We start from the raw sequence: 144179 nt of genomic DNA, 5'->3' as shown, positions 1-144179 counted from the left end.
ATTTGGAAGGCGTCATCTTCTATGCCTTTCAAGATGTTCTTGATCTTGTCATCTTCGCTCATATCTCGGTTGATACGCCGGCAAATATCAACTACATCTTCAATGTAGCTGGTAAAGGTTTCGCCCTTTCGTTGGGCACGACAACGAAGCTGTTGTTCAGCTCGAAGTTTGCGCACAGCAGGGCGACCAAAGACCTCCTGAAGTGTCGTTCGGAAAGCTGTCCAGGTGGTAAAGTCAGCCTCATGGTTCCGGAACCAAAGATGGGCGACGCCGAAAAGGTAGAAGCGAACGCAACCACGCTTGTCAGCTTCAGTCCATTTGTTGTGGGCACTCACTCGGTTGTACAGTGACAGCCAGTCCTCTACGTCATGATCGTCAGTGCCATTGAATATGGGAGGATCCCGTTGGCGTGGCGCGCCAGGACAGACGACCGGAGGCGGTGCCTGGGGTAGATTGGGAGGACTAGTCTCCTCAGGCATGGGAGCTGTGACAGGGATCGTCCGGCTTCGGAGTTCCAGTTTTGCAAAAGGCCCAGCACCTTCCACCAAATGTCACGAAGCACTTGGGGAAGTCAGCGTTCGCGACTAGAACGATAAAGCAGCGAGAGGGTAGCACAGCCGATCGAGCACCGAAACAAGGTTTATCTCTCGTCGTCGTTCTCGCTCCCATAGCCACATGCCCTCTGCTCCTTATGTCACAGTACAAAATAAATAAATTTGGGTCCGGAGGCGGTCACCGAACTGCATACTGATGCAAGTGGTGTGGACTTTGGTGCTGTGCACGTCCAGTTTCACGACGCTCGCCAGCACGTCGTTGCCAACGCAAGTCGTACTCTGACGAAAGCAGAGAGCATTTATACAGTCACAGAACTGAAATATGTTGCTGTTGTTTACGCCATCCAGAAGTTCAGACCATATTTGTACGGCCGCCAGTTCAAGATTGTTACCGACCATCATTCTCTCTGCTGGCTCGTTGGACTGCGTGACCCAGCCGGCCGGTTGGCTCGATGGGCCTTGCGGCTCCAAGAATACAACTTTTCCGTTGCATGCAAGAGTGGTCGGTGCCACACAGATGCCGACTGCTTATCTCGTCTTCCCTCTCCGACCAAGGGCACTGATAATGACAATTTCGATAACTACTTAACTACAATCTCATCGGACTTTCCTGACTTCACCGTCTTCAAGAACGAACAACGGTACGACCCTTCACTAAAGCCGATTATCGATGCGACCCATAGATCTGAACGGGCTACGTCATTTGTGATTCGTGACGGTCTGCTTTAGCACAAGAATTATTCTAACAACGGTGCTCCACTGCTCCTCGTCGTCCCAGAATGTCTGCGCCTTGCGGTACTTCAGGCCATGCACGACGACCTTACATCCGCACACCTTGGATTCGCTCGAACGCTTCACCGCCTCCGACAACGTTTCTATTGGCCTCAATTGTGGAAGACAACCAAGCAGTACGTTACCAGCTGTGATGTCTGCGAACGCCACAAACAACCAACTACGGCTCCTGCGGGAACTCTGCAACTAGTTAGACCGCCGACCTCACCTTTTGAGAAAGTATGGTGCCTTGCCCAAGTCTTCCACCGGCTGCCGCTGGATAATCGTGTGCGTGTATTATTGAACACGTTATACTGAAACAATGGCAGCTACAGCAGCCGATGTTTCGGGCACTGATAATGATTCTGCATTTGATGATCCTCCACCAAGGAGCTCCTCGTGTGATGATAAGTGATTGCGGCCGGCAGTTTACTGCTGGCGTCGTGCAGGAGTTACCACGCCTTTGTGGAACACAATATCGCCCTTCTACGCCTTACCATCCGCAAACCAACGACCTAACCGAGCGCAGCAATCGTACCCTTGTCAACATGCTTTCAATGTATGTCTGAGCAGTTCATAAAAACTGGGATGCCGTATTACCATGCATCAGGTATGGCTTTAACACAGCCATACATGATGTCACAGGATAGGCGCCTTTCTTTCTCCTCTACGCTCGCCATCCTCAAAGTTTCCTCTACACCATACTTCCTTTTTCACCTAACGAAGGTGCTTCTGTCGCGAAGATATTGTGTCGTGCCGAAGACGCACGTCGACTTGCCCGGTTCAGAACTCTATCGTCGCATGCTCGTGCCAATGCTCACTACGACGCACAACATTTGCCCGTCAGATTCACCACCGGTGACTTCGTGTGGCTGTTGACACCGGTTCGTAAAAGGAAACTTTGCCAAAAGCTTCTTTCCAAGTATTCGTGCCCGTTCGTCATTTTCAAATGCTTGAGTGAAGTGACCTACGGCATCGCTAAATTCACGGCTGATAACCGCCATTCACGCAACATGCAAGTCGTACACGTCGCACGGTTGAAACCGTGCCATCAACGTGAATTTTGACTCGCTCGATGAGCTTCGTCTGCCCCGGAGGAAAAAGTAACACCGCACAGGAGAAGCGTAGAAGAGGAAAAAGCAGCGCGAGGTTTTTTTGGTGATCGGCTGTATCGGACCGTCCCATGCGTTCTCTCCCCTTTTCACTGTATATAAATCAATTCCACATCTGTAACTATATATATATATATATATATATATATATATATGCGTTACACCTACCTTGCCAAAGCCTTTTTCTTCGCACTGCGCGTTATTGCTCTGCACAGCCCGCGGAATCTCCTTAGTGGCGGACGGTCATGTTCGGCAATTTCAAAGAATTACAACGATTTCTCGCATTTGAAAGCACACGTGGAGTAGCGGTCATATAGCGCTCGTCTTGAATGCACTAAATTAGCGCTGGTTCGATTGCCTGCGCGCTTCACCTCGCGATTTCTTCATGTTGTGTGATAATCGCTCGAAATTGGTGCGACTTAACGGATGGGCCCGCTCTATTGGTAACCGCTGTTCGCATATTCTCTGCCCCGTTACGTGTTCTCTTTGCCTCCATTGACGCGAAAGCTCTTTCCTTGTACAATATGCAGGCGCAACAGCCCTGCATTAGCACGACGTTCGTGTCGGTACACGCGAACGCGCCCGAAGTGCTGTTGTTCGAGTACCTGACGCACGTGCTGGCTGCCTACGGCCATGGAGCACGTGGGTTCAACGTCACCGACGCGCGGGTGCGCTGGAACGCATCCGCCATGCCCGCATGGACGGACCAGGAGCAGCAACTCATCCAGAGATCGGCGAAGAAAACGGCAGTGCGCGTCACCAACCACGGAACGAAACGCTGAGTGTAATTCCGGAAATAGATCCGATAGTGAACAGTTGTGTAACCCACACTCGTTTCAATAATCAATAAAGAACCAACGAAATACAATAAGATGGTACGGGGAAGCTGTTATGACCACGCAAGCACGTCTCACGCGAGCGGAATCGCAACGACCGGTACCATTGGCCGGCACACTTGTTGACAAGACGACGCCGGTCGGTAACCACCCGCCACGGGAGACAAATGTTTCGTGATTTGCAGGACAGGCGTACATTCGGCTATCATGGCAGTAAACAAGATTGTGGCGGAGGCATCTTACCAGTGAAAATAAAACCACTGTGAATAAGGGCCAGAGTCCCGTATTTTCCCGTATCGGATATGCATGTTTCTAACCTCTTTCTTGGGCTGATCCCGTAGATAGTGCCGTTTAAAAATGTTGGCCTATACCGAAAGTAGTGCAGTCTAAAAAAGTGGGCCGTTCCTGTGGTGGTACGAGTTTGAAAATGTTGGTCGGTCCCGTGGGTATGTGCAGTCTAAATATGCGGGCCGATCGCGAGTGTACTGCAGTAAAAAAATCTGGGCCGATCCCGAAGACAGCGGAGATAAAAAATTTAAGCAATCCGACGTTCCTCCCACTCCCCTCACACGAGGGGTGACGCAACAGAGTGCCTTCCACGATATTCTCACCATCAACTCGCTCAGGAATACATTCTCTTTGACAGACGTCAACTAGAGGTTGAATTTCCTTCGATGTTTTTACAGCGAAGCTGTATATGGCTAGGTTCTGAAAATTCTTGGGTCCGTCTATCGAGTCACATCGACAGAGAAAATTTCCCGTACCCCATACCACCTGTGCGCCGGCGGCGCTACTTCGCTCCCGATTGGAAGGGCTGGAAAATAAAATAAAGCGTTATGGTCTACCCACCAATCGTTGTGCTTTCCGCGGATGATTGCACATGCGAGAGAGAAAAAAAAGGACGAGGAGGATGGCACGACTTTTTTTTTCGACGACGACGACGACGCTCGAACGCAATCATATGGTTCGTATGAATGCGTGGTCTGGAAGCGTTGCTGTATGGCCTAGTGGTTACGACGCTCGCTTTGGGATAGTGGGCACGCGGGTTTGAATCCCACGGTCGGGCGTCAAGTAGCTGCTCTCTTACCGACGAAGAAGTACAGAGGGCCCGTCTGGAGCGTCGGCGGCAGCAGCAACGACAGAAGTGTGAGATGGCGGACGCGTGACACCATTGCCCGTTAAAGTGTCTGTTAAAGTAGTTTGTGGCCGCCTGGAACTGTTGCAGCGCCGTTTGTGGATCAGGAGGAGACGCGTCATCCATGGCGGTAATATGCCAGCTATGCGCGCTACAGGCCTCAGGGCATGAGCGGAGCAGACGACAAAATGGATAGGCAAGCAGGCGCCGAACCACCCCGACACCCGCACTTGACGACAGTGACGTCATGCACGCGAGCCAATCATGAGGCGCGCACTTCACCTAGCGACAGTGACGTAACGACACAGAGGAGACCAATCAGGTGGCCGGAAAGCTGTGACAGTTTCTGCTAACGGCAGATGACCTTGACAATGAGCCATTAAAGGCTTCCGCCTTAATATGTGTGGTGGCGGCAGGCGAATCACATCCCCCGACGAGGAGCGGGCCGCGGATGCCAAACGCAAGCGTTGTGCCCGTCAGAACCCCGAGTACACCGAGTCGAAGTGCCCTGAGTGCAAACCATCGGAACGTATCTCCGGGGCGACGGCGAGGTTCGAGCGGGAGTTTGTTGGCAACCCGTTTGGCGCCACGTGTGTGGTGTGATCGACTGTGGTTTGCCGGGGACTTGACCACCATCGCCGGCGTGCGTGATCAATATCAGCGTGAATGTGCGGCGGAGGCGTTGCGGCAGTGTATGCGATCAGTGTGTGTGGAGCAAGTGCGCGTGGGCGGAACGTGTCTCGACGCTTTGGTTCAGTGCCTCGGTTTGCCACCATCAACAGCTGCGTGTATCCGCTCGTACCGGAGCACCTCCCAAAGCTAAACGTCGTCCCAATACAGCCTCGCTGGTCATCGTTCTTCACAGAGTGGAAGGGCACTAAGTTTTATTGTGATAGCAATTATATGGACACTCCAAGCGGATTGCTGCCGTCGCCGTCGTCGTAGCCGTGAGGCTCCGTATCAAGTCCAAGGGCGATAAAATCGTCGCCGCGCGCCGTATGTACGAGTGAAAGCGGGCGAGGGACGTGCGCTCTCACAGAGAGCGAACGCACGGCAGAGAGCAAACGCAACCGTCGCGCGAAAGGCCGTGGGGGAATGGGAGGGAGGGAGGTCGTGCTGCGGCACCAACGGCGCAAGGGGAACTGGTCAGTCTCGCACGTGAAAGGAGGAAGGCGGGAAGGCAACGCGAGAGGAAGGGGGCACGTCTTCTACTCTGCCCGCAACTGTGCACTTGTACTTTGAGCGGATGCGGCCGGTCGCCGGCACCGTATCTTGAAAGCGATCTGCAGACGGTTCATAGCTTTGTATGCGCTGTGCTTTCGCCGCTCAGTTTCCGTTGAAGCGATAGACCCCACGAACCTTCGCTCGCTACTGCTGCTGCGCTTGCTCACGCCAGAATTTTGACAGCGGTTCTCTGCGCTCGTCGAGTGGGATCGTCGAGTGTTTGCTTGTGCGCGCTGACACCATGCTTGTTTATTCAGTTAGTAAGCGAATGTGTCCAAGTTTATACAGTCGATAAAACTACTATCCTACTCCGTATAGCTCTCTACTAATTTGCTATCGCAATTGGTGCTTCGCCTTTCGGGCGAAACTGCGACTTTTTGAAATGCGAAGCATTTCTTTGCGAACATTTGCCACTTTGGCAGTATCAATCTATATATATATATATATATATATATATATATATATATATATATATAGCCGCCCTACGTCTTGGTGCTCTCATGGTCGTTTCGTTAACTTGGTTGATACCAAAATTGACATAGTATGACAGGAGTGTATGACGAGCACAAGTAATAGGTCATGACATGAATATTGTGACGAGTGGCGATCCTGTGGTCGGTGCATGGACGATGACGACGACGACGGTGTGGCTTTCTGGTGTGCACCCGCTCGCCTTACCATTGCTGTAGCGTTGTGCGCCTTACCTTGTAAATACATTCATTGTATATACAGGGTGTCCCAGCTATCACGCAGCACGATTTAAAAATAGAGGAAAGGCGTTACGCGATGAAAACCTAGTGCGTATTGTTTCCAGTACAGTGGAGTAGCCGCCAGTATTTTTTTCGTTACTGAGTTTTAATTAATTATTTGTAATTAATTATCTAACTCCAGAAGTACTGTCCTAATTATCAAACTATCAATGAGAAAGTTGTAGAGCAACATAAAAAACTCCCGATAGTGCTTTCCGTTGCTCAATACGTGCTACATAAAAGTGTTTTTCTGAGCATGAAGGAAGCCCGCGAATATACGCAAAGTGCCTCGAGCGGCCAGTCGTGCGGCAATTCTGCGTGTATTCGCGGGCTTCTTTCACACTCGGAAAAACACATTTATGTAGCACGTATTAGGCAACAGAAAGCTGTATCGGGAGTTTTTCATGTTGCTCTACAACTTTCTCATTGACACTTTCATAATTAGGACAGTACTTCTCGAGCTAGATAATTAATTGCGATTAATTAATTAAATCTCAGTAACGAAAAAAATTACTGGCGGCTACTCCACTGTACTGGAAACAATACGCACTAGGTTGGCGTCCCGTAACGCCGTTCCTCTTTTTTTAAATCGTGCTGCGTGATAGCTGGGACACCCTGTATAATCTCCCCGTAACATCTTTGGTGGACGTGCGGGCTAAGCTCGCTACAACACCGGGAACTGGATCTTCGTAGCGGACGGCGCGTTGCTGCCACCACAATGACCTACCAAGCGACCCAATGTGAGCAAAGGCCCGTCACCGGTGATTCTCTTGCACCCTCGTTATCCCGTGACTTTCAACGGCACAAGCGGCGTGGACGCCGATGAATGGCTGGCAAAGTATGAGCGCATCAGCCGCACCAACAAGTGGTACCCGACGATAATGCTTGTGAATGTCATCTTCTATTTGCGGGCACTGCGCGACTCTGTTTCGAGACGCATGAGGCAGATCTGACAAGTTGGGACGTCTATAAGCAGAAATTACTCGATCTATTTGAGAGGCCTATCGGACGACAACTAGCGGCCAAGCAGGAACTCGCAATTCGTGCTCAGACGTCCACAGAGCCATACATCTCCTATATTCAGGACGTGTTGTCTCTGTGCCACAAGGTTCGACAAGGACATGCCTGAAGCGGACAAAGTGGGACACGTACTGAAAGGCATAGCCGATGACGCGTTCAATCTGCTACTGTGTAAGAACTGCTCTACAGAGGAGTCGGTCATCGCTGAATGTCGCTTTGAGCAGGCCAAAAGTCAGCGTATCGCTCACCGCTTTGACCGACTTCCCAATACGGCTGCCACGTCCTCATGCGAAAGTTTAGCCACGCTTCTGCAAGCGCAAGCTCCAGAAAAGGTCACCATGATCGTCCGTCGAGAACTCGAGGCCATAGCACCCGTTACCCCTCATAACGGTATGCAAACAGCAACCTGGCTACAATTTCGCTAATTCAGGCCGTGGTTCGCCATGATGTCGTGAATATGGGCTTTTTACCAGCCTTTGATAAAGGTAATGCTGCTACCAACCCGGTCTCCCCTGTCGTCGCTGCTGCAAGACCGAACACGACCTTCGGGCCACGTTATCGAAGTTCAGCAGATTGGCGCACGCCTGATGACCGGCCCATCTGCTTCACATGCTCTAGGATTGGACACATCGCCCGCCATTGCCGCAGCCGCTGGCCCACGTCCTGCCGACCAAACCCTTACAATCTCCCGGTCCGTGCACCATATGCTCCGTCGTTTCCTCCTGAGGCCTCAAGTGCTGAACGTCCTCCTAGGGAAAATCGGACCAGCCGCTCACCATCGCCCCAGCGCCATCAGTCCCGCTCGCCCCAACCTCACCGCTCTCGGTCTCCCTTTGACCGCCTCTCGGAAAACTAGCCAGTGCAGCCCCCGGAGGTGACGCTGCATTTACGACCCGGCCTGAAAATCCCCTGATTGTCCCTCATACCCGATGCAACCGTGTTGAAGTTCTGGTTGATGGTGTTGCAGTTAGAGCTCTTGTTGATACCGGTGCACAAATTTCTGTAATGAGTTCGAGCCTCCGGCGCCGCCTCCAAAAATTCCTGACGCCCGCGGCTTCACCTACCATCCGAGTAGCCGAAGGGAGAAAACCTGCCGTGCTTGGACTGTGCACTGCACGCATCACCATTTCTGGTCGCCACACATCTGTTCTTTTTGCTGTTCTAGAACAATGTCCCCATGACCTCATCCTTGGAATTGACTTTTTGTCCACCCACGCTGCCTTTATCGACTGCTCCGCGGGACTTCTCCAGCTAGAACTCCCTTCGTGCTCCGACAACGTCGATGCCGGCCCAGCCCGCCTATGCTCCATCGAGTTTCTTCGACTGCTTCCGCAAGCCGCAATATACGTCCAGCTTTCAGCCTTTCCGCCCCTACCCGACGGCGACTACGTTGCCTGCCCTATTCCTGAGGTCGCCAAGACACGCAACGTCGCGCTCCCCTATAGGGTGGTGACAGTTAGAAACAACGGCACCGCCTTTCCCATCCTCAATTTTGGCTTCTGGACTCAAGTTCTTCCTCGCGGCATATCACACGCTCATCTGACCCCATTGGCCGGCCACACGGTTTCTGCCCTGACCACAGAACCTCCACCGGATTTTTCACCGCCGTCATCGCAGTCAGGTTCGTCCTGCGACCACTTCGACCGCATGATATCAGGAGACCTCGCTCCTGCACAGTCCGCCGCCCTTTGCCGCGCGCTGGTTTCCTACCAGGATATCTTTGACTTGGCGACCGTCCTATGGACCAGACTTCCGTCGTCACCCATCGCACTCATACCGGCGATGCGACTCCTATTCACCGACGGCCTCACAGTGTGTCAGCTCCGGAGCGTGCTGTCATCCAACAGCAAGTGGAGAAAATGCTGGGCAAAGGCATAATTGAACCGGCCTCGCCCGTCGTACTTGTGAAAAGAAAGACAATAGCTGGAGATTCTGTGTAGACTACCGCCACCTCAAACAGATTACCAAGAAGGATGTGTATCCTCTCCCGCGGAGTGATGACGCACTGGACTGCTTGCACGGCGCCAGATATTTCTCTTCCATTGACCTGCGCTCAGGATACTCGCAAATCACTGTGGACGACCAAGACAGCGAGAAGACCGCCTTCGTGACTCCTGATGGCCTCTATCAATTTAAAGTGATGCCTTTTGGCCTATGTAACGCTCCTGCTACTTTCGAGGGCATGATGGACTCTCTTCTTCGAGGCATCAAGTGGTCCATATGCCTTTGCTACCTGGACGGTGTTATCGTTTTTTCGACTACGTTTGAAAGCCATCTCACTCGCCTGTCCACCGTCCTTGATGTTTTTCGCCGTGCTCGTCTTCAGCCTAACTCGTTGAAATGTCGCTTTGGGCACCGTCAAATATGCGTACTCGGCCACCTTGTTGACGCTGCAGGCTTGCAGCCAGACCCTGATAAAGCCCGCATGGTTAGTCAGTTCCCTACTCCACGGTCGGCCAAGAACGTCCGCAGTTTTCCTTGCCTGTGCTCGTACTTCTGTCGTTTTGTCCAGAACTTCGCGGAAGTAGCCCGCCCTCTCACTCAAGAAGGACGTCGTTTTCACTTAGGGTCGTGAACAAGCGGACGCCATTTCATCTCTCGTTGCCATTTTAACGAACCCACCTGTTCTAGCACCTTTCGACCCGTCAGCCAGCACGGACGTTCGTACCGACGCCAGTGGCTACGGTTTAGGTGCCGTCCTTGCACAACAGCAGCACGGCCTCCACCGCGTGGTCACCTATGCAAGCCGCCTTCTGTCACCGTCGGAGCAAAATTACTCCATCACAGAACGCGAGTGCTTAGCTCTCGTCTGGGTCGTCGCAAAATTCCGACCGTACCTGTATGGCAGGCACTTCTCAGTTATTACAGACCACCATACACTTTGCTGGCTTTCCTCGCTCAAGGACCCACTGGTCGCCTTGGCCGCTGGGCACTCCGCTTGCAAGAGTACTCATTTTCTGTGTTCTACAAATCTGGACGGCTTCACCAAGACGCCGAATGCTTGTCGCTGTTATGTATAGTTGCTAGCGCCCCCTACCCATGTCTTCGTATAATAAAAAGGCTAGGCAAGCCAAGCCTAGCCAGTGCTTGTTCGACACTCATGGTGGTACGTCACTTGCGGCTCCGTGCCGTCGCATCGTAACCCTTGTCGTACAATAACCGTGCGACCCCCAAACAACATAACATGTTGTCAGAAGATTGGTTGACTCTTCGCCCGCAACCAGCAAGCATGGCCAGCGCGTTTATCCAGCCACCACCGCACTTCGCACCGGGTGACGACCCACCGTCCGCATGGGAATAATGGCGGGAAGCATACACGATATATGAACTGGCTTGTGAATACGACACTAAGCCTAAGTCAGCGCGGAAGGCATTGTTGCTTCATGTACTGGGACCGTATGCTCGTCGCATCGCACAGACTTTTCCTGCGGATCCTGCCGCCGACAGCGACGACGCAGACCCAGTGAAGTACATTCTTGACAAGTTTAACGAACTGTATTTCCTGTACAAGAACGTCATACAGGCAGCGGCCCTGTTCAACTCTATGGTGCAAAAGCCAGGTCAGTCAATTGACGATTTTGTAACTGATCTTCGACGGACAGGCGCAGAAATGTGACTTTGGCGACAAGTGCGACAGACTCATTGGTGACCGCATAGTGGTTGGCATTCGTGACGGAGCTCTCCATTAACGTCTCTTACGAGAGCGCGACGTCACGCTTGAAAAAATTGTGTCTGCATGCAAAGCAGCTGAAATCTCGAAGAGGCATGTACAGGAAATCACAACAATGCGACCAACAGCCAGAGTTTAATGCCGTTCACGAGCATAAAAAACCCACGAAGCGATCGGATCGCCCGATAAGTACCAACAGGCCTCAGCAGCCTCATCGCTCGTTTGAAAATTCTAATCGTAAGTGTTCTCGATGGGGAACCTCGCATATCCCTCGACAGTGCCCAGCTTATGGCAAAAGTTGTCACAACTGCGGAAAACTTGGCCATTTCGCACATCTGTGCAAACAGCCACGTCGGCAGCCAGCAGCGTACAGACCGCAAGTTGGATTGCTAAACGAGCATCTACAGCAAGACTCACAGGAGGAATTATACTTGGGCTGTTTGACTGCGTGCAGTGTCACTGTCGACACAGCTGACTGGAGCGAGAATGTCAGTGTGAATGGGCATGAAGTGACATTCAAGCTAGACACCGGGTCAGATGTCAACATAATTCCTGTACAGATGTTCACACAGTGGCCGTGCAGACCAGCAACAAAGCCAACGACAGCAAACGTCACTACCTACAGTGGGCAACAGCTTCCGATAGACAGCGAATGTGAACTCATTTGTGCAGTAAACAGCTGGGTGTGCCAACTCAGATTTCTGTTGGTGAAGGAGCCACTAAAACCAATACTGGGAGCCACTGCATGTACAACTTTGGGATTGCTCTCACGTGTGAAGACTCTTCATGCAGTAACAAACTCAGCCAACACACTGCCCCAAGAGCAGTACCAGCAAGTGCTGGATGAATTTCCCGACATCTTTGAAGGCATCGGTCAACTTCCAGGACTGTACAGCATTCACCTGCGTGAAGGTGCCGTTCCAACAGTTTGTGCGCCTCGCAGAATACCATGCGCGCTCGAGCACAAGGTGAAAATGGAGCTCAAACGAATGGAGGAGAATGGCGTGATAGTGCGAGTGACTGAACATAGTGAGTGGGTTCATCCAATTGTGGTGATAACAAAGAAAGACGGGACTGTTCGTTTGTGCGTGGATCCATGCAACCTAAATGCAGCCCTCAAGAGGCACCACTACCCCATACCATGTCCTGAGGAGCTCTTTCCGAACCTAAGTGGCTCAACAGTGTTCTCTATGCTTGATGCCAAGAGCGCATTCTGGCAACTGACCCTGGATGAGGCAAGTTCAAGGCTTTGTACTTTCACAACACCCTGGGGCAGATACCGCTTTCTCAGAGTACCCTTTGGGCTTGCCACAGCTCCCGAGCTGTTCCAACAGGCCATTGATGAAGTGTTTCAAGGCCAAGTCATAGTCAAGCCATACTTCGACGACATACTGGTCGCCTCAAGGACTTCCGTAGAACACATGGCTCATCTTCGAACGGTGCTGACTATTGCAAGAAAGAACAACTTGAAGTTCAACAAAGCAAAATTGAAGTTGGGACTTTCAGCCATCACATATCTGGGACATCGGCTTTCCTCCGAGGGGCTAGCTCCAGACCCTGAAAAAGTCAAGTCCATTGAAGCCATGGCCATGCCAAACGACAAGTCGCAGCTACAAAGGTTTTTAGGAATGGTGACCTATCTGACAAAGTTCATCCCCAACTTTTCAGCAACGACCAGCCCATTGCGTGAGCTACTCAAGGCGGATGTAGCGTGGCACTGGACAAGTTGCCATACTGAGACCTTCTACCTCATCAACCAGAAGCTCTCAACAGCACCAGTATTGCGTTATTTCGACCAGTCTAAGCCCATCACTATTTCAACAGATGCCAGCTCGTATGGCATGGGATCGGTTTTGTTACAGGAAGGCAGACCAGTTTCATATGCTTCTGCAGCTCTCACAGCGCCCCAGCAGCGTTATGCTCAAATCGAAAAAGAACTCTTAGCAGTAGTGTTTGCATGTGATCGCTTCCACTACTACACTTTTGGCCGATCGGTAACTGTGGAAACAGACCACAAACCTCTAGTTGGACTGCAGACTAAGGATCTAACCAACATGTCACCTAGACTTCAAAGGCTTATGCTCCGGCTTCAGTGTTACAGCACTAAACTCGTGTACGTACCAGGGAAGCTACTGTCTGTGGCTGATGCACTGTCAAGGTGCCCAGATCCTAAATCCAAGATAGAAACTACAGACAGCGAGCCAGGACTAATGGTGTTGACTCTGGTTCAAGGGTCGCCTACAAAACTAAAGCAGATTCAAGAAGCAACAGATCGAGATCCAACCTTACAGCAACTGAGTGAGTACATTCAACGTGGATGGCCAGATCGCCTTTGTGATGTCCACCCTGTAGCGAAACCATACTTTCCCATAAGGAGTGAACTCTACATCACAGAAGGTTTTATATGCTGATCAAGTCATGCAGCAATGGCAAGGACCTGTCTTTGGTTCTTCTCAATTACCGTGCCACCCCAACCATTGGAGCACGCTCCCCTGCAGAGCTGTTAATGGGCAGGAGATTGAGAACTTTTATACCAACATTACCAATAAGCCTGAACCGTACTACTTCACTGTTGCGCATCAGCAACTTCTTAAACGCACACAGAGTGCGCAGCACAAGCATGGAGACAACCGCACTCGTACACTTCCAACTTTGGAAAAGTACCAGCCTGTCTGGGTGAGGCACAGAAATACCTGGCAAAAGGCAGTTGTCACTCAAGTTGGTCCCCAACCAAGGCGCTACACTGTGCAAACCACAGATGGAGCAAAATATGTACGTAACCGTGTACACCTAAGGCCACGTGTTCAAAGGATGAGTGATGCCATCCACTCAGCAGAAGACTACTACACCCTGGATGAATATGGACCAACCAAGGAACCTGTGCCAAGTGCAAGTGTTGGTGATGCTACACCTCGCAACCTACCTGCTCAAGTCCGACAAGGTTCGACCTATGTGACACGTGCTGGGAGACACATACAGCCACCGGTCAGGTACCGGGAATGAACGTTGTTATTGTGTTTGTGCCTCTCATATTAGTTTCTTCAAAACAAAAAAGGGGCGTGTTATGTATAGTTGCTAGCGCCCCCTACTCATGTCTTCGTATAATAAAAAGGCTAGGCAAGCCAAGCCTAGCCAGTGCTTGTTCGACACTTATGGCGGTATGTCACTTGCGGCGCCGTGCCGTCGCATCGTAACCCTGGTCGTACAATAACCGTACGACCCCCAAACAACATAACAGTCGTGATACCCGGTCGATCTCCCTGATGCACTGTAAGATGAACCTGAGACCTTCATTCTGGCCATTACAGACTTCGTCCACATAGCTGACGAACGGCGCCGCGACTCATCTTTGCGGCCTATTATAGACGGTCTCAACTCACTACACCCTGACCCTTCCCTACGGATGTTTGCGCTGCACAACGACACCTTACGCCGCTACAACGCCAGGCCTGACGGCGCTGAGCTCTTGCTTGTTCCCGCGCATCTTCGCTCTGCTGTTTTGCGCCAGCTTCACGATGCACCGACCGCGGACACCTAGGCATGTCACGCACGTATGATCGCATCCGTAGGCGCTTCTTTTGGCCTGGTCTCTACCGTTCTGGGCGGCAGTACGTTGCGGCTTGTGACCTATGCCAGAGACGCAAGACTCCCGCCCTACTGCCTGCTGGCAGCTTTCAGCCCCTTGATATCCCTGATGAACCATTATTCCCGGTGGGACTCGATCTTCTAGGGCCTTTCCCCATGTCAACCAATGGCAATAGATGGGTTGCAGTCGCTACTGACTACGCAACGCGGTACTCTGTTACACGAGCACTTCCCACCAGCTGTGCTACTGATGTAGCCGATTTCATTCTTCACGACGTCATCCTGCGCCACGGTGCTCCTCGTCAGCTAATCACGGACCGCGGCCGCTGCTTCCCTTCTTAAGTAGTCGACATCCTTCGTTTCTGCTCGACCAATCACAAGTTCACCACTGCGTACCATCCACAGACAAATGGCCTTACTGAACGTCTCAACCGTACTCTCACAGATATGCTTGCTATGTACGTGTCTCAGGACCACCGAGACCGGGACATCTACTTGCCTTTTGTGACCTTCGTCTTCAACTCTTCTCATCAGGACACAGCTGGCTACTCACCTTTTGATCTACTGTTTGACTGCGACCCACCATTGCCCATGGACACCATACTTCATCCTCACGCAGACACATCCTCTGCCTATGCTCGTGATGCTCTTGCCCGTGCTGACATCGCCCGCCACGTTGCCCGCGATCGCTTGTCGGCTTCGCAGGTCAATCAAAAATGTCTCTATGACCGCCGACACCGGGAGGTGAACTTCCCTCCACCATCGCTCGTCTTGATGTGGTTCCCGTCACGTCGCGTTGGCCTATACAAAAACCTCCTCTCCAGTTATGCTGGCCCTTACCGCGTCGTACGCAAAGTCACTAATGTGACCTATGAAATCGCTCCGCTAAATCCTAAGTCAGCGTCTGCAATCGCGAGTAACATAGTCCATGTCTCCTGCCTTAAACCATGCCACTCTCGGCCCGGACCCTAATTACACCGGTCCGGTGCTTCTGCCGCCGGCGGGTAATGTCACGAGCGGCAATCCTGTGGTCGGTGCTTGGACGATGGCGACGACGACGGTGTGGCTTTCTGGTGTGCACCCGCTCGCCTTACCATTTCTGTAGCGTTGTGCGCCTTACCTTGTAAATATATCCACTGTATATATTCCCACGACCTTGATATGACTGAAAGCCACTCGGTGCAATTCCATGCTAGGCATGTTGGGTTGCTCATCGAAGAAGACAACGACGAAGGTGCCAGAATAGCTCCATAAAAGATCTATAGCGTCGACCAAGTCTTTTGTTGTTTTTGTCTGTGACAAAGTGGTGGAGGTGCTGGGTACGCGTCTATGTACTCTGGCCCCCAGGATCTGGAAGCGAACCACCTACGCAAAAGCCGACGGCTTCAAAGACTGCCTCCGGAATACGGCCTTCAAGATCTGCCGAGGATGTCGACCACAACCGCAACCCAGACACAGGAGAGATACGGTACGGGACAGCCTCCTGCGTCGCCGGTTCTCCACACTGCCCCGCTGGCCGCGGCCGTTCCATGGTGAGCCTTTTGAGGACGTGGAAGACTGGCTCGATGACTTCGATCGTGTGGCCGACGGTAATGATTTGGATGAACGGAAGAAGCTAAGGAACGTGTACTTCGCCCTAGAGGACTCTGCCCGAACATGGTTCGCTAACCACGAGTCATCCATCACCACCTGGCAAAAATTTCAACGGCAGATACGCGATACGTGCAGCAGTCCCGCAAGAAAAGAGCGAGCAGAGCAAGCCCTTCAGAGTAGGGTTCAAAAGCCTAATGAAAGCGTAGGCCATGTTCCTAGAGGACATGTCGCGGCTTTTCAAGCGTGCTGACCCTGGCATGACAGAAGCGAAGAAGGTCCGCCTGCTGATGCGAGCAGTGAATGAGCAGCTGTTTGCAGGACTAATGCGAAGGCCTCCAGCTACAGTAGCTGAGTTCGTCAGTGAGGCAACAACAATGGAGCGAGCCCTTCAGCAACGCTCCTCGGTCTACGATCGCCAAATCATCCTGGGATCAGCATCTTCTCTCTCGTTGGCCTGTGACACCGATGCGCTTCGAGAGCTTGTGCGTAGTGTCGTGCGGGACGAGCTCGATCGACTACAGGGAGTGCCATTTCAGCCGACCGTAACGTCCCTCACAGATATAGTCCGTGTCATGATATGGACGGTAGCGCGCGAAAAACAAAAAGACATTGCCGTGTTCGCCGTGCGGGGGCGATGACGAAGTGGTGTGATCGTGTGGCGCGTGGTGCGTGCGAGTGTTCGGAGCTGCTCGGCGTTGAAGGCCAGCCGGTTCTCGCTGGACGCCCGGTCCAGAGAACCCAGATCGCCCACTACGCCGTCCTCGGACGCAAAGGACCTGTGTTCCTGCTGGGAAACCGGTCCAGGGAGCCAGGCAAACGAGGCAACTCGTTCTCGGATGCCAGTGACCTGCGTTCCTGCTGGGCAACCGGTCCAGGGAGCCAGGTGAGCGGGGCAACCGCGGTCCAGAGAGCCAGGCGAGCGGGGCAACCGTTCGAGAGAGCCAGGCGAGCGGGGCAACCGGTCTAGGGAGCCTGAAGGGCCTGTGTTCCTGCTGGACAACCGGTCCAGGGAGCCAGGCGAGGTGGTCGCTTTCCCGGGCCACTGCCATGACGAGCCTGCTGCCGGAGGCGAGAGCAGTAGCGAGAGCTGTTGCACGGCTACCACGGCTGTGTCTGCTGCCGCCGCTGCTGCAGCTGTTGATGCCATGATGCCGTGGGTAGGCCCATGGTGACGTCGTCCAGCCGTCAGCCGACCCTTCGGGACCGACATCGGCCTCTACGCGTCAACGGACTCCACGCAAAAGGAACGCACGGCGAGAGACTTTATCTTATACAACAGGACACTCTAGTAGCAGCTTCGGGACTGCATGCGTTAGCATGACTTAAGTATATGTCCATCGTGAAATCTGTACGTCTTTGTGCTGTTAATATATATTCTGTGTTTGTGTGCACTCGAGTGGTCGATTGCGTTCCTTGGTGAGTGGTCCTGGGCCCAAACCTCATTACATTTTCATCACAATCTAACATCACTACATCATTATTTTCATCACAGTCCGCGAAGAAGTCCGCCAGGCGGCACAGCTATTCGTGCAAACGCGACCTGAAGCCGCCCCTGTACTGACCTATGCGCAAGCAGTGAGGCTACCTGCGCAGCCCGTGAACCACCGTAACCTGCCTTCTTCTGAAGAACCGCTGCGCCACTTCCAGGATCAAGCTTCGCATACAACTATGTACGAGTCCACGAGCCCCCGAATCAATACGCGAAAGTCAGACGTGTGGCGCACACCTGACTATCAGCCACTCTGCTTCCACTGTGGCGAAGCGGGCCACCTGTACCGTGCCTGCTACTACCGACGAATAGGACTCCAGGGATATCACCTCGGCGCTCGTCGCCCACGTGAGGGAGAGCGCCCGAGAGAAATCCAGCAATATCTGGCCAGTCAAGATTCGTCGCCGTACGCGCAGTTCCCACCGTTTGAACAGTCCCTGCCAACGAGCCGATCTCCATCTCCACGATCACCACCTCCTCGACGATCGGCGTCACCTAGCCGCTACACTACGTTCTCCGCTTTTGTGGGCAACCGGCCCACTAGCCCAAGTCGGGGAAACTAAGAACAGCGACCTTCGCGAGTTGCTTGTCACTTTTTCCATCGAACATGCAACTCATTCGGACGACTATCACCCACAGTCCACGGTGTTACGCGTTTCGGGTGACTGCGCTACTTTACCACCACGGAGTACTACGTTGATCACTGCAGAAACAGACGACGATCCTCCCCATCTCGGAATCGCTGAAGGTAATCTGTCAGTCTTGTTGGCTGGACAGGTTTGCGTAGCCCGCGGCATCTTGCAGCTGTCGTCACGGACTGCTCAGATTTTAGTGACCAATTTCAGTCGTGAATACCAGCACTTCGCCCCACGAACTGCCATCGCCTATTTGGAGCCAGTCAGTGACTATCCTGCTTGTTTAACTGTAGGACAGAATGGTGCAGATGCTACCTGTGACGTACCGGCCAACATAAAAATTGATGTGAATTCAAAATTATCAGGTGAACAGCAAGCTAGCATTCGGAGCCTTTTACAGTCTTTTGCGGACTGTTTCGCTTCAACGTCGAAGGTCAACCAAACGCCTATTGCGAAACACCGAATTCTCACAAATCCCGATGAAAGACCCGTGCGCCAACGTGCCTACCGTGTTTCTCGTAAAGAGCAAGACACCATCCGAAATCAAGTCCAACAAATGCTTACCGACGACATCATACCGCCCTCCACCAGTCCATGGGCGTCACCTGTAGTTCTGGTGAAAAAGAAAGACGGTACAATGCGTTTTTGCGTTGACCATTGCTAGCTTAACAACGTTACGAAGAAGGACGTTTATCCCCTTCCCCGCATCGACGATTCTTTGGACCGCTTTCGACAAGCCCAATACTTCTCATCGATGGACCTACGGAGCGGCTACTGGCAAATAGAGGTTGATGACCATGACCGTGAGAAAACCGCCTTTATTACGCCTGATGGACTCTACGAATTCAAGGTCCTTTCTTTCGGATTGTGCTCTGCGCCTGCTACCTTTCAGCGCATGATGGACACTGTACTATCAGGTCTCAAGTGGCAGTCATGCCTTGTCTATTTAGATGATAGCGTTGTGTTTTCAGACACTTTTGAGCAGCACCTACAGCGCTTACAATAGTTCTTGACGCAATTCGTGCTGCTGGCCTGTCCTTAAAGCCTGAAAAATGCCATTTCGGGTATGACGAACTCAAATGTTTAGGCCATGTCGTCAGCTACGCAGGCATTCGACCAGACCCCGACAAAACCATTGCTGTTGCTTCGTTTCCTACACCTGCGAACAAACACGAACTCCGCCAGTTTTTTAGGGCTTTGCGCATATTATAGACGCTTCGTGGCTAACTTTTCAAGGATAGCCGAACCTTTGCAGCGGTTAACAAAGGATAATGTTCCGTTTGTCTGGGAGCAGGACCAACAATAGGCCTTCTGTGAACTCCAGAAACGTCTGCAAACACCTCCATTTCTAGGACACTTTCACGAAGACAGTGACACCAAGTTGCACACGGATGCCAGCAACGTTGGCCTTGGTACCGTCCTCGTACAATGGCAAGATGGAGCCGAGCGCGTCATGCGTACGCAAGCCGCACTTTGTCTCCAGCTGAAAGGAACTACTCAACAACGAAGAAGGAATGCTTGGCTGTTGTGTGGGCAATTTCTAAGTTCCGCCCATATTTGTACGGTCGATCGTTTCGAGTTGTGACAGATCACCATTCATTGTGCTGGCTCGCCAATCTGAAGGATCCCTGTGGCCGTCTTGCTCGCTGGAGTCTTCGCTTGCAAGAATACATGACGATCGTGTTCAAGTCCGGGCGTAAACACACCGACGCCGACTGCCTGTCACGTGCTCCACTTCAACCGTCGCCATTCGATGTTGATGAAGAGGACGCATTTCTTTCCATTGTCACAGTGTCAGACATCAGCAAGCAATAGCGCGATGATTCAGAACTCCGGCCTCTCATCGACTATCTTGAGAACCGTCTACCAGAGCCGCCTCGTATGTTCGTCTGAACGTTATCTTCGTATTTTCTCCACGATGGCGTCCTCTACAAATTGGGTTTTCACTCGACCGCAACCGCCTGCCTCCTTGTAGTGCCGTCCGCACTACGTGACGACATCCTGCGGGCCTCTCATGACGAGCCATCTTCGGGCCACTTGGGATTCGCACGGACGTTCTCACGCATACGCCAAAAGTACTTCTGGCCTAACGTTCGCTGTGACGTCAAGCAATATGTGAAGACATGCCGCGACTGCCAGAGACGCAAAACAACACCCGTGCGTCCCGCTGGACTTCTCCATCCCGTTGATTCTCCACGGATCCTTTTCAGCAAGTTAGCATAGATTTACTTGGACCATTCCCCACGTCTAGAGCTGGTAACCGTTGAATTGCTGTTGCCACAGACTACCTTACACGTTACATTGAAACCAGAGCTCTCCCACGAGGCACTGCTAATGATATTGCGACCTTCTTTGTACGTGGCATCGTACTCCGCCACGGTGCTCCAACAGTGGTTATAACCGACCGGGGCACAGCATTTACAGCGCAGCTCACAGAATATATCATGCATCTCAGTGGTACAGTTTACCGCAAGGCCACTGCTTACCATCCCCAGACGGGCTCACAGAAAGGCTAAACAAAACGAACGCTGGTATGATTTCCATGTATGTTGACGTCGACCACAAAAACTGGGACGACGTTCTCCCATATGTTACGTTTGCGTAGAATACTGCCGTTCAAGAAACTACCGGCTTCACCCCTTTTCGCTTGGTGCATGGCCGGGAAGCTGTAACAACGATGGACGCAATGCTTTTACCCACTCACTGTTCTAATGTTGCCACTGATGCTGCCGAAGTCGCTCGATGCGCCGAAGAGGAGCGCCAGCTCGCACGAATGCGTATCCGCTACCAACAACACAACGACGCCGACCGATACAATCTTCGTCACCAAAACGTCAGCTTATCAACCTGGTGACAAAGTATGGGTGTGGACACCGATCCGCCAGCGTGGTCGGTCGGAGAAACTTTTGCGCCGCTACTTTGGACCCTATATAGGATCGTTCAACGACTCGGCGACGTCTCATACGAAGTGATTCCTGAAGTAGAAGGCACCACTCGCCGTCCCCGACGCCCACGCCTATCCGATGTCGTTCACGTCTCTCGGTTGAAGCTTTACTACTCCCGCTGACCGCAAAGCTCTACACCTCTCTCACCATCTACGTATACCTTAACAGTATCACTGTGGCGCCCCCCAGCGCATAAATGTTCCGCATCGGGACGATGCTTCTAGGCAGGGGAGTAATGCCACGACCTTGATACGACTGAAAGCAACTCGGTGCAATTCCATACTAGGCATGTTGGGTTGGTCATCGAGGAAGACAACGACGAAGGTGCCAGAATAGCTTCATAAAAGATCTATACCGTCGACCGAAGTCTTTTGTTGTTTTTGTCTGTGACAATATAATGTACCCGTAACAATACCATGACATGTGTCATGTAGGTCATGAAAGAGCCGCCTTCGTCTTGGTGCTCTGATGGTTTCGTTAACTTGATATGTAACTGGAATAGGTTCGGGCATGAGCACTAAGTGAAGGAAAAACTAAAGGATGATGATAGAAGTCACGAGCATGAATAAGAAAAAAATGACAATGACTCAGCGAAAAAAGAATAACACTGAAAAACCATTGAAATTGGTTCGGACATGGGTACTAAGTGGAAGAAACGTTAAAGGATAATGGTAAAAGTCATAGTCATGAGCATGACTCAACGAAAATGACCGTGACTAAGCGGAAAATTATTAACACTCAAAAACCACTGAAATGGGTTCGGACATGAGTACTGAGTGAAGGAAACACTAAAGGATGATGGTAGAAGTCATAGTCATGAGCATGACTCAGCAGAAATGACAATGACTCAGCGAAAAAAGATTGACACAAAAACTACTGAAATGGGTTCGGACATTAATGATAGATCATGACATGAATGTCATGACATGCGTGCCATGTTGGTAATGAAAGAGCCGCCTACGTCTTGGTGCTGTCATGGTCGTGCTGTTAACTTCGTCGGCTCCCCGCACTCTGCTTCGCATAACATCGATTCCCACAGGGCGTGGGATCTGCCGGCTTTTTCTTTTTCGTTTGTTCTTTTCTCTTTTATTTATTGTCTTTATATTTTTTTGCAATCCAACCATCCAAATAGCTCCTTTCAATACATTTAAAGCGGTGAGGCGGGTTAGTTGGTTGCTGGATCACGCATTCATGTTTGCAACGCGGATTTGGGAAAACACTTACACAAAAGGAAACAAGTAGACTGGACGAGCGCTGGACATGAGCTGAGTTTATTGCGTAGATACACACAATTAAGTATAGAGGGTGTCCCAAATATCATGCACCAAGATTTAAAAATATGCAAAATCCACGTAGCTGGACTGAACTAAGGTAATGTTTGCCGTCGCTTGGAGATAGTATAATTATTAACAGCGAAGCTGTTTAAGCCAGCCGTAATTTGTGGTTCGTGTTTCGTATCAAGAAACTGCCGCGCCGTAGGCATGGCAACCAGGAGCGAGGGCGGCGCGGCGCATGCGCACGCGGTCTCTTCCTCGCCAGCTCCCTCCCTTCCCGACCCCCGCTGCCCTTCTCTCCGCGGCGCGCTGAGCCAGGAGGAAAAAAAAGGCGAAAGCTTGCACTAGGCCGCGCAAAGCTCAAGACACGGCAAAGCTGGCCGATTGATATCGAGCGGCTAGCCTCCAACGAGTTTGGCGTCGGCAAGCAACAGCGTTCTTGGCACTGTGCCAACCTTGATTAGCCTGCCTGCGTTTGTGGCATGCTAGGAACGCTGTCGCTCGTAGGCGCCGACGCATCCAGCGCTAGTCACGCGAATTGCGCGAAAGAGAAGGTACCTTCGAAAATGATCGCTCGAGAATACCTTGCTACATGCGTAGTTAAGTTGAGACCTAGCAGCAACCAAGTCAATACCCAGCAGTAGCAGCCAGTAAGACTTGAAGATCGACAGTCTCGCTGTGCCTAAGCTTTGCACGATCGAGTGCAAACTTGCCCGCTTTTTGCGTTCCCCTAAATACATAATTAAGCAAGTGTTACAAATTTGTAAAACGTGAAGGCGAAAGCCGGATTGCATCGAAGCGCACGACAGAACTCGCCGAAATCGCAGCACCTGCTAGTATTGGGCCACTGCCGTCAGCGCCTTCGCAAGGGAGGGGCAGTATGGGAACGCTGGCATCGGAGCCAACTTGAAAGACGACGACGACGAACGCGCGAGCAGTGGCACGAGCGCGAAGGCCAGTATGGGAACGCTGGCCTGTTGAGCGGCGTCGGACCCAGCTGTGGAAGAAGACGATGAACGCGCGAGCAGTGGCACGAGCGCGTCTCTGCGACCACGTGACGTGTGCAGTCAGTTACGCACTAGGCACACCTCTAGTAAGTCAGAATCGTGGAGCAGCCGTGGCTTCAGGGAAGCGTCTCGCACCGCGGAGGGCCGGGTTCGATTCCCACATAGACCGAAGTGTAACAAATTTTCTTTTCAAAGCCACTAATTTCCCTCCTTGAAAAATGTGACGTCAATCCGAGCATTTTCTGACGTGGTTTTATTACTCTTTGCTGCGTCGGCCATTTTTCGTCACGGTGCAGTTTCGCGAAAGTACCCGAAAGATCACCGCCAACATAGACACCTAATGTGTCATAATCAGTCTTAATTAATTAGTCAACTTCTCAAATATTATAATTAGATGAAAAGTGTCTTGTAGAGCAACATGAAAAACTCCCGATACAGCTTTCTGATGCTCAATACGTGCGACATAAACGTGTTTTTCCGCGCGTGAAAGCCCGCAAATACACACAAACTTGCCAATTACTTGAACGCGCAATACATGCAAAGAGCTCGGGTACTTGAACGACGTACTTGAGTGCTTGAACGAAGGACCTGGTGCTATAGGTACAGGTTCTTCGAATCTGTGCCTATAGCACACGTACAGTGGTCATAGCTTTAGTTGCTTATTTTCTTATCTGTGTAGCTGTAGTGTTCGTGGAACATGTTGATTTCTTGGTTATATGGGAGTTTTCACATTCGCTTGTGTAGCGTTTGCGCTTGCGTGCCTGTATATTATATATTTGTGTGTATCAGCGTATAAAACTCGATTTTGGTGTCCAGTGCTCGTCCAGTCGATTTGTTTCCTTCTGTAAAAGTGTTTTCCGAATCGATCAGCGCTGCCAACATGAATGCGAGAGCTTTCAAAACATATATCTGCGTGAGTAAAGTTCTGTGGTAACAAAAAACATGCGCCTTGCAATCTCTCAATTCCTAATAACTTTTCCTAAAACGTATTCCTTCCAAGGCGCACTGACCGAACAGTCATATAAACAGCTTATATTGTTCCACACTCCTTTATTGAAAAAAAAAACAACAATAAGCCCCATATCCAATAATCGCACGTAAATTCATTGGGGCCCCGTATAAAATCCGTGTATTCCCATATACCATATGGCGCAAGTCCCACAAATGATTTTAACAATGTAATAGGATCCCATATAAAAATTAGTGTGTTTCCGTATATGTATTATTATTTATGGGACCCCCATATGGGTGTGGGGGGAGGGACGATTGGCTGTGTCCCGTTGAAATAGGATCATCTCGCGTTTGGAGTATTTCGCAGAGTTAGTTTTACCGTAAGCTGAAGACATCTACTTAAGTCATGGAAGCATTCAAAATAAGTTTACTGGCCGCTTTACTGGCCTAACGAAGAGTTTTAAAAACGATTCTGGTGCGTTCCGATCAACGGCCGAAGAGTGTTATGCCTCATGTTCACCCACATCTTTTGTGCACTTTACAGCTATCCTATCTTGCAGCGTATCATACATGCGACCTACCTCAATACTTCAAGAAAGCAAGGCGCGAGCATTAAACTACTTTCTGCGATAATTGTTTTTCTTGTCCAGTACACGGGCTGGTACGTTGTAATCGACTACGCGCTAACCAATATTTGCATGTTTACTATATCAGACCACAGCACTAGTACCTGGTTGACAGTTGACAAGAACTTTATTGAAAGGTCCTGAGGAAAAAGATTCAAGTCGGTGGCTCCGCCCATCACGGAACCGGGAGGTGGTGGCTCTCGGCGACGTCACGGGCCCTCTGGACGCCCTGTCGTTGATGCGTAAAGTCCGTGCATTGCAGTAAGGCGCCCACTTGGACTTGTCGTGAAGATCAGAGCCCGTGTTGTTAAAAATTAAGCTTTATGGTTTTCTTAAAGCTAGGCACTGGGAGGCACGCGAGGACCACCTGTGCAAATAAGTTATGTGGCCAGGGGGACACAAAGTGCGATGATAATTATCGCTGTCAGCAGCCGAATTAACTAAAATTGAATAATTAACTTTTTCTTGACAGCAGTCAGTATGTATGTTTGTATTCAAAAGTTAGAGGCAGTCGTGTTTCTACACAGTTCCACTTGGAAGAGTTCTTCTGGCATGTCTGTGCTCCGAGATATCCGACTCCAAATTTTAATTGTTGTTCCCATGATTACGCATGCAAGAGAGTGAGGATCGGCGCAAAGTTCCTCCCTGACGTAACGCGGTTATTGCGTGCGGCGTTTAGTATCACAACAGGGCGGAGGCATAGGCAAAGATGATAACTGCTCCCCTTTCCCTCTCGGCTGGCGAAATCAAGATATGACAGCGCAGTGTGCCGTACACAGTACGCATGATCCTGCTAAACGCGACAACAGGAGCTAATTTTTCGGCACAATTTTGTATTACTTGAGATCGCACCGGGACAACATCTTGTGAACGCGTTAGCTTCACTGCCATCTGCTATAGAGTGCATCTGGAATAGCGGCGCCTCTGTACGGAAGGACAAGCAAGAATATCCACGTGGAGTCCCTTCGTGCTAATATGGCTGCTTTTGGCGAAACGAGGTATACTACCGAGGAAAAAATAGACGTGGTACTTGCGATGGTTGAGATATGAATGGCAACGTTTCATTGGCAATGCGGCTGTACGCGGCTCGCCACCCACACCGTCCCCTTCCAACTAGACCTACCCTCACAAACGTGTTTCAGCGCTTTCGCACAACAGGGTCCGTCCATCGTCCGAGACAGACCAGGAAGGCAATCGTCGATGAAGACTGAAATCGACGTTGTCGCGTGCGTAACGTCGATGCCAGAACTCAGCATCCTACAGATTACCGATAAGTGCTGTCGCAGCGTTAGAACAATCGCAAATGTGCTAAGAAAGCATAAGTTCCATCCCTATCATGTTTACCTTCACCAGGACCAAAGTCAGGTGGACTTCGAAAGGCGAATACCCTTCTGAAATTGGGGCCTGATCAAAACTGATGAAGAAAGGGACTTCTTACACAGAATAATTTGACAGATGAAGCTCGATTTTGCCACAATGGCACTGTGAATATTCCCAACGCACATTATTAGTCAAAAGAAAATCCACACTGGCTGCGGCAGCGCAAGTGTAAAGTTCGCTGGAGTGTGAATGTGTGGTGTGGCATACTCGGGCACAGGATCATTGGACCTTACTTTTTTGAGGACAACTTGAACGGAAAGATGTACATGGAAGAAATATTAGGTGTTGTCGTCGACGACTTTGTCTCCAATCTTTCCCTGAATGACCTGCGCCAAGTATTGTTCCAGCACGACGGAGCACCACCACATTTCTCCACCACGGAAAAGAGCTGGTTGGACACATGTTTTCCACGACAGTAGATCGGGCGTACACAAGGATGTTTAGCCCGCCGAGATCCCCTGACATTTCTCCGCTCGACGTTTTTCTTTGGGGATACGTTAAAGATTGAGTTTATGCAACAGAGCCCAGTGATGTTAATGATATGAAGCAAGATATCTGCCTGTGCGAGCATCCATCCAGAAGTACTGCGCAGAGAAATCGAGTCGACACGAGAGTGGTTTATGCTTTGCGTTGCTGTGGAAGGGAGGCACTTTGAACATTCTTTAGGGCATTGACATCTTGATGGGTAAAGTTTTTTCATGGGATTTGGGCATGACCACACCAAACTTAAAGCGGCAGTGTGAAAGATTCGTTAGCATATCTAAAACTGTTTCTGCTGTTGATGGTGCAGTTGTTGCTCTTGATTTCAATAAAATTTACAATACTTGTAAATGAACAGTCACTTTATTTCAGTAGTCCAGGCATGGACCATGCCCGCTCGTCTAGTCACCATTACGCACGCGCACTGCCTTCCGGCTTCTCCGCTCGCGCCATTATCGCGGCATGGCAGCTGCCATCATCGATCGTTACAGGCTGCGCGGTCGCGTGTTATGACAGCAGTTCCGGGTTCATCTATTTTTTATTTCGCCAGCCCGGAAGGGGGACAGTTATCATATTTGCCAATGCCTCCGCCCCGTTGTCAGACTAAACGCCACACAAACAGCCGCGTCACATCAGGCAGAAGCTTTGCGCCGATCCTAACTCTCTTGCACGCGTAATCATGGGAACGACAATTAAAATTTGGAGTCGGATATCTCGGAACACAGACACGCTGGAAGAATTATTCCAACTGATACTGTGTATAAACACGACTGCCTCTAAATTTTCAATACAAACATACCGACTTACTGCAGTCAACAAAAAAGTTAATTATGCACTTTTAATTGGGCGGCTGACAGCGATAATTATCATCTCACTTTGTGCCCCCTAGCCACATAACTTATTTGCACAGGTGGTCTTCGCGTGCCTCCCAGTGCCTAATTTTAAGAAAACCATAAAACTTAATTTTGAGCACCCTGTATATCACTCACACCGTCCAAGCTCATACAGCTAAGCACCTTTCGCCGGTAAAGAAAGGCTGTAACAAAAGCACTAATTTCAAATGGTCTTTCGTGCCATCTTCAACAAGTTGATGGCTCTAAGATATATGAGCTCAAGCTCCTCGCACAAGCTACTCCCTAAAGCGAAATTTGAGCGCAGCTCCTCTATACGTGTTCTCATTTCGCGATGTATTAGGCATACCACCGATCACCGCACCGACAGGCAGAGCCGCGACGCGCGGCGATATATATTGTTACGATGGGGTGCGTTTATTTTACAGATGAATTGATGATAAGGGGCCGCGCCGACACCGAGCCGCTACCAAGACAAGCGCACTTCGTTCTTCTCTTCCTCCGTCCTTGCCGTAGCTTTTGCGTAACACTCCTCCCTTCACAGACGAAGCCCGCTGGGCGAGTAACTGTTACGTCCACTCGGAGTCACGTGGATGACAGCGTTTCAGGCGAGCGACATGAACAAGCTGCGTCTTAGACCGGTAGCCATTGGACACGAGACGAGCAATCGAGTAGGTTACATCACTTAGGCGATCGGTGATGACGAAAGGCCCGGTGTAACGAGCCAGAAACTTCTAGCACAGGCCGCGCTTGCGAAGTGGTGTCCAAAGCCATACAATGTCCCCTTTGTCGTATGACACATTCTTATATAAGTCTTGAATCGTAGCGGATCTTGGAGTGGTCCTGGGATGCCAACGTACGGAGTTGAGCTATGCGGCGTGCTTCCTCAGCGCGGCAGAGAGTCTGGGCAATAGAAGAGTCCGCATGAGGAGTAAAAGGTAGAATGGTGTCAAGGAAGTTGCGGGGTGGTCTAACATAAAGAAGATAGAAAGGGCTGTAGCCTGTAGTTTCATGCTTTGCGGTGTTGTAGGCGTATGTGATAAAAGGCAAGATGTCATCCCAATTTTTGTGCCTGGAATCCGCGTACATCGAAAGCATGTTGGTCAAAGTTCTGTTAGTGCGCTCGACGAGACCATTTGTCTGTGGGTGATACGGGGTCGCGTGGCGAAACTGGCAAGCACAGAGACGCAACAGCTCTTCGACTACGTCGGCCACGAACTGGCGACCGCGATCACTCACAATAACACGAGGGGGTCCATGACGCAGTATAACGGAGGATAGGAGGAAGCTCGAAACATCAAGAGCCGTGGCCGTTGGCATCGCTGCGGTTTCAGCATAACGCGTCAGATGGTCGACGCAGACTATAATCCAACGGTTGTCGTTTGTTGAGCGCGGGAATGGGCCGAGAAGGTCCACTCCAACCATTTCGAAAGGAGATGACGGTGGCGCTACAGGGTGAAGGAGTCCGACCGGAGCAGTATTAGGGCGCTTGAATTGCTGGCACTTGTTACAACTGGCCACATACTTCTCTATATCCCGTCGCATACTGGTCCAGTAGAATCGGCCCTGAATGCGGTGGTATGTTCTGGTGAAACCTAGGTGCCCAGCGGTCGAGTCGTCGTGCATAGCACGGAGCACGTGGGTTCTTAAATTTTTAGGCACCACTAAGAGAAGGCGGGCACCATCAGCCGCATAATTCTTCTTGTAGAGCAGGCCACTTTGGATGACAAAGCCATTGTTGCCTGTTGGCTGAGCAGCTGAGGCGAAGAGGGCATCCAGGCTGCGGTCGTCACGCTGCTCTTCCCGGAAGGTGGCCAGATCAGGAAAAAGAATGTCGTCGATGGCGGCAGAAACTCATCGAAATTGTCGGCGTCACATTCACTTGTTGGTAGAGGGAGCCTCGAAAGACAATCAGCGTCCGCATGATGTCTGCCACTCTTGTAACGGACTGCAAAGTCAAATTCCTGTAAACGTAGCGCCCATCGAGCAAGGCGGCCAGACGGGTCGCGGAGACCAACCAACCAACATAGTGAATGGTGGTCCGTAACGATTGTGAAGCGACGCCCGTAGAGATATGGCCGGAACTTCCGGACTGAAAAGACGACGGCGAGACACTCTTGCTCAGTGACGGTGTAATTTTGTTCGGCCCTGCTCAACGAACGGCTGGCGTATGCAATGGCATGCTCGGCGTCACCAAAGCGCTCCACGAGGACGGCGCCGAGGCCGATTCCACTCGCGTCGGTGTGCAATTCTGTAGTGGCAGAGGGGTCAAAATGACGAAGTATGGGTCCAGAAGAGAGCAGGAACTTCAGTTGACGAAACGAGGAATCGCAATCTGCTGTCCAGGTGAAAGGGTTATCCTTGCGCAGCAATGAAGTCAGGGGGTAGGCAGTATCGGCAAAGTTGGGCACAAAACGTCGGAAGTACGAGCAAAGACCCAAGAAGCTCCTCAGCTCGCGTTGTGACTGCGGTTGTTTAAAGCCGCTAACTGCAGCGACCTTCTGTGGGTCTGGTCGTACCCCGTGCTTGTCCACCAGATGTCCTAGTACTAGCGCCTCTCGTTGGCCAAAGTGACATTTTCTTTAATTGAGTGTAAGGGCAGCTTGTTCAAGGCACGTCAGAACAACGTCCAGTCGATGGTTGTGCTCTGCATAGGTGCGGCCAAAAATGACGACGTCGTCAAGATAACACAAACAAATCTCCCATTTCAGGCCGCGCAGTACCGTGTCCATAAACCTTTCGAATGTTGCAGGCGCGTTGCACAAACCAAAAGGCATGACGTTGAATTCAAACAAGCCGTCTGGGGTCACAAAAGCGGTTTTCTCTTTGTCAGCTGAATGCATAGGTATCTGCCAATAGCCTGATCGGAGGTCCACAGATGAAAAGTAGGATGCGGAATGAAGGCAGTCAATAACGTCATAGATCCGGGGAAGTGGATACACATCCTTTTTCGTCACAGAATTGAGACGCCGGTAGTCGACACAAAACCTCCAGGACCCATCTTTCTTTTTCACGAGGATGACCGGCGCAGCCCAAAGGCTAGAGGAATCTTGGATGACGCCCTTGGCTAGCATGTCGTCGACCTGTTCAGCGATGATCTTGCGCTCTGACGCGGACACGCGGTAAGGCTTCTGCCTTATGGGATGCGCGGACCCCATGTCAATCCTGTGGCGCGCCCGCGTAGTTGGAACGCGAACTTTGTTAACGTTCTGCGCGAAATCAAATAATGACACATGTTTGCTAAGGACGCTGACCAGGGCTTGACGCTTCTCTGAAGACAGTGACTTGTTGATCATTCTGAGAAAAGGCAACGAGTCTTCAGGGACACCGGGGCCAGCCCCGTGCTCTCGGGATTCATGTGACGTGTCATCAGTTAAAGCGCCTATGCTGAGACTGGTATCCACTTCAAAACAGGCGAGTCGCATACCGCTGGGTAGCACAACAGACTGGGAGGCTAAATTTGACACCCACAATGTAGTCGTTCCGCAGGCCACAGAGAGGACGCATCGAGGTACGAGCACACTTTTCTTCACTACCATCGAAGGCACAGGCTCAACAATTGCATCAAATGTATCGGCGTCGACACCGCAAGCAGCAACCCGAACTCTGAATACGGAACGTGCCGGTAAGAGTGCATCTTCAATGACGGCGAGAGGGCATGAACAGGTAGCAGGTTGGTCGGCAAGAGAAGAGAGGAACAGCCCGACGTCTAGGGGGGAAGTAGGCGGTGAAAGGGGGAGCTGCGTCTCACCCCGATCACCCATACTCTCTGACGGGTGCAAATAAAGTGCTTTCTCTCTCTCGCCAGTACCGCAGTCAACAGTGGCACCACACTGTTGTAGGAAATCGAGGCCAAGAATTACGTTGTGAGTGGATTGAGCAAGTACGGCAAATTCGGCTTGATACACCTTATCGGAGAAATAAACGTTCGCGGTGCACACTCCAATTGGTCGGAGCAACTCTCCACTCACAGCACGAAATGCATTAGCGTTATTCCAGCGGAACATCACTTTACGGCCTAGTCGGGTTTTGAAAGCCAGATTGATAACGGAGACACTCGCTCCCGTGTCCACTAAGGCCAACGTAGCGACATTGTCCACTAAAACATGAATCTTGTTATGACGCATGGTGACTGGCGGAGGCATAGGGGCGTGTAGCTGATGATGACTGGCGACCTCACCTCCATTGGTCGCGCCGCCTAGTTTCCCGGCGGCGGTGACGTGAGACGTCGTCGCGGAGATGGAGACCTGCGCTGGCGTGAAGGCGGTGGCGTCAAGCTCCGCACAGAAGCTGGAGAGTCACTACGGTGATGCGCCTGGTGGTTTGTCCTGCTATCGGAGTCAGAAGACCAGCGTGTGCCGCCGCCGTGCCGATTGCTACGCCGATAAAACGTGCGCGGTCGCTCATACGACGGTGGTGACATGCGTGGGCGATAAGGACAAAATCTGGCGACGTGACCGCGAATACCGCATTGGAAGCAGATGGGACGCTCACGGGACGCACTAAAATTGTCATTAGCAGGATAACTGGCACGGTCATCCCACTCTTGAGAAACTGCAGGTGCTCTGGGTGAGTAACCGTCGTGGAACTTATAACTGGGATACGCATTCAGAGTAGGGTTTGGCGCTCTTGAACGAGGAGCGAAGTTGTTGGCGTCTATGGAGGCGGCAGTGATGGACGTCTCACTGAAGTCGCAGTGAGAAAGGGGCTCTCGAACCCGCGGAGTAGAGAGGGAAGCCGCCTCACGTCGGTCAAGCTCTTCGCGCACCACTTGCCGAATAACTGACGCAAGGTCGGATGGAGTTGGGACCAGGTCAACACTGGCGACGTTAGTTACATTGGCCAGGCGGCCGAACTTCGGTGTGATACGCCGAGCTTTCAAGGCTTCAAACGTGCGGCAGTGTCGAATGACGTCGCTTACGGAGTCCAGACTGTCTTTGCCGATGAGGAACTGGTACACGTCCTCGGCGATCCCTTTTAGAAGATGACCAACTTTGTCCTCTTCTGTCATCTGAGGGTCCAGGGCCTTGCACAATTTCAGGACTTCCTCGATGTACGTCGTGCATGTTTCGCCGGGAACTTGGGCTCGCTGCATTAGGGTTTGTTCCGCACGCTTCTTTTTAGCTGCCGGATCTCCGAAGCACTTCTTGATTTCATCTACGAACCGTTCCCACGTCGTCATGCTTTCTTCGTGGTTTTCAAACCACACTGACGCGGTTCCCTTGAGGAAGAAGGCAACGTTGTTAAGCTGGGCGGTGGCATTCCAGCCATTGAACGGACTTGCGCGTTGCTAAAAGCTGAGCCATCCGTCCACGTCTTCCCCGGCTTTTCCGGCGAAGGTTCGTGGTTCGATGTAGGGCTGCCATTGGGAGCTGGAAGACGGCGGCGGGTTGTCGCCGTCGAAAGCCATCTCTGGTGGCAGACCGGCAATTCGGCGACTTCGGCGAAGCTCCACGGATTGCACTTCTGCGGGCGGTTCGTCGTCGTTGTTCGGGGAAGCCGTTGTTGTACCCAGCACCGTCCACCAAAACTGTTACGATGGGGTGCGTTTATTTTACAGATGAATTGATGATAAGCGGCCGCGCCGACACCGAGCCGCTACCAAGACAAGCGCACTTCGTTCTTCTCTTCCTCCGTCCTTGCCGTAGCTTTTGCGTAACAATATAAACCGAACATACAGTTGCCGCTGCCCTGCAACTGCAGCTTATGCAACGTTATTCTTTACCGCGAAATGCTTGTGGCGAACACTATGCGCGAAGGCGAGCTTTCTGGTTCTTTTCTTCGTGCCCCCGCACGGCCGGTGCCGCCACTGCCGCGGAATGGATGGATGGATGGATGCTATGAGAGTTCCTTTTGAAGCGGGGTGGTGGGTTGCGCCACCAATCTCTTATTATTTTGCCTAATGTCCTACCTTTCTTTTTGAGAAAACACACAACTACAAAGAATTCAAAGCATTAAACTTTTTGAACCATAACTGGGAACTCTGTTTCTGTACGTTTCCGTTGTTCGAGGTCTCCCTACTTTTCTGCCTCCAAACCTCCAACCGCCTCTTGCTAACCTCTATAGCGGACATGTTTACTCCCCCCCCCCCTCTATCCCTCAACCCAAGGGTTTCAAGGAGGTCAGAGGAACCTAGACTGGCAGCTGGAAAGATTTCTTCACATTCCAATAAAACATGCTCCATCGTTTCCCTAGCTTTACTGCAGCAAGCACATGCGTCTTCATCCTTGGTGTACCTGTTGTTGCGTCCCGAATCGGCCGGGCACATTCTTTGATTGTTTCCCATAGAGACAGGCCCTTTCATGAGCGTTGCCCAGACGGCGACAGGGCCAGACACCGACGAGACGGGCAAACAAGCGCCCCAATTCGGCAGTGCCCATTCATTGGGTGCTTCCCCCGGTGCCACCCCTTTCATCAGCGTCGCCCAGACGGCGACGCGGCCCGACAGCGGCAGTGACATTCGGACAAAGAAGCTCACTTAGAAGCGACCGACCACAACCGCCAACCTTCGTTAGAAGCGGGGATTAGCGTGAAGGCCATTCTTCCGACCCCGGCAAGATGACCGGTGGAGGGCATTAAGAAACTAAGTCACCGACTTTCGTGGAAGGAGTGTCAACCCCCTGTTTCCGAATTGCCTCGTCCTTGCTTCGAAGTTGAAACATTAGAGACGGAGTTCGGTGAACAATACGACCCCTCTGATTGGTCGCATCAAGGTCATCTGGTTCCCTAGCCGGGTCAACTAGGGAAGACCGATGTTTTATAAGGAGACACCCTGAGTGCAGTGGTGTGTCCTGATGTGTTCTGATATGTGCTCAGACATGTAGTGAGCTGAGACTTTCAAAGTGCTCCCCATGGAGTGGGCTTCCATTTTTGGAGCCACTGTAAATACTGTAAAATAAACCTGCCTTTTCTCTCGCTCTTACTCCCAGATGTCTCTGGCTGAAGGATCACCGGCCTAAACACTACCTGTTCCCAACAAACTGGTGGCAGCGGTGGGATAAACTCAACCCCGAGGCGCAACAACTGGTGGCAGCGGTGGGATAAATCCTAACCACAAGTCACAACAAACTGGTGGCAGCGGTGGGATGCACCCAAAGAATGGGCACTGCCGAATTGGGGCGCTTGTTTGCCCGTCTCGTCGGTGTCTGGCACTGTCGCCGTCTGGGCGACGCTCATGAAAGGGCCTGCCTCTATGGGAAACAATCAAATAATGCGCCCGGCCGATTCGGGACGCAACAGACTAGTTTGTTGGGAACGGGTAGCATCGATGGCGGTAGAGCGGTAGAGGTAGAGCCTAGCGGTAGAGCATCCGCCTCGTATGCGGGAGGTACCGAGTTCAAATCCCGGTGCCGAAGGGAACCCACCGGTTTTTCTAATGGGTAGAGATGTCCCCTGGCCTGGTGCTCGGCTGTCGTGGGGGTTCACATCTCGAAAGAGGACCCAATAAAGATTTCAGGACTTGTCTCTGGGCGCCTCTTGTCCAACCACAGACGGCCTTGTGGACGAGCATCCGTCGCGGCTGTGGGAGGCAAGTGCTGCCGCCGGGTACCTACCGGTGAAATAGGTACAAGCACGCTCCCGGCCTGATGCTCGGCCATTATGGGACCTCAACGCTTGGAAAGGGGTGTTTGACCTCAACCCGAAGGCGCCCCCACCTCAATAGGTGCTTGGGGCGCCACATGGGAAATGACCGCCATGGGAGCGGCCCAGACATCACTTTTTTTTTTCGTGCTCACGTTGGTTTCGACGGGAATTCAGGGCGCGGGCTCCTTTCCCAAGCGCATCACCCCTGAAGACAGCCGAACGCCCGGCCGGGGCACGCTTGTACCCATTTGAACCAGTGGGTGCTCGGAGGCGGTGGGAATCGAACCCATAGCCTCCTGCAGCCGAGGCGGGCGCTCTACCACTAAGCGGGTAGACTCCTCCCCCGCCGGAAGATCCGACCTGAGGGTGACCAGCTGTCAGGTTGCCCGAAGCGTCAGTGGTCTGTCGAGAGCTCAGGGTTTCTTCTTGAAATCACGGCCGATGACACACTCGAGCATGAGGTCCCAGCATTAACCTCGTTGTAGCCTTCTCCCTGGAAATACACAAACACACACACGACCACAGGGCACAGGAAAGCGCCGTGCTCGCACCGAGAGCCATCGGGTCTAGCGAGCAAATCAACGCACCTGCCCTTATCTAATAATAGCACCAAATCAGCCATCAAATCACTAAACCTTCGCTGAAGCCCACAATATTAAGATTAGACCAGGATTCGCAATTTTCTTGCAACCTCCGATAGAGAAGAGCTGGTCCTGGTGACAAAGCACCACATAGCGCTCAAGCGCCCGAAATCCGTTCAATCCACCAGGCTTCGTTTGACCCAATAATTTGGACCCAAAGTTTTGTGCCGCCAAAGCGAGCTCTCATGAACCTCTGAGTTCACCAAAACCAGATCGTTGTGCTGCAGGGAGCAAAGGTAGAATACTTGAAAATGCTCTAAATAAATGATAAATGAAATATACGCAGCACAAACGCCATGAACAGCCTTACATCCGCTAGCATCGCACATACTAGTGCCACTCAGAGCCACATTAGCACCACGGATGCACTGTCAGAGTCGCTTCAACTTTGCGGAAAACTCACATGTAAAACGTGCGACTCACGCACTAACAATTTCCTCTACTGCCCACAAAGGACAAACACTAAAAAAACAACAAAGAATATTGCGTAAAGTACGCGTTAACACTACCTAAAAGTAAACTGACAATCAAGCGTGCCACTACAGGCTTCAAACAACTAGCCTGGACCTGTCACTGCAAGCCCATCTCACATACAAAAAAGAAGCCTATTTGCCTAAAAAGGAACGACACGTTGAAAAAAAGTTTCACAAACATTTAGGCGCGCGCAAACTATCTCTTTCGGTATCTCGCTAAGCTTCTAAAATAAACGAACAAAAAATAAGCTCGAAATGTGCTTATCCAAACGATCTCAAGTCTCGGAGATCTCGAAACGTTTAACCAAACACAAAAAAGAAACAAACAAACAGTCGTTTCCCCAAAACTAGAATTGCCGCTTTTCATTCCGAGTATCCCACCGCTGCCACCCCTTTGTTGGGAACGGGTAGCGTTTAGGCCGGTGATCCTTCAGCCAGAGGGATGAGTACATCCGGGAGTAAGAGCGAGAGAAAAGGGGGTTTATTTTACAGTATTTACAGTGGCTCCAAATATGGAAGCCCACTCCATGGGGAGCACTTTGAAAGTCTCAGCTCACTACATGTCTGAGCACATATCAGAACACGTCACGACACACCACTGCACTCAGGGTGTCTCCTTATAAAACATCGGTCTTCCCTAGTTGACCCGGCTAGGGAATCAGATGACCTTGATGCGACCAATCAGAGGGGTCGTATTGTTCACCGAGCTCGGCCTCTAATGTTTCACCTTCGAAGCAAGGACGAGGCAATCCGGAAACAGGGGGTTGACACTCCTTCCACGAAAGTCGGTGACTTAGTTTCTTGCCCTCCACCGGTCATCTTGCCGGAGTCGGGAGAATGGCCTTCACGCTAATCCCCACTTCTAACGAAGGTTGGCGGTTGTGGTCGGTCGCTTCTAAGTGAGCTTCTTTGTCCGAACGTCGCATGCCGCTGTCGGGCCGCGTCGCCATCTGGGCGACGCTGATGAAAGGGGTGGCATCGGGGGAAGCACCAAAAGAATGGGCACTGCTGAATTGTGGCGCTTGTTTGCCCGTCTCGTCGGTGTCTGGCCCTGTCGCCGTCTGGGCAACGCTCATGAAAGGGCCTGCCTCTATGGGAAACAATCAAAGAATGCGCCCGGCCGATTCGGGACGCAACACTGTAGTGTTTTTTGTCACTGATCTCGAGGGCGTGCGGGCGTTAAACGATATGAGGTTGGGAAACGCATGACAACACAGCAAGCAGATTTTAATAGCACTCAAACTCAAACCAGCACTCAAGCACACTCAAACACACTGTAGGAAAACTCCTCACAAATGTAGAACCTAATATTTCTTAATAAACACTAAAGATGCCCTTAATTCCGCCTGCGATAAGCCTGGGCGTTTGCTCTATGAAAGTCAGGCAAATCTGGCCTATTGCTATCTCGCCACTTACGTGGAATGTCCTCACGTTTCTTGACGCTGACTAATGGGGCTCTTCGTCCAAGTCGCGTCGCTTCTCTTTCGGAGTCGTTGCTCCCGACGATCTTGACGATGTCGTCGCCTTGGTGGACGCCTGTTTATCCCGGTCGCTGTTGCTGACGTGGCAGAGAGGCCCGACGGACTAGGCCTAACGACGTTCTCGGCCGTTGCTTCCGTCCAGCTCTTTTCTCAAGTGCGACGCGGCGTTCCGGGGATTACCGAAAGCGCTGGTCTGCCGTTGAAGAGGGATCCTCTCTGGAGTGCCCGGCCATGCCGTGTGATGCTGCAGCTAGTCCAAGTAGCCTCACTCGAACCTCTCCGAGGTCGACGGCTGCACCTCGGACTGCCTGCGTCACGGACTCGGCCAGACCTCCAAGTCTCCCGTCGCCAGAGCGTAGCTGACGATGTGACCTTCCTGGCCCAGAGTCGCGTCGATAATGCTCGAACAGTGCTGTTTCTCCCTCGATTACGGCTCGGTTCACGCGCCTCGAGGTCTCGTGCCGTTTGGAACGCTGTTAATTGAAAAATCAACATAATTACACTAATCTACGTTTTAATTAACTGCTTTACGGCACATTTCAATCTACAAATTTGGGCTAGTGAGTTTGCAAGGTATATTGACTTTAAGCATATTCTGAGGATGGCACTGGTTTCGAGATATGTGTGCCGTCAAACTTCCGGTAAACATGCACTGGTGTTCCACTTACTTTTTTTTAGGAAAACGCTATTGTATGCATTGAAGCACAAAGGTGACTGGAACGCTAATGTATTTCGTCGGACTTTATAAAATCATTTCGAAACTGGTGTAGCTCTGTGAATTCGTTCCAAGTGGATACGCCTTGCGAACCCACCGGCTACAACTAATAAATTTAAATATGTGTTGTAAAGTAATTAAAAAGTGAATTACCATAATTATGTAATTATTCAAATAAGCATTTTCATTTCTCATAGATGTAATGGCCGCCTCATCGAGTAATTTAGCTCAATGGTTAGAATTGTGTTGTTATAGGCAATGTTTTAAAATTTGGTGCAGCCAAAAAACGACACCTGGTATAGTTCCAGTCTCGTACTCCACCAGTGCAATCAGTGAAGCATGGTTTTTTTTTTTTCTTTTAGTAGAATCGACGATGTTACTGAATGAAGGCTCTCGGCAGCCTTCCGAGTCGTCTTCCTTTGACAATGGCTGCGAAGCTAGGATCAGAGAGGCACTGATAGAGTAATGCAGCTGCTAGGTCCCTTTCCAGCTTTTATTTTTGTGTAATGCCTCTTCTGCAGCCCAGTGTCTCTGCCAGCTCAAGGGTTCAAGAGGTTCGCTTTACGAAGGGGTGGTATGATAGATATTGTTACGAGATATCGTGACAATATGATAGAGTCGACGCTCGATGTGCTTAGTCGCACAGTCCGAGGTGCCGATGCGCGAAATGCCTGTGTGTGCGTGTGCGCACGTGTCCTTAAATATGGCTGAAAATGCATTCCCTTCCTAAGATGACACCTTTTTGCAGTTTTCCACGACGTTTGGAAAACAGCAGTTTTCCACGACGCAACACACCACAATATTTCTCAATGTTCACAGGTTCGCCTCTTGGGGTGAAATGAACGGCTTCCATGTCCCAGAATAATGTTAGCATAATCTTACCAGCTGATGGTTGACATTTAAATTTCTTAACTTCTGGTGACGATGAGTGTTTCCAAACCATGCTCGCAGCCTTACTTTCCGGTTTGCGATAATGTACCCAAGTTTAATCTACAGTAGCAATTTGCAGTAAAATCAATCTCCCTCGCGACGATAACGGGCCCACTGTTTACGAGAAATGTCCAACCTTTGTGTCTTATGCTGCGCTGACAATTCTTTCGGAAACCACCTTGCACACACTTACCGAAAATTTAGCCTGTCGTGTAAGAGGAATACGCTGAAGCATGACCGACATGTAAAGTATCGGCGATTTCGTCCACTGTGATTCGTCTGTTTTCGATCACCATACCCTCAACGACTTTCAATTGTCCTCAGTCGTTGACGTCGATGACCTGCCCGATATTTCCTCGTCACATAAAGAAGTTCTTCCCTGTTTGAAACGCTCTATCCATTCGTAGGCTGACGATGATCCATTCGTTGATCTTGCTTCGCGATAAACAACTATCACCATACTGCGCTTGCATTCGACAAATAATTTCCGCAGGTTTAACACCTTCCGCAAACAAAAAAAGCGAATCACTGCGGTCATTTCCTGCATGGTGCAGATCGATAATGGAGCTGCCATGTTTAACTACACTCTAACGACTAACGCGGGAATAAGTGTGACACGTTCCATAGAAGTGTTGCGGACGACACTAAATTCAGCGCTGAATACTAGCAATGGACTGGGATACTAGTATTCAGCGCTGAATACTAGGGATGCTGTCGACGAACGCAGCATCCCTCTCTGCTTCGGAGAGCAAATCAGCGCACACTGATGCCCGCGTGTCCTTCTGGTCCTGTGTGAGGGAGTGCGGCTCAATTCTGGCATTCAGCTTTCGTTTTCCCAAGTTCTCACGCAAAATTTGCTGGCATGTTGTCTTACTAATGTCGAGAGCATCCGATAGCATGCAGACTGTAATGGTGCAGTCTTGCTGTACGATCTCCCATTCCGTGAGGTTGCAGGGCGCCCTTGCCTTGTGTCGTCTTCCACCGACGTTCTCCCCGAAACGAACCTCTTGTGCCACTCGAAAACTCGCGCCCGCGATAATGTCTCGTTGCCGTAAGCGCCACGAAGGAGCTCATACGGCTGTGTGGCTGTCTTGCCAAGCTTCACACAGAATTTCATGCTTACACGCTGTTCGAGGTGGACGTCCATCTCTCCACATTCACTCACAGTAGAATGCGCATACGACTAGTGACAACGTATTTTTCTACATGTAGTGCCATCTAGCGGCTGCCACAGCAATTAACATAAATAGCTCAGGGGCGGTATTCTGTAAGAGTCTACCTAGTGGACTGTCCATTTCTGCGACCGTTGATTCGCTGCAGCTTGACGCGCAGGAAGGTGCCAGCCAGTCTCCTTCCTGCACGTCAAGCTGCAGCGAATCAACGGTCGCCAAAATGGACAGTCCACTAGATAGGCTCTTACAGAATACAGCCCCAGGTTAGCCCGAAAAGATGGCGCTACACATACGCACCAACATTTGTTTTGGCGAATCATTTCTAGAGAAGAAAATAAATCAGTCTCGAAACTTTACGGACAAAGGTTGTATATATACGGATATTATGTAGCATTAAAGGAGGCTGAAAATGCACCAATGACAGTTATCTTTGTGGTTGAAAAATCTGATCACCAATCGCACATAATGAACCATTACAATACAGTGTGGCCAAATTTTTACAGCGCAGCTGTCTATGGTTAGGGTTCTATGCATTTTTCATGTCCGCCAACAGATATGCGTGTGCAAAAACTCAGCTCCCGAATTTGATGCAAAATCGCTTCATTCTACGCAAAAGCTTATACGTCTCATCACTTGGATATGCATTTTCAGTAGATTTGTTATCAATAGGCACAATTTTCAAAATCAGTAGACCCTCAAGTAGATAATAAGGGTGTCTCGGAGATTTGCCGCTGCGCGAACCGCGTCAGCCATGGGTGTACGCTCGCACCCTCTCTCTTTGTAGTCATTCCAAGCGCTTGCGTGCCTAGTTTCCTTCCGCTCTAGTTTCCGCACGTGTCTAGTTTCAGACGAGTGGCAGTCCGTCGCGCGTGTCTAGTTTCCGCTGGCTCTCCGAGGTTCCACACAAATTTATGCCACCGATGCAGACCGCCGATCAAAATAAACGTGTGTATGCGTGCGTGTGTACTTCTTCGGGATGACCACCGTCGCCGCTCAAGAGAAATAAAATTCGCTCAGACCTTTGATCTAAATTCTGTGTCACCTCTATGTCGTGTGCTAAACTGCTTCGCTGGTAATCCACCTTCACAGCAGTGGAATGACGCGTGATTTTTGAAGCGTATCGCTGAAGTGAAACAAAAAATTAACCGACGATTACGATACTCCCTAATGCGAAATTTGAGCTCAGCTCCATGCGTGTTTTCATTTCGCGATATATTGGCTGGTGCGGACAATCTGTCTCGTGCGGCACGTTCCAAACGGAGCGAAGTGTGGCGCGAATGCCACGCTAATCTGGAGACCGCGAGAAGCAGCGCGTGGGTGACGCGTGGGCGCCATTCACAGCAGCCGCCGTAGTCATACCTCCGATCATGCAGCGCTTCGGTGAACAGACGGCACACGCTACTCTGGCGCCATTTCGTGGCCATCGTCGCCGCAGAGTCTGTCTTGCTCGGCACTACGCTTTTCTTCTCACGCTTTCGCCATACTCTCCTCCTCCGCTTTCCGCCTCATGGTTCCGCTGCACCCTCTTCCTCCTCTTTCCTCCTTGTGCTCTCTTCGCTATGGCCGTCTTTCATATCCCGCTGCGCTCCGCGTTCGCTCTCATCCCTTGCTGTGCTCGTTCATTCGCTTACGAGGTACGACGCCGCCGCTCGCCGCAGGAACGGACGCCTAGAAGCTGCGCTCTGAAAAGTCGCTAAGTTTTCCGCTATAACTGTCAAGTGTATTTTAAATAACGTGGGCATTTTGGAAAACTGTAATATAAGCTAAAGTGAAGTAAATCGTTCGCTTAAACGTTCCAAGTTAGTCTAATGTTCGTGCAGGTGACGGATAAACAGTGAAATTACGAACAGGGGTAAGGGCTTTTATTTATTTATTTATTTATTTATTTATTTATTTATTTATTTATTTATTTATGCGAAAGCGTCAAATGGTGCATTGAGCGAAAAGGCCGGCGTCTGTAGCAGCGAAAAGGCACCTCAATTCACATTGGCTACGACGCCACGCCACGAGCACGCCTCGACGGAGCAGACCGGGCAAATCGAAACACATACTGATGCGACAGCGCGCCAGTTGTGGCAGTAGGGGAGAGGGCATAGCCGCGACACCACGTCGCCAGCGCGCCTCGACGTTGCAGATACGGCGACGCGAGGCCGCCGGGCGAGACGGGTTGTTGTCGGCGAGGCAGTCGCGTGACGCGCGCGAGCGGGTGCCGCCGTCTCGCTCTTGGAAGCCGGCACACGGTCCGTATCTCTCTCTCTCTCTCATCCCCACTGAGCTTGGCTGCAGCGCGCGCCTGTCGGCCTTGGTGTGCCACCGACGTCCTGCTTCCTCAGTCTCTCGTCGCGCAGGACGTCGGTGGCATGCCGCGTCCTTGATTGCTCAGCAATATCGTTCAAATGATTCCGGTCTACAGCCAACATGGTAACGTAGAAACTGTACAAACCTGTAAGCCGCTTACCAATCTAATCGCAAAACTCGATAACATACCCTGCAGCAAAAATTGAAAACATTACTCGCACGCCAAACTCGAAAGACCATGCAGCGGCGTTCAATCGCACATTAATGCTTTCGCATTCATAACTCATAAGTGCTTAGGTGTGTTCAGCAGGGGCGTAGCCGGGGGGGGGGGGGTGTTGAACCCCCCCCCCCCTCCCGAAATTTTTTGCGCCCCCCCCCCCCCCCCCACTTAGCCACCCTTTGTTCTCGACGCTTCGCGCTGACATAATGCAAGAAACCGGTGCTACTATCACTATTTCATTACTGGGCCCTTCCGTTTGGGTTGGTAATTTACAGCGAATCATGTCTGCATATGGAAAAAATGTCACGGTGTTTGTCAAGGCTTTGACACTCTGTGAGGTTTTGGGCGAGAATGTGACGGCCGCTTTGCGGCGGCCGCATTCGGACGCAACAAATGCACAACAAATGAATCAACAAATGCGGCAGCCGGATTTTAGATGAAGGCGAAAATGCTCGAGGCCCGTTTACTTAGATTTAGGTGCACGTTAATTAAACACCCCAGATGGTCGAAATTTCCGGTATACATTTGCGCCACTTCCCTTCAGGTGCCGGTTAGGCCGCGCTCCCGCGCGCGCGAAACGTCTCTTGTTTGCGATTGCGCCCCTACGGAAGGCTGGTAGTTACTGTTGTGTTGTTGAATCCCAAACCAGCAATTACGGAAGGCTGGTGCTTGCTGTTGTGTTGTGGAATCCCAAACCAGCAATGTACACACGAAGGGGTTGATGCCAGCAGTGAAATTCCAACGACTCGCAACAGAATGCACGAAACAGACAGCCGACAAGCATGGATTACTGCTGTGCGCAGTACAGCGTAAGTAAACTCTTGTTGCAGGCGCTTACAGTTCTCGTCGGAGTTCACGCGTCCTGACAAATTGATTATGTGCACTATGCACTGAACAAGACCGGAGTTCATTCCTAGATCACTAGTACAACAATCAGTCGAAATTCTGTGAGGTACAAGGCCGCTTCCTGTTTGCACCGGCGTAACTGAAGCAGAAATGAGTTGCACGCACTACTTAAAATGCGTACACATGCCATATGTATGCTGTGCGGGGAAATATTCTGTGCAATTCTGGGATTATGGATCCAACAAACGGCCGGAGTAGCGCACACGCTCCGCCTCCTCAAAGGTACTACACAAAACGTAGCCAAGATGATCCGTAGGGTTATGCGAACCCGCGAGGGCTTCTCGGAAGAAGAAACGATCCAACTGGTACACGCCTTTGTCATAAGTAGGATAACGTATGCACTCCCCTTCCAAAGCATTACCAAGCAGGAGCTAAAACAGCTTGAAGTGATCATTCGGCGGGCATTTAAAGCTGCTCTAGGGCTCCCAGAAAGTACCAGTACAGAACGTAATACCTTCGAGGAATATGCGACGGCCACCCTCATCGCGCAAAAGGAACGGCTGTGCGCATCAACGCAGGGTCGGGCCATATTAACCAAACTGGGCTTTGCCCTCCGCCCCCAGTTCAGTTCAGTGCAGAAGAGACAGTGCAGATGACCCAGGAAGTCAGGCAGCACATAATGGTGTCCCCAATTCCGAAGAATATGAGTCCGAGATATCATGCAGGGCGCCGGAAGGCCCGAGCGAGAACCTTGCACCAAAGATTTAGAGGACAACCGGACGTGTACTACACAGACGCGAGTCAAACGGACAGGGACAAGTATACGGTGGTAGCCACGAACCAAAATCGTGTGATAGCTGCATCGGTCAGGGCAAAATCTGCCAGCACAGCAGAAGCCGCAGCAATTGCACTTGCAGTTAGGGATGCAGAGAATAGGGACGTATCTGCTGCCATACTCACGGACTCACAAACTGCCTGTTGCCTGTATCTCTCCGGGACGGCGCCGCGCTTAGTACTAAAAAATTCTAGGGAGTCAAATTACCGGATTCCACAACCTCACTTGGTGCCCCGCACACGAGGGCAGACCGGCTAGCTCGCGTACTAAGCATCCGAGCTGCGGACCGACCCAGTGACGAGGCTCCCTCTACACCGCGCGACATCCTCGAAGACCAAAGACAGGAGCGGAGGCAATATGGACACCCTCACCCTAAGTTAGACAGTCAACAGGCGAGGAATTGGCGCCGACTTCAAACGCACACATACCCAAACCTACATACACTTAAGCCGTATTCACCAAGCACGATACGCTGACGAATGCCCGTGGTGCGGGCACACGCCAACGTTACCGCACATCACGTGGATATGCCCAAACAGACCGAAACATATAAACTCCACACTACTAAAAACACAAGATTTTAACAGGCAGTGGGAGGCGCGGCTTGCGGACGAGGACCAGGACAGCCAACTGGCTCTCCTGGACCAAGCCCAGCGAACCGCTCGTGCCAGTGGAGCCCTGGACTAGGGGCCCCAACCACGGGACCTCAAATTTTATTTTATACGTTAAAGTTTCTCTCTCTCTGAATCTGTTAACGTAAAGGCAAATGACAGCTGCACGCTCGCACACAGCGGAAGACAGACACAGCGGCCCATGCACTTGCCGCAGGAAATGCAACCCTCTCGTATGAGGGTGCAGGGCGACGAAAGCTTCGAAAAAAAAAAAAAGACTTACATGTTTTTGCGCGTATTTAAGTTTTCTAGCGCAATGACGCAGCGAACAAGCTATTGCTATGGGAGTAGGTATAGCCTGGTCGCACGTGCATTTTCACGTGTATAGCCGTCCTTGACTTGTGAAACGCACTTCGCCCCGACGAGGACGGCGCCATATACGCTTAACGGATCGTTGCCAGTTTGAGCACTTGCTCAAACATTGTTTAGCTAGGGTGGTACAATTAATGATGTCTTCTCCGATCGCACGGGTCGTCTCAATGACGCGTTTTCGAAGACTGGTCCATTCAGTGGCGCGATGAGAGACCGTTGCTCCAAACGCTCACTGTACCTGGCATACTTACTGTATTTTACTGAGCTTACTTTACTTTTTACTTAATTTCTTCACAAGCACGCGCACACGCGAGGGGGGGGGGGTCCCATGTCTTAGATATACATGTATAGAGTCTGTTTAAACTACCGATATTCATTATCGATCACGTCACGTAGAGAAAAGCAGACGCTTGCCCCCCCCCGACAAACATTTCTGGCTACGCCCCTGGTGCTTACATCTTTTTATTTATTTCTTTATTTATTTATGTATTTATTTATTTACCTATACTGCACTCTCCACCGAGAATTTTGGCAGGGTGGATTACAAAATTTGCAAAAAAATGTGACAGATACAGATCAATGCATACAAAATAAATAAAGAATACAATTTAACATTAGTTTTGAAACAACGGAGGCAGCATTTGGTTGAAGAACTTCATCATTAGTTAGACTGTTCTACTCGTTAACAAATCTCAGAAAGAAAAAATATTTGAAGAATGGACGTGTTGCGTGTGCAAAATGGAGTTTGTTAAATACGAGGGTCGTTTGATAAGTGTGGTAAAAAGCAATTAAAGATACCATGTTTGCAGAAAACAATATTTTATTTTTCGACATAGTTCCCTTCCAACTCCACACAATTCTTCCAGCGGTGCTCCAATTTTTTTATCCCCTCTGAAAAAAAGTATGGCTCGAGGCCCTTGAAGTAGTCATTTACCACTGAGATAACCTCTTAATCTGAAGAAAATTTCTTTCCACCCAGCCAATTCTTGAGGTTTGGAAAGAGGAAGAAGTCGCATGGGGCCAAATCCGGAGAATAGGGTGGATGAGGCACAACCTCGAAGCCTTAACTCGTGCAATTTGGCCATTGCAACAAGCGATCTGTGGGGTGGAGCATTGTCTTGGTGAAAGTTTTTTCCGTGCTAACCCAGGTCGTTTAGTGCGCAATTCTTTTTTCAGTTGATCTAGGAGTGTTGCATAATATGGTTCTGTTATCATTTTGCTATTATATAAGTAGTCTACCTAAATTATTCCTCGTGAATCCCAAAAGACAGTCGCCATCACCTTTCCAACTGAACAAACAGTCTTTGCCTTTTTGGAGCACCTTCATGAGGCCCAGTCCATTGCTTTGACTGCTGTTTAGACTATGGAGTGTAATGATGTATCCACGTCTCATCAACCGTCACAAATCGACGCCAAAAGTCATGCGGATCGCGATCAAGCATCGATAAACACTGCTTCGAGATGTGTGCCCTCATGCGCCTTTGGTCGATCGTCAGCAGTCACGACACCCAGCGCTAAAATGTCGTCAATCGTTCATTCAAGTCGTCAACAATGTCGCTGGTCGCTAAACAGAAAACTTTATTGCTAAACAGACAACAAAGTCGCTAAATCTCGCGAAAAATTTGCTACAATGGCAACGCTGCTTAGACAGTTAAATTACGAAAAACAAAACCGATTTTGTGTTTCCAAGGATGGTTAGGTTAGGCACCCCCAAAAATGATATGATGGTGCAAGGTACGATCGCGGGTCCTAGGAGTCTGCGTGCAATGTGCTTCGTAAATCGTCGTGTAAGAGGCGCCGATACTCGAAAGCAGCGTGTCCGGAGATTCTGCGTGCGAAGCTTGGTCGCGAAGTCCGCATCGCAGACGCTCGGAATGCTTATTTATTTATCTATTTATTCATTATCCACATTTTCTAGGCCCGAAGGCACTACAGAAAGAAGTGGTAACAAGACAAAATAATATGCAATCATACAAAGAAAAACAACATTTTTTGAAATGTTAAGCGATAACGTGCTAGACTGTTGTTTTCAATGAAGATGTACCTCGATGTGAATGATGGAGGCAGGAAGGCAGTTCCAGTCAACACTTGTGTGGGGTAAAAAATAATCATGGTACTTGTTCGTTTGGCAGGATGGGACGGCAACTTTATAACTGTGGTCAGCTCGGGATAAAATGTAGAAAGGTAGGCTCTGAGACGTCCAGAGAAACGGTAGGATCGGCCGCGCTTCTGCGACGTCCGCATAGCGCCCGTTTTGACACTCTTCGAGATAACGGTGGTCGAGAGCTTGCGAAGTGCAAAGAGCAGACGACGCCTCTACGGAGCAAGCGCCAGACCAATGGCGAAGCGCCCTGGAGTCACGTGGCGGGCGCGGCCAATCGGCGACTTCGGAATGACCTTTAATCAAGTGCTTTTTGGACACTTCTTCTTGTGTGGGGGAAATAGCTGAAGCGGCAAATTTGAAGACGGCAAATTGCGCTTTCTGACAAGACCAAGGTGCGGCACTCAGTTGCGCTGTTTCGGAGATATTAGGGTTTTAGCGTGTCCGGTATTCCGGTAAACCCAAACGGACTCGCGTTTTACTGGATTAGCTAGAGGACGCAAACGTGAACGTCCTGCATGGTGCCCAGCCAACCTGGTGACGCAGAGCTCGGCCAGACAAACACAGAGCTAATATTGAAGCAATCAAGTGAATTCTACGCCGCTGCTGGTGTAAAATACACTTGGTTACTGCAATATTAGCTGTGTTTGTCTGAATGAGCTCTGCGCCATAAGGTGGCGGCACCGCATGCAGGCCGTTCACGCTTGACCCTCCGCTTATCCGGTAAAAAACCCAGTCCGCTTGCGCTTATCCGAATACCGGACATGCTAAAACTCTCTATTGTGGCTTTAGTAACACCGTTTGTGCGCGATTTCCGCGAAATTTTTCGCCACCTTGACTGATACAATTTTTTAGAGCACTTGTACGTGGTTTTCAGTGAAGATATTTCGAGATCAAATAGAGAGTTATAGAAACTGAAAGCATGATTTTTTAAAATCGATATTTCTGGCCATTTCTCGCGATGCGTAAGTGTACACGCAATGCTTGCACCGCCTCTTTGAGCCTTCATAACCTTCAGGTCTTTTGCACATGTTTAATTTTAAACAAGGCTGCCACGTGAAAGCTCAAAAAATTTTTTTCCCCTACATGCATGTTTTTTTTAATTCTTCGTCTTTATTCTTTTTTTTTTCATCATGTCTGTTCCCAACGAGACGGGGTTCCGTCAGTTGAACATCCTTTACTTACGTTAGCTAGGCGTACACAATACCTGCCAACCTGGGGACCTCGAAATTCGGGAAATTCATCGACAGGGTGAAGGAATGAGAAAAAAGTTGTCGCAGTTTCACCTGAAAGGCGAAGCATCAATTGCGATAGCAAATTTGTAGAGAGCTATACGGAGTAATGATAGTAGCTTTATCAGCTGTATAAACTTGGACATGCAGCAGCACCGGCAACACGCAGAACTGTTGTCGACGCCGTCGGCGTTTTGCCCACGTTCGCACAAAATGCGTGCGGCGTTGGTGACTGTTGCCGGAGCCTCTGATATAAATAGGTACTTGGTGCCGCAGCTAAACGTCCCCTCCCTTCCCTCCCCCTCCCCCCCCCCCCCACGGCCTTTCGTGCGTCAGAAGAAGGCGCGTTTGCTCTACATATATGGTGATTGTAAAGGAGGAAAGAGACGCCTACTTCTGCAGCCCTTAAGGGAGCACGGCACAGAACGCGCGTTTGTTCTCCGCCGTGCGTTCACTCCCCGTGAAAGCGCGCGTCCCTCGCGCCCTTTCACTCGCACATACAGCGTTCGGCGGCGCGCGGCGACGATTTCATCTCCATTGACGTCATACGGAACCTCACGGCGACGGCGACGCCGACGGCAGAAATCTGCTTTGGAGTGTCCATATAATTGCTATCGCAATAAAAAGATACATTCCAAAGAGGTTAACGGGTGCCTTCCATTTCTCGACACTTGAGAAGGGTGAAGGGCACGCCTTCTCCTTCAGTGTATATCGTAAGAGTACGCACAATGGACAATACTTGAATTTTAGCTTTACAACACACCCTGCTTCCCACGAGCACTCCGTGGTGTCATCTCTGATTCGACATGCACAGAAGACCTGCTCTAAACTGGAGGATGCCTCGGCTGACATAGAAAACATACACCAAGACCTTGCTGCCTGTGGATACCCTGCTAGCTTTGTTGCTTCATTACAGCGTCAGTTGGCACACCCCTGCCTATCACCAACTGCATAAACGCACCACCTTTCCTTATGTTTTGGGTGTGAGTGAATCGCCTGCCCGCTTGTTGCGCACATAGAATGTGCATAGCACATGGTCCTTCCAACAAACTAAGGCAGGTGTTGGTAGATGTCATAGATAAAATCAACAAAGACGACTTTCCTGGCGTGGTCTACAAGGTGCCATGTGCAGAGTGCAAGCAGGTGTATATTGGTGAAAGTGGACATTTTAGGCAAAGATTGCAGCAACAGGCAAATGATGTCAAAAAGAAAAGCACTGCCTCAAGCGCCATTGCTAAGCAATCAGTATCTACCGGTAATGTGATAGACTGGAACCAGGCATGTATCTTTGTGACCAAAAAATGACATATACCACGTTAGCATCTTGAATCTATGTTCATCCTGACTACTGCGCAAACTCTGAACCGCAGTAACAGCAGTCTCCCAGACGTGTACATGTGCTGCTTGCACCACCTCTTCAAGCCTTCATAACCTTCTGCTCTTTCACATGGCTCATTGTGAACAACGCTCCTGTGTGGGAGCCGGAACGTCTTCATTTTTACACTAAATGTTTTTTTTGGTCGGTGTTCTTTTTTTTATCAAGTGCACTATAATGCACGCAACCAACACAGTGCTGTACTGTTTTACTGACTGCGGGCTAAAACTGGGCTGATATTCTACTTTTCTGTGGAACCCGCAAATTTTAAAAACTTTTTGACGCCGGCTGTACACTAGTGCAACAGTGAAACTTTAACCTAACTATGTCGCGTGCGAATAGGCATTTCTTTTACGAACACCTATTAATGCCCAAGTGGAATGGCAAACAGTGCCAATGGTCGGACATGTGGCAAGCAAAAGAAAATTTACAGCCCCTATTGTGCGACTGGCCATCATACGAAGATCTGAGCCTCGACCTTCGAACACTTTAGGAAAATTAGATGACAACCTGTTAACAGAAGAGAAGATCCTGCTACTGTGGCCTTGTGCATCTGCGATGTACAAAGCCACAACAGTGCTGCTACGTTTTTTGAATACAACAGCCTGTACGACCACTTCTGATGAAATTATCAATGTTTCAGCCTGTGTGGAGCACATGCCGTGAAATCTTTTTTTCTCTCCTTCTCATTAGTTCCATTCGAATTGCCCTACTCTTTGTGAACTAGTTCTCGCCATTTCAGTGCCAGTTCTTGCTTGAGCAGAACCGGCAAAGCACTGCACTGCCTCCATGACGAGTGCGCGGAATGCTGTGAACTCATCCTGCACAAAGCCTGCACTGTGTGAAACAAACAGCAACGTGTGTCACCATGTTGAACTAGTGAAACTAACGGTGTAGCGTCTCATGAACTAGTTCCGAAAGTGCAGGCGAATCAAATAGACCTGTGTTATAGTCCTCTTTTCCCATTCCAGGTGCAGGATAGCCAACCAAGCTTCACCTAGGTAATTTCCTGCCTTTCAGATCACCTCTCTCTCTCTCTTGTGATAAAAGTGGCACACTGCACACGGTCAGTGTTCCTATAGAGTCCTGCTTTATTTTACTAGCCTAGCCCCCATAGCAGCAGCATCCTCCAGGGGTCCTTCAGCAGCATCTGGTCATGATCGTCCAAAGAGCACCAGCAGTTCGCAGTGTCGCGTCTGTGGGAACATGTCCACAGGACAGGCAAGCTGCAGCCGGAATGGAGGCCCCAACTTGTGGGTCTTGGGCCGGTTGTCACACAGCCTGTGCACAAGGGGCGGGGGGGGGGGAGGAGGGCAATGTTCTCTCAGCACTCCACAAACAACTTTAGCTCAGTAAAACGTGTTAGATGGTGTTTGTTTCCACTCCATTCGTCTTGTCCATTCGCAAAAACCCCGTCTCGGAGTTCTAGCAACAAACTAGCCCATCTGAAAGCATCTGTTACATATTATTGTGACTTCAGCCCGTGACCATTCTGTTGCTGGGCCCATTACCTGCTTTTATCAATCAAGTGCCTCATTAATTAATGACAAAAACACCGTAGCAAGAAAACGACACAATGCAGACTACAAGCCAAGCTTGCTTTCTTTCCTTTAGTTCGTTGTCACTTTACTGATTGACTGATGTCTTGCCATCTTTTCCCTACCCACGAGCAGCTGTCTCAGGCCGTCTCTATCGTTAAAGTGCTCTGGATCATCCAATCTACTTTCATTGGTAGACTTTCAGCCTTTACATAACCCATGGCACGCGGATTAATGCCTCTCATGTCAATGCGAGGTTTTATTTCATTTTATTTTATTTTACTTTATTTTATTTATTTATTTACAATACTGCAGCTCTCAAATTAGGGCATAACAGGTTACGGTGACCAGCAGTTCAATCTTAAAATTTTTGCCGTTTTCACTCTGTCCTCTCAATTTCCAACATTTGCTTCTTTTGTAATGAAGCAGAAACCATTGACTACTTCCTTCTTTCTTGCCACCGTTTAACCTTACTTGTGCAAAATTTTCCTCCAAATCCCTCTTTTATCATCTTACGTTTCAGATTACATTACCAAACTGTTCGAAGCTGCACAGCTTGGCCACCACCGCAGGGCAACTTGGACTTGTACAATGCAACAGGGTTGCATTTACCTAAAGACGATTTGTACCAGGGCCAACAGTTATTTAGGCCAACAAAAGTGACGAAGCAGTTGGGCAAGAAGCATTCCCCAATAGCATGGCTCATGGTGGCGACCTGAAGCAACGAAAGCACCGGGGGCAAGTGACCAGCTTCGAAGACTGGATCCATCCTTCAGCGAAGGCTGACAGTGCTCTGTGTGCACTGTTCGCCTTTGCAGCGGAATCTGGCATTCTCCACATGGTGTAACTGTGCGAGGAAACATTCCTCGGCAGCTGGTCCTGTCATCATTTCCCGATTCCCCCTGACCATTACCCTTATGAGTCATCGCTATTTTAATAAAGCTTTATCATCATCTCACACGCTGCCGCAACTTGCAGCATGCCACACCCACAGACTCCTCTACACAATGCAACGATTACTTACTCAACAAAGTTGTCCATGGCTGCACCCTCAGGCTTACAGGAGATGTAGACCAGGCGCTTGATTTGTTTGTACTCCCGTAGTGCTCGGATGGCACGAGTGTCTGGCAAACACATGGGCAGACAAGAGCAACAAAACGGAAAGTTGGCAGTATATATACTGTTGGTGAAACATTATTAGATGGGCAGCACGGAAGCACCCTACAGACAGGAGAGCACACACAGACATATCAATGCTAATTTAAAGCAAATTTATTGTACAAAAGGCACACAGAATATACTGTACATATGTAAGTACGACCACCATTCAAGAACCATGAGCTATCCCACACAAAATCGCAACAGAGCTTATGCCATACTATATGTTAATCACTGTAGCCAAAAGTTATCAAGTCTTCCTAGATATGCAGCGACTGTCAAATGGTAAGACACAAATTTGCACTGCTGTGCACACAATGTTTTGTCGATATCTGTAGTGTTTGACATGCGCACTGTTGAAATTCTGTGTGATGTAGCCCTTCGTGGTTCTTGAATGGTGTGGAAATTGAGGTGCCTACCCAGTCTTCATTACCATCTAGCATGTGTTGTTGACAACCATTTGCGAAGCCACCATCCAGGCGGAAACACAGCTGACACAGCTGGTGTACCAGAGCTACTTATGAACCAAACCGTGCTTCTTCCTCCCGGGGCCAAGTCACATGTCTAAGCACACGTCATTGGGACGTGCCCTGATTGGCCTACCCATAATCACCCTTCAGCATACCCCTCAGTTCAGCGGAATGGTTCACAGCAGATGCTCCACAGGTACACTACAAGTTGAACACGGTATCTCTGCTTCCCCAGCTTCTTGAGCCTAGGGCAGTTTGGTTATAAGTCACATAAGTTGTGTCATTGAATAATAAACCTGCACTTGATGGCGATCTTACTATAGAGCCACCTTTTTGACATGACGGGGAGTTGGTGAGCCCTGCTGTAGTCTCCCTTGTGCGCTGTCGAGCGAAGCAGCGTCCACTCCTTTACTCAGAGTCATTCACAGGGTGAGAGTAGCCCAAGCCAGGCCTCTACGTTAGCTGTGATTAATATACAGTCAAATCCCCCTACAATGAATGCCGCTACAATTAAATTTCCGCCACAACGAAGATTTTACGATTCCCCGTCAGCTGCCCATAGAAAGTAATACAAAAAAAGTCTCTCCATAACGAAGGCGTTTTATTCGGTATTTCCGCTTCAACAAACTTTTGAGAACGAAACTGGGACTGAATTGAAACTGGAACTACCAAGTAGTCAAATTAGAAGGCCCTTTCAAAGCTGTGACGATCGTATGTCCGCTTGAACAAGGTTTTTGTGAATGAAATCAAGTTCAAAGTACCAATTTATGCCACTGCAATTTATAGCCACGCGTGGTCATCACGCGCCTGCGCAAGACCGCACAGGATCACCACAATCACTGCCGTTTTCTGTGGTGTGTGTTTCCGGTCGAAATGGCTACGCCAACGAAGAAGCGTAAATTTCTCTCTCTCGAGAAAGCACATACGATCGCCGTGGCAAAAAGCGGAAGGAAAAAAATTCGCAGTTTCGGAAAGGCGAAGCATCGATTGCGATAGCAGATTAGTGGACAGCTTTACGAACTAAGGATAGCAGTTTTATTGGCCATATATACTTGTAAACATTCGCACACAAACTAAAATACCAAGCACGGTGTCACACATGCACAGGTAAACATGAACACATCTCGGTCGAAGACCGCGGAAACTCGTTGTCAACACCCTGGAGTGAGGAGGCGCGGCAATAGCAGAGAGCAAATTGACATCCGTGCAGTCTCTCGCTTCAACGCGAACTAAACGTCAAAATCACAGCACATACAACTCTACCGGCACTAGTTGCACTTTACCCACATCGCAGATCGCTTTGAAGATGAAGCTCGCACGGGCGTGCACTTTGTGCACGTCGTAGATCGCTTTCAAGATATGGCGCCCGCGCCGCAGCCGCTGCTGTCAGCATGATGCCAACATCTCGTCGTCTTGGGAAAATGACACACGGACTCCTGCGACTGCTTTGAAAGTAATGGATATTTTTGGCCTCATCTTAAAAGTTATCAGAACCCATAACAATGACATTGCAATGGCTCTTTTAACAGACTGTGAGACTCGCGTAACGGCTTTGCTTGCCGTGAAGTGCAAGATATCCAGGCTGACCGACTTCTGGAAATAAAACTTCTGGCAAGCGCAAGCTTGCCAAGTTTCCCGACTTTGTCATAAATATGCAATGAAATTGTGATAATTCAAACCGCTCCATTGCGAAGGTGCATGTGCCGCAAAATGAGTGTTTCGTGATCGGCCGGGCACGCGCATTGAGTTAGGCGTTGGCCACAATGTACGAAAAATGCTGTAACAACGGCGCGAAATGCATTCTCTTGTGAAGTTGACACTTTATTGAGCGCCTTCAGTACGACTCAACCTTTGCCCCCACGCGATCGCGAAGATTTCCCGGACGATGGTTTCGGTTTCGTTCGCGGCTATGGCGTTTGGCGTACGTATTATACATACAAATTTCGGCTCAATGGAGTTCCTCCACAACGAAACTTTTCACGTGTCCCGTGAATTTCGTTGTAACGGGACTCGACTGTATGTACATTGCTCTACGTGCCTTTATTCCAATATACTTGGTGAGTCAGTGCTGTGTCTGTCCATCTCTTGTTCCTATGTCTAACAAGACAAAAGCACTTACACAGCATGCCCAAACATGAGCATTCTTTCATTGTACTTCACTTTCATAGACAAGTGGGTGGGAGAACAAGCTCATACTAGTGCAACAAGTACTGAAGGCAGGAAGGCAGAGGGGAATCGATGTCACTCCTGGTTTGTATGTCACTCCTGGTTTGTACACCACGTGCTGCAGATGAACAAAGCCAACTTCTCTTGCTAGAGCAACAACCTCATAGAGAAAGGCAGGAGACCGATTGTGTTCATGGCCACCACACTCGTGTCAGCCACTAGCTTAGTAATACGACACTGGAAGTCAAAATCAAAGGTATCAGTTTCTGACAACTTGGCTCCGGTAGGCCGCTTATCGTCAATGTGAACCAGTGCTCCAGAGTTGTGCTTATGGTATTCGTATTGCCTGTCCCAAGAGATTGCAGTCCTAGAAACTGACATTGTTGTCTATTATGAAAAAAAGAAAATTATACTGTATTTTTGAACAAGACTGAAGTTCACAGGAACATGGAGGCTTGAAGTGACAAATAGTTGCCGAAGAAGGAATGTTGCTAAAGCCAACGTTTAGACAAGGGTACTTGTCTCTGTCAGAGCAGCAGCAACTGCTTTCCTTAGCAGCCGTATTTATGTACGCGTTGCTCATTCTCTCCCACCCTCAATGGGGGAAAAGGAGGAGGATAAGCCCGTGTGTAGTGTGGCATAACTGAAGTCAAAAAGCTAAAGAAATGTTTAAGAAGAGGGGAGGAGGGGGTTTGATGTTCATAGAAAAGGGGCCAGGTGGGAGTACTGCTGTTGTTTGGTTCTTATAAGTGGGCATAACAAAAACGTAGAAGGATCTACGGTCACTGACTGTTATTTCGGACATGCTCGATTATTTGGACTGCTTTGCAACACTGCCCAACTCATTGTACACTCCATAAACTCATTGTAAATATAAGTATGACCAAGATTTGAAACTTTTACACGTCGCCAGCATCGCCGCAGCACGGTCGTCGGCCATGCTGCCGGCATCTCAATGAAACTGAAACTAGTAAAGCCTAGTTGATCCAGCACTGACTGCGCCTAAACCACAGAACAGGCCAAGCCCTGCAAGCTTTGTAAAGCTACATTGTAATGAGAGTTCTGCCAGTGTCAGTTCCAGCACATCCAGCGTTTGTTCATGCACATGTTACAGTGAAACCTCGTTAATACATATGTGGAGGGAACATGGCATAACTATTCACATTAAGACAGTAGTACATACAGTGAAATCTCGATGATACGAATCTCACGGGGTCACGAAAAATATTCGTATTACCCAAAATTCGTATCATCGAAACACAAGTAAAACTAGCTAAAATAAAGAGTCAGAGGTGAACTCACTCAGGCACACGTACATAAAAAGCATTTACAGTATAGACCACTTATAACGTAACCGTTGATAGTGCAGAACTGGCTTCAACGCGGCCTTTACCGACTGCCATTTACCCTCCCATAGAACTCCATGTATACGCATACCGCTTATAGTGCAGCCGCATGAGATGAAATACCGGTTATAATGCAGCTTCCGCGGGAAAATCTCTCCAACAAGGGCGGTAGCGAGCACGCATCTCAACGCCGTAAGCCCACCGATGGGAGAGGAGATCAACGAGGGCGATGCGGAGGAGGAGCATGAGACGTGGAGCATGAGTCCAAGGGCGACAAAATCGTCGCCGCGCGCCGTATGTGCGAGTGAAAGCGCGCGGAGTACGCGCGCCTTAAGGGAGAGCGAATGCACAGCGGAGAGCAAACACCACTTCCGTCGCGCGAGAGGCTGTGGGGGTAAGGGAGGAAGGGGGGGGGGCGACGCTGTGCTGTGGCACCAAATGCGTATCTTGCAACCGGGCGCAAAGGTAACTGGCGACGCAATCTCCCACGCGAAAGGAGCAAAGCTGGAAGGGAGGGAGGGAGGAGGGGGGGGGGGGGCGGCTTCTACTCTGCCAACAAATGCGTTCGCACCTGTGCCGGCTGTCAGTGTTGTCACGCGCACCATATTTTGAAAGCAATCTCCACACGGCTCTGACCTTTGTATGCGCTGTGCTTACGCTGCTCAGTTTTCGTTGAAGCGATAGACCGCACGAACCTTCGCTCGCTGCGGCAACCGCGCTTTCGGGAAAAGCACAAAAGCAACAAAAGCACCACCGCGTCAAACTCTTCGCGCCCAGTCGCGGCCTCTGCGCTGTCCGGCGCCGCGTCTGCGCCTCCGCACTAAAACAGAAAGGGAGAAAGCGCGTGAACGTGCTCTGTTCTCTTTCGCGGCCGTCGGTGGGGCGGCGTTTATTCGTATCAACCGACGCGGGTCGAAAATCGATTCGTAACAACCATTCTCTAGCACATTGCAAAGTAATGGGGCTCGGCTGGGACCACAGAAAAATTCGTATCATCTGGAAATTCGTATTAGCCGTGATCGTATCATCGAGATTCCACTGTAATTGCCAAGTACAAACTTACGTCTCTTCACGTGCATTGTGCTGCTACCAAAAAAAAGATAAATGCGATGCCACAAATGTGACCTAAACTACACACTTTTTGCGAATTCCATTGGGAGAACAGGAGCACTCAAAAGCACGCTAAAAGTGCTCGTTCCAGAAGCGACGTGTTCCAGTAGTCGAACAGGAGTGGGAGAGCCGCCATCCAGTGGTAGAACAAGAGCAGTTTCGCTGCGCCGAGTGCAGCCGGGAGCAGTCCGGACTGCTCTCGCCTGAAAAGCGGAGTATGGAGGAAGTCACGTGACTTAAACCGTCATATCCTCCTCATTTCTTTTTATTTTGCTTCAGCCAGCGCGCGCGGCGGCAATGGCGGCAGCCAAGCGTAGTTGGTGTTTTGGACCCGCTGTTTTTGACGTCGGTGATACGAGCGAGCTTCACAGCGATTTAGCGACAGATCCTGGCATTTCTAGTCCACCTTACTTCTCGTTGGATGCGCGGGGGATAGCGGCAGCAAAGCATCTTCGCCTTGCTGAAGTGCTTGAGACGCTTGACAGTGACAGCAGCGAAAACTGCTGGAGCTCAACTTCAGATTCAAGTTGCAGTTTCAGATGATCTTCGCAGGTGGAAACTTGGGATGCATCGGCGCTGCACAAAAGTATGTAGTACATGGCCGCAAACTGTGACAGCGTTACGCCCGACAGATTACAAGACGATCTCGCGTGTTTTGCCACTCTCCTGCAGAGAATAGTGGGACGTCGATTGCTTTAGTCACATGGTATATTTCTCCTCACACATCCCCCTCCCACCTGCTCTCCGAATGCACGCCGTATTCCAGTGGCAGGTCGAGTGTCCCTGCTCTCACTGCGCTGTCACCCGACTCCGCACTGCGCGGCGCCCTGCTCCTGTTCTCCCAATGGAATTTGCCATATGAGGTTTTTTTTTTATTTCATACGAAACATGGTGTTGCTCCACCTCAGCGGTTACTCTTGGTGGCGAGGTGCATGATTTGAGAGGTGCATTCACAAGCAGCTGCTTGTAATTCAAACAATTAGGCATCTGCATCCGTGGAAGTTCCATTTACTGTCTTGCTCTTCCTTCGCGACAGCAGTGAAGTTTCATTATATTGAAACCGTGTATAAAGATACTTCGTTATACAGAGGTTCTAAATGCATAGTATTGTATGGACAAGAAGTTATAAAAAGTTAAATACTTGGTTAGATCAAGGTTTAGCTGTACTGAACTTCGAACATAAGCAAATATTAATAACGTGATAGTATTTGATTGAATATTTAAAAACATAAAACATTTGCACCAACCTAGCCAGTTTTTCCATCACTTAAACAAAATGAGACAGAAGCAAGTGTTGACACTCTGTCTCACTCGATGCATCCAGCACTGTGAAAAGCTACTGATTCTATCAGCCGCAGGAACCAAAACCAGAAAGAGCTCTCACCAAATGTCCACCACTAATCCCCTCGAGCACGATGCCAGCTGGTCCGAGGAAAATTGATGGCTCACAATGAGCAAGCCCTGCTCCTTTTGCCCAGGCACGTGAGTGGCTCTCATTTCTAATGGGTTGACACAACCCGAAGCTTTCATGGCACTGTGTGAATTTAGTGAGACAGAGTACAGCTGGGAAATTCCCCCACCAGCCATTTGATATGGCGATCAACTTACTCAGCCCTCCCCGACCTGGGTTGACGACAGCACAAAGATCCTCAGCAACAAACTGGTGACGTATCTCGGGTAGCAGCAGCTCAGCGCGGCCCACCTGATACTGCACATTGCTAATGCCTGCGAGGAAACACACCATAGTACCCGTTGCATACAAATCACGTATGACAGAGCTTTCCGAATTTGTAGGCAAACACGCAGACATGCACACAGGATGTGCCCTATGCTACTTGCTTCATGAAATTAGACTGCCGCAGCCATGCTTACAATCATCAGGCACTAATTATGGGCACAGATTCAGTGGTTGCAACATGCCAGCATTTGCCACAGGTAGCTGCGCACAACTTGAGCTACGTCAATTTCCCCAAGAGTAATCCAAGTCAGACTAACGAGAGTATTTTGTAGGGCTAGTCAGGGCATATCGACACGTTCAGCAAGCATAACTTTGCACGAGGACGATCTTCACGGACTGCGCCACAACTTCAAGAATATCGCAAGGAGACAAGGCATTAAGTTTGCTCTGCGCTCTGAAGGCATATTCCATGTGCCAGCTTGTAAACAACGAAGCTGTTGTTCGCCAGTGCACAGTTAAACACAGCAACAAATATCCCGAATGTGAACTGGGTGTGGTCTATATGTTGCCTTTCTCGCGTTGTGCCTGTTACATAGGCCATACTGGCTAGTGTATTAATGAAAGAGCAGGAAAGCATGTGAATAACATGAATGCCTGTGCTGTAACAAGCCACTTGGCGGCACGTTGCTATAGCTGTGGTTGTTTGTGGCACCATGTTTCAACAAATACGTGTCTTCAGGAAAAAGACTGACGTGGACAAACACGTCATCCTAGAGGCCATGGCGATGTGCAATAGAGGCAGCTCCTGCGTCAGTATGCTGTCAATTATCATATTTCAAAAGAAATCAATTATCTTTCTCACGCGTATAGCAATGTCATTCAGATCTGCAAGTTCATTTTTATTTTTTTCCAAATCCTTTGCCTTTCTATGCATTGCTATGTAAGTCCTGCTATTATTCAATATTTTCAGTTGTTAGTAAGTGGTGTTCTCGTTCCTTTCTTTTCTGTCATCCTCGTGCAAAGTCATACTGGCCGAACTTGTGAATCAGGCTAAGAGAGTGCACGCTTTCATTCTTTCTTTTCAATCTGTTTAATAAGATGACAATGTAACCAAAATGCTTGTCACATATTTTCATTGGTTTCTGACAGTGTGCTCGCTGAGCTTGCAGCACGAACACGTTTGCAAGTGGAGAAAAAAAAAAAAACACAAGAGCTCCACCTCCTCTGATAAGTGTGACGCCACACACGGCCACATTGTGGCTCATTCGGCACGAAATGTTAATTAAAATAATTAAATCTTCATTACGAATCAGAAAATACTCATTATATTCAAGTCATAAATTTCATAACTCTTTTAAAATGTGCAAAACCATGTGATGTCCTTCTGTGATGCTCACCATTTAGTTGAGCGTTGTACACAGCATCCTCGACAGCTTGTGCAGAGACATCCATGCCAAACACCGAGTGCAGTTGACGAGCCAGGCTGAGCCCAATTGTGCCTGCAGGTTTAAGTGCATCAGCGAAGCAGCACCGATAACAGAATTTTTGGAATAGACAAGAGAAGTTCCATAAAAATACAGGGTTCGTACAGGTTTCCAAGGCAAAAATTCAAGGATATTCCAGGACTTTCCAGAACCTGCCACAGGTTTTTCAAGGACTCAAAGCGGCATCCAAAGTAGGATTTCTTTATTCTAACATTCCCAAAAATGACTAGTTTTATTGCACTTACAATAAATAAATGTATATCGCAATTACAATAAAAGTGTCTAGCCTTGATAAGTTAACACAAAATTAACGCTTACAACAGCGGTTGAGATTTCTCCAGTACAGGCTGGATAAATTGCCAAAAACATTCATAACATTCAGCATAAGGTTATTGCACTAAAATAAAAAAAAATAAATGCATATCCCAATGACGTTAATAATGTCTAGCCTTGATCACTTTGCAAGTTCACAACACTACCAAAGAAATAGTTCGCAAAACCCAACGAATGCTTCCAACAGCTATTCTGACTTCTCCAGTATTAACTTCGAAAGTTTACCGAACATTTCCAAACCATTCAGTGTAGTCTTGTTACACATCCATTAAATTATAACAAACAGATGTATATTGCAATTTGCAAAACATGCCTTGTCTTGATCATTTCTCAAGTCTGCAATATCAAAAGTCAACACAACGAACACTCACAACAACTGCTCATGCTTCTGCAGTATCAGCTGGGTTGGTTCATCTATAACATTTCCAAAACATTCAGCATACCGTATTTTCCGGTGTATAAGACGCGTGTTTTTTTCTTAATTTCTCGTCGGTGCGTCTTATAGAACGGTGTGACCTATGTACGTTCTTTTTTTTTTCGGAAAAACTGCCGTTAAAATCGGATCTGATGTTATGGCCAAACGAAGTGCGCTGGTTGACTTAATTGCTACGGGTTCTGTGCGCGTTATCGAGGTGCCAGGTTCTTGTGATCGAGTTCCCGAGCGCCATGCGAGAAGGATGGAGCAGCAACGCATGCGGCGGTAGGCCGACCGCAGCCGATCGACCCCGAAGTCGTCGCATCTGCAGATCGCTGTCAAGATACGGCGCACGCCGCTACGCAAACTACGCAGTTGCTACGAGAGTACAGGCAGCCCCTCCTCCCTCCCGGGCAGTCTTCCTGCTTTTCCTCCCTTGTGCGCTATTCGGCTCACCATCGCACGCTTTCACTTGTACATACAGCATACGGGGCGCGGGGACGATGCTATCGCCATTGGACTTTACACGAAACCACGACGGCAGAAATGCACCTGGAGTGGAAATATATGGCACCCATGCGCTTGCGCGTGACCCGCGTTCACGCTGCGAAACGTCACTGTAAGTTTTTATCGCGATAGCAATTATATGGACACTTCAACCGGATTTCTGCCGTCGGCGTCGCCGTGAGGTTCCGTATAGATTCCAAGGGCAATAAAATCGTCGCCGCGCGCGGTATGCGCGAGCGAAAGCGCGCAGGGGACGCGCGCTATCATTGAGAGCGAACGCACGGCCAAAAGCAAACGCGACCATCGCGCGAAGGGCCGTGGGGGTATGGGAGGGAGGGAGGCGGGGCTACACTGTGCTCCGGCTCCAAAGGCGAAGGTGCCGGAGCACAGCAAGCGTACGAGCCACTCAATCTCCCATGTGAAAGCAAGAAAGCAGGGAGGCAGCGCGGAAGGGAGGGGGGGGGGGCGCAGCTTCCACTCTTCCAACAACTCCGTTCGTACTTTGCCAGGCTGTGGCCGTCGCCCGCACGGTCTCTTATCTCCACACGGCTTTGACCTTAGTATGCGCTGTGCATCCGCCGCTCAGTTTCCATTGAAGTGATAGACCGCACGAACCTTGCCCGCTGTGGCGGCTGCGATTGCTGCCAGCGTTTTGACAGTCGTTGTCTGCGGTCATTCGGTGTGATCTATTCTGTGGGGATGCGCGACTCTCACGCGTCCCCTGATGTTGTTTTCCCGGCGTGGCTCCCGTGGTCCGGCTTCTCCGCGTGGCTAACGGCGGCGGTCGGTGTGGTTGCGGCGTATTGCAAGAGATGGCGCGAGTGTCGCGATGCTAGCGCCACCGAACGGCGGGGTGACTTGGGCGCAAAAGGTCAAAGGCGCTTCCTCTTTGGCTTGGGATCGGCGACCAACACGCACGAACGCTTCGCGCGTGCGCCGGCCCGCTTCGCGCGACCGTCGCCCGAGGCTAAGAGCAGGACACCGGTATGGACGAACACGGATCGTTCGAGCGCGCCACCGTTCGCGTGACTGTACACGTGAACGACTAGGCAATGGTGTCACAGCATGGGGCGAACATATTCGCTCGCTATCGGGTCGCGGTGAGTCGGACTTCCTTGATTTGTCGCGCGCCCATGTGAATGTTCCATTGGTTGTAATTCGGCTAGTGTGCATTAGTGTATGAAATGTGCAATAAATGCCCTTTTGATTGTTTGCACTACTGTGTTGTCGTTCCTTTGTCCCAAGAGCATGGGTGAGACCCCACATCTGGCGCCCAACGTGGGGCTCTTGGGGCATCGGATGATAATTTTAGGTTTTGCTCGGTTCGAGCTGTTTCAACCGAAGTGTAGTCCTAGCGTGGATTTTGATCGCTAGTGTCGGCAGTGTGCTTTCTTGAGCGAGGCGACAGTTGCTGTAGCGTGTTTGAACTTTTCAACATGCTAAGCCTTTTCGCGAGTGTTTTGAAGTACACTCGTCGGTACGAGAGCCACGTGGTCTGCATCCTGGGAGAGCGAGGCCTAGCGCCCGTGGAGCATTGGCAAGCCTGAAGCGAGTGAGTACGGAAGCCTCGTGTGTGGTCCGAATTTCTTATGTAAATAGCTTCTTCTATATCTTTGACTTCGGAAGTCGAGGCTCAGGGAGCCGGGTGGCCGCGTGCCACGGGTGCCGCTACGGGCTGACTGGTATTGCGGCCTGGCACCAGGCGCTCCGACACCGTCTGGGACGGTGGGCGCCGTCAACTCGGATGCTGTGTGCACCGAGCGGGGTAGGACCACCCCACAGAGCTAACGTCTCCTCGCGGCTGCCTGTTGTGCCATTTTGGGGGATGTTTTTTTTTGGATGCTGGTTGTTGTCAAGGTAGCGGCACATTAGGCCTAAGGCTTTACAAAGCCGCCTGTCGCACGTTGAGGGACACAACCTGGTGGACCGTGGTGTTGAGGTGTCACACATTGCATCCCTCATTAGTTCGCCTCGCACGAATTGAAATTGCTCGTTCGACTCAAGAAAGCAAGCTTTGTTCACGTGAACTTAGCGTCTGAAATGCCGTCCAATTGAACATCGTACCACGTGGGCGATGCGTATGCCGAATTCCTCTCCCTTGCACTACTTTAGTGTTTGTCGAGTGCGTTGAGTGTACGCAGCGTGAGCGGAGTCACCCCTGGTTTGCTGTCACCTGCACATCGTCTGCGCTGCTGCCCCGGCCTACGAACGAGCTACCCCAGGCGATGCAGATCCTTGTGGCCAGTTCGGCGCAGCGATTTCGGCGGCCGCCTGTGTCCAGCTCGCAACCCTCGGCGGCTGGGAAAAGAGCCGGCAGTCACCAACGGCTACAGCGGCTCTCGCCGGCAGGGCGCGTCGGCGCGAGCGAAGCTTGCTCGTGCCGACTTCTGCGTCGCCGTTTCCGGAGTCCTGGGCTGGAGTCGTGCCGTGGAATCTGCAGAGCTGGTGCTGTGACCAACGGACGCCAGTGGTGAACCCCAGAGACAATGTCGGCTCGCATGTTGTGGATAACATGTGGACATTTCCTCGGCGGCGGCCACTGTTGCATGTAATAACTCTTGTTCGCGACGCGCGCATTGTTAGACCTTGTGACATGCTTCGCCGGAGTATGTATAGTGATTTAAGGTTGGGGGGATGTGGGGATGCACGACTCTCACGCGTCCCCTGATGTTGTTTTCCCGGCGTGGCTCCTGTGGTCCGGCTTCTCCGCGTGGCTAACGGCGGCGGTCGGTGTGGTTGCGGCGCATTGCGAGAGATGGCGCGAGTGTCGCGATGCTAGCGCCACCGAACGGCGGGGTGACTTAGGCCCAAAAGGTCAAAGGCGCTTCCTCTTTGGCTTGGGATCGGCGACCAACACGCACGAACGCTTCGCGCGTGCGCCGGCCCGCTTCGCGCGACCGTCGCGTGAGGCTAAGAGCAGGACACCAGTATGGACGAACACGGACCGTTCGAGCGCGCCACCGTTCGCGTGACTGTACACGTGAACGACTAGGCAATGGTGTCACAGCATGGGGCGAACATATTCGCTCGCTATCGCGTCGCGGTGAGTCAGACTTCCTTGATTTGTCGTGCGCCCATGTGAATGTTCTATTGGTTGTAATTCGGCTAGTGTGCATTAGTGTATGAAAGGTGCAATAAATGCCCTTTTGATTGTTTGCACTACAGTGTTGTCGTTCCCTTGTCCCAAGAGCATGTGTGAGACCCCACAATTCATGTTTGCTTGTGCGCGCTGACACCACGCTTGTTAATTCAGTTAGTAAGCGGATGTGTCCAAGTTTATGCAGCCGATAAAACTACTATCCCTACTCCGAATAGCTCTTTACTAATTTGCTATCGCAAGTGATGCTTCGCCTTTCGGGCGAAACTGCGACTTTTTTTAAATCGCTTACGGAAAGAACAGGTGCGTCTTGTATACCGGTGCGACTTATATGCGTGTGCTTTTTCTCCGGAAAAACTCGCCGTTTTGAGGGGGGTGCGTCTTATACAAAGGTGCGACTTATAGAACGGAAAATACGGTAATGTTATTACACTTATATTATCATAAATGATATTATAACAAACCTCCACCCAAAGGCACTGAGCATCAGTGGTAAAGTTGCTCCACTATAGCTCTCTTTAGCTTCACTAGCTTCACCTCGCACGCAAGAGTGAAAGTGGGAAAAGGCAGACCAATGGGCGAGGAGTGAAACGAACGATAGGGTGAGGAAAGCAGCGTAAACACTGCCAGCCGATGCAGCACCGATGCGCAGCACGGGTCTCTCGCTCCGTTCGTGGTTTGACGCCAGTGAAGCCTTTTATTTTTTCAGTGCAGTTCTGCAAAACCGAACCATGTGTACTCGCGCCAGCGTATTGTTTCGAACATGGGGAGTTTAATTGTCAGATCGACGCCGATCTACAACAGAAAGGAGGTCGCACTGTCAATATCAGAGTGCATTGCTCACGGAATTCAAGGATTTTCAAGGACGGAAAAAAATTCCAGGACTTTTAAGGGCCTTGAAAACGCAATTTTCAATTTCAAGGGTTTTCAAGGATTTCAAGGACCTGTACACACCCTGAAATAGCATTTCCTCAGGATACATGCACTAAATATGAAAGAGCAAGGCACACAGTCATGTCTTCGCAGGGATGAACTGCACGCTGCACATGCCTATGCGTGCATTCCTTTGACCCTTTGAGGGTCAACATTTTTATGGAAATGCATCCCCCGTTTTTCATCGCAGAATAACATTTTTAAGACGGACTAACTTCCAGAATAAATTTGTACATTTTTAAGCCACATTAAAGTGACAAAATTTGTTTAATGTGTGCAGTATTTTTTTTACTATACTACAGTAAAATTCCCACAACTTATTTTTACGTTTTGAATAGGCTTGGCACAACCATAAGTTGTTTAATTTTTATTTTGAGGGGGGGGGGAGAATTTGCCGCAAGGCATAAATAATAAAAGAAAGTTAAATAAAAGCGTCCAACTTTGCATAGTGCAACAACTGTGTTTTGTAATGTTCCATTCCACTTTTTATTGTAATGTGTCACACTGAGAGGCTGGTCCCAGTAACGACAGCAGTGCAGCAGCACCAAAGCCACATCTGAACCAATGACAAAGGGAGAGGGGGGGGGGGGGAATGAAGTTAATTGTTAAAGGGACACTAAAGTCAAATAAAAAGTGAAGCTAAAGTGATAAAGTCTAGAACGTCTAAGGCGTCAATATAATCGTGAACAGAGCTTTAGTAATCGAGAAAGTAAGGTAAATGCAGGACACAATAAGAGACTCCGCAGGGACATTCCAGTACTTAACCGATGACGAAGGCACTCCTCAAAAAAATTATGTCACTAGTACTCAACCACTCATATAAAAAAGATTATTTCATTGGATTATAAGACGGAAGAAAATGCTACTTGTGTACTTCTATTAGATTCTTAGAAAAAAATACCTTTATGGCGTTACACTTGATAACGACGCGGGCGGTCAAAAGGGGTTTCGTTTTCGTTCGACTCTGCGCCGCGCGCGCTTTCGAGTTTCAGTAGTAGCGTTATCACGTAGTGCAGCATTGGTGTTGCTGGCTCGCTAAACTTGCACTTGCATTTGCCATCAGCTTGAGAGTCACGACGGCACGTCCAGACGGTGACCAGCTTCGTCGCCCGACGTCGCATTGCTGGAGTCCTCCCTGCTTTCGCGCTCGGAAGAGCCGATGTCGAGGCTGCCATCATAGTAGGCAACGACACTGGCAGCGCAAGCCCTCAGCAGCATCTCACGCTCATCGGAGCGTAAATCGCTAAAATCGAGCCCAGCATGGCGAGCCAATGTGTCAGGGTCGTGAACTAGTTCGTACATTGCGACTAGCATCTAAGATCACTGTGTTCACAATTCGGTGTGTGCTTTACCTTCCGCTTTTGCACTGCCATTGGCTCTGTTTCTGGCCGCGTGTTTGCGCTTTCCACCGTAGCGCCATCTGCAGGCGCTGTTTTACTCACCGGCGGCACAACGTCACTATATGGCCATGATGTCACGACTCTTCGCTTGGGCGGGCAACTTGAATTGCGCTAGACGTACGCGAACGCTTCAGACGCAATTTTCTCTTAAAATAAGTATTTTCTTGAAATGAAACAAGCGTTTCGAGGTTTCTGGTATGGTATTTTAACAGTCCACGTTGAAATAATATTTGCCTTTAGAGCATATAGCCCCAGGACACACGGCCATACTAAAAGCAAAGCATGCCATGTGAGTGCTTGCAAGCAAACTCGGTGGTTGCACACTCACCACAAACACAAAGCAAGTGAGAAACTTGCAGTAATCAATAACTCCATTACTAGACATGATACAATCAGTTATTGCATGTCTAGGAAAAATAGACATACGTGTGGCAGTATCGATGGTTTGCTAGCGCCTGCCTGTAAACAAAGTAATCTCACGGCCACAGGAGAACCGTGTGAACAAGAATCTTGCGGTCACACTTTGAGGGATAAGGAACAAGATAGAAATCAGTTCAAATAGAATTCAGGAGTTTCACATGCAAAAACCACAATTTGATTATGAGGCACACTGTAGTGGGGGACTCCGGAAGAATTTCGACCACCTGGGGTTCTTTAATGTGCAACTAAATAGAAGTACATAAGCATTTTTGCATTTCACCGCCATCAAAATGCAACTGCTACGGCCAAGATCGAGCCCGCGACCTAAAGCTCGGCAGTGCGAAGCCATAGCCACTACGCTACCATGCCAGGCGAAATCAGTTTTCACAATGGCCATGATTCTAAATGCTATGTGCAACAATGCTGAATACAAAGCACAAAAGTGTAGATGCAAGCACCCAGTGGCAAACTAGGTGAAGCTGGAATACTTCTAGGCCACCACGGTGGCAGCCCCCACACCACAAAGCGGAAAATCAGTTCTGGTGGATACGGAGGGGCAGCAGCGCAGTAATAAATTATTTTAGAAGTCACGCAAGGTAGCAGCACCCCGGGGCTATGCTAGTCGCTACTTCATTCCGAAAAAGCTTTTTTTTTTTTTTTCAAGATGCCGCCACACATGGACATCACGACCCTTTGGGGCTTGTTTTCATCACCGGACATGTGTGGTGGTGACTTTCAAAGGGTTAATCCATTACCAGTGTCTCCCCACAGGTTCTGTGGTACAATGCTTCCATCACAAATACACACCTGAGCATCTATAGCACCACCTTGTAGAGAAAACATTTTGCAATTCTAATTTGGGAACTATTGTTTCAGGTCTGCCTTCTGAGGGCAATTTCAAACGCCCTTCAAGCAGGCTAAAGAATATAAATGTGAAAAACGTTTTTGGTTGGTAAAAATTACCCAAATGTGTCTCTTAAATTTAACAGACATCACTCGTAGCTGGAGAGCAGGAATGGAAAACAGTTTGGTGTTGGTGTGGTTGAATAGGCAAGAAGTGAAATGGACCAGGACTTTTGCCATCTGATAGGGGCAAACAACATCACAGTCAAAATGAAACTAAAAGACTCAAAAGAAATGACATTTAAGATGTAAAGGGCACCTCACCAGGCCCCATTGCAAATTTTAGTATATACTGGAAGTTCTAATTATTTTACCAAAATAATTTTTCAAATAGGTGTATTATGGGAGGAGATAGGAGAAATTGAATGCCCTGTTGAATGCGCACTTTTTGTGCAACTCATATTTAGTACTTGTCGAAATGGAGATTGACGAACAGATGGCACAAAGCAGCAATATCAAATTTCTTGTAAAATTGGGCAAGAATGGTGCAGAAATTCATCAAATGTTGCAAAAGCCCTACTGAAAGGGTGCCCTAAAGAAAGAACTGTGTTCAAGTACATTCTGTGTTTTCAGGAAGGTTGTACAGTAAAAGCTCGTTAATTCGAATTTCACGGGGACACTTAACGAGTTCAAATTAACCGAAATTAGAACTAACGAAAGTGATTAAAGAAAGCCACATCTGATGACAAAAAAAAGGTAGAGCACCTCTAGGTACATTTATTTGCAAAAAAAGTCCGTAATGGTTTTCTGCTTTTTGCCTCTCAAAGCGACTGCTGCCGCTTTATCTTCCAGAGCTCGAATGAGCCGGAAAGCATCGTCTTCGCCTTCTTCGAAACTGAAGAAAAGCCGGGCGTAATTTAGTCCGTCCATCACCTGTGCCAACGAAGGTCGTACCGGTGTTTCACCAACATCATCATCATCATCTTCATCATTCGCGTCGTCATCGTCCACGGCTGCGTTTTCGTCTTCGCCGACGACTTGGGCGATGATTTCATCATCGGTCACGGCACCGCACACCGCCGCGCAGCTGTCGACATTCACGTAGTCGCTGAAGTCCACATCGCCGAGCACCTCCCGTACATGAACCGGAGCGCGGACGTCCTCTTCAACTTCATTTGCGTCTGCGAAACCACAGTGCCGAAACCACAGTGCCGGAAACAATTTGCAATTGTTTCTGTGGTTACCTGATTACAGGCAAGCACAAGCATGTGCAGGGCTGTGAGCAGAGTGACGGTGTAGCTCTTCTCATTATCGGAGCACAGGAGCAACTTCTCGAGAACGTGGCGTCTATAAAAGCTTTTCAAAACTTTTATAACGCCCTGATCCATAGGCTGAAGAGCCGCAGTGGTGTTAGCCGGAAGAAAAACCAGCTCAATGGCTCTCAACTCGACTTCCACCTTGTGCGCCGAGCAGTTGTCGACGAGGAGGAGAATCTGCCTCTTGCCGAGCTCAAATTTTCGGTCGAGTTTCCTCAGCCACTGCTTGAAAAGCTCGCCCGTCATCCAGGCCTTCTTATTTGCTGCATAGTCGGCCGGCAGCGTGCGGATGTTCTTAAAACATCGAGGCTTTTGCGACTTCCCTGTCACAAATAGGGGGAGCTTCTCGGTTCCAGTCATATTGGCCCCGAGCAACACCGTCACCCGCTCTTTGCAACGTTTGCCGCCTGCGCACATGCCGCCTGCGCACACGTCACCCTTGTAGGTGATCGTTTTGTCCGGCAAGAGTTTAAAAAACAAGGCAGTCTCGTCGGCATTAAAATATCGGATGGTGCGTACCTGTTCAGGTGGTCTAGTAGCGCACCATTCCGCCACACGGTGCAGGTTTTCGCGTCTACGGCTTTGGCTTCGCCGCACACACTGCAGAAAACGAGGTCGTGTCTGTCCCTGAAGCGGTGAAACCACCCGTCCGAAGCGGCGAAGTCGGAGACGTTCAGACGTAGTGCGAAATCAGCCACCTTCGCTACAATGATGGGGCCACTCAATGGGATATCCTGGCTCCGTTTTTCCTTAATCCATGCGAGCAACGCTGCCTCCAGGTCCGGGTGCTTTGCTGTACGAATTCTCTCCCGATCCTTGGCAAAAGTTTCAGCCGCGTATGAGTCCTCAATAGTCTTCTTATTGCGGATGTAGGTCGACAGCGTGCTTCTCGGTATATCGTGCTTTTTGGCAATTTCATTCTTACTCTGCTTCCCTGCATCCACTTCCCGCAGAATTTCCACTTTTTCCTTCAACGTTTTGGCACGGTATTTTCCACGCGACGACATAGCGGCACGCGAGCAGTGTCGGTCTGCGACGGACGTGTACAGAACAAAAGAGAGGCTTAGAAGTTAGACGTTGCGATTGCACTGGCGACGGAGAGAATGGCCGATTTCGGGGTTGCCACCGAATGCACTGCGTATCCCGCTGTCCATGACGATGCGGCAGAGCATTTGCGAATAAACGGAAGTGCTGCCCCCTAAAAACACGCGATGATGATAGTGTATGTTGCACCATCTGTCGCTTAACAGCAGAGACTGCGAGTTGGCTACGGCGGCGCGCAGTTCGAATTATCCATGGCGGGCCGGATTAGCATTCGAAATAACGAGCTTTTCAATACATGGGGCTCTATGGAGCATGGCCGGACTGTGCCACTTAGTTCGAATTATTTGAAAATTTGAATTAACGAGGTGCGAATTAACGAGCTTTTACTGTAAATACCCCAAGGACGATGCAAGAACAGGACGCCCCCTCCACCTTGTGCGAAGATGAAAACATTGATTGTGTGAGTTCTCTTGTGCTCAGTGATAGCTGAATGACTGTTGGAGTGAAGCAGAAGCACATGCTTTGGCAAAGTCGTCCGTTCACCAGATTTTGACTGAAATTTCGGAAATGAAAAAGGCTTGTACCAAGATTGTGCCGAAACTGCTGACTCCTGAGCAAAATTTTTGACGAAAGAATGTTGCATTGGCTGGAAAACTTTAGACGGCAGCGGTGAATTCTTGCAGTGGTTGTGCCCTTCTTTTTTCTAAAAACTAACGAAAGAAATAAAGGGCTGGGGGCAGGAGAGAAGGTAAGCTGTAAATGATCGCAGAAAATGTGCACACTGCAGTCATGGTACCAAATGTGGTGACATCACCCAGCTACCAGTGAATCTAAGCGAACAACGAGACGGCACTCCAGTTTTTCAGAGGTCGCCAAGGAGACTGCTAGAGCCCTTGAAGAAGGGCTATATATATTCTACCATGAAACTGCTCATAGAGACAGCACCTGTTCCACAGCAAATGTCCAGGAGGGTGCCTTGAGGCTTTGGGTGAAGCAGCTGTCGCACAGCATCGTACAAGTACGTTGCCACTGGGCTATTCACCTGCAAGCAAGCAAAAAGTAGTGTCAGCTATTTCGATACTGCTGGGAGCAAGGTTTAATTTATCACAGGGACAGCTGTGATTTCGTCATTTGAATATGTGTGGAACATGGAACACTCATTACACAGCCACAATATGAACTCTAGTGACATTTGTCCCATTCAAGATAAGAAGTCAAATTCTATTGCAAGGAGCAGATCTAGACTGCCAAGCTAAGACAGAATCTCCCGCATTCCTGCGTGAAGCCACAGAATGCCAACGATAGCTGGGGCACCTTATCAAAAACTTGCTTATCCTTGTGTCCACCGAGACATTACAGAACCGCAGCGCCAACCACTCAATAGAACACAGCATGTCTCGTAAAGCATATTGCAGATATATAAAATATATTGTGTAACATACCGGGTGTGCAAGCTATTTGAGAACACAATGTTGGCTTCAGGCAGAGAAGAATATCTCCAACAAAAATGGACATATTTTCACCAAACTTTGGGAAATACTTCTCTTACGGTTTATTTCCATAATTACTCAATGAATCTGCCATCCGCAGCAATAACCGATTCAATTTGGCTTTGGAAACGGCTACAAGGACGGATCAGGTGGTACTTAGAGATGCTGGCCATTGTGTCAGCAATAGCGGCCTTTAGCAAGTCGTTTGTATTATGTGGCTGTTTGTTGGCCTCTCTCTCAACGACGCCCCAGACATAGTAGTTGAGCAGATTTAAATCTGGAGAACTAGGAGGTCACAGGTTGGGAGTGACATGGTCGTAGAACTTGTCAGCCAGCCACTCCTGGGTGACGCAGGCGGTGTGGGCGGGAGCCGAATTTTGCTGAAAGACATAAGGTCTTTCTTTTAAAACAGTCTCTATCCAGGGCTTTACAACGATGGCAAGCACCTCCACGTATGCAGCAGCATTAACGCGGAGTAGTTCTGCAAAAAAGTGTGGCGACATGACATCACCCTCATTGCTGATGATGGCTACCACCATCACAGATGGCGAAAATGTTGCGTGCATCCCTGGAGGCACCTCATCAGCGCTTGCGCAAAGCCGCATGTCGTTACGGCGGTTAACGTTTTGGTTTTGGTCAAAGTTCTTTTCATTTAAAAAAAAAAAAACAGAACATTCCAGGCTCCCCAGGTCTCTTCAGCTTGCTTAGCAAGCGCTTCGACTGGAGCAGACAATTCTCACAAGTTTTATCACACATGAACTGCCGACTCCTCATGACATAGGAATGGTTCCTCAACTCCTCGTGCACAGCGAGCCTGACAGTTGACTCTGCGACTTGGAGCTCCTTTGAAATGGGCCGCATTGACTCCCCTGGGTCTTCACTCACGATGACTTGCAGCCAGAGAAAATCAGGGGTTCTTACGACGTATGACCACCGACTGTGCTTTTTCCTTTTCGCCACAGATGGCACGTCACTGCCAGAGCACATCAGTTCTGTCCACACCTTGTAAACGAAAAACTTTGCTTTGTTCAGAAAGGTGGCAATTTCCATGTCACTGTGATGTGCAGCCAGAGCAACGAGGACTGCACAGCGTTTCATTTCCTGCGTCAACCTGTACGCTTCTATTTTTGAACAAATTGCGCAGTATGAATGATGAGGGGTCAGTCAACCAACAAGAAGTTGCACACCTAGATAGATACGATGAGCATGCTGATGTCTATGACGATAAGGAATAGCGCTCTCAAATATCTCATGCACCTGGTATATTGAACACAGCAACTGATATTGTCCAGAAACGTCCAACTAGTTTCTTAATGTGACATTTAAATATGAAAACCCGGCTACTTGCACAGAATCGGCAGTAGGCTGCACACAAGTGAAATGGCGCCACAGTCGAAACCTCAATACATTTGAACCTTGATATAACAAAATCGAAAATGGAAAATGTGGCTCACCTGGAAGAAGGACTCAGGAGAGATGCGGAAGCGCAGGTCGCCCAGTGTCTCCTCCAGGTGGGGCTGGCCATGCAGCAGCTCAAAGGGTGCCTGGTCATGCGTGCACCGGCTGTGGCGGCTGCAAGCACCATACAAGACTTTTGGCCACAATCTACTAAAAATAACCAAGTAAGATGACGCATAAAGTGATTAACAGGGGGCAATAAAGGAAAGCGTTCGACAGAGTAGCTGGTCCTTGTCAGAGAAAGTACTTTTTTTTGGTAAAGTGGAAGCTTCGGCAAGTTTTTTTGGCTCTTTGAAGCTCTGACAAAGACTGGCCTCCTTTCTGTCAGACAAGTCCTTTCTCTAAGAGAGACAAGCCACCTTGCTGATATGTTGGCTACGAATTAAGGCTTGCCTTGTTTCTCTGTTGTTAATCAATTAAGGTCCCACATTTTCCTGTGACCCCTTTGCTTTGCATGCACAAGCAAAAACACCCCTTCCCTTTTAACAGTCTACCACAGTCCAACAGCCTATTTGGCATTTAAAAAGTCAGAAGCTGCCATGAGCTTGTCTCCATGTCTACTGAATGTCCTCCTCTGCATGAATACAATGGTGCAAAACCGCATGCAACAGCAACAATGAGCTTTATTCAGCAAGCACATTCTTCAACTAGCCTAATTCATGGATATCGATACTTCTATAGCTAGCCAATTGAGCTCCTGGAAAATTATGCATAGAATGCAGCTTCCAGAAGCACCTACCGCTGAGCCAGCCTGAAAGGAACTTTTATGCGTCCCTTGACGTTGTTTTCCCTGCATAGCTGCAGTCTCCTGTAATCTGGCTTCGCCGCGTGGCTTACGGCGTCTGCGGTCGGTATGGTTGCAGAGTAGTATCGAGAGATGGCGCGAGTGTTGCGCTGCTAACGCCACCTAAGGGCGTGGTTACGCGGACGCAAAAGGGAGACAGCTGTTCCGTCTTAGGCTTGTGATCGGCGAGCGGCGCGGACGTACCACGTGTGTGCCGACGCGCTCTCTGCGAGAATGTCTCGCGAAGCCTCGAAGCGGGGCACCGGAATGGACGAACACGTTCATCGTTCGAACGCACCACCGTTGGCATGACCGTACACATGAACGACTAGGCGTTGGTTTCTAGCATGGGGCGAACATATTCGCTCGCTATCCGGTCGCAGGGAGTCGACTTCCTCGACTTGTCACGCGCCCATCAGCATGGTCTGCAGGTAGTAATTCGGCTAGTTGGCATTGTATGAAAGGTGCAATAAATGCCCTTTTGATTGTTTGCACTACTGTGTTGTTGTTCCTTTGTCCAAAGAGCACGTCTGAGACCCCACAAGGTAGACAAATGTCACTTCTTATAGCCCAGATACTGCAAGGATAAGCACGCTCCTCTTTGTCAAGGCACCATTGTTAGCCACATTGTAACTGTTTCCAAATGCCCCCACTCTGGTTTCATACAACTAACATGACAGAAACGATGAGGCCACCGTGACAAAAAACAAGCTTCTCGTTCAAAATGCCTGGCTCCCTTTCAGTGGGGCTGCAGCACCACTGTACTTCACTTCCACTTTGCAAGCCAAGTCCCACTTTTCGACCTTATATTGCTTGTTTGCCCAAAAGGCAGCTGATGCAACTAAGAAACCACAACCAGAAGGATACAGATGTATGTACCTCAGGCTCAGTCTCTCTGAGACGCTGAGCAATCACGACACAGCAGAAGTGCCATTTCACTTAATAGTAGTTGACACAAAGCAGACTACACAGAGGCACTGGATTAGTGCCTCTGTGTCTGTGTTGTGTGATTGTCTGCTTCGTGCTGAATTTTACACAAAGGTGCATAAACAAGACCAACTACAATCACTACTCTGAAGTACTGGTCAAGATGCACTGTCTTGGCCCACAATGTGGGACACCGTAAAATAGAACATGACAGCATCCCAAGCAGCTGTCACGCCACTATCACATCCGTAACATCGCCACTATCACCTGCCTATCAAGCTTCATGCATAGCATATCAAATGTATCATCGCACTGATCGTTGTGTCAACAATATTGTGGGTAAAAAAAACCCACCCCTTATGTAATATCCCCTCGGGAGTCTTTAAGGAAATAAAAATGAAAATGAAATGAAATTGCAGCAGTGAGCCCTCACCAGGCCTGGAAGTAGAGGGATGACAGGTTGCACTCCCTGCCCGGGCCACGGACAAAGTGCTCCACCAGACCTTCCTTCTCTTTTGACAACTCCTCCTAAGAACAGAATTGAGACGGCCAGCTGCACACCCTTGCCATCCACAGACAGCATATCCTAGCCAAAACCATGCATTAAAGTAGACACATACTGCATGTAACACTATGACAGACTCTTCTGACATATCTGTCACTTCTTTAACTAAACACACAGCCCACAGGAACAACAGTGAGGTTCAATGCTGCCGCTTTGGAGTTGTAGTTTCCAAATGATTCAATGCAGGGATACTTAAACGGGGAACAAAGGGGAACTTCAAACAAGGCTGTATTTGCTTCAAACCGCCACCAGTTTCCTCCTCCTGAAGATGACCCTTGGTTGCACAAGCTTTCTTTTCATGGCGATAGCAATTACAGGGACACTAGAGGTGAATTTCCGCTGCAGTCATCGGCATCGCTGTGAGGTCCCGTATAAAGTCCAAGAGTGTTAAGATCACAGCTGTGCGCCGTGTGCTGTAGGTGCGAGGGAAAGCGTGGGAGGTTAAACAGAGAAGGATGGTGGCTTGATGTGCAGCGTATTCTCACAAGTGCAAAGGATGGGGGCGGGAGATGCGCACTGTCTTCTCACACGCGTCTCCTTTTTTACTCCTGCCACGACTGTGCATGTCATGGCTGAGCGCGACCACATGTGCCCCATCTTGGAGGTAATCTGCGGTGAGTGCGAAGCTCAGGGGACCCAAGATGGCTGATGGCTTCGTGTGCGCTGTGTCCTCGAGTGCTTAGTTCGTGTTGAAGCGAAGGGCAGCACGAAGGTGAATTCGCTCGCCGAACCTGCCACTCATCACATCGGTGTTGCGTCAGTGAGCGTTCACGGTCATCGAATGAGACCTGTTCATGTTTACGTGTACTCATGTGACCCCATGCTTGTTAATTTAATTAGTAAGCTATAGTTCACTGCAATTTATACGATCAATAAAGCTATGAGCCTTGCTCCGTGTAGTTGTCTGATACTTTGCTATCACTTAATGTTTCACCTTTGAGGCAAAACTGCAATTTTTTTTTTGGAAGCTCGCTGAGACACAGCTTCCTTAGAGCAATGTGGATTCTATAACATCTTACAGGTGTCAGCTGCTGTGGATGCATGACGACGATGGCCATGAGCTGTCCAGCAGAGTTGGAACGCACAACCAGGTGCTTCCAGTAGCCCTGGAAGTTGGTCTCATAGCAGCCAGGCAGTGGGGAACGCTGAATGTACTCCTGAAATGACTGCATGCGCAGCGCACAGCAGAGGTGCTAGTAAGTGCCACAAATTGGAAACATTCTGTGAAAGCTTGGCCACTGGATGTGAATGGCCAAATGGAAGAAACACAGCCGAATAAAATTATGCCCCACTTTCAAAACAACAGAACTCTGCTTAATAAAAAAAACATAAGTACACAACTTATCAAAAACCCCTTTCTGATCAGCTTGTAAACAATTATTTCCCCTACATAACTGCATCCCTTTTGAAAATTTGCATAGGTGCCATTAATCCAGAACATAACCGAAAATTACGGTTGGCACAACAGATTGTCCACATAATACTGACAATGCGAAATATACAATATGCCTTTATGGCGTTTATCTGAAAGCTCTATATGTCTTGGACAGCTACCTAAGATTGTGACTAGTGGGAACTCACCTGTTTGTTTCTCCAAAACTGTGTCGATGCACAAGAGTGATCTTATTTTTTATGCACAAATGTTGCGAGTCACTCGCAGTGTGGAATAGCCTTCGATGTCCTTACCAGAATGTTTACCCTAAAAGCCCACATCGCTTGGATGTGTGGGATTGTGATGTATCTCATGCATGTCAAAGTGCTCATTGCCCGATTTCATTTCGGAGAAGGTCTGTCAGAGGCATTCTGTTCTTGTTTCTTTCACAGAGGCCTCATCCCGTTTTTTTTCCCAATACTTGAATGTATACTTTTAAGTAATATGGGATATAACTAAGGTACTGTATTTAATCAAATACAGGTCGATCTTTTTTTTTCCAAAATGAGCTATCGACCTGTTTGTGACCAAATAATCTCAACCTAACACCTATTTCTTGAGTTTCAATATTGCAAAAAAATATTTTTAGTCAGTCCCAGAATTTTTCTGACAAAGGGTATACGTTGAAAGCCTGCACTCTTCCTTGTGTTGTGTTGTTTTTTTTTTCTTATACAGTAGACTTTTACAGTAGGATTTTTTGGTTAATTCGATCCCGACCGAAAGTCCCGGCCGGCGCACATGCATTTCTATGGGCCCAAAGTTTCTTTATTTCAATCCTAAAATCGGCCTTCACCGGATAATTCGAACTTGACCAGTCAGCACGCACGCGCCTGACCCCTACAGTGACCCCTTTAGTGATAGCGCCTGTCTCAGCGGAGGTTAGGGGACAGTGGATGCGTTGAACACACGTCATCTCCTGTCGAAACGCCTGCTTTTGACCTGCCCTAGGAAAATTTCCAAGCAATAACCGTAGGTTACAATGTCTGATTACGGTGTTTAACCGATTCTAACACGCGCCTTCTTTCTTTTTTTAAAGAAAATTTGGCCAAAAACTGCCTACACGGGGCAATCGGACACGATACCAAGATCGCCTTCATAGCATTTGTATGTGTTACTGCACAATGCATATGTAGGATAACACGACATCAGGATACCGGCTACCATCGTGCAACACATATTACACCCTTGCCCATTGTTCTGGCTAAAAATTCGGTTGCGCGTTACATTTCTACTTTGTTTAGGTGCTTTAATGCAATTTCTACATTAGTTTTCAACTTTGAACACATAAAAAGTGAGTGCGCATTTGATTCGGGGTCGTGGTAGAATCAGAAAAATACTGCCAAATGAATCAGCGGTGTGTTAAGGCGTTTTTTCTGCATTTTGTTTAATTTGACCCACCGGATAACTTAGTAAATTTTTACATCCCTGGCAAGGTCGAATTAATGGATGTCGAATGTACCCTTGATTACTGAGAAAGTTTTTATTTCAGGTATGAGCCAACGAAGTGCCAGTATAGATGATGAGGTCCCTTGTAAGGAGGCCGGTTGACGCTTTTAGTGTGCCTCACATTTTTACTTGTCGGTGAAGGGTGATGCTGACAGGGCAAGCTGCACCTCAATGTTCAACTACTACGCGAGAGCACGACAATGGGCCCTGTGCAAACATTACATGACGAAGACAGGTAGGCTAGGTGGAACACTATTTGACAATACACTGCGGTTTCGGCACAACAGCACGAGGGACAGCCAGAGCAAACAGAGCAAGCACTGTACATGAGCATGATTTGATGCTACAAGATTGCACAGTTCTGCAGATCTCATCAAAGCTTAGAATTGTTTGCTGTAAACTTTTAGTCAATGTCCAGTGCTATTTGCATCTACTATCTTCCATGCTCTCCTCATGGAAATCACAACCCATTCTCTACAAGCTGACCCCGGCTGCAGCTAAAAACACTCACCTTGGCTACTCGCTTGTGGCTATCCTTGCATACGACGATGTGCTCGGGGCTGACACACACCACATGGTCCAGATCTGCACAGATTAGGCCACAACACTGCCATGGTATAGCCACATAGTTCCTTCAGGCACTGAGTAGTCTTGTACATTGAAAACAATAACAAAGCTGTAATTACAAAATACTGTAATAAAAAATTGCCCTTAACTTACACGAATTTCAACATTGTAAAATGTCATTAAGTTTAAAGGCACATGAAATTTTCAAGGAAGAAATCTGGGCACTATGCTGAAAACAGACAATTTATTTTTCCGGCCCCTAAAACTTAGTGAATTTAATATAACTACGTGGTGCAAGCTATTGCTACACTAGTCCTCTCAAATGCTGCATGGAGAATCTGCAGCCTCGCAGAAATGGAGTACCATACTTTGAAAATCCAGGGGGAGTGCAGTGGCTTCGCCAGTGAGGCCATTAAAGACACTTTGTCATGTTTGCCTTGCTTCAGCTGTGTCAGCATACTAATGTGTGAATTCGGTCTTCGTTACCAGGTTTGAACATGCCGTTAAAGTGCCCATCTGTTAAAGTGCACATCACATATAGTGATGAGATGAATGTGAAGTGATGCATAAAACATCATGCAAATGGCCTGCTTGAAGGATGCATGTGACTGCAGTGTCACATAGAAGGCTTTTGAAAAAAGACTGCATTTTTTTTGAAAAATCAGAAATGAAAAAAAAATAAAACCGCAAAGCAGCTTTTGAGACCCAAGTGAGCCAGATGGCACAAGCTAGAAATTAAATTCAGCAGCTGTGAATATGATAAAACATCCCGATTCATAAACAATTGTGGTCACAAAATTACAGGATTTTACAGCACACCACCGAAGAGCTTAAGAAATAGAATTTTTTCAGCAGGTTTTCTTGCATTAACAAATGTGGACTCAACATCTAAACTTTCAAAAATACAGTAGAACCTGTTTATTATGAATTCAATAGCTCCACAATAAGTAGTCGTTCCATCAGTATTTTGTTATATAAGAAATCACCCTTAAAAAAATCTCAAAAATTAACCGCACTAAAGCTGGTATCAGATCTTTACAATTCGGCAGCACTTTGGTTTAAAAACCAAATTTTCATGGTAATTTTTGTTCCTGGTGCATTCCCACGCCTAGCCGCAAATTTCCATGGTCTCCGCATTAAATGGCCTAGGCGTTACGGCTGCGCATCTGCAACACAAGAGCTGTATATTATCTGTGTCGCTTCGGGCAGAAAAGAAAATGCATGTCCGATAGGTAAAACCTTACCGCGAACTGTTATCAGCAATTGAACAAACAAAGCATCACCGAACTGTGTTCTCCTGATAACAGCACTTTGCACCAACCCTTTGTCAACCCTTTGCAACATTGCGTGGCGGTAGCATATGGTGCAGCATTCTGGTCGCACTTCTGTTCTTTGGCACTTCACATGCGCCCTCTTTTTACCGTGACCGGGTTTGAAGCGTTCGTTGTAGCAGTACAGCGATTTAAAAAACCTTCGTTATATCTAGAAGCAGTGTCCATAGAGAGGGTCAAAAATCGTAAAAGCACTGAAATGTGTTCGTTATAACCGATAGATGGCTATATCTGGGATCGTTATAAGTGGGTTCGACTGTACTACTTCAGGTATAAACTCTTTTGATGGCGATCCCGTCAGCCGCCCTGCTTGATCATGTAGTGACACATCTATTGCTTGCCTCGGCTGCCTCTGTTGCCTCCGTGTTTACAATGCATGTGCATGACATCGGTCATGATCTGAGCAAACCTTTGTTTCAGTGGATAGCATAGACGGCGAGTGGGTGGATGACACAAAGCTTTCACCACAGCTGCAGAAGACATGTAAGCTCTTTCGGAGCTCATTATGCCTTATCCAAACGTTGCAAGCAATGTATACAGTGCTTGTACTAGAAGCGGCACTAAAATTGTTTTCCAAGCTGTGGAAACCTACCGCTTTTGAATTAAATCAAGATCAGTGTCTTTTGCTCTTCATTTATTTGTCACGCACTCTGATGCAGCGGCATGTTTTTGACTCAGTAACGTTCCTCAGTGCGACCACTATCCGATAGCATATTTTCTGCCTAATCGCTCGTGTGTGCGCTCTGTCGGGATAGATTTGTTCTTGCTGAGCACAAGGCTTGGTACGTAGATGTTCTGTACATTGCAATCATCATCATCATCATCAGCCTATTGTTATGTCCACTGCAGGACGAAGGCCTCTCCCTGCGATCTTCAATTACCCCTGTGTTGTGCCAGCTGATTCCAACTTGCACCTAGTTTTCTGCCGTCCTCAACTGCGCTTCCCTTCCTTTGGCACCCATTCTGTAACTATAATGGTCCACCGGTTATCTACCCTACCCTGGCCTGCCCAGCTCCACTTTTTCTCTTAATGTAAACTAGAATATCGGTAATCCCCATTTGCTCTCTGATCCACACCGCTCTCTTCCTGTCTCTTAATGTTACGCCTAACATTTTTCGTTCCATCGCGCTTTGCGCGGTCCTTAACTTGTTGTTGAGCTTCTTTGTTAGCATCAAAATTTCTGCTGCATATGTTAGCACCGGTAGAGTACAATGATTTTACACCTTTCTTTTCAATGGCAGTGATAAACTTCCAGTCAGGATTTGGTAACTCCTTACTTTGCAATAGCTAGCAGCAAAGACGTATTATCGCTAGTGACTCGCTTACTCTGACGACTGTCAAGAAATTATGAAACGTTCAGCTTCGTACATTCGTGTGCTGTCGATGTAGTCACCGTCGCCCCGGCTTGGGCAGATTGATCCAAGAGTGTGCCCATTCACTTATTCTTAATATGTGGGCGATATAGCAGGCATAAGTATTGTGAATTGGGGTGGATGTGTGTATATAATGAGCGAGAAACTTATTATGATAGGAAATGTCGCTACTCCCCAAGTATCTGTGTAATGAGCAGTGCTCACTCCAGCTCACTTTCCAGGGTCGAAGGCCTTTGGAGGTTAGCAATCCCACACTGGCACATGAGTAAAGTATTTTATCCTCGACAAAAGCCATGAATTGCGAAGGGCCAGCAACACAGGCTGTCCTTGTGTAGCAGTGGCCCATGAATTTGGCCACACAGATACAACCCATTCCTTAGCATCCCAGTCCCTATTTTTGCAGACAACTATTGCACATGCCTTCCTTTTACCATTCCACATCTTGCAGTATGAATGGAGTACAGTGCATTGGTGATCACCCAGGTGCATTCCCAACAGCTGATCGCAGTGTAGAAGCGGTAATAGAGTAATGGTTTTGCATTTGCTTGATGCAATGTGCAATGATGATGATTTATTGGCATCCCCTATGAAACAGGGCCGTGACAAATAGTCCTGCTTGAGTTACTCAGGTATGCTATACATGCTTTTCATTCTAGCATATTTGTATATATCTCCTTAATCTTTTTTCCCTTCCTCAAAACTTCCCTATCTACCTTGTACCACTACCTATGCCTGTAACGGACCCGGTCGTATCAATTACTTCCCCGCTTTTTTCCACCGATACTCTAAGCGTATCTTGCTTAATCTCGACTGCTGACCAGTTGATGCTTTTGTCCACTTTAAATCCAAGAGCTTCTGGAAGGTGTACATTACCAACAAGTCTCACTACGTGAATCCCTTCGCATACCTTTAGGATGTGCTGAATGGTTTCCGGCTTTTTGCTGCAGCATACACATGCCTCATCTTATTGCGAATATTTTCTCCAGTATGTTTTTGTCCTTAGGCAACCTGCTCGAGCCTCAAAGAGCACGGCATTGCCCTTTGTGTTATCGTATAGATTTTTCCCTTCTAATTTCTTTCTTCTCATTCTTGTAAGTATCCATTGCCCTTTTCGTTTCCACTCTTTGCATCCAATTCACTGTCTCTATTTCTCTCACTTTTTGATGACTCCTGGTTGTCTATTTAAAGTTTCGATTATCTTGTACTTGGTTGCCAACTTCCTTGACCTCTTCCTCCATTCTGTGTCCACGATTTTCATGTACAGATACTTGTGCACTTAACCGCCCATTTATTTTCATCCATGTTCCTGAGCCTTTCTTCAAAACTAATTTTGTTCTGCACTTCTATGACTTCAAAGGGGGCCCAACCCATGTCATCCTGCACTGGCTCATTTGTGGGTTTACTGTGGGCTCCCAAAGCCAACCGGCCCGCCAATCTTTGGTTAACTTCCAACCCCGACAAGATATCAAATTTTAAGCATAGAATGACATTTGCGAACATTAGTGCTGGCACCATTACTCCTTTCCTGATTCCACGCACCACCTCATACTTATTGTGGCCCCACAGTGCTCTGTGTTTCATTATTGCTGTATTCCGCTTCCCCTTTATTTTCAGATTATCTTGGTGTTTGCTTGAGTAAGTCTTTCCTTCGTTTATTTTTATGCCGAGGTATTTATATTGCTTGACTATGGGTATGACTTGCTGTTGAATTGACACTGCATAATTACTCGTCTCTTCATTAAAGATCATAATTCCTGATTTATCTGTGCTAAACTTAAGGTCTAGATTTGTCACTGCGTTGCCACACATATTCTCGAGTGTCTGTAAGTCCGCCAGTAGCACTATGTCGTCCGCATACATCAGTCCAGGGAAACTTCTGTTGCACCATTTCTCCATTACGCATGTAGGATAAATCAAACCCTAATTCACTGTTTTCCAGTCATCTTTCCATGACCTTAACATAATGTGTGAACAACAATGGAGATAGGTCATCCTTGTTTGAATCCTTTATGAATTTGCACCACTTCATTAGATTTTTGGCTTTCCCATACTGTCTACCATTAGCGCCCCACCAGAAGCACGATCTCGTTCCTCTAGAGCAAACTACTCCGCAAAAAGGGTCCATCGAAGCATAACTGACAGTTCAACATTCAGCATGCTTGGAAAATTAGCAGCCACTTGAGAAGTTTGCCTGAAGTAAATCATCAATGAAAAAGGGTGAAAGACCACAACCAACTTCATGCCCACATAGCGACACCGCAAACATACCAAGATGTTTACATTCCAACTTTTTATCTCTAGAACACACATAGCTCATAATACTGTCAACTCCCATTAATTGAACCATTGTGGGACCACAAGATTTCTTTGAATTATCTGAAATGTGGAATTAACTGCAGCAAAATAAACGAATTCAAATCTTTTGTATTGCTGGAAGCAAGCTTTAGTGTGTTTTTGTTTCCTGCTCTTGAAGCACGACTCAACAAGCATGAGGCATAGAGCCCCGACACGTTTAAACAAACACTGGCTCAGCGTGACACAACACAATACAAGCGGCAATGAATTGATTCATGGGCAGAAGCATTGGCCACTGAAAAATGAACTTGTATGAGGCAGCTTCAAGCCTCTGAAAGCAGTAGCATCATCTGCTGAAATTCTTGTGTTTTCAAGCTAACAGTAACTGCTGCGTGCCTGAGGGGAGCCGATGCAGATTGGTGGGGACTGAATTAAACGAAGCAGCATGCTTTCGAGTTCAAACAAAACAAGTTGTCGTTCCATGGCAATGTATGGTTTCTCGCCGGGACTTCTCAGTGCGTTCAAATTAACGGGAGTAACTGCACTGAATTTCGCAACATATGCACAATCAGATGTACGTAAGTGCGTGTGTATGTCACACATATTCTGATATTGAGGCATTGTCTTGGTGTGTACAATTGTAAGTGCAGTGCCTGAAGGGAATGGCACATTTTCTTGACGCACACCTCATTTGAAGTAAATGAAACAGTCAGAGAAAGTATGTGAGGAATAAATATCCCAGTGTAGAGTATATAACTCACAGTCAAACAATCCACATTTATTTGTCACAGCTAGAAGCCACTTGCACCGAATGCGGCAGCTGAACTTACCACCAGGGCTACCAACCAGGAAGCCCACAGTCTTGGGCTCGCCACTGGGCCCTTGCCGGATTGAGAATTCGTCCTTGTTGCGGTAGCCTTCCACTACGGGCTGCGAGGAGGACAGCACGCACGAGCAGGCTCTCATTGCACCGCTAAGGCATGGACTCCCTCAGGTGTTAGCGCAGCACAAAAGTGGCTACTAGCCACTGTGAATAGGAAAAGGTTAAGAGGGACTGAAACTGCACAAAGGGATCACATTCATGTGTTAGTTTAGATCATGTGCTAGCTTAGGAGTGGAAGGCAATGCACCAACACTAGGAGTCGAACCTAAACAAGTTTGTGCAGCGCAAATTAAGGAACACCAATGACATATACGGGCACTGATTTCCAATTATTTTATTTTGGAATCGTCAAATCAACTTTTTATACATGCAGACACGATATTAAACACCAAATACACATCAGAAACTACAGTTGTTTATCACTAATTTTTAAGCTTGGGGCGCTCATGTGGAGATCACCAGCTTTCCTTATGTGGGCTGCTTCAACTACCTCTCTTTCTGTTTTTGTTCTTGCATGTCTCTCCATGAGAGCCCTTGCATAAATATTAGTGATATAAAAAACTGCAGTTTCTCAATGGTCATCTCTGACTTGTATATTTTGTTTGACAAGATGTCTGCAGGTATAAATGTTTGTGTAGCGATTCCTAATTAAAGTAGTTGAAAAACAGCACCGTCTACGTTGCTCACGTTCCTTTTTGTCCTGTTTATTTGTACTGCACAAACTCAGCTTTCAAGAACAATGTACCAACTAGCCTGTGAACGAGTTCTTTTCAAACTTACAACCCTGAATTTTGTGTGGCGTCTTACCAACTAAGCTACAGTTATGCTGCCCCTTGCGGCACTTTCATGAACATGCACGAACATGCACATGTAATGAAGCATTGAAGCTGCTGGCCAGTGCTTTTCCAGTTAATGGTTGTAGGTTTAGCGAACTGTGAGAAATTACAGACATCACACAAGATGCCAACGGCATTACAAGGCAACTAACTGGCTCATATATGATTTTTACAGCATCTAGGGCACCAAGACCACTAGATCCAGTCTTCTTCACATGGCCTGCTTCTTTTGGTTCTTGCCACTCGTTTGTACGCAAGCCAACGGATCTTCTATCTGCCATGGTGGCTGCTCAGTGACTGTGGTGTTCTGCTGTCGCATTATGCCATGCAGGAAGAAAGTATTCTCAGGAGAAAGCACATAGATGACACCACCAAGAGCTGTGGTTCAGCAAGTGGCACCAAAAGCTGTATGTCCTTATCAAACACCAAGCATAGTATTTATTTTTCGATTGATTTCTTATGCCTGACACAATGATTACGAACAAGGATGCAGCCTTGCCTGGGTTCATGATTAGACATAGAATGCATGCTGCACCAAGATGTTCTCACAGTGCACATACTAGTCACATTCAAGTGTGCTGCAAAAGTGGCAGGCACGCGTGACGATCCTGACAGTGCTGTCACGCTTTTCCCTCAACATGCAGTCAGAAGTGCTCACCGAGGGTAGCACAGGCCGCAGAGGGCAGGGCAAGCCATTGGGGTCCTCAGGAAATGCAACGTCAACTTTGCGCAGCTGTTGGCCCAGACGCTGGAGGTGCTTGCTCACATCCTGGTACTTGAACTGAAACATATACCCCTCATTTCATACGCCCTCCATGATCCACTGCTCATAAAACCACTGGCAAGCATCAGTGTGCTCCATACAGACACAGTGATGTTACTCCCCCATGCCACTTTGGAGCAGCATTTGCACTTGGAGCAGTAAAATGAGCTTCCAGGACAGGTTTATGAAACCAAAGCATATTACAGTATAGACCACTTATAATGTAACCGCTTATAGTGCAGGACCGGATATAGTGTGGTCTTTTCAGACTGCCGTTAATTTCCCCCTAGCACTCCATGTATACACGCATCACTTATAGTGCAGTTGCGGGAAACGAAATACCAGTTACAGTGCGGCTGCCTGGGAGTACAGATGTCAGCGGAGACGGCGAACGCTCCCCTCAAACGGGCGCCCCAAGGAGTGCTCGAGGAAGGAAGAGAGACGAAGTGGAGGAGAAGGACACGTGGTGCGAATGAACAGCCAGTGAGGCTGAAACGAGAATCTCGAGTGCGAGTCGTAAAATATCACGGCGCGCATAGCGATCGAGGGCCACGAAACTGCCAATGCCAGCCAGCACTCGCTTCACGATAATGGCAGTAAACGAAACTTCACGGAGCGGGCGGCGCCGGCACAGCACGGCGAAGGGCGCACGCGGAGACCTTGGAATGTGAGGGAGGAGGGCGGCAGGGAAGCAGATTGCACCTCGGCAACTCCGCCGCTTCGGTGGCTCCCCTCGCCCTCCCTCGTCGCTCTCTCACTTTCGACTGTCACCGTGCGCGCCCGCCGCCGTGCAGGCGCCGCCGCTCCAGCCGGCCCGGCGCCAGCTCCCCTAAGTTTTGTTTTCTGCCGTTATCGGGAAGCGGGCATTTGCCGGCGTGGGCAGTTTCGTTGGCCGGCCTGAGACAGCGCCGCTCCTTCCCTCTGCGCCGTAGCCGCAGCGCGCAAGGTCAACACGTGACTAGAAAGTAGAGGAATCATAAAGGGGAAAGAAGGGTTCACTGCCATTTTTGACGCGTGGCTACGGTAGCGTGGCTGAGACGTCGGCACGTACACGCATGTTCCGGCACACCGCAGAATCGGCGACCTTGCCATTTGAGAGAGGGTGAAATTTCCGCCGCGTTTTTTTTTCTTTCTTTTTTTTTCTTTTCGCACGCGAAATTGAGGGGTCTCTCCTAAGCTTTTGCTCTATGGCGGTGCCGGAGCAATGCCGGTTGGAGGCGCCGCCGCGTGATTTGATTCGAATTAACGAGATTCGTTTGTAAATTAAATGCAAACGTTCTAGCCGGATTCCTTGACTGTCGCATACACGTGGCGGCTCAGTGCACATGTTTTGCATATGTGCGGGCCTTGAAAATTGTTGCTTTGGTTATAGTGCGGTACTGCTTATAGTGGGAATATTCGCGACTCCGGCGACTTACGTTATAAGCGGTCTACACTGTATATGGAGCCTTTCAAGTAGGCAAGCCATGTGAAAGCAATAAGTGGTCGCTTGCTCATAACTTTAAACACTAAAAATGACCTCGCCGCTTTGTCACAGTCCTCACTGTAGACTGTGACGATGCAGTGTTATTTGAAGTTGTGCTTAAAAAGCATTCAAGTGGCTTAGAAAAGCATGGAAGCACTTGGACATGCTAGACTTCAGAGGCGTTTGAGAACTTTCAGCATTATCTCATGGCTATAACCATATCCTTCAGATGAAGCACTCCATGAAGCAAAAGGTGTATTGATAATACAGCCGAGGCTTGGGTTATGAGTGCCCCCTCACCTCCTTAATAGAACTGATAATTTTTAATGTCTTTATTCTCACGGGATTACCACAACACCAAAATTTATCTACAAATTATACAGGTCCTTCAACATTAAACTTACCAGTAATATTGATAAAAAAGCTACACTAGCTACACAAATACAGACGACTTCAGTTAATTTGACTCAAGTGAATTCGATCCCGGCCAAAGATCCTGGCTGGCACCCGTACATTTCTATGAGCACAAACTTTCGTTATTTCTATCCTAAAATTAGCCTTCACTGGATAATTCGTACTTGACCAGTCAGAATGCATACACCTGACCTTTATGGTGACTAATTACCAGAATTATGGCCCAGCAAAAGACGAGAGCTCACTAGTACATAGTGCGCCTGACTATGCTGCTTGCGTCGTCCCTCGACTTTTGCTGCACCACAATTCTGGTAATCAATCATGCACCAACTAGCCCAGCAATGTGTTTTAGTTGACGTATGCTGACCCTAATAGCAACCCCTTTAGTGGCAGTGTCTGTCTCCATGGAGCTCGGGGGACAGTGGATGCGTTGAAAACACACCCAAAATAAATATATAGACAAAAACGCCTATTTTCGGCCTGCCCTAGGAAGATTTTCAACCTATAACCGTAGCTCACATTGTCTGATTACAATATTTACTCGATTATAACACGCACCTTACTTTTTTGTTTTGTTTTTTTCAAAGATAATTGGGCCGAGAATTGCCTGCGCGCTGCAATTGGACAGGAAACCAAAACACCCTTCACAGTATTGGGCAAAACTGCCTTTAAAAAATATCGTGCAAAAAAAAAAGGTTGGTCCACATCTGCCTGCTATGGCCCTGAGTAGCGCTGGCTAACACTCCCAGGGCTGAATCTAGTACACATTAATACCCAATTTAGTGGATGGATTGATGGCTGTCGCCGTAGCATAATTGGCACTGCAACGCATGCTTCATGCAAAGGTTGTGGGTTTGTCTACCACCAGCGACAAGTTACCGTTTCGTCCACTTTCCCTTTTCCTCATTATTTTCTACATTTCAATTTAAACAGCAGCTGATTACCCCTGTTCTTTCCTTGGCTTCATTGTCTGTTGGCTTTATATGGTCGTGATTAAAAAAATAAAGCCCCTTTGTTTCCCTTCTTCGTGTGGGTAAGGTGAAATTAGGAAATCGAATGCCATTTTGCAACAACTTTTATCGCTAAATAACCAGCTGCTGGTTAGATTTCTACTTTGTTTAGGAGCTCTAATGTCATTTCAATCATAATTTTCTACTTTGTACACATAGAAAGCGGGGACGTGCATTTGATTCGAGGGCGTGTTAGAGTCGGGCAAATACTGGCAAATGAATCAGTGGTGTGTTTTGGCGTTTTATATGCATCTTGTCTAATTCAACCCACCGGATAATTGGATAAATTTGATCGGTCCCGTCAGGGTCGAATTAATGGAAGTCAACTGTAGTTGCTTGCATAGATGATTTATGTGCCTTGACAAACACATTTGCTGTGACATTGTAGAATCGGCAAATGTATAAAAAAAACTTCTTTTTCAATTTGATTCGACGTTTACGGTATATGTTTAGAAGTTTTAAAATGATCATATTCAAAGACTTTTTTGATTCTTTAGAGTGCTTTTAAATGTGAAGCATTTGTTGCCGGCGGCTCCGTCTGTTGTCCCGCGACCCACACCCCCACAGCGCATGCGCGTCCCCTCCCCCTCTCTCTCCTCTCCTACGCTCCCCCCTTTCTCTCCTCTAGGAATCCTCTACAGAGCGGTGCCTGCGTGCCACACCCCCACAGCGCATGCGCGTCCCCTCCTCTTCTCTCTCCTCTCCTACGCTCCCCCCTTTCTCTCCTCTAGGAATCCTCTACGGAGCGGCGCCCGCATCCCACACCCCCACAGCGCATGCGCGTCCCCTCCCCCTCTCTCCTCTCCTACGCTCCCCTGTTTCTCTCCTCTAGGAATACTCTACAGAGCGGCGCCCGCGTCCCACACCCCCACAGCGCACGCGCGTCCCCTCCTCCTCTCTCTCCTCTCCTACGCTCCCCCTTTCTCTCCTCTAGGAATACTCTACAGAGCGGCGCCCGCGTCCCACACCCCCACAGCGCACGCGCGTCCCCTCCTCCTCTCTCTCCTCTCCTACGCTCCCCCCTTTCTCTCCTCTAGGAATCCGGAGCGGCGCACTCGACAGGTGGTGCGACAGCTGCATACTCCGCTGGGGGCACCACAGTAGTTCCGCGGTATGAAAATCACGGAGTGAGCGCGCCTCATTCTCTCTCCTGTGCAGCGCCGCGATGAGCGCTCGGGCCACTGACGCAAAACCATCTCCCGCTCAAGCTATCTCCCCGCTGCTTTGCATCCACACATGGTTCCATTTAGCGGGAGATGGGGTAATTTTTTTGTTCCCAGTTATTCGTGATCAAATTTGACACAGGCTAATTTCACATTCGTAGGTGGGAGTCTTGGCACAAAGACAAACCTCCATGTAACGCAGCTTATTGTGGGGTAAAAGAGGAAGTCAGTCTTGCTTTTACCAGCAAAGACGTGGAGCACAGCTGTTATCAACTTCACCCAGCTTTACACTGGAATGTTACAGAATCCTCTACATCATGTCATGGGTTTGTCTCTGTGATACGACTTCCACCTCTAATTGCAACATTACCGCACAGAGTCAAATTTGATTATGAATACAGTCGCTGATCAACTTTTGGACTGCCAAGAGGTCACAAAAACATCCTAACAATTGAGCAGTCTGGAAAGAGAAAAAAATGTTTTGTTGCTTTTCACAATGCCAGCGGTATGAAAAATTTACTTCTTTTGCCCTGTGTTGTGCTTCATTGAAATAATATACACTTGAAATACCACAAAGGTTGAGACGGCAGGAGCATTTTGCTTTTGATCGTCATGCAGCCCGATGTGTGTTGCGTACCATCGAAAAGTGCAGATACTGCACGTGCAACCTTGACAGCATGTAATTGTGCAATGCTGCTTTATTAGGCTCTATCCTGTGAATTCAGTTTGGAGCTTTTTGCCTACATGTGTGCTTCCACCGCCTTGTTCAGTAAATGTACAAACTAGGTAGCGGTAGTTACTGGCAGATCACCCTTGGACCTGTTATAGGTTTCTACGGCCGCCAGTGCAGCCCTAACGCGTGATCCTATGCCCAATCGCTGAAAAAAGTCAACTGGTTCAGACAAAAGGCTATAACAAAGGCCGGTCACTAATACCTTTATAAATGTCTAACGCTGACAATAAAATAAATACTGCCACAGCTTGGCTGAAATTACCCATTTTCTGCTGACAAACACTAAGGGTTTGAAGCCTCCAGTGGTGGAACAGCCATTTGACCTTTTATTGCAGATCATGGCGGTGGCAAAAAGCTGATCTGGCTCAGCGTCCAATGTGCATCTATCGTCCAATGTGCATCTATGCACCAGCAGTCTCGATAGTAACTAAAGTAATCAATAAATATAGCAGTGGCATTTGGGATAAAAATTACTGAACTAGATTCAATAATTTTTAATAGAATGGTGTTCCTGATGCGTATATTGAGGTACAAAGCCACTTCTATCACTTGGCCTTCCAACAGACACTTGTCGCACTTCAAGCAAGCAAGGAAAAAAAAAATTAAATAGCGGCACAAGGACGTGTGAGCAAAACCAACGCCATAAAGGATGTGTGACTAAATCGAAGTTACAGCGAAGACGTTCTGAGCTTTCTTTACTTCTAACATGTAAAATTTGTCTAGCATGACTGTGCATTGGAACATGTGAAAGCTGTTTAAATTACAACCATAGTATATGCTCATCAGATTGTGCAGGGTTGCAAAGATGGCATTGATTATATTCGTAGCTATGCCCACTCTGCTGACCTGCGGGGAGATGATGATTGCATGCTTTATGTTTGGTTCGAGTTCTATTACTGAGTTTTAGAGAGCTTTACTAGTTTTACTAGCATGAATGGAATGAACCTTCAATTCTTCTGCTTCTTTGACGCAGGCCAGATGCAGTTTTCCACTAAAATGCTGTTTTGGAGCAAGACGGCAAGGAGGACTACTCTTTGCGCAATTGGCGCAGCTGTTCCACCACTAAGCCTCTTGTTTCCTCCCTGTGTTGTGAGCACTTTGTAGGAGGATGAAACAGACAAATATGTGAGCACTGGCTTCGGCGAAGTCATCATTTGACAAATTGCACAAATTAGCATGATCTTCATAAAAAATAATAAGTTCATCTGTCAGAGGCAGTTTCCTACAAGCAAAGAATCCAAAAGAAATTTGTGCTAGGAAAATGTGGCGCACAGAATCTCTGTGCTTATGTGCTCTATGAAATAGTTCCTCAACAGTTTGCACAGGCATGAAGAGAAGATGCCACTGTGTCCCAGCACTAAACAAAAAAAGTTATCCCCCACCACAGGAACAAAGACATGCATGACTGCAGGGTGTACTTCACACAGAGATCATGGGAAGGATACTACTGCCTCAACATTCCTTTTGAAGAACCTCTTGACCTCCCAACCAAACAGCAAGGTCAGAAGCTGCTGCCAGGAAAATGCAGCATTGAAAGATAAGCTTATGCTTCACCACAAATAGTTCCCCTTTGTTTGAAAGTAGCACCAAATGTGGTGCCTCCTACTTGTTCTCTTAAAAACTGCAATAGATACAAAGAATGCAACGTTGCCTAATAGTGAACATTGACAGCTATGACAGCTTATTCTTTGACATTGCTTCCATTAAACGCTGCACATTTTCACCAGAGGTTAACCAGTGTTACCAAGCACATTTATGAAAAAAATAATGTAAGTTGCAGTTGAAAAACACGCTACATGACATTATGCATCCAAAAGAGCAAGGACCCAGGAGACAAGGGGTGGGGTTCTGGACACACTGAAGCGCATACGGACAAAGCTCACCATCAGCTGTTTCCTGTAAGGATGCCGCCACAGTGGTGTCACAGAATGAGCCAGCCTGCACAAATACATGCCACACTTAATGCACCAACAGCAAGGAAATATGGTGCACACAATAGGTGCACTTAGCTGTTGGGTCGTGTGTCACTGAGTGCTAACTTCACAGCAAAGGCCTGTCCACTTAAGGTGGCGGTCCCACTCCGGTGGCACGAGCCCCTCGTTTTCAGTACTTTTAGAGCAACCGCGGCGGCTCTTCTACTTGGGATATAAAGTAGTGGTATATACCATGAAAAAGCCTAATTCTTGCAGATTCCAACTATATATAATATAAAGAAATTGATTGATGTGATTTAGAAATAAATGTTCAAGAACAAGCATGAGATACATGGTTTTGGCGAACTGTGTCTCACTTGTGACCATATTTAGAACAAACTACCGCACTTACTGCATTGCGGCTTGCTCTGTAGCTTTAGGAGATATTTTTCTAGTTCCTAGACGTAGCAAAACAATTTTGAATTTTTACTTTTTGGACAATCTGCTTTTGAAAATTGTCAAATATTGCAATCTTCTGTTGTAAACAGCCCAGAAACTACATGCTCAAGGAAGCTAAATATTGGATAAAGTAGAGTTCAAGAAATTTCCATTTAGGACGCAAACTTTCATTCATGTAACTTTATTAGTTTTCCTAATAATGTGGCAGAAATTAAGCAATATTTAGAATTCTGGTTTTATTTTTTCTCATTTTTGCGGGAAGGTACTAAAGCTACGAAGCTGCGGTTTAAAACTAATAAAGGTACATGAATGAAATTTTACGTCCTAAATGGAAATTCCTTGAACTCTACTTTACCTAAAATTTAGCTTCCTTGAGCATGTAGTTGCCGGGCTGTTTACAACAGAAGATTGCGATATTTGGCAATCTTCAAAAGCAAATTATCCAAAAAGCAAAAATTCAAAATTATTTTGCTACGTCTAGGAACTAGATAAATATGTCCTAAAGCTACAGAGCAAGCCGCAATGCAGTAAGTGCGGTAGTTTATTCTAAATATGGTCACAAGTGAGACGCAGTTCGCAAAAACCATGTATCTCATGCTTGTTCTTGAACATTTATTTTTAAATCACATTAATCAATTTCCTTATGTTAAATATAGTTGGAATCTACAAGAATTAAGCTTTTTATGGTATATACCACAACTTTATATCCTAAGTGGAAGAGCCGCCACGGTTACTCCAAAAGTACTGAAAACGGGGGGCTCGTGCCGCCGGAGTGGGACCGCCACCTTAAACCTCTCCACTCTGACCCACCAAAAGGCACTACAGTCTCAGCTCTGCAGATTAAATAACAATACTTTTGTAGCAACTGTCATTGAAAGCAGCAAGGACACTTTGAGGCGCTAAAGTCCTATACCTGTTAGTAGTCATGCTCAGAGCAGCTAGTGGCATCAACCAAGTGACACTGCAAATTTCATTCATAGGACTCTAAACCCTTTCATTTGCATCCAATTCAAAAGGCACTAATTTGTGGCAAAGGCTAGAGAAGGTTTCTGGGCCCAGCTTGAAGCTTGTTAGGGATTCCACAGTGCTGGAAATCAAGCATTTCAGAACGGGGATGTCAAATAAATGGTGCAGGCAATGAAGACACACCTATGAAAGGTTGCAATGACTGCAGTTTAGCACACAAGCCACCATGCAGTGACTTGTGCCATCAGCAGCGACTTGTGATGATGATGATGATGATTTTTTTTAGTGCTGCATTCTGCATGGTTAAAACATTCTGCATGGTGCGGGGCTAAAATCATGATTTTCAGCAGAAAAAATATCTTTTGCATTTTGTTGGTTTTGGACTCCTAAACATATGAATAAGCTCCTCGCCAAGTTTGGCTATTATATGCACAACAGAAAAGAAGAAAATTACTTTTTTTTTTCCGCCGAAAGTTTGTACAAACGCCGTTTTTAAAATGTCGCCGTAGAGCGTGGGAAAGGAGCTAGATTCAATTCACTGGTTAGAGAGTGTTATTATTCACACTTCCAAGTGATGAGAGACCTTCCTGTTGAAAGTATTAAAAAATGCACAAAAAGTGAGAAAAAAAGAAAGGAAGGCGTGTGATTGGCCACGGCAGGTCCGGATTGCCTGCAATACCGATATTGAAGCTTGGATTAGTGTAAATGCTACTCGTGCCATTCCATTTTTCCTGCACAAGGGGTTTTTGTGCCCAGCCATGTTTTCGTTATCGTCAGCACTGGTCATCTTTATATTACTCTGAATTTTTTAGCTAGTTCGTTGTGATCAGCAGGTGGTGGGTGGTGTGGTGGACCATGACCGCCACAAAGTCTACGATGCAGAAAACCTTTGGAATGTGAGAAAGCATCACAAAACAGAAGCAATTGACGCTGAGCAGCGTTTGGTTGAAAGAGAAGGCCTAACCTTTGCAGCAGGGGAATGTGATTGAATGCCGTTGCCCGGAGAATAACATGGCGTGTTTTCAAATCTTTGAATTTTGCTCAGTTGGCACTTTTTGGCTAATTCGCATTTTTAGGAAAACGATCGTTCTGAAAATACAATGAGGAACACTGTTTGCAAAATTGTTTTTAGGCTGAAAATTACTGTGCAACACGAGAATGGACATCTTGAGTTTCTCAATTGCTCCCTATCAAGAAAAAAAGTCTAAACTTCTGGATCACAGCAAAACAAAAACAAAAACAAACTTAGTTTTCAAGTAATGCAGTTTCTACAGGAAAAGGCATAAAATTGCAAGTGGCTGCCACTATCCTGTATTATAGGGTGCCCAGAAGATATCTGTTCAGAAAAATGGTATTGATCTTTATATCTATTTAAATGATAGTTTTCCTTAGGTGACATTCACTTGATCAATGGGACAAGCATAACTTTTTCTCCATTTGAGCTGAGGTAATGAAATTTACCACATGTTCTGATGATAACAAGCTATCCTGCCAAATTTGTTAAAATCAGCATGTTGATTCAAAAGTTGACCTTTCAGACCTGCATCGTGGCTTAAGACTGAGTGCCTTTCACAAGTCATTATCACAGCATGTTGGCTGACCGCTCAGCAGTACCACTAGATGACACACTCAATGTGAAAGCATTGTAAAGGAACAGAGCTGAGGTCTGCAAAAACCCCCTGAGAGTGGAAAGGAAGTGGGAGCGTGTGCCAGATTGGTGGAAGAGGCGAGAGTGGCGAGTGTTTAGTGCACCAGTCTTCGCTGGCTGCACGAAATCACATGATCAGATCACCGTGCACGTTGATTTCAACCAGATACACTGGCTCACCAGCGAAGAAGGGATGTAACCCACACAAGCACTGACTTACAACTACATTTTATTGAAACTACCAGAAAAATGACAACCAAACTGTAGAGATCAGAGAGCGCAGCCTCTATTGCCCCACACACATGCCCACCATCTCTAGGTATGTTAGCTCTTTGTCCAAAAGTGCAGTACTAGATAATTTGCTTGCACACAGGGCTTCTTCATGCGAAATCTATCACACAATTCATAGCCTCCTATATACTTCCATTCCCGCCCATCAGCATGAATAGTGCAGGGTGCCGGCCGTCACGCCAGAATAGAGCAGATGACGCTATAGCGCTATGCTGGCTAGAGTCAGCCTTTCTTCTGCGGAGCTTCTACATTTTTACTGAATCTAAGCACCAGTAGCAGTTACAGTGGCACAAACAGTCTGCAACAAAAAAATATGTGTACAAGAAAGGAATGAGCATAGGAGATTGTTCTAATTTATCTTAAGATGCTTCCTTAAAATTTTACGTATTGAAGATGTATTACACCCTAGCCTGGCAAAAAAGCAATATGAAGTTTGAAAAGTGCGCCACAAACACAAATATTGTCACTTGCAGCTACAGCTTGTAGATCGTTCGTGATAGCGGCTCCTCCAAACAATTTGGCAATGCCATTGTTATCTGTTACCTTCAGGGCAAATTTAGTTCGCAGAGTGTGGGAAAACTTAGTCAGGATTGAGAAACCTGTTTTTGCCAAGGTCATGAACCAAAAATTACGATCACGTGTTCATGATCAAATGACGCATATCAAACGCCAAGAATAATTAGGAGTCTGAGCTTTCAGGATGCGGTATGCAGCCGATGTTGTACGTAGAACAGCCCGCTGCTTTATACTCATTTTATCCTTTATTCTAAACCACTGCTTTATCAAGGCAAACAAGTTTTGTCACATTTTAGTAGGCCTGCAGACATGCACATGCTACCTTTGCATATTTTTCACGCACCGGCCACAGCTTGCTGACGTTTTGACAGTGCCTCTGGGGAGGGCGCTGTCAGCCCAGAATGGGTGAAATTTGAAGATACCAGGCGAGGAGGTTGTACGGCACCACTAAAAGGAATGCACGGCCACAGAAAGTATATAGGAGGCTACGCACTATCATACAAACAGTCATGCCATATCAAGACTGTGGGCATGTGTTCAAGGCGATAGGGGTGTGCTCTCGGTAGCCTCTTCAGTCATGTGATGTTTGTTTGCTTATTGTGCAAAATTGTCTGACAGTATTTCATTCGATATTTGCTTTTTTTCAGAATTTGGCTCAATATTCAATTCGAAAGCTATGATTCGGTATTCGTACACCCCTAGTAATAACGTGCTGATTTTGCTAATCTTGTATGTCGCCCATTTATGTGTTGTGTGTTATTACTTATTGCTGTCCTTGTGTTCATGTGCTCGTACTGTTTTCTTTTACCCACTCCTTTTGGTCATGCCCATGCCTTTCAGGGTAAACAAAAAAAAGAAATATGGTCAGCATCACCATATTGTATATCTCACAAGAGCTATCCATACATACACTGTTGTGTGGTGCTGGCAGTGTCTCACTGACAGAACTTGCAACATAACATTACAAGTGTTAGAAGTGAAGCAAGTATTTACAGACACCGTCAAGCCCACTTATAACAGTCCCTTATAGAGTGAATTTCCAACTACTATGAACTGTTTCTCAACACCCAAAGTGTTTTCCAAGTAGTCTTTAAGAGAGTCATCCACTTGTAACGACCCCGCTAGCCTGCTGAGTTCGGTTAAAACAAACGGAATGAGTTTTAAAGCGGCACTGTTTCGACGAGCGAGGCTGCATCACTGATCACCGCTGTAAGACAAGCTGCCTTTTTTGTTCCTTCCTCTTTTACAGAGCAGCTCTTAGGCACCCACTCCTGAGGCGAGCTTCGGCGTCACTTGTAACCGAGCGAACGAGCACAGTGAAAGATGAGAGCGAACGCAGCAAGCAGCGGAGGATGAAAAAAAGCAACGAGAGCGATGAGGTGCGAGGAGGAAACCGGAGAGGAGGGTGCAGCAGAACCATGAGGCGGAAAGCGGAGGCGTGTATGGTGAATGCGTGAGAAGAAAAGCATAGTGTGACGAAAATCGCTATGAGATGGCGCCAGAGTAGCGTGCGTTGTCTGAGAGGTTTGTCGGCGGCGGCGGCTGCTGTAAATCGCGCCCACACGACACCCATGCGCTGGCTCTCGTGATCTGCACTTTAGTGATGCAGTCACGCCACACTTCGCTCCATTTTCAACGTGCTGCACAAGACCGATTGTTCGTGCCAGCCAATATATCGCGAAATGAAATCCTGTATAGAGCTGCACTCAAATTTCACATTAGGGAGTATCATAATCGTTGGTGAATTTCTAACGGTTTTATTGCTCTCAAACTGTCGACACTCCTGGACAACGTGGAGTAATCTATCTCTCTTTTTTTTCTGGGGAGGTTTTCAACTCAGTTTTGGGCTGCCGTCACAGCAATTAGTGCTGCTGCTAACGATGGCATAGATGTCTGTGATGAAGCACTAATAAATGTGACAACTTCTGGTAATGGAGGCCTCCAGTGCAGATAATGACCAACCAACTGTGATACTCATTGGCTAAGGGTTTCTCTTACAACCCCCCCCCCCATATAAACAGATTGACAAACTTCAAGAGAATGATCATCTGGTTTTAAACTTGCTTAACTCCCCAATTTCTGCCAGTAAGCGCTGCGCACGTCATTTTTAGTAGTAAATCGCCTCTTCTGCGTCTTGTTCAGTTCTTTAGCGGTAGTTTTGAAGGAAAGTTCATTTATAACATACTTCTAATATAGTAAGCACATTTTGCGCAACAAAGCTATCGTCGTGTATCTGGACTCAACTGTATTCATCACTCAATTTGCTTCATAAGGTTGCACCTGTTATATTAACCATTACACAGAGCATGCCAATTTGCGAATGACCAGATCAACGGTGAACATTAAGCGTACCTTGGAGCTCGGGTTCGAAACAACGTATTTCTAGTGGCATTTATTTTATATGAAACAAATGTGGCAGACACGCACACTGATAAAGGTTGCACACACACACGTCCAGCTGTGCATGTTGAGAAGCTCACTTGTCGTATTTGTTGCCCTCATCAACACGAAACTTCTCACGCAGCTTCCTCAAGCGAGCCTCCTCCTTTTCTTTGTCCTTCTCCTGCAAATCTCTCTGCTTTGCAGAAGAAACCACTGGAGTAGCCGCAGCCTTCCGCTGTTTTGGCTGAGTGGGTGGCTCACTTGGTGGCACAGCATCGCTGTCATCGAACAGAGGAACCACTCTGCAAGCAGAAATGCAATGCTTAAAGAATTTTAAAGAATCGAGTATAAGCACTTTTATGCAGGCTTTGAAAGCAGAAAGGGCAGCTGAATGACAGATTAACTGTGCCAAGACAACACGAGGAAAGCGAAAAATAGCAAAGCCTTCAAATATTCCAACAACTGCACGCAATAGATCTAAACATAGGGCTCAAATGATGGCAGAACTATATTTTCAGAATTTGAACCGCACAGTTATGTTTTGGAAGAGAGAGATCATATTTATTTTACAAATGACTCCTTGTCCAAGCCATCAGACATGTACAAGTTATTCAGAAATACTAATTAAGTTACTCAGTACCAGGTAAAAAGTAACCAAGTAGAGTGTTAACATATTTGCTCCATTTCAAAAAGTAGTTGAGTAGAATACTAATTACTAAGTAACTTGCAAGTCGCACATATAGAAAATAATCCGAGTTCAGCATTTAAAAAAAATAGCATACCTGCCCTCAAGATGATAGTTGTTCTTCAAAGTTCAAATCACACAGTTTACTGCTGTTTTTCGAGTATAATGTGTCACTTAAAGACATGAGAAAAGGTCATTGCTGTAGCTGCGTATTTGTTATAAAAGGCTTCGAGAGTAAGTTTTCAGGAAGTTCATAGTAGCTAATGCGTTTCCTGCTATGTATGTGTAAACTTCACCGGTTGAGGAGCGAAACAATCCACACAATCTAGGCACCTCACTGGAGGCACTGCTGAGGTTGCCTATTATTTATTTATTTATTAGACATATTTTCTCGCTTGCACATCATACAGCTAAACATTTCCTTAAAGACATTTGAGCTAACGACTTCATATATAACAGTGCTCAGTTAGATTATTTCTGTCTCCTTTTGTCACTTCTCCTCCCCTACCTTGAACTAGGGAACAGCGTGAAAGATGAGGATGCAGAACAAGCACACAACAACCACACGTAGCACTAACTAACAATGTTGTTAGTCAGCGCTATGTGTGCTTCTGCTGTGTCCTCATCTTTCACGCTGTTCCCTAGTTCAAGATGTTCAACCATCTAGCCGGCACGTTCACTTTATTAGCCTCCCCTACCGCTATTGCTGCCCAATATTCAGGTGTCGCTCTTGGGCCAGAATGTTCCTTGAGCAGGCTTTTGCTTTCACAGTCAACCACTCTTTCTCTGCGTCACTTTAATACATAGCCGAACGCAGTGGTCGTCACAATAATACCTAAATTTTGTAGCATTTCATTTGTAAGCACAAGTTTGGAAATATGAGGCATGAATACAGTCCAGTTGAGTGGCATAGTCACAACTCCCATGGTACGATGCAATATGGTGTGGCTCGAAGCAACACAACAAGCAATGCAAAATCGTATTTCACGGTGTGCTGGAGCTCGTACAGATTTATCATGGCTCAAACAAGGCAGTCAGTGATGACCAACGTCGAACAGATCAAGGCATAGGGCCCTTCATGCAATGGAATTCGCATGCCGCTAACATTGGGCATAGTAGTATGATGCCTAATATTTCGAAGTACATTCCAGTCATAGAAATCTTGCAGAAAGCATGAGTCTGGAGTAATGATCACTTTCATCTTTGCAAAACAAATGTGGTCAGTCTTTTCTTATAAATAATGCATAAACTAATATGGTACCATGTGAAATTTATATCTACAATTTATGTACTTGGACCAATATTACGCTTACAAAATATAGTTCACATAGCTGCTAAACTTGATTGTGATATTTTGTAAAGCTCAGCTTTTAACCGCTTGTACAGCACTTCTGAGGTACCATTTTACATGGCTCTGGTAGTTTCACGCTACGGTAGTTCAGAAACAAAATGTAAAAACATTTGCATATTTAAATTTATACTTTCATTTCTAGCTTTCTTATTTTTATTTTATTCTCCGAAAAGAATAATAAGTTTGCTCGGGCGAAATACGTACATCTTATTTAGCTTCAGCAGGTTTTGTAATCTAATAAAAACCAACACAGTTATTGGCTATTTGCTGCCAGCAAGATTGCAATACACAATATTTAATTAGTGAGTCCGGCTGCGCCTTGCCGACAACAGCAAACTAGTGTTCAATTTCTTGCGATAGGCTCTACATAATCTAGGTTCAAGTGAACCTTTACTCACATCAACACAATTAACCTAATCAACCTAATCAACACAACCTCTGTCATTCCCTACGCATATAATATCTGTAGTCTCGGCAGGCTTTTCATGATAGACAGCGCAGCCGAAGGCACTGGTGTGATGATATCCCACACTTACGTAACTTACCTACAAGTAACTTACTTAACGAGGACAAGTTACTGACTCGTAAAAGTTATTTCAAGTTTCCAAATACAAAACAAACTAATATAAGTTAGTCAGTACCGTCCTCTTGTTTTTTCGTGTTACGAGTCACAAGCATTTAAGCATTCTCCCCGCAGGTACCCAAAGCAACTACGGAGGTTGTGTACAGTAGCTAAATTTTGTAGCACGGTCTATTGATTGATGCACAGTACGTACAAATTAGCCAGCTCATTACAGATACCGCTACAAAAAACATTTGACGGGATTTTGGTAATCACAGCGCGAAAGTATCATGACGAAAGGAAAAAAATTATGCAACGCAAGCGATCACGTCAGTTTCTTCTTTTTCACTGATGTTTTTCCGCTCTGACAATCAAAACGAATGCGTACAGATAAATTTGAAACGTCGCGGCTCGCCTTCTCACCTTCGCGCCGCCGTGCGAAGCCACCGCTCTACGTGCAACCGCGTGGGTGTCTTGCCGCAAGAAACCTTCCCGGCTGTTCTCATAAGAACGACCAGCCTATTCAAGGAGTCCATGTTCGTCAGAATGCTGGCACGCACCTACAGTTGAGTGCACATTCCTAAACTCGACGGCCGAGTACACACGAAGAGACGCACCCGCACCACATCAAAAGCAAAACACAACCCGCACGTGTTTTTGTAGAATGTTGCCAACTGATTATGGAATGATTCGCCTAAAGAACGACGAAGAAGAGAACATTCGTGGAAAAACACGAGAGGGAGCAACGTTAACAGAAACTAGAGCGTAGTAGTAGTGATTTTATCGAAGAAGAAAATTACGCTTATTTCTGCTTCCCAATAGGGAGCACGGCGCAGCGTACTAGACAATGGCCGAGTAGGCCGAACGGCGCTCTCCCGCTGAGGCGCCGAGTGTGGAAAAATTGTGCTAGGGCGCTATGCGGAGGTGCGCTGTGCGCTCCGCGGCATATCCGACGTACTTTCGCTGCGAGCGCCAAGGCCGATTGCGTATAGTACGCTGTTAAACTAGAGCTTTATTTCAACTGCGAATTTATGTTTACACCATTTTGCCACACATATATATTTGAGGTATGGATTACACAACACAACGTCTTCAATTTTGCTGTCGTAGTCAAGTGCGTCTTCTGCTAGCGACCGTGCATTCGACATAGGGCCCATTCACACTTGCGACTAGGCGAGGTCTAGCGACCAAGTTGGTAGCAAAGCGACCAGTCGCAAGTAGTCGCAAATGGTCGCTTTTCTCGAAATACGACCGTTTCGGGCCAGTCGCTCACTGCTCGATTTTTCAGTCGCGCGACCGCAGTCGCAGAACAGCTGAACCAATCAGATGCGAAGCTTGAACAGGACGTCCGTATACGCAGACGCTTATTTTACGCGGCGATGACATTTCAAGCAGACGTGAACGGCATATCGTGATACATTGCGGTTTAGCGACTCGTCGGTCGCATTTGTAAGTGTGAACATCGTTCGTCTTGAGTAGTTTTCTGGTCGCCAGTCGCAATTGGTCGCGCGACCTCGCCTAGTCGCAAGTGGGAATGGGCCCATAGACATATACAGGGTGCCCCAGCTATCACGCAGCACGATTTTAAAAAAGAGGAACGGCGTTACGCGAAGCAAACCTAGTGCCTATTGTTTCCAGTACAGTCAGTGGAGTAGCCGCCGGTAATTTTTTCGTTACTGAGATTTAATTGGCTAATTGTAATCAATTATCTAACTCGAGAAGTACTGTCCTAATTATCAAAGTGTCAATGAGAAAGTTGTAAAGCTACATGAAAAACTACCGATACAGCTTTCTGTTCTCAATACGTGCTACATAAATGCGTTTTCCTGAGTGTGAAAGAAACCCGCGAATAGACGCAGAATTGCCGCGCGACTGGCCGCTCGAGGCACTTTGCCTGCATTTGCGGGCTTCTTTCACGCCCGGAAAAACACTTTTATGTAGTACGTGTTGAGCAACAGAAAGCTGTATCGGTAGTTTTTGATGTTGCTCTACAACGTTCTCATCAAGGAGGTTATAAAAAAAACTTCTGTAGTGGAGATGCCGCGCCGCGGCTGACGCCGGCGACCGCCATATTGCTCCGGGCAGAAAACGTAGCTGCGCCGCTTGGGCCCTTGCGGTAGTTCGGAAGTTGCGGCATTTATCCACTCTTAATGCTTAGTTACGGTATCCTGAGCGGTAGTTATGCGTTTGTAAGGGAACATCCAAGCTCCGCTGAACGGGATGGTGCACGCCTGCGTCGGCTTCGGATACACGAATCGTGCGAAGCAAAAGTCTGGAGTAACGTTTCACGTGTAAGTAGCGCGAAAAAGCCTTCAACCGCTCGACCATTGCTGTGCACTATCTCCGTCGAGGAGCGCTGTTGTACCTGAAATCTACCTTTTAACTGGCGAATATAGGCTGAAACAAGCTTTTTTCTGCGTATGTTTGTGCGCCAGGTTCCCGAAAGAGAAAACGCTGCGTGATCCATGGCAGCCTGCTGTTCGCAGAGATGGCTGGGCGCCTAAAGATTCGGATTTTCTTTGCTCGGTGCACTTTGAAGAGGGTTGTTTTGACAGGTCTGGTCAAACGACAAGGCTACGACAGGGCAGCATTCCAACCATTTTTCCAGTGTTCCCCGCACATCTGCATAAAAAAGCGAGTTCGTAAGAATTGCTTGCTGTTCGTATATATTTTCGGTGCGCTTGCGTATGAGATTCCGCCTGTCGAGAACAATTATTTACTACTTATTTATATAAAATAATACAGCTCTCAGACCTGGCGGACGTCGTAGCTGCATGAGTCTCACAAGTTGACTGCTTATAAGCGTGCATAAATATCGGCAGGGAACTGTTTCGCATCAAAACAAGAAAATAACTGACGTAACTAGTAAATAAGTAGTATTGCCAGTCACATATCGTGTGTTTAACAACACGATATGTGCCTGGAGCAACAACAGTTCCTGTGCAGCCATAGCTATCTCGGCGTAATTTAGCTTAGGCTGGATCACGAATATTACTGTTTTCTGAGATCAAGTTGCTGTTGCATGCCGTCGTGTAAAGTTCTATATAAATCAGAGTTGATACAAATTCGTCTATTGCGGACACACGATCTTTACAATATTTACAAGCCATTATTCGTAGTTACTGAACCGTGCGCCTTAAGAAGTGACATTATCAGCATGCCTTTAATTTCGGGCATTGTGGCAATTTTTGTTTTTGCGCAGCTAAAAAAGTTTGTTTTGATGTTTTGCATTTTATGTATGTCTGTTTGGTATTGTTTTCTTATAGTACACAGCGTGATGAACCAGGTAGTTATGCAATATTTTTTTCACCATGTTGTTTTATGCGTATTTTTTATCAAAATAGCCAGGACATAATAAAAATTTATTTACCACTTTACTGATTTCACCTTATACTTCGTGTCACTTCGGTAATGTGGAAAGAGCATAAAAGGCGTTACAGCTTCAGCCCACATATTCTTGCATTAACAACTGCCTCGGGCATTTGTCATTAACCTGACATGACAAAGATTATTGTGGATTCCTAATGATACAACTAGGCGACACGAAAGTCCTAGCGTCGCTAACTCAATGATACGACGGCCGCTTTCCACTTCTTTTACAGAGTCTTCGTCACTTTATTTCGTCACAATTTTTCAACAAAAAGTCACTATAAATTCGCCCAATTCACCTCTCTGTGCACGCATTATCGCCTCAATTCAATTGCGTTAATCACTTTTAGACTGTTAAATGTGGCTTTCTCATCATCATCAACTAGCCAGCACCGCGTGTTCTTCCCATCATTACCTTTCGTTAAACTCCTAGCACCCAGCTAAACCCCTTTAATCCACCATTATTTACTCCTAATTCAACATTATTACAGTCTTAATACACCTCATTCACCTCTCTATATTCATTGCTACTTCAGTTCACATGCTGAATTAATATTGCATACTTAATAGTGGTTTTGCGCGCGCTATCGCCTCTTATCCTAAGAGGGTCATTTCGTGTCAACAACACGGTTTTGAAACAGCCTTGAGACGGACACCCCACCATGAGGTATGCATAAAAGGCTGTCGCATTAAAAAAACATCTGCGCTAAATAAATCATAGTAATTCTCTCGCTTTCACCATAAAACGCCGCCACGAAAGCGCACTGGTTACGCTACCAGCGCGCAAGTGCGCAAGCAGCGCTCGCTCTTGCCCGGAGCAAGATGGCCGCCAATCGGTTTCCCAGGCTTCAGCCGGTCGCATGGGCGCGCATAGCGAATCTCCACTCCAGAAGTTTTATTGCGATAGCAATTATATGGACACTTAAACCGGATTTCTGCCGTCGGCGTCGCCGTGAGGTTCCCTATAGATAAAATCTTCGCCGCGTGCCGTATGCCCGAGCGGAAGCGTGCGGGGACGCGCGCTATCACGGAGAGCGAACGCACTCAATACGCAATCGACTCCCACGCGCAAGCAAGGAAGCGGGAAGCCAGCGCCGGAGGGAGCGGGGGGGGGAGGGGGGGGGGGGCGCACTTCCACTCTGCCAACAACCGCGCTCGTCGCTCGCTCGCACCGTCTCTTATCTCCACACGGCTCTGACCTTTATGCGCCGCGTGCATTCGCCGCTCAGTTTCCGTTGAAGCGATAGACCGCACGTACCTTCGCCCGCTGCTTGCTGCCAGCGTTTTGACAGTCGTCTGCAGTCATTCAGTGTGATCTATTCATGTTTGTTTGTGCGCGCTCACACCACGCTTGTTCATTCAGTTAGTAATAGTCGGGCCACATTTTCCAACGCACGCTACACATGCAATGCTGCCCGGATCGGCAGTGCAGCGCTACAGGTGTGTCCCTTCGCACGCGCTGCCCACGGGAAGCGCTTCTCATCAACACCACCGTTTCACACGCGCCTTCTCGTGGTCATCGAGTCTCTCTTCATGTCGGTCTACTTAAGCCGCAGCACACCTGCTTACTTAATCAGCTCATGTTTACTACAATTCATATTGCTACCAAAGCCGCTCACCTTACTTCGTATGACATTGCTGTTTTGCTATCGCATTCATTGCTTCGCCCTTAGGGCGAAACTGTGACATTTTTTTATAACCTCCTTGGTTCTCATTGACACTTTGATAATTAGGACAGTTAGATAATTAATTACAATTACCTAATTGAATCTCAGTAACGAAAAAGATTACTGGCGGCTACTCCACTGCACTGGAAACAATACGCACTAGGTTTGCTTCGCGTAACGCCGTTCCTCTTTTTTTAAATCGTCCTGCGTGATAGCTGGGACACCCTGTGTATTCACGATATATATATATATATATATATATATATATATATTGTGAGCGTATTTTGCGCATATCGTCGTCGTCATCTGTACAAACGACTCATCATCATCTTTTGCCTCGTGCGGTGCTTCGTCTCTGACTCGGGCGACTGCTCGGAAATAAAGGCATCGCATCGGTCGACGTTTCACGATATATATAATGGAAAAATATCACATATTCGAAATGCACTAATGGAAAAAAGTGAGAACTCCCGACCAGAATAAGCACACTTGTTTGCAGTAATAAACACACTTATGTGAATACTGCATACTGCACATAATACTCTCATTCGCAGACATAATATTCATAGCAGGCAAAACACCTCATATATATATATATATATATATATATATATATATATATATATATATATATATATATATTGTTCTGTAATATAGGCAGCAGTGGGGCTGTGGCTATAAGAGGGAGAACGACGACGAGAAAGAAAAACCTTGATTCGGTGCTCGATCGGCTGTGTTACCTCTCGCTGCTTTATCGTGCTAGTCGCGAACGCTTACTTCCAAAGTGTTTCGCGACATTTGGTAGAGGTGCTGGGCCTTTTGCAAAACTGGAACTCCGAAGCCGGACGATCCCTGTCACAGCTCCCATGCATGAGGAGACTAGTCCTCCCAATCCACCCCAGGCACCGCCTCCGGTCATCTGTCCTGGCGCGCCACGCCAACGGGATCCTCCCATATTCAATGGCACTGACGATCATGACGTAGAGGACTGGCTGTCACTGTACAACCGAGTGAGTGCCCACAACAAATGGACTGAAGCTGACAAGCGTGGTTGCGTTCGCTTCTACCTTTCCGGCGTCGCCCATCTTTGGTTCCGGAACCATGAGGCTGACTTTACCACCTGGACAGCTTTCCGAACGACACTTCAAGAGGTCTTTGGTCGCCCTGCTGTGCGCAAACTTCGAGCTGAACAACAGCTTCGCTGTCATGCCCAACGAAAGGGCGAAACCTTTAAAAGCTACATTGAAGATGTAGTTGATATTTGCCGGCGTATCAACCCAGATATGACCGAAGATGACAGGATCAAGAACATCTTGAAAGGTATAGAAGATGACGCCTTCCAAATGCTTTTGGCGAAGAATCCTCAGACGGTCAACGAACTCCTGACGCTTTGCCAGAGCTATGAAGAGCTAACGCAAACAACGGCTTTCTACCCGCCAAGCTCTCGCTCCGGACGTCGCGCTTTCAGCTCTGAGTGAAGGTGTCAGTGCTACTTGCAGTTCAGAGATCTTCGACCAAATCAAGCAATTTGTACGAGAAGAAGTGGCACGCCAACTCTCTTCTGCCAGCCAGTCAAGCGTCAGAGTCGCCCTTGTCTCCCGATCTCCGTCAGGTGATACAGGAACAAGTCGCTAACGCCGTCCCACTTGCTCATCAACCGCCTCCTACGCGTGTTCTACTTACGTACGCTGCCGTTGTCGCGAATCCAAGGCCCCCGTCTGCAGCTATTCAATCGCGACCAACCAGCACCTTTCCCTCACCTCCGCATTTAGCTGCAACATATGCCCCTACAAGCAGCTACTGGCCGCCACAGCAGCCTGTGCGCCCACCTCGCCAATATCTCCACCAGTCTCAGCCCACTGCTGTCAATCCATGGCGCACCCACGACAACCGCCCTATCTGTTATTCGTGCGGCCTGCCTGGGCATGTAGCACGGCTTTGCAGCCGGCGCGCATGGTATCCTTCGGATTCTCCGAGGGCGCAAAGCATGGGCTTCGACTCTCCGTTCCGCTCCTGCCGCTCAGCACTTCGAAGACTCGCCTCCTTCCTCCCGCACCTTCAATACCCGTCGGTCTCCGTCACCCCGTCGGCGTTCTCTGTCGCCGCTTGTCCGTCGCCCTGAAGCTATCCGAGAGGAAAACTAAGGAACGCAGTTCCGGAGGCAAGAACTGCGATCTCAACGAACTCCACAAGCCCTAATTTATTTCCTGCGAACGTCGTTGAAGTTTATGCAGAAGACATTGCCGTTCATGCGCTTGTAGACACGGGAGCAGCAATATCAGTGATTTCGAACCAGCTTAGTCTTCAACTAAGAGAAGTCGCGACGCCATATTCTGCCGTTTCATTACGCACCGCAAGCGCTGCGCCGATTGAACCCTTAGGGATGTGTACCGTGCATTATCTTATAAGTGGAACTTTATACCGTGTTGAGTTCGTTATTCTGCCTCGCTGCTCCCATGCCATTACTTTAGGATGGGACTTTCTGTTATCTCATCATGCCGTTATTGATTGTGCCCGTGCGGAATTCGCTCTGTCGCCATTCGGCAAACACGGTTTTGAAGATACTGACGACGCTTCCGGTCGTGTGCTCGTCACCGCCGACACTGAGATTTCTCCATACTCTACCGCACTTGTACGCGTTTCTTGCGTCGGGTTTCCCGACTCCACAGTTCTTTTCACGCCGTCTAATTAAGCTTGTTGCTCGCCGTCATCCCATCTTGCTTCCTTTTGCCCTTCTTGCCATTCGACAAGTTTCCAGCGCACTTTATGTCTCAAACCTGTTTCCTTGTCCTGCTAGCCTGCTCCACGATGAGTGTCTTGGTTATGCTGACGAAATCGAACCAAGCTTCCTTTATGATGTGCCTGACGACCCAGCTTCGCTTCAGGTTGACGCTATGGCCCTTCAAGTTTCTCCTTCAGTGCCGCCGTGTGACCCTACATTTTCCAGGTGTATTGATCCCAACCTCACTACCGGTCAGCACGCCCAGATCGTCAATCTCCTTGACCGCTTTCGCACGTCATTCGACATACAACAATCTCGCTTAGGCCGTACTTCCACTGTTGTCCATCACATCGACACCGGCTACCATGCGCCCTTACGCCACAGGCCGTATCGTGTATCCGCCACTGAGCGTAGCGTCATCGCTGAGCATGTTGGAGACATGCTCCAGCGCGGTGTCATACAACCTTCGCACGGTCCCTGGGCTTCTCCTGTAGTGCTGGTCAAAAAGAAAGATGGCACAATTCGCTTTTGCATGGACTACCGGCGTCTCAATAAGATCACCCGCAAGGACGTTTATCCACTACCCCGTATTGACGACGCACTAGACTGCCTACAACGCGCCGAATTATTCTCATCTTTAGACTTACGATCCTGGTACTGGCAGTACCAGTGGCTGAGTCAGACCATCCAAAGACGGCCTTCATCACACCTGATGGTTTATTTGAATTCACCGTGATGCCATTTGGCCTGTGTAACGCGCCTGCCACATTTGAAAGAATGATGGACAACATATTGCGCGGCCTCAAATGGCAGATATGCCTGTGTTATCTGGACGACATCATTATCTTTTCACCGGACTTTCCTTCCCACTTACTTGACTTGAACGCGTCCTCAAATGCATCGCTGATGCTGGGCTCCAGCTTAACCTGAAGAAGTGTCGCTTCGCCGCCCGGCAGCTGGTAATCCTCGGCCATATGTCGTGTCGAAAGAAGGTGTACTCCCTGATCCGGGCAAACTACAAGCTGTTGCCCAGTTTCCACGACCACAGACCTTGAAAGAACTGCGCAGCTTCATTGGGTTAGCGTCATACTTCCGCCGTTTCATCCGCAATTTCGCCAGCATCATAGCACCTTTAACGCAGCTTCTTCGTGGTGGCCACAACCTTTCGACCTGGTCACCGGATTGCGATGCCGCATTCACAAAACTGCGTCGTCTCTTGACCTCTCCTCCAATCCTGCGCCATTTCGACACAAGCGGTCCTACTGAAATCCACACGGATGCCAGTGGCGTTGGCCTTGGTGCCGTTCTCGCTCATAGAAAGGCTGGCTTCGATGAGTACGTCGTCGCCTTCGCCAGTCGTGCACTCACAAAAGCAGAATCGAACTATTCTGTAACAGAAAAAGAATGCCTCGCTATAATTTGGGCCATAACCAAATTCCGTCCGTATCTCTATGGCCGCCCATTTGACGTGATAACTGATCACCATTCGCTGTGCTGGCTGTCGTCCTTAAAAGAACCATCCGGTCGTCTGGCTCGATGGGCGCTTCGACTGCAGGAGTACTGTAATGACGGATGAATCGATACATCCCCCGCCAGTAGTAACGAACGCGTAGACGCGCGTATGTCTTAAGTACACCTGCATGCGCGCACTGGGGGTCGTCGTGGAACGCTGCACAAATATCCGAACGTAGATGCATTCGAGTGCTGTACCGTTCTGGCCGAAAACACTCGGATGCGGATTCCTTGTCTCGTTCGCCACTAACAGATGAGGTTAGCTCCCCGAAGGCCGCATATTCTACGAGTCTTCCCTTGCTGCCACGGACATTCTTCTGGAGCAGCAGAAAGACCCATGGATTGTGTCCATGCTGAGTTTCTTATCCACCCCATCGCCACCCACTACCAATCGCGCAATACGTCCCCAAGCACACCACTTCTCCATTCGGGACGGGCTCTTGTACCGTCGTAACTACCTCCTGGACGGCCGCAAATGGTTGCTTGTCATCCCTCGGCATCTACGTTCGGATATTTGTGCAGCGTTCCACGACGACCCCCAGTGCGTGCATGCAGGTGTACTTAAGACATACGCGCGTCTACGCGTTCGTTAGTACTGGCGGGGGATGTATCGATTCATCCGTCATTATGTCCGCTCCATTATCGTTTGCCAACGCCGCAAAAATCCTCCTCGTCGTTCAACCGCTCCATTGCAGCCTTTGCCTTGCCCAGCACGTGCTTTTGACCGAGTCGGCATCGACATTTATGGACCTCTGCCACTCACATCCGACGGCAACCGCTGGGTAATCGTGGCCATCAACCATATCTTACGCGCTATGTGGAAACTTCCCCTTTGCCCAGCGCTTCCGCACGCGACGTCGCCTGGTTTCTCCTGCGCCGCATCATCCTTCGCCACGGAGCTCCCAGGGAATTACTGAGTGACAGAGGCCGCGTCTTCCTCTCCGACGTCATCGAGGCTCTCCTCAAAGAATGCCGCATCATTCATCGCACCACTACTGCCTACCATCCGCAGACCAATGGCATGACCGAGCGCTTTAATCGCACTCTGGGTGACATGCTGGCCATGTACGTTGCATCCGACCAAAGCAAATGGGACCATGTTCTACCATTTCTGACCTACGCTTACAATACCGCCACGCAGACTACCACGGGATTTTCGCCCTTTCTACTGTACGGACGCAAACCTTTTTCCACAATGGATACTATCCTTCCGTACCGTACGCCCTGACACCACGGAAACCACTACCTTGTCTGAGGCTGCTGCACACGCAGAAGAGTGTCGTAAGCTATCCCGTATCTTTACGTCAGAAGACCAGCAACGCCAGAAGCACCTTCGAGAAACTTCCCCTGCTCCTGCATCCTATGCTCCTGGCTCGCTAGTGTGGCTTTGGGTTCCAGCCCCTACCCCTGAACTGTCACCGAAACTTGCGTCGAAGTACCAGGGCCCATACCTCGTGATCATCCAATCGTCTCCAGTCTACTATATCGTGGAACCCCTCGAGCTACCTTTGGATCATCGCCGTCGAGGACGCGAAATTGTGCATGTCCAGCGTCTCAAGCCGTACAATGATCCGCCTGTGTTGTCGTACCCATAGGTCGCCGGGACGGCTCCCTTTTCCGTGGGGGAGATAACTGTACTGTAAAATAGGGAGCAGTGGGGCTGTGGCTATAAGAGGGAGAACGACGACGAGAAAGAAAAACCTTGATTCTTGGCCAATCCCCCATCATTTTTCTTCCCACTACCGCCCGATTCATGGCCAATCCCCCGTAGTGGGTTGTGCTATATCTATAGGCACCAAACCAAACCAAACCAATCCCCCATAGTGGGTACGAGCCACTTTTAAAGGCAAGCAAGCAAGCGATTCGGTGCTCGATCGGTTGTGTTATTCGCTGCTCTATCGTGCTAGTCGCGAACGCTTACTTCCAAAGTGCTTCGCGACAATATATATATATATATATATATATATATATATATATATATATATACATTTCTAAACTAATGTATTTTAAATTTAGATCAGAATACCACCCGGTTCGAGGCCTATCCCCCACCGTGGGTAGGAGCCACATGCGTAATAGGCTACAACAACAACCAGACCTGCCTTCTGAATGGCCTTCTGCAACGCAACGTCCAGGCCTGCTTGAAGACCAACACGCCCCATTCTAAGTGGTGGAGGCAGCGGGGTACTGTTCATCCTGGAACTTCGCAGCCGGACGCTACCATCAGCTTTCACCATGACTGATCCTGGCCCATCGCAAGCTGCTCCCGTGCCAACGACAATCCACTGTGCTGGCGTGCCCCGACAACGCGACCCATCTATATTTAGCGGCACCGACGACCAGGACGTCGAGAATTGGATCGTTGAGTACGAACGAGTGAGCTCTTGTAACAAATGGGATGACCGCGCCAAGCTCACGAACGTTCACTTTTACATCACTGATGTAGCCGACCTCTGGTTCAAAAACCATGAAACCGAAATCACGAACTGGTAGATCTTCACGGCAGCCGCCCTGGAGGTCTTCGGTCGTCAAGCCGTGCGCCGGCTTCGCGCGGAACAGCGCTTGCGCAGTCGAGTGCAACGCAGGGAGGAGACGCGTTTACAAGCTACATTGAAGGTGTTCTGTCCCTGCAGTGCAATGCGTCGACCCATCTCTCGCCGAAAGCACATCATGAAAGGAGTCGACGACGATGCATTTCAGATGCTTGTCGCTAGGAACCCCCAGACGGTACCCATGTGATACAACTCTGCCAGACTTACGACGAGCTGCGAAAGCAGCGTGCGTCGACGCGCCGTGCTGCTCAAGATACAGTAGACATTTCCACCCTTGCCAACGACGCCGCTGCTGATCACACCGTTTTGCTACCACACATAAAGCAGTTCATCCGAGAGGAAGTTGCACGTCAACTTTCCCTTGTCGCCCACACACCTGAGCCATCGCCGTCATCTTTAGACCCACCTTTTTGTCACGTCATTGAGACGCAAGTCGCCCAGGCACTACCAGCTGCCCCTCCGACGATGCCTGTCACTACGCCGCTAACTTACGCTGCCGTTCTTGCCAGATCTCTTTCTGGCGCCTACCGGGTCACCGGATGCTTCTACACGTCGCCGCGAATAATCGAATAACGCGCAAGGATGTGTACCCTCTACCACGCATCGACGATGCGCTGGGCTGCCTACAGGGAGCAGAATTCTTCTCGTCCTTAGATCTGCGCTCGGGTTACTGGCAGGTACCGATGGCGGAGGCCGATCGCGAAAAAACGGCCTTTATGACGCCCGACGGCCTGTATGAGTTCACAGTCATGCCCTTCGGCCTCTGCAACGCGCTTGCTACTTTCAAGCGTATGGTGGACACGATCCTTCGAGGATTCAAGTGGAATATTTGCCTTTGTTATTTAGACGACATTGTGGTCTTTTCCTCCGATTTTGCGTCCCATCTAACAAGCCTCGAACAAGTGCTCGCTTGCCTCTCAGCTGCAGGACTGCAACTAAACTTGAAGAAATGCCACTTCGCCGCTCGAAAGCTTACGATTCTAGGGCATGTTGTTTCGAAGGACGGTATTCTCCCGGACCCTGCCAAACTTACAGCCGTTTCAGCGTTTCCCAAACCAAGTACCATGAAAATCTCCGCAGCTTTATCGGTCTGCGTTCCGACGCTTTATCCGCAATTTCGCTATGATCATCAACCCTTTGACCAAGCTCCTCGCTGGCAGTAATAACCTTTAGGCATGGTCTCCTGCTTGCGGCGACGCTTTCAACGAATTGCGCCGTCTCCTTACGTCGCCTCCTATACTGCGACACTTCGACCCCTATGCACCCACGGAGTTCCACACGGACGCCAGTGGTGTCGGATTTGGCGCTATTCTTGCTCAACGGAAAGATGGGTTTGAAGAGTACGTCGTTGCCTATGCAAGCCGAACTCTCAGCAAAGCCGAAGCCAACTATTCTGTCACTGAAAAAGAATGGCTTGCCATAATTTGGGCCATAGAGAAATTTCGTCCTTACGTGTACGGGCGCCCATTTGACGTAGTGACCGACCACCACGCCCTGTGCTGGTTGTCGTCACTGAAAGATCCAAGTGGTCGCCTCGCTCGATGGGCATTGCGCCTCCAGGAATGCGACATCCGAGTCGTCTATCGCTCTGGTAGGAAACATTCGGATGCAGACACCCTCTCCCGTTCGCCCCTGCCTCCCGACCCTGCCTGCTTCACAAATACTACCTGCGATACCACCGCTCTCGCCATCTCTGACATGCCATCTGAGCAGCGCAAGGACCCGTGGGCGGCTTCCATTCTAGACTTTCAGTCTGGCCGGACTTCTGCTCCTACTTCTCGGACGTTGCGCCGGCAGGCTGAGCACTTCACCACTCGGGAACGCGTGCTGTACCGCCGGAATTACACCCCCGGCGGCCGTAAGTGGCTCCTCGTCATTCCCCGCCACCTGCGCTCCGAAATCTGCTCCACTTTCCACGACGACCCACAATGTGGCCACGCAGGTTTCCTGAAGACGTATTCACGTATTAGGCTTCGGTACTACTGGCGTGACATGTACCGTTTTGTTCGACAGTATGTCCGGTCATGTTCCACGTGCCAGCGACGCAAGACTCCTCCTCAACACGCCGCCGGCACCTTATTACCTCTGCCATGCCCCGCCCGACCGTTTGACCGCGTCGGCATCGGCATCTACGGTCCCCTTAATTCCCAGCACTCCAGACGGTAACCGTTGGATAATCGTTGCCGTCGATCACCTCACACGGTATGCCGAAACTTCACCTCTTCCGTCGTCTATAGCAAAAGACGTTGCCACTTTCATTCTTCACAATCTCGTCCTTCATCATGGAGCTCCTCGAGAGTTGCTGAGTGACCGTGGTCGTGTGTTCCTCTCCGACGTCATTACAGCATTGCTTCGTGAATGCCGCATCGTTCACCGCACCACCAGTGCCTATCATCCACAGACAAATGGGATGACAGAACGTTTTAACCGCACCCTAGGCGACGTGCTCGCTATGTACGTCTCGTCAGACCACTCCAATTGGGAACTGAGTGCTACCGTTTATTACGTTGGCTTAAAACACCGTCATTCAAAGCACAACTGGATTCTCGCCTTTCTTTCTCCTTCACGGACGCGAACCTTCTTGCACCATGGACACTGTTCTTTTATACCGACCCGACGCCTCAGAGTCCACGACTCTATCTCAAGCAGCTACATACGCTGAAGAATTGTACATTATTGAAGAATTGTACATTAATGTACCAAATTGTACATTATTTCACATTACAAGACCAGTGGCGCCAGAAGCAACACCACGATGCATCCGCTACAACTACGTGCTATGCTCCTGGCTCGCTAGTCTGGCTGCGTGTCCCGGCCACTACTCCTGGCCTTTCCACGAAGCTGGTCTCCAAGTACCAGGGTCCATATCGTGTACTTAAACCAACACCCTCGGTGAATTACCTCATCGAGCCGTTAGAACCGTCTTCTGACCGTCGTCGTCGCGGCCAGGAAATTGTCCACGTATCCCGACTCAAGCAGTGCTAGATCCCCCTGTGTTTACTTGCGCATAAGTCGCCAGGATGGCTCCTTATTCTGGGGGGGGGGGGGGGGGGGGGGATTTGCACTGAAGGCGAATGACAGGCGCTTCGGTGTCTGGAAACAGAAGACGACTATAATCGGTGGTTGTTATTGACGCTCTAGCTCGTGCTCGCCAGTAGCCAGCCCTACTTTTCGAATAGCCTTCTGCAACGCAACGCCCAGGCCTGCTTGAAGACCGACGCCCCTATTTTAATATATATATATACCAAGTAAGTGACGGCAGCTACTTTTTCCTGTTTTGATAACTATTTTTTAAGTATCTAAACGAGCGCTGACGCCGTACCATGACTCCGAATGTATCGCGTGAACTACATTTGTCAAGCGCGTGTCGCAGGATGTTGTTGCGAATATAATTGCAAATAACACGTTTACGATCGAATTCCAACATCCTGGCCTCCAGCAAGCATAGTAACCTAAATAATCCGCGCCGTCCTTACCATTGTTACGACTGGCATTTAGTACAGTTGTGCCCGGCGGCTGTTTTCGACAAAGAATGCTGGCCTGACCTGCAGAAATGAAATGTCATTCATGCCCTTCGGTGCCTTCAATGCAAGGCCGAGGAGCTGGCGACTAGACCAGCGTCACCCGAGACTAATTGACATGCCATTATGTTTCGTACCTTCGGCTGTCCGACAGCTCAGAAGCTGATTGGCGAGGCGAATTCTGAATCATCGGTCTCGTGCATCGTTTAACGACATCGTCGCTGTTTTCCGTCACGGTATGGACTGTGACAGTCAAACAAAAGAGCTCACTTGAGACGACGACAACGCCGCCTTTCGTGGAAACGCTATTTAGCGATGAAGGCCCATCTCTGTCAACCTGATGATGATGATGATGATTTATTGGCATCCTCTTTGAAACGGGGCGGAGACAAATAGTCACCTAGCCTGCTTGATTTCATGAAAAGCCCCACCATTCTTGCAAGGGGCCAACGGCAAGACTTTCCGTGCGAATTAACGGATAAAAGTTGATGTTCCCAAGTCGCCAAGCGGTTGCCCGTCTGTGGGGGCGGTTGCGCAGCCTTGGAGGCGTAATCCGGCGGAACGATGCAACGTCAGGGGCGGAATTTTGCCAAAGTTTCGGCCATTGTGATTGGACGAGCACAACAGTGAATTCCCCTACGAGAGAATGGGGGGAAAGGAAGGGCTTAAAAAGCGGACCTTCAGTGCTGTGAGTGTGAGAGCGTTCGTGCTCGTACATTGAGAGAGAGAGAGAGAAACTTTAATGAATAAAACAAAATTTGATGTCCCGTGGTTGTCCAAAGGGCCCCAACTGGCACGAGTGGCTCGCTGGACTTGGTCCAGGAGAGCCAATTGGTTTTCCTGATCCTCTTCCGCAAGCCGCGCCTCCCCTGCCTGTTAAAATCTTGTGTTTTTAGTTGTGTGGAGTTTATATGTATCTGTCTGTTTGGGCATATCCGCATGATGTGCGGTAAAGTTGGCGTGTCCCCGCACCACGGGCATTCGTCAGTGTATCGTGTTTGGTGAATACGGCTAAGTGTATGTAGGTTTGGCTATGCGTGTGTTTGAAGTCGGCGCCAATTCCTCGCCTGTTGACTGTAACTTTGGGTGAGGGCGCCCATTTTCCTCCGCTCCTGTCTTTGGTGTTCGAGGATGTCGCGCAATGTAGAGGGAGGCTCGTCACTGGGTCGGTCCGCAGCGGGGATGCTTAGTGCGCGAGCTAGCCGGTCCGCCTTTGTGTTGCCCTCCATGCCCTCGTGTGCGGGGCACCAAGTGAAGTTGTGGAATCCGATAATTTTACTCCCTAGAATTTTTAGTACTAAGCGCGGCGCCGTCCCGGAGAGATACAGGCGACAGGCAGTTTGTGAGTCCGTGAGTATAGCCGCAGATGCGTCCCTATTCTCCGCGTCCCTAATTGCAAGTGCTGGGAGATTTTGCCCTGACCGATGCAGCTATCACACGATTTTGGTTCGTGGCTACCACCGTATACTTGTTCCTGCCCGTTTGACTCGCGTCTATGTAGTACACATCCGGTTGTCCTCTAAATCTCTCGTGCTAGGTTCTCGCTCGGGCCTTCCGGCGCCCGGCATGATATCTCGGACTCATATTTTTCGGAATCGGGGACACCAATATGTGCTGCCTGGCTTCCTGGGTCATCTGCACTGTCTCTTCTGCACTGAACTGGGGGCGGAGTGCAAAGCCGAGTTTGGTTAATATGGCCCGACCCTGCGTTGATGCGCACATCCGTTCGCTTTGCGCGATGAGGGTGGCCGTCGTATATTCCTCGAAGGTATTGTGGATTCCCAATTTCTCGAAACTTTCTGTACTGGTATTTTTCCAGGAACCTTAGAGCAGCTTTAAATGCCCGCCGAATGAAGACTTCAAGCTTTTTGAGCTCCTGCTTAGTAATGCTTTAGAAGGGGAGTGCGTACGTGATCCTACTGATGACAAAGGCGTGTACCAGTCGGATCGTTTCCGCTTCCGAGAAGACCTCGCGGGTTCGCGTAACCTTACGGATCATCTTAGCTACGTTTTGTGTAGTACCTATGAGGAGGCGGAGCATGTGCGCTACTCCGGCCGTTTGCTGGATCCATAATCCCAGGACGCGCTGTTTATTCTTTATTCACCTCTCTTACACGCCCCCCATCCAAGAACAGTTCGAAACTGTAAATAAGCCCTTTTTTGCATCTCTTGGACGTCGCCCCGGACCTATTGAACACCCGGCACCATGGTGCCTCACCAGCTACGTAAACTCGTAATGAACGCTCGGACACGGGTCGAAACAACTGGTAGTTGACTCCGTGAAATGGAACCGTCAGCCAACGCCAAACCCAACTACTAGAGGATAGCGGTTGAATGGCACCCGACATCAACGCGAGACCAAACACCATGTGAATTCGCGGCGCGTATCAGGTATGACGCACAAAGGCTGGCAGAGGGCACGAACTCACCAGCCTAATTGCCCTACATCAAGTGCGTCTCAGAGACATAGTGGCCGTAAGACCTAATAGTTGAACGAGCGAGCAAGCGAACGAGCAAACGACTAAACTGACGACGACTCAGTGAACGAGCGGGCGACCGCACGTCTTCTCTGCGAGTGCTCCACCGCTGCATCGTAACCTTCACACATTTACAGCTCACGCGAATTAGAACGTACGTCTCGAAGATCCATGATGCTGTCGATCGGCGACTAACGCACCCCGTAACTCGGTTTCGGGAGAGCACGCACGCTTTTCACCGGTGCCTTTGTATCGCAAATCTACCGGGCGGCCGCCAACGACGAACACGAACAAAAAAGGCAAGCAAAGCTATTCGCTCTAAAGAAGGCTAATAAGTAACCACAGAAGGCGGAGTTGCTTTCCTAAGATGAGTTTTCACGCTCGAGCCTCAAATGTAAAAATCATTGATATGAATCGTAAAAGTGTCGTAATCAAAGTTTCGCACTGCAGCTTCGCGTGCCCACGAATTCAAGCCTTTGGAATCCGATGGCGCAGCAGGTCATGGTGATGGTAAATGCCGTGAAGTGACGTCGCACTTGCCGCAAAACTTAGTTCAAGGCGTTCGCAAACCAAAGCACGGAAGAGCAACGGTGCTAACATGCGCTCCTCGCCAGTCGGTAGACGCTTCTCGGGCGAAAATGGCGATGGAGTGCGACTGTAAACAAAGGTAAACTAGAGTGTGCTAGAATACGGTCGAGTGGGACGAGCGGCTTGGGCGGCGCATGCTTTGCAGTGAGGCGCCCGATGTAGAAAAATACTGTAGCGGCGCTGCGATCGAAGTGGATTCTCTACTCTGCCGACTTCTACTCTGCCAACAACCGCGCTCGTCGCTCGACCGCACCGTCTCTTATCTCCACACGGCTCTGACCTTTATGCATTGTGCATTCGCCGCTCAGTTTCTGTTGAAGCGATAGACCGCACGTACCTTGGCCCGCTGCAGCGTATGGGCTTGCTGCCAGCGTTTTGACAGTCGTTGTCTGCAGTCATTCAGTGTGATCTATTGATGTTTGTTTGTGCGCACTCACACCACGCTTGTTCATTCAGTTAGTAATAGTCGGGCCACATTTTCCAACGCACGCTACACATGTAATGCTGCCCGGATCGGCAGTGCAGCGCTACAGGTGTGTCCTAGAGCACTGCACGGGCCGATTTTTGCGGCCCGGGCCGGGCCCGGCCCGGCCCGGGCCCGTTTTTACATTGGGCGGCCCGCCCGAGTTCGATCAAAACTTTCATGGCGAGACCCGGGCCCGGCCCGGGCCCGGAAATAATCTACGTTACCCGCCCGGCCCGGCCCGCCACCCCTTTACCTTAAGACCGAGCCCGGCCCGAGAGCGAAAAATACATGTTTTTCAGAGTTGAGAAGCCTGAGAATAACTCGCAGAAAGCCCGAGCCCGGCCCGGGCCCGCGTCAAAAAGCACACGCCGTGCCCGAGCCCGGCCCGAGCCCGGCCCGAGCCCGTGAAAAAACTCCTCTACCCGGCCCGGCCCGGCCCACGGGCCGGGCCGGGCCCGGGCTTTCGGGTAAGCCCGAGCCCGTGCAGTGCTCTAGTGTGTCGCTTCGCACGCGCTGCCCACGGGAAGCGCTTCTCATCAACACCACCGTTTCACACGCGCCTTCTCGTGGTCATCGAGTCTCTCTTCATGTCGGTCTACTTAAGCCGCAGCACACCTGCTTACTTAATCAGCTCATGTTTACTACAATTTATATTGCTACCAAAGCCGCTCACCTTACATCGTATGACATTGCTGTGTTGCTATCGCATTCATTGCTTCACCCTTAGGGCGAAACTGTGACATTTTTTATAAACGGCTGCTTTCAGTTATCCGGTGCAGTATCATAATGACCGTAATGAAACAATTAAAGGAACGGCATGTCTCACATGCACGTAGAGATATGTGCAGATCTGTTGCGATCGTTGAAGAAGATGAGTGTGGCACCACATGGGGCACCGAGTTTTAATGGGTTGCAAACATGGTGAGACTGTCGAAAATCCTTGTCTGAATCAAGTTAGCAGATTTACAGGCTGCCCCAAAACGGGGCGTTTATATTGAATGAGAGCTAGGAACTTGTTAAGCAGGACTTATTAACACCCGTCCGTTAATTCTCTCAGGAACTGCGCCTCTGCGCAACAGCCACGACACTCCGGCAGCACAATCATTCGGAATAACAGTCCTCACTTGCATGCAGTCACTCACCTTTGAGATTTCAATGTGCTGTTATGCGTCACATTCGAACGGAAATGACTATTCGGCGTCGTACAGTATATCAATAACGCTTACACACACACACACACACACACACACACACACACACACACACACACACACACACACACACACACACACACACACACACACACACACACACACACACACACTATATATATATATATATATATATATATATATATATATAAGATGGTTTTGCCTGCTATGAATATTCTGCGAATGAGCGTTTTATTTGCAGTATTCACTAATAAGTGTGTTACTGCAAACTCGTGCGCTTATTCCGGTCGGGAGTTCTCACTTTTTCAATTATTGCATATAGAATATTTGTTCTTTTTCCCTTATATATATATATATATATATATATATATATATATATATATTATGGCGTCTCTGTTGGCACGACGTTTATTCGGCCCGAGTACTCGGCAGCGAACCAGCAAAAGCACACACCCGATGATAATGATCACACATAACTGAAGATGAGGATCGCGCAACGTAGGATGATGATGATAATATACAGATGAAGAAGACTTGCGTAATAAACGCCCACACTAATTTCCCCCCCACGTGGAAGCGGCCATCCTGGCCGCAAGTCAAGGCGACGAAGACCGCCGCGTGAACGGTTTCATGCGGGAGACATGAACGACCTCGGTGCTGCGACAACGGCGGTCTGTGGCGGCGACAACAGGAGTCACGCGATAATTGACGGGTGATGTCTGCTCCAGGACGATGTAGGGCCCGATGAAACGCGGCTGGAACTTGTCGCACAAACCAGGCGTGCGAAGGGGCGTCAATAGAAGTATTTCGTCACCAGGTCGGAAGGACACAACGCGATGGAGGGTGTCATAAATGATCTTCCGGTCGTGTTGCCTGGCCGCCGTGTTGACGCGAGCACGCTGGCGACACTGGGCGAGTCGTGAAAGGAATTCTTCGCTAGACGATGCAGATGGATTGACAGGAGCATCGAAGAAAGAAACGTCTAGAAGGGAAGTAGGCGACCGTCCGTAAACTAAGTAAAATGGCGAGTAGCCGGTGGTACGCTGAACGGCCGTGTTGTAGGCGAAAGTGACGAAAGGTAGAATTTTGTCCCAATTCTTGTGATCAGGCTGAATATATACGGCGATCATGTCGGCAAGCGTGCGATGAAATCGCTCTGTCAAGCCGTTAGTCTGTGGATGGTAACTCGACGCTGTTTTGTGGGTGGTACCAGAGGCGCGCAGGACTTCGTTTAAAAGTTGCGAGAGAAAGACCTTTCCACGGTCGCTGAGCAGTACTCGAGGAGCACCATGGCGCAGAATTATAGCTTGAAGGACGAAGTCGGCAACCTCCGAAGCTGAGCCAGTGATCACTGATGTTGTCTCAGCGTAGCGCGTCAGGTGGTCGATGGCGGTCACTATCCACCGATATCCAGCTGCAGTAACAGGAAGGGGCCCGTAAAGGTCGATACCAACAACCTCAAATGGTGCGTCAGGACACGGAATAGGCAGTAATTCGCCGGCAGGAGCAGAGGTTGGGAGTTTGCGACGCTGACACGGAGAACAGGAACCGACGTATCTCGCCACACTAGTAGAAAGGCCAGGCCAATAGTAACGGCTTCGAATGCGATCGTAGGTTTTGTGGAAACCGAGATGGCCAGCAGTCATGTCATCGTGGAATGCTTTGAGGACATGGGCTCGAAGAGAGCGTGGTAGAACGGGCACCCAGCGTTGACCGTCAAGGTGGTAAATGCGCCGATACAGCACGTGATTGTTCAGCTTGAATTGTGCGAGTTGGCGTCGAAGCCGCGCGTTAGGTGGGCGAGAAGCGCCAGAGAGGTGGTCTATCATACGCCGACAATATGGGTCAGCCCTTTGGCGAAATGCAAATGTTTGATCGTCGTCCGGAGAAAGGCGGTCTATGGTGGCTAGAGAGGAAACCGGCGCAGAAGTGACATCCGAAGAGCTGCTTTGCGACGCAGTTGCCGAGGTGTCAAGTGGGTGCGCAGGAAGCGGGCAACGAGAAAGAGCGTCAGCATCTTGGTGTTTTTTGCCTGACTTATGAATAATGTCAAAGTCATATTCTTGCAGGCGGAGAACCCAGCGACCCAGCCGTCCAGTCAAGTTCTTGAGAGTGGAGAGCCAGCATAATGCGTGGTGGTCCGTAACAATTGTAAAATGACGCCCGTGCAAATAGGGACGAAACTTCTGTACGGACCAAACAATCGCCAGGCACTCCTGCTCAGTTATTGTATAGTTCTTCTCGGCATCGGTGAGTACGCGGCTGGCGTATGCAACGACTCTCTCGTGCGAAGAGTTGTTGCGTTGCAGAAGAATGGCACCGATGCCGTGGCCGCTAGCGTCTGTGTGCAAGAGAGTCGGTGCAGTCTCATCAAAATGGCAAAGCACAGGTTCAGACGTGAGGGCGCCCTTCAACATGCCAAAGGCTGCTTCACAATCTTGAGACCAGTGAAAGGGTACACCGGAAGCAAGTAGTTTGTGTAGTGGCGCAGCGATGGAGGCAAAGTTCCGTATAAAGCGACGGAAATAAGAAGCGAGGCCAAGGAAGCTTCGCAAGTCTTTAGGCTTTTCTGGGCGAGGGAAGCGAAGGACCGCAGCAATCTTGTCAGGGTCAGGACGTATGCCCTCCTTGCTCACGACATGCCCCAGGACCTTAATAGATCTGCTGGCGAAATGGCATTTCTTCGTGTTGAGCTGAAGACCAGCGTCGCCAAGGCACGTCAGAACTTCATCTAAGCGTTGCAGGTGCTGAGGAAACGTGGATGAAAAGACGACAATGTCATCCAGGTAGCAGAGGCAAGTTTTCCATTTCAGGCCACGCAGCACGGTATCAATCATGCGTTCAAAAGTCGCAGGTGCATTGCATAGCCCGAAAGGCATGACGTTGAATTCGTAAAGTCCATCAGGGGTGGCAAACGCTGTTTTTTCTTTATCGTCTTCGTGCATGGGAATTTGCCAATAGCCAGAACGCAGATCGAGGCTCGAAAAGTATTCTGCACCTTGTAGTGAATCAAGGGCGTCGTCAATGCGAGGCATAGGGTATACGTCCTTTCGAGTGATCTTATTGAGGGCCCGGTAATCGACGCAAAAACGCACGGAACCGTCTTTTTTCCGCACCAAAACAACCGGAGATGACCAAGGGCTAGCTGAGGGCCGGATGACCTTCTGTTGTAACATGTCCGCGACATTTTCTTCTATGATTTTCCGCTCGGCTAGGGACACGCGGTACGGGCGTCGGCGCACTATCGACGCTTCGTCTGTCTGAATGCGATGCGCTGCAGCTGTGGTTTGGCCCAGAGTCGACGAATGGACATCAAATAAATTTGCGTGTTTGTTCAACAAAGCAAGCAGCTGCTGCATATGTGAAGGTGGCAAGTCACTGCTGATGGCTGCAGTAAGGGCGGAGGGAGAAGCAGTAGCACAAGTAGAAGGGTCTTTGGAAGACATAGTCGTAAGGGGCACGACGCATACAGGCCCTGGGTCGGCCGCGCAAGCCACTGTGGTGCTTTGCGGAAGGAGAATTTTCTCCGATGTCGCGTTCGTGGCGGTGACAAGCGCCGAGCCATTGTGAAATCGAACCACACCTGGCGCAAAAGCGATGCCTTTATGAAGGCAACGGGAAGAGGGCAAGACCAAGACGTCACCATGGTCGATATCGGTCGACATAATGGTAATAATGCGCTGTCGGCCGGGAGGCAGTTCGGTATCTTCCGCAGCGAGCAGGCGCAACGGCGTGTACCTGTCTTCCCCAAGTAAGTAGTCAGTGTCCGTAAGATGGACGACACGTTGGCCACAACAAATAGCCGCGGAAGCAGAAGAGAGAAAATCCCACCCTAAAATAAGTTGATGAGCGCACGGGGACAGCACAGCTAATTGTATATGGTGCAGGATATCATCGATCAAAACACGGGCAGTGCAAAGAGCGGAAGGTCGAACAGGGTCTCCTTAGGCTGCAACTAGCGTCGGTCCATCGTATGGCGTCGTGACTTTTCTGAGACGGGAACATAAATCAGCGTGAATAACAGAAATTGTGGCACCTGTGTCCACCAAAGCATCGACGGGCACTCCTTGGACAAACACCGAGAGCATATTGGACGGGCGCGCTGGAGGAATATCAGTCCTGGTGTCGTATGCAGTTTGTCCTCCAAAAACTGCATCGCTTAGTTTTCCGGACGAATGTTAGAGTTGAGGGAGACGGGCCGTAGTGGTGACGTGGAGCGGCGGAACGGCGAAGGGGAGCGGCGTCTGGCTGAACGGTAAGTGCTTCGGTCTTCAGTAGATGCGGGCGGAGAAGTAGAGCGGAGCGGAGGCGAAGAGAGACGCCGGCGTTGGGAAGAGACTCCACCGGAAAAGTTGCGTTCGGAGATGTCGTATCCCCGACGCTCGTCCTGCTGGCGCTTGCGGCAGAAACGTGAAATATGGCCGCGATAGCCGCAGTAATAGCACGTGGGACGTGACGGACGCCATGGCGGATAGTACAGGGGGCTAGGTGATCCGGGAGTCAGTGCAGTCAAATGGGCTGATGAAAGCTCGGGCGGCATCGTCGAAATGTTTACTGGAGGCGCGGCAGCAACTTCCGCGTACGTTGGCAGGGGACGAGAGACGGAGGGTTGCACGTGCGTGGAGCAGGTCAAGGACGCCAGTTCATCCCTGATGATGTCACGCAAGGCTGCGCTAGAAGGCGCGCTGGGGCACACGGATGGTGACGACAAGCCCATTGACTGTAATTCTTCGCGTATCATTGCTCGTATCACGATACGCAGATGTGGGTCCGCCGTAGAAGAATAGTCACCAACGTCCGGCTGAAGGCGAACAGACTCGAGTTCGTCCAGGCGCTGACACGTTGTAACAACGTCAGTGATTGTAGCGGGGTTCTTAATGGCAAGGGCATTGAAGGCGACTGATCTAATGCCTTTCAGAATGTGGCGCACTTTGTCTGACTCTGGCATAGATGAACTCATACGGCGGCAAAGCGCAAGAACATCCTCTATGTATGATGTGTAAGACTCGCCTGGCTGTTGTTGGCGAGTATCGAGGGTTTTCTTTGCGATGGTAGAACGAACGGCCGGTGTACCAAATACTTGGCGCAGCCGCTGCTTGAAGGCAGCCCAGTCAGTAAAGTCGATCTCGTGGTTGAAGAACCATGTCTTCGCCACACCCGTCAGATAGAAGGAGACGTGGCGGAGCTTGTTAAGGTCGTCCCAATGATTAGCGGAACTGACTCGCTCGTAGTCGTCGAGCCAGTCCTCCACATCTTCTTCACGAAGACCAGCGAAGAGATGGGGGTCACGCTGGTGGCTGCTGAGGATGTAAGGGATGGCTGGTGGTGTCAGAACGGTAGCGGTAGAAGTGGAAGGTGGTGCGTCCTCAGACATGCTAGCGGACAGTGGGCCCAAGCGGCGGCCTGAACGTGTACCCTTTGTGTATATATATGTGTACCCTTTGATTTAATTACCTAGAAATGCCTTGGTCCTTCTTCGCACCACGCATTTAATAAACCTGGTTTACTTCCCTCTAATACTGTTTTCTTCGATAATTGTCCCTGATCAATATCCACCAACAAGAAGCGCGCGTAAAATGGCACGATATCAATAATAAAATTTTCTTACGTAGCCTTCATGGTGCAGAGATACCAATTACCTTTAGAGGACAGTCGTAAAAACAGCAGTTCACCTGGCTAAATCTACATTTGGTACCGGCCGTCAAGAGTCATGGGCGCACCAAAGCAACTAAAACATTTTAAAAATGTACTGCACAGAGGTTCTGCGAGAAAAACTGGGCGTCCGCCAGCGTCCGCGTAGCGAACGAGCGCTCGCTAGCAGACGACGCGTTTCACAACGACAGTAAAATTGAAGACGTCGCGTTGTATAATCCATGCCTCAAATATATATGTTTGGCAAAATGGAGTAAACATAAATTTGCAGTTGAAATAAAGCACTATTTTAAGAGTGTACTATGAGCAATCGGCCTCGGCACCCGCAGCGAAAGTACGCTGAATATGCCGCGGAGCGCGTCTCCGCCCCAAACCAGTTCGCTCGCAGCGCCCTCGCAATATTTTTCCACACGCGGCACCTCAGCGGCAGAGCGCCGTTCGGCCCACTCGACCATTGTCTAGTACACTCTACTGTAAAATCGATGATGGCGGCGCTGGCATCGAGGCACCCTAGTAAACAAACGAAGCCAGCGCCCGGCGGAGCGACGCGGCGTCGACCTCGGACAGGGCACGCGAGGAGGAGGCGGCATTCTTCAAAGCGTGTCGCTACTTTACGAAGTTTGAAGGGTCTTAAGCCGGACTAAAACCCCTTGATAACTTGGAACTAGCGACACTCTCCTTCCCGCCGCGCTTTCCTCCTCGATTCTCCTCGCCCGCCGGCTGCGCGCGCTGCGCACGGCCCGCTATTGCGCCTGGGCTCCCGCGGACGGGCCGCAGAATTCGATGGAGGCGCATGATTTTGGGCCAGTTGCGCGCCCCAGTGGCGTAGAAAATTTTGAAAAATGGTGATAATAGCATGGAGAATGCTGAAGGCAACGTTTGTGAAGAGGTTGGTTTCATCTTAAAGCCGTATGAATGACACACACTGATGTAAAAGGAGCTTTGAGGCGAGTTCTATACTCCAGTTATTTTTTCTGCCACATGATATGCTGCTTTACTTTGTGCATCTGATCTAGTATTGCTTGTGGCAAATCGACCTGTGTTTGGCAGTCTTTTCTTGCATGTGCACCGCAGGTATTATATTCAGCGTGCCTTCTTATAATGAATTACTGGCGAGTGCATCGTCCATCCATGTATTTGTCTCAATGTCAAATCAGGTTTTGCGCTGTGGTTTCTGCATTGAATAGGACGGTTGCGCAATTTCAGTGCGATGAAGCGGTGCCGGCAACCACTCATCGCCCACAATAACAGAAGCTGAGGAAAGGCATATACAGATTATTCTTTAGGCGTTGGTGTCAATGAAGCTTAAAAAATACTTGTTATATACCTATGGGAGAAGGAATTCTATATTTTTAGGCAAAAGAAACGCCTCTGGATAAGGTATTTTGATATTTCACATCGGCATACCGTTAAATTATGTAGTAGGATAGTTAAAATTGTGATTTTGATTAGCGGGGGGCCCTATTAATTGCCGACAGGGGCGTAGCCAGACATTTTTTTCGGGGGGGGGGGGGCAAGCTTCTGCTTTCCTCTAGGTCTCGTGATCGATAATGAATGTCGGTAGTTTAAGCACACTCTATACATGCATATCAAAGACATGGGACCCCCCCCCCCCCCCCCCCCACTCGCGTGTGCGTGTGCTTGTGAAGAAATTAAGTAAAAAGTAAAGTAAGCTCAGTAAATACAGTAAGTACGACAGGTACAGTGGGCGTTTGGAGCAACGGTCTCTCATCGCGCCACTGACTGGACCAGTCTTCGAAAACGCATCATTGAGACGACCCGTGCGATCGGAGAAGACATCATTAATTGTTCATTTCCGTTAAGCGTAGATGGCGTCGTCCTCGTCGGGGCGAAGTGCCTTTCACAAGTCAAGGACGGCTATACGCGTGAAAATGCATGCGTGACCAGGCTATACCTACTCCCATAGCAATTGCTTGTTCGCTGCGTCTTTGCGCTAGAAAACTTAAATACGCGCAAAAATGCGTAAGGTTTTTTTTTTTTTTTTCGAAGCTTTCGTCGCCCTGCTCCCTCATACGAGAGGGTTGCATTTCCTGCGGCAAGTGCGTGGGCCGCTGTGTCTTCCGCTGTGTGCGAGCGTGCAGCCGTCATTTGCCTTTACGTCAACAGATTCAGAATTGTACAGAATATTTCACCGCACAGCATAGATATGGCATGTGTGCGCATTTTAAGTAGTGCGTGCAACTCATTTCTGCTTCACTTACGCCGGTGCAAACAGGAAGCGGCTTTGTACCTCACAGAATCTCGACTTATTGGTGTACTAGTGATGCAGGAATGAACTCCGGTATTGTTCAGTGCATAGTGCACATAATCAATTTCTCAGGACGCGTGAACTCCGACGAGAACTGTCAGCGCCTGCAACAAGAGTTTACTTACGCTGCACTGCGCACAGCAGTAATCCATGCTTGTCGGCTGTCTCTTTCGTGCATTCTGCTGCGAGTCGGTGGAATTTCAGCGCTGGCATCAACCCCTTCGTGTGTACATTGCTGGTTTAGGATTCCACAACACAACAGCAACTACCAGCCTTCCGTAATTGCTGGTTTGGGATTTACCAACACAACAGTAACCACCAGCCCTTCGTAGGGGCGCAATCGCAAACAAGAGACGTTTCGCGCGCACACTAAGGTAACGTTCACACTTGGGAAACGGCAAGCGGGCGGAAAGGCCAAAGCGGCCAGAAATTTTTTCCGCGCATGTCCAAGTTGTTCACATTTGTTTTGCTACCGCCGCGGCCGCCGCTGCCGTTTTCGTCCAGATCCATCTCGTCTGCGTACGTTTGTCGGCGTGGTGGCGCTCATTATCGCATTATGTCGAGCGGTATGTTCATTCTTTGACCCACGTACCGTCATGAAAAGTGATCATTTTACGCAACTTCGCGTGTCATCTGCGACCTTCGGTAAATTCCTCGTTGGTGTTCCGTAATTCTCCGCACACGGGCGCGGTAGCGCTGAGTCACAGGTTGGTGCCTAGGCGTGAGAATATTTCTTTAATAGCTTTTATTTACAAGTTGTAATAACATTTCATCATTTCGTATTGTCGGCGCCTCCAGGACACCAAAGGGGCAACGGGAACACCACAGCTAAAACCCGGGCTGGCCCTTGTGTTGGGGCTCGCCAAAGCCTGCGCGTCCTACGTGAGACCTACGCTCCCAATCTATCGTCGCGACGAGAAAAGGACCCCGCGACTTCTGCAACATACCGTACACGTGCGAGGAGAATTATGGAGCGCCAACGAGGAATCTGCCTAACTATTGTCTGCCGTGGAAGTGGAAGAAGAAATGGCTTTTATACTTCTACCTGCTTGTTTTATAGAAATGGACAATGAATAAACGAAAGACGCGGACACCCCGGAAACGGCGGTGGTGGGTTCGCCTGGCTTTGCAAAAGCGCGAGAAGTTGGGTCACGTCAAGGCTTCGTTGCCGCACCTCCGGTCGCGCGACGTTGAATACTATCGCGAGTATTGCTGACAGTACGTTTTAGTGCCACTCTTGTCGTAGAGCAAGGGCTGGTTCTTGATCGCGTCGATCAGCATTACAGCCTACACTTCTGGTGCCATGTTCAATTTTACAACCGGTTGTTTACATGCTAGTGTAGCTTGCAGTGAAGCAGAACGACTTTCCGCCGCGTTTCCGCTTCGCCATGGCGTAAAAATCGGCCCGAGACTGATTTGGCTCGCAGCCTGTTTTTCTGCCTGTTTTGCCACCTAGGCGGGCGGATTTTTGAAAGATTTTGCCGCTTCCTACAGCTTCGAGACCAAGTGTGAACGTAGCCTAAGATCCTGCGCGAGCGCGGCCTAACCGGCACCTGAAGGGAAGCGGCGGAAATGTATACCGGAGATTTCGACCACCTGGGGTCTTTAACGTGCACCTAAATCTAAGTAAACGGGCCTCGAAAGTTTTCGCCATCATCTAAAATGCGGCTGCCGCATTTGTTGCTTCATTTGTTGCACATTTGTTGCTTCAGAATGCGGCCGCCACATTCTCGCCCAAAACTTCACAGAGTGTCAAAGCCTTGACAAACACCGTGACAGTTTTTTCCATATGCAGACATGATTCGCTGTAAATTACCAACGAAACGGAAGCGCCCAGGAATGAAATTGGGATAGTAGCACCGGTTTCATGAATTATGCCAGCGCGAAGCGACGAAAACAAAGGGCGGGTAAGGGGGGGGGGGTGTTTGAACCCCCCCCCCCCCCCCCTGGCTACGCCACTGATTGCCGACGCATTGTAGATTGCGGGCAAGCATGCGGTGGCGACGGGCTCTGCATAAAGGATCATAGTGTCGTTGGCTGCGTCGTTAAGCGACCGAGATCATTATTGCTGAAGTTATTAGAGGCGGGACAAGGAGCAAGCAGCAGCAATCACGTACTACTGTCAGTTCGAGGTTCATGCCGCTGTCGAGGGGGCTTCCTGTGCTTCACGACAGGTCGATGGGAGAAAATTGTTAGAACTGCGTTCGGCTTCAGCTTTTTTTTTTTTTTCAAGTTCCTGTAATATGCATGGCTCAAATTGGTATTCAGTGAAATGTAGCTAGAACATTTATCTAAGAGTTAATCACTCAGGCAGGGTGAATAAAACATCCTTTAAACAAGTACAAGTGGCTAATACGCTGCAGTGATAAACATTATTGCCTACATAATATTCCCTGCATTGCTACATCATAACCATAATCATTATTGCTCAACCTTCGTAATCAAAGCGCATTGATACGACATCGGCTCGTGTTATACGGATGGAAAAGGTTTACCCACAGAACAAAACCGAAGAAAGGTGATTGTAAGGTATTCGCTATTAAAGCCAAGATTCCCGGCCTCCGCCTAGAAGTCAACAGCAAGGGTGCGCGATCGCCTCCTGCACATTGTCTGTATCCGTGAGAAAACCAAATAATAATCGTCACCCACTCACGCGTGCATGGCCGCTCAGTTCAAAGCAAATTCAAGAGCTGAAAAAGATTACCAGGTGTCCTTAGCTATCGCCGAAGAGACGCGAATGCGAGTCTTGTAAAATCTACTGTAATTCACCTCAATCCACACTAATCAACCTTCACGCACCTTATTCGACTTTAATCCACTCTAATCCTCCTCAATACACCGTAATAGACCTTAATCCACCTCAATTCACCCTAATCCTCCTTAATAAACCTTATTCGACCTTAATCCGCCCTAATCCTCCTTAATACACTTTAATCGACCTTCATCCATATTAATCCTCCTTCATGCACGTTAATCGACGTTAATCCACCCTAATCCTCCTTATTACATCTTGATCCACCCTAAACCACCCTAATCCAACTTAATCCACCTTAATCGACCCTAGCCCTCCTTATTTAACCTTAATCCAATCATTAATCAGTCATGAATTTACTTTGCTAATCATTAATAATCTATTATACACGGCTATGCATGATTTGGCTCGCTTCTGGCCTTCATTAGGTCACGTTACTTTCTGTACCTCAAACGCTCACTTTGAAACATATCCAACTAAGGGTCTCGCCTTAAAATGTGGACTAGCTGGCGCTGATCACCTGCAATACCACGGGTATACTTCCCACTAATTTTTTTCTGACCCTGCATTCATTCTATTTAAGTGACTGACACACACATCGAAGCTGTAAATAGCTCCTTTACAAGCTGCTATTCTGGTTTTCAGTAAAACAGGCAACGGATCCTAACGATCACGAAAAGTGCGATCGAGAGTCAGGAAGTCAGGAATCTTCGGGTATATTTGTTCAGTTGAAAGCAGAATCTATAATGCTGCACATTTCCGATTGAATGACAGTTGACGACGTGCGAGGTGATGGAGTCCCAGCAGAATATTCAGCATTCTGAGGATAACCCCATTTTTATGCAACCTACAAATTGCCGCAACAAAAACTCTAATGAGCAGGCCGGAAGAATTGAAAAAAAAAAACAGCATTAGGGGATGCATCGATATGAGCAATAAGAAAGGTCCCTTACCTCGCAAACAGTACTGTTCCTTGTCGGAAGAAAGTTCTTTCGGCCAGTGTTGTGCAGCGACTGCTTATTGCGCAAGCCATCACGCTTTCCTTGCGGCATCGTCAAAACTGCATAACCATCATCACGCGTCTAGCTGCAGTTATATGCGCAGCAGCGCGGCATAGCGCTAGCAGACAGTGCACGAATGCTTGTCCTCATGCTTGTGCTGGACAATATGCGGAGCTGCGAAACTGAGTTGGTTCTAGTAACGTTGAGTAATAGGCCGAATGCTAATGCTAGCACCCTAACATCCCTAGCAAAAATTCTAATAGCAGTTTGTATTAGTTGTATAATATTTGTATTAGAGCAACATAAATGTCTATTAGTCGTACTGATTTACCTATATTAGACTTATTAGTCTTACACAAACAGTGTTGCGTGTCTACTAGTTTCTCTATTGCACTGAGAGATCCCATTATCCTTATACATATTGCTGCTGGTCACACGACCACATTTGATCGCGATCAAGCCCGGTCCGGATTTAATTTCTCGGGCGTCATTGGCTCATTTGCACAAGCTGCGCGAGGGAGTCAATCGCAGTCGAGAATTTCTCTCCGGATCGGGCTTGATCGCGATCAATTGTGGTCGTGTGACACCGGTATTATATAGAGCATGTACTGCTGGATTCCACAGCTGTTGTTTGCTCGTGAAAGTTGATGAAAAATTAGACTAGCGGACCGCTTGCTTGCATGGAGAGGTGTTTCTAATTAATCGCTGAATCATTAAATATTCTGCTGTACAACTGTGCAGCAGACTGCGTTCGCACGTTTGCATCAGTTTCAGCGCACTAAGCTAGTGAAACTGGCTATCTCTCAGCGACATACACAAAAGCGACGCGCGCCTACATGGTCTTGCCAATTTTGCTTCACTGAGCCTCGTCGCGATGAGTCGTTGAGAAAACAGCTAATGTGTACAGCACAGCGAATACTTCCCCACAAAAAAAAGAAAAAGAAAAACGAACAACCAGCTGTAATCTGCAAGGCAGAGTCGCGGTGCCCGGTGAGCTTACGCACGATGTTGCAATAGCAGCAATATGTGTTTGCCGCTGAAGTTTCGTTAGTCCCGTATTTTCTGGTCACTATAACGCTCCTAATTGCCATTTAGACAACTGTCCCCAAGGCACGAATAAAAAAGTTAATAAATAAATATTTGCTAATCAGTCTTCTGACGCTCACGTTATTAGCGGCAGTGTCCGCCGCACATAGGAACTCGTCTGCGAAAACGCCACGTTCGCTTCGTTCGTTACTTTATATATATATATATATATATATATATATATATATATATATATATATATATTGGCAACTACGGCATCGATTCTAGGAATGCAAGAGGAGAGATGTTAGTAGAATTCGCGGAGCTCCAAATAACGAATACCTTCTTCAGGAAGCGCAGCAACAGGAAGTGGACCTGGAAAAGCTCTAATGGAGAAACAAGGAATGAAATAGATTTCATACTCTCTGCCGATCCAAGCATAGTGCAGGATGTAGAAGTGTTAGGTAAGGTTAAGTGCAGTGACCATAGGTTAGTGAGGTCTGGGATTTCTCTCAATTTGAAGAGAGAGAGAGTGAAATTAGTCAAGAGGAAACAGGCCAACCTAGAGGCAGTAAGGGTAAAAGCAGACCAATTTAGGCTGGTGCTTGCAAACAAATATGCAGTTTTAGAAAAGGAAGATAAATACAACATAGAAGTAATGAATGAAACCGTAACTAGGTTGATCTCAGAAGCAGCAATTGAAGTGGGAGGTAGGGCACCAAGGCAACCAGTAGGTAAGCTCTCCAAAGAAACAAAGGACCTAATAAAGAAACGACAGAAGATGAAAATGTCCAACTCAAGAGATCAGATAGAATTCGCTGAACTGTCAAAACTAATCAACAAGAAAAAAGTAAGGGATATTCGAAATTATAACGTGGGAAAGATTGAGGAAGCCGTAAAATATGGACGCAGCATTAAATCAGTAAGAAGAAAGCTTGGCATAGGACAAGGCAAGATGTATGCACTGAAAGATAAGCATGGTAATATCATCAGCAATTTCGATGACATAGTAAAAGCAGCGGAAGAATTCTATACTGACCTGTACAGTGCCCAAAACAGCCAAGCTACTTTCATTCAAAATAGTGATGAACCGGATACAGAGGCTCCTTCTATAACTAGCGCTGAAGTTAGAAGGGCCTTGAAAGACATGACCAGGGGAAAAGCTGCTGGAGAAGATGGAATAACAGTAGATTTAATCAAAGATGGAGGAGATATCATGCTTGAAAAGCTTGCGGCCCTTTATACGCAATGCCTCACAACTTCATGTGTACCAGAGAGCTGGAAGAACGCCAATATTATACTAATCCATAAGAAGGGAGACGTTAAAGAACTGAAGAATTATAGACCCATTAGCTTGCTTTCAGTATTGTATAAAATATTCACCAAGATAATTTCCAATAGAATCAGGGCAACACTTGACTTCAGCCAACCAAGAGAACAGGCTGGCTTCAGGAAGGGATATTCTACGATGGATCATATCCATGTCATAAATCAGGTAATCGAGAAATCTGCGAAATCAACCTCTCTACATGGCTTTCATAGATTATGAAAAGGCATTTGATTCAGTAGAGATACCAGCAGTCATAGAGGAATTGCGTAATGAAGAAGTACAGGAGGCATACGTGAATATCTTAGCAAACATCTACAAGGATTCCACAGCTACCTTGGTTCTCCACAAGAAAAGTAGAAAGATACCTATCAAGAAAGGGGTCAGGCAAGGAGACACAATCTCTCCAATGCTATTCACTGCATGCTTAGAAGAAGCATTCAAGCTGTTAGACTGGGAAGGCTTAGGAGTGAGGATCAACGGCGAATATCTCAGCAACCTTCGGTTTGCAGATGACATTGTCCTATTCAGCAACAATGGAGAGGAATTACAACAAATGATTGAGGACCTTAATCGAGAAAGTGTAAGAACTGGGTTGAAGATGAATATGCAGAAGACAAAGATAATGTTCAATAGCCTGGCAAGGGAACAAGAATTCAGGATTGCCAGTCAGCCTCTAGAGTCTGTAAAGGAGTACGTTTATCTAGGTCAATTACTCACAGGGGACCCTGATCACGAGAAAGAAATTTACAGAAGAATAAAATTGGGTTGGAGTGCATACGGCAGGCATTACCAAATCCTGACTGGGAGCTTACCACTGTCGTTGAAAAGAAAAGTGTACAATCATTGCATTCTACCGGTGCTAACATATGGGGCAGAAACTTGGAGGTTAACAAAGAAGCTCGAGAACAAGTTAAGGACCGCACAAAGAGCGATGGAACGAAAAATCTTAGGACTAACGTTAAGAGACAGGAAGAGAGCGGTGTGGATCAGAGAACAAACGGGGATAGCCGATATTCTAGTTGACATTAATAAGCGGAAGAAATGGAGCTGGGCAGGCCATGTAATGCGTAGGATGGATAACCGGTGGACCATTAGGGTTACAGAATGGATACCAAGAGAAGGGAAACGCAGTCGCGGTCGGCAGTAAACCAGATGGGATGATGAAGTTAGGAAATTTGCAGGCGCAAGTTGGAATACGCTAGCGCAAGACAGGGGTAATTGGAGATCGCAGGGAGAGGCCTCCGTCCTGCAGTGGGCATAAAATATAGGCTGATGATGATGATGATGATGCTGATATATAAAGATCTGTATTGTCTTAAAAAAACCTGTATATAGCCAGCTTAACAGGTCTATATAAAATAGGTATTCTTATTCTCTATTAGGAAAAAGTCGCCGAATAAGTATACTTAAAAAATTGTATTGACACGTGTACATGTTTATCTTTCACCGGTGACCGCTTTTTACCGGTTAACAAATGTTAAACGTTATCTCTAGGCACAGGACGCGCCTGCGTGTATCGGAAGTTCCTGGAACGTTATCGATGCTTCTATCCGTTGTCACCTGCGCTTACGTAATCTGTTTGTATCAGCGACGCGAATTGTCTAGTACTTTCTGGACGACGCGCGGCCACTAGGGATTACTCTGGAACCTTCGATGACTCATGTACAAAAGCCGACGCGTTTCGCCGCTGATCATATTTCGACGATCGCCGACTGTGTTCGCCGCTATCGTGCTTCGAGTAAAGCCCCTATATATAAAAAGTAGCGCCATTCTTAGATCTTGCCGTCACCGCGCTCCCTCCGGTGTTTCCTCCTCGCCGCCTCCTGTGGTAAGTGGTAAGTGGTTCTTGAGGGAAAGGGAAAGGTTAGCGCTATCTTCTGCAGCCCTTGAGGGAGCACGGCTCAGCGCCAACGGGGAGGGGTAAGTGGGAGTCGCCCAGCCTCCTCCGCTCCTTCCCTTTCCCTCAAGAACCACTTATCATCCCCCATTGGCCAATCCGTGTCACGTGGAAGCACGCGTTGCGCTTTTGTATATTTTTTTCTTTCCAGCGCGCTCCGACTGCCATTCTTGGGCCTGTGCGACGAAAGTGCTGTACGCACAAACGGGTCAAACGTGTTAGGGACAAGAACTTCGTTGTGATGGCATGCTGCTGCGCCTTAAGTTGCCGCAACCGACAAGGCGAGGGCAAAAGGCTTTTTTTGTTTACCATCCGGCGTGCGCAAACGCTTGCTGCACACTTGATATTTGCGCCGTCTCGCATCGTCGCGTTGCTACTTCCAAAACGGCATTATTAAGACCAGTTACTGACTGACGAAGCAAAATCGCGCCTCAAAAACTTCTCCGCAGGGCGCGATCGAAGTTTTCCTCGGATTTCCTCTGGTAGCGCGTTAGCTGTCGTCTGCCACGGCAGGCCCGACGCAGGCGGCGCCACTGTCGATATCGCGCCTCGAACGCGCTGGTCGCGCCGAGCGCGATAGTGGAACGAAGGAGGAGGGAAGTGGATGGCGCTACTTCGGTTTTAGCTTCGAGTGCACCTTGCTTTTGTGGGCACAGGTTCGCCCAATATAAAGTCCGTTTAGTCATTCACAGTTTTGCGACTGTTTTATTCACCGTCACTACTACGTGACAATATGTTGCAATGAGCTGGACTTTCTTAGAAAACGAATGTAGTGCTCCCTTTTCCTGAATTGAACCGCCGGAGGTTCGAGACTCGAAACAGAGCTAAACTGGTACGTAAGCTAAAACGCAAGCAGCAATCAGTAAGTAAGACTTATTATAGTCAAAAGAAACCATAAACAAGAAATCACCTTCCTACATGAGAACTTTACTGCTCCTACGGCTTTATAAATAGAAACAGCGCAGCAGCCCCCTTGTTAAAACACGGCGGTCTATGAAGAGCTAGCGGCGCTCCAGTAAAAAAAAAAAAAAAAAAAAAAAAAAAAAAAAAAAAAAAAAAAAATTGACGCCAATTGACTTTTCCAATAGGAATCAACTGGGACCAATAGGAACCAAGTGGAAAATCCTTACTTCCAACTGGTTACGATTGGGTCAGAGCTAGGAGAAACCAACTGGAGTTGCCAATTGTAATGAACTGGACCTAATTGGAACCAATTGGAAAAATCGCTAGTTCGAACTGGTTACGATCGAGTCAAAGTGAAACCAATTGAGTCCAACTGGGCTTCGTTCCAACCAAGTGGGAAATCATTACATCCAATTGGTTACGATTAAGTCAGGAATGCAACCAACTGAGCTAGGCCCACCTTACATTCACAACTACTAAGTCTAATTGGACTACCAATAGGAATAAACTAGAACGTCACCAACTGTAAAATCATATTTCCAGTGTATGAACCTGTAGTGGCCGCGAGAGAGCCACAACGTGCACGCAAGGGCTAGGGTGCCTAAAGCCCTTCAATAAAAAAAAGTAGCGACATCTTTTGAAGATTGCCGCTTTCCTCCTCTCATGCCCGTTCTCTCGGCGCTCGGCCCTCCGATTGGGTGGCGCTGAGCCGTGCTCCCTCAAGGGCTGCAGAAGATAGCGCCAACCTTTCCCTTAAGAACCACTTATCATCCGATTGGCCGAATGCTGTCACGTGCTCTTGCGCGCTTTTTTTTCTTGCTTGTTTTTTGCTCCCGCCGCCATCGCGGTGCCAGACCATTGCGAGCCGTGTATGGAGGCACCACGCATCGCGTCTCCTTTGCGCTTTTAAGGCGTAGTGTTCGCGATGCCGTGTTGCTCGGCATTCGGGTGCAGAACACGCGAAACAGACGGCAAGCGACTCTTCCGGATTCCATCAGCGAAGCGAGACTGCGGCGCAGAGGAAGGTCTGGCTTCAAAGAATCAGCCGCGCTGATTTCAACCCAACACAATGGTCCCGGCTGTGTGAGGTAAGCGAGCGATTCTTCAATGATCCCTAATCTCACATGCTGCCACTTGCTGCGTGAGGCTTCGTTAGTTTTTCTCCCTCCTAAGTGCCGCACTGTTCGCGCTGCATGTTCGTGCTGCATTTGCAACTTTCGTGGCCGGATTTCATCTTGTCCTCAAACGCACGTGGTTTTTGTTGACTCGGTTATACAATCAATGGCGTTGTGTTTGTGTGGCCTGAATGTATGCGAACGGCACGTTTTGAGTGTATCGCAGTATGTTACGAAGCGGTGACGGTACGTAGGGAAAAATGGGCGCTTACCTGCGGAAAGACGATTAGGGCTATTTAGTTAGGGCGACTTTGCGCCTTCAGCAAAAAACTCAACTCGGTGGCCGGCGAAGATCAATGTTCTTGTCGCTAAAACTTGTCGCTATCGTCCTAGATCCTCGAGGACCGATAACTATCTCGAAAATGGTAGAAAGTGCTGCGCGTGAAAAGTGTGCTCACTATTCTATTCGTGTATCGCGTAGCAGAACAAGAGATAAGGACCTGTGCTGGCGGCGAGCTAAAAAAGGAACACCGTATACAAGACTTCCCGGCGATAACTTGTGCCGGGAATGTTGTGTTACGCCTTATACTTGAAGGAGCGAGGTTTTACGGTGACCTTGTTTTCTGATTTCACGTTTGCGCAGGATCACTTCACGGATGATCAATTTGAGCCGGTGATTCTGCAGAGCTGTGGCACAAAAAAATTGAAGCGTCAAGCCATTCCATCGCTCTTCGTTCATCGGAAGCAGCTGAAGCCGAGGAAGCCGCCTGCCAAACGTAAGAATACACCGTGCACTTCAAAGACATTACCGTCTGCTGGCAGCAATGCTATCCACATTGCAACGCCCTTGATTATAGAGTTAACTCATTCCTGCGTGGCTTTGTCAGTGGCCAGGACAAACCTGGATGTTAACTCATCGTTTCTGCTCTGCATTTGATAAGATAGTAGATACAATACGCAGGGTAGAATTTCTCGGACCCGCGCGCAGCACATGCAAGCGGCAATATGATCCGCAAAAGCAGCCTCGCATACACCTGTAAGATGACCACTGCCGCGCTACTCAAGTCCGCAAAAAAAAAAAAAGAAGAAAAAATGTGTGGAGTAATGTAAGGCTTCCTGCAAGCGAGCGAAGCCACTAGCCTCATTATCGACGGACCGCTTCCGCCGAATGATCGGTAGCTCACTAGTCAGTGAAACCTGTAAGACAACTGCATATATACAGCTGGTGGATCATTCACTCCCGCAGCGTAGTCATTGTTAGAGGCCCGCTGTGCACGTTAGCCGCTGGCCAACGAGGGACTGGAGCTACTGAAACGCGGATATGAACCAACGCCGAGGTCGCGCGTGGCATGGCTCAGTTAAAGCCCGACTTAGAGGATTTATGCTCACTGTATCACCGCTAATATTACAGCCATCTAAGCGCAACGGCATTTATGCGTCCTCTCGTTGTTTTGGCAGAGAGTCATAACATAACGCGAAAAATTCCGATCAAAATACGAGTTCAAGTGCGCGAGCGACACGTAGCCACAGCGTTTCATTCGGAGAGCGTCTGCTAGTTTGGCACCGCGTAGGGTGACCCACGGTCGACAGAAGAGAGAGTGAACGCCGGCGCAGGAGGAGGAGAGAGATGGCGCTACTTTTCTTCATTGAGGGGTTTTAAGGGTGCCTCAATGCCAGCGCCGCCGTTCAACGGCGGCGCTGGCATCGAGGCACGTACCCTACGCACCCAGTGAACCACAAATATCCATTGGATGTACTACAAAAGACCAAATATCCAAGACATTTAACGAGGTTCAGTTTACATCTATAGTATGTTCGACTAGTACGTGGCAGTCAAGGGTCATCCAGAGGAGGTCGAATGTCCTTATGATTTGGACATCTCTTGCACATTTAAAGCTCTCGTGCATGCATTGATCGTACATTGTGCGTTATGAGTCGATGCACGCACTATGTCGCAGAAATACAAGCAAATTGTCTCTAATGCCTAACAATGAGAAGCTAGGAGAGCAAAAGCATTAAATTAATTATTTTGCAATTTAGCACGACCTTTGCACGCACTGCTGGAGGTCTAGTAACGTTGCTGCCGGACACCGCTCGCAAAAGCCAATACTTTCGCCATTTTTTCGCTATGCTTTCGGTCTCGTTTACGTCATTTTCTTTCTCATACAAAGATGCTTATTTTTCAGTTATATGTATTAGTACATTGTTGAAAATACGTAACCTTTAACTTGCTGATGTATTGCGACAGTTTATAAAGAAAAAAAGAAGCTTGAACTCGCAATAGCTCTGACTTCGCATCGCCACTGATATCAATTCAGCAACACAAAGTTGGTTCTTTATTCTATGACAACACGCGCCTCGATGCTTGTGCGCAGCAATACGCTTCCGGGCGAGAGCAGCGTGTGCTTTATTTGTGTCTTTTCGACTTTTGTGTGGTTGACCATGGCC

At 48.5% G+C, this 144179-nt stretch overlaps 1 protein-coding gene across 1 annotated transcript; it reads right to left on the bottom strand.

The window, feature by feature from the left end:
- Window positions 1–51840: 51840 nt before the first annotated feature.
- Window positions 51841–104410, bottom strand: LOC119441404 (tRNA (uracil-5-)-methyltransferase homolog B). Its single transcript, XM_037706029.2, has 14 exons — window positions 104164–104410; window positions 101241–101444; window positions 94851–94905; window positions 88078–88200; window positions 86531–86630; window positions 80645–80718; window positions 78275–78421; window positions 77124–77218; window positions 74976–75093; window positions 72977–73073; window positions 61637–61738; window positions 60170–60286; window positions 53336–53435; window positions 51841–52054 (listed from the first exon to the last, which is right to left on the bottom strand). The coding sequence occupies exons 1-14, from the start codon at window positions 104274–104276 to the stop codon at window positions 51928–51930; spliced, it is 1572 nt and encodes a 523-aa protein (XP_037561957.1). The 5' UTR covers window positions 104277–104410; the 3' UTR covers window positions 51841–51927.
- Between the last annotated feature and the right edge of the window lie 39769 nt (window positions 104411–144179).

This window comes from Dermacentor silvarum, chromosome 2, assembly GCF_013339745.2.
Source record: "Dermacentor silvarum isolate Dsil-2018 chromosome 2, BIME_Dsil_1.4, whole genome shotgun sequence".
Taxonomy (NCBI): domain Eukaryota; kingdom Metazoa; phylum Arthropoda; class Arachnida; order Ixodida; family Ixodidae; genus Dermacentor; species Dermacentor silvarum.
Note: the sequence above shows the minus strand (reverse complement) of the source record. Positions and strands in the feature narration are given on the sequence as shown.

What these genes read in the sequence shown, in the direction of transcription:
- LOC119441404 (XM_037706029.2), bottom strand. Translation starts at nt 104,276, where the DNA reads ATGGACTCCTTGAATAGGCTGGTCGTTCTTATGAGAACAGCCGGGAAG. An exon ending in CTTACAGGAAACAGCTGATG is followed by an intron (nt 88,201 to 94,850) that starts GTGAGCTTTGTC and finishes TATATGTTTCAG; the next exon opens with TTCAAGTACCAGGATGTGAG. An exon ending in GGACATTTGCTGTGGAACAG is followed by an intron (nt 61,739 to 72,976) that starts GTGCTGTCTCTA and finishes TTAAACCTGCAG; the next exon opens with GCACAATTGGGCTCAGCCTG.